General features: G+C 42.9%; 5 protein-coding genes, 2 long non-coding RNA genes and 1 other non-coding gene across 25 annotated transcripts; 2 read left to right on the top strand and 6 right to left on the bottom strand.

The window, feature by feature from the left end:
• Positions 1 to 1937: 1937 nt before the first annotated feature.
• On the bottom strand, positions 1938 to 35836 carry LOC127907595 (coiled-coil domain-containing protein 18-like). Of its 2 annotated transcripts, none has more exons than XM_052463461.1 (4): positions 34149 to 35836; positions 33896 to 34059; positions 33104 to 33317; positions 1938 to 2318 (listed from the first exon to the last, which is right to left on the bottom strand). In XM_052463461.1, the coding sequence occupies exons 1-4, from the start codon at positions 34205 to 34207 to the stop codon at positions 2096 to 2098; spliced, it is 660 nt and encodes a 219-aa protein (XP_052319421.1). In that variant the 5' UTR covers positions 34208 to 35836; the 3' UTR covers positions 1938 to 2095. The 2 variants fall into 2 exon arrangements, with proteins under 2 accessions (XP_052319421.1, XP_052319423.1); XM_052463463.1 differs by lacking the exon at positions 1938 to 2318 and adding an exon at positions 32585 to 32791.
• LOC127907600 (uncharacterized) lies at positions 2696 to 3826 on the bottom strand. 2 transcript variants are annotated; one of them, XR_008065101.1, is made up of 4 exons: positions 3745 to 3826; positions 3388 to 3674; positions 2923 to 3209; positions 2696 to 2817 (listed from the first exon to the last, which is right to left on the bottom strand). It is a non-coding gene; the product is annotated as an uncharacterized LOC127907600 (long non-coding RNA). The 2 variants fall into 2 exon arrangements; XR_008065100.1 differs by having other exon boundaries at positions 3388 to 3822.
• Positions 35832 to 61756, bottom strand: LOC118394489 (uncharacterized). 8 transcript variants are annotated; one of them, XR_008065072.1, is made up of 12 exons: positions 61315 to 61756; positions 60256 to 60343; positions 60051 to 60120; positions 59786 to 59884; positions 59495 to 59555; positions 59067 to 59388; positions 56240 to 58031; positions 56019 to 56091; positions 55158 to 55908; positions 53408 to 55034; positions 49864 to 50001; positions 35832 to 39415 (listed from the first exon to the last, which is right to left on the bottom strand). XR_008065072.1 is itself a non-coding variant. In XM_035787712.2 (9 exons), exons 2-9 carry the CDS (start codon positions 60324 to 60326, stop codon positions 55763 to 55765), a joined length of 2634 nt encoding a protein of 877 aa, XP_035643605.1. In that variant the 5' UTR covers positions 60327 to 60343; positions 61315 to 61756; the 3' UTR covers positions 55045 to 55762. The 8 variants fall into 8 exon arrangements, 1 of the variants encoding a protein (XP_035643605.1); XR_008065073.1 differs by having other exon boundaries at positions 35832 to 39398; XR_008065074.1 differs by having other exon boundaries at positions 35832 to 39381.
• A 362-nt stretch (positions 61757 to 62118) lies between these two features.
• On the bottom strand, positions 62119 to 83226 carry LOC118394485 (metal-response element-binding transcription factor 2-like). 2 transcript variants are annotated; one of them, XM_035787704.2, is made up of 15 exons: positions 83032 to 83226; positions 82240 to 82456; positions 82046 to 82127; positions 79596 to 79691; positions 78528 to 78625; positions 77353 to 77477; positions 77162 to 77257; positions 76985 to 77053; positions 76562 to 76685; positions 68235 to 68302; positions 67984 to 68157; positions 66295 to 66403; positions 66129 to 66172; positions 65927 to 66034; positions 62119 to 65014 (listed from the first exon to the last, which is right to left on the bottom strand). In XM_035787704.2, the coding sequence occupies exons 1-15, from the start codon at positions 83034 to 83036 to the stop codon at positions 64642 to 64644; spliced, it is 1788 nt and encodes a 595-aa protein (XP_035643597.1). In that variant the 5' UTR covers positions 83037 to 83226; the 3' UTR covers positions 62119 to 64641. The 2 variants fall into 2 exon arrangements, with proteins under 2 accessions (XP_035643597.1, XP_035643598.1); XM_035787705.2 differs by having other exon boundaries at positions 65927 to 66031; positions 83032 to 83225.
• Positions 83227 to 84820: 1594 nt separating this feature from the next.
• On the top strand, positions 84821 to 98635 carry LOC118394487 (divergent protein kinase domain 1A-like). The gene is made up of 5 exons (XM_035787706.2): positions 84821 to 84904; positions 92132 to 92266; positions 93464 to 93571; positions 96416 to 96592; positions 96807 to 98635. Exons 1-5 carry the CDS (start codon positions 84851 to 84853, stop codon positions 97617 to 97619), a joined length of 1287 nt encoding a protein of 428 aa, XP_035643599.1. The 5' UTR covers positions 84821 to 84850; the 3' UTR covers positions 97620 to 98635.
• Positions 93896 to 95444, top strand: LOC127907598 (uncharacterized). 8 transcript variants are annotated; one of them, XR_008065090.1, is made up of 5 exons: positions 93896 to 94016; positions 94152 to 94190; positions 94337 to 94414; positions 94568 to 94645; positions 94721 to 95444. It is a non-coding gene; the product is annotated as an uncharacterized LOC127907598 (long non-coding RNA). The 8 variants fall into 8 exon arrangements; XR_008065092.1 differs by lacking the exon at positions 94152 to 94190 and adding an exon at positions 94453 to 94491 and having other exon boundaries at positions 93902 to 94016; XR_008065091.1 differs by lacking the exon at positions 94152 to 94190 and having other exon boundaries at positions 93902 to 94016; positions 94376 to 94491.
• A 227-nt stretch (positions 98636 to 98862) lies between the features above and the next one.
• Positions 98863 to 102925, bottom strand: LOC118394488 (60S ribosomal protein L5-like). Its single transcript, XM_035787708.2, has 8 exons — positions 102834 to 102925; positions 102271 to 102340; positions 101835 to 101950; positions 101606 to 101740; positions 100718 to 100920; positions 99720 to 99897; positions 99293 to 99381; positions 98863 to 99035 (listed from the first exon to the last, which is right to left on the bottom strand). Exons 1-8 carry the CDS (start codon positions 102834 to 102836, stop codon positions 98933 to 98935), a joined length of 897 nt encoding a protein of 298 aa, XP_035643601.1. The 5' UTR covers positions 102837 to 102925; the 3' UTR covers positions 98863 to 98932.
• On the bottom strand, positions 100090 to 100213 carry LOC118395264 (small nucleolar RNA SNORA26). Its single transcript, XR_004827928.1, has one exon. It is a non-coding gene; the product is annotated as a small nucleolar RNA SNORA26 (small nucleolar RNA).
• Positions 102926 to 110262: the final 7337 nt, after the last annotated feature.

The following is a 110262-nucleotide window of genomic DNA, read 5'->3' as shown; positions in this document are numbered from 1 at the left end:
GAGAAACAGAGAGAGAAAGAGAGAGACAGCAACAGAGAGAGAGACAGCAACAGAGAGAGAGAGACAGCAACAGAGAGAGAAAGAGAGAGAGACAGCAACAGAGAGAGAAAGAGAGTGACAGACAGAGACAGAAACAGAGAGAGAAAGAGAGAGACAGCAACAGAGAGAAAGAGAGAGACAGCAACAGAGAGAGAAAGAGAGAGAGAGACAGCAACAGAGAGAGAGAGACAGCAACAGAGAGAGAAAGAGAGTGACAGACAGAGACAGAAACAGAGAGAGAAAGAGAGAGACAGCAACAGAGAGAGAAAGAGAGAGACAGCAACAGAGAGAGAGAGACAGCAACAGAGAGAGAGAGACAGCAACAGAGAGAGAAAGAGAGTGACAGACAGAGACAGAAACAGAGAGAGAAAGAGAGAGACAGCAACAGAGAGAGAAAGAGAGAGAGAGACAGCAACAGAGAGAGAGAGACAGCAACAGAGAGAGAAAGAGAGAGAGAGACAGCAACAGAGAGAGAAAGAGAGAGAGAGACAGCAACAGAGAGAGAAAGAGAGACGGAGACAGACAGAGACAGCAACAGAGAGAGAAAGAGAGAGAGAGACAGCAACAGAGAGAGAGACAGACAGAGACAGCAACAGAGAGAGAAAGAGAGACGGAGACAGACAGAGACAGCAACAGAGAGAGAAAGAGAGAGAGAGACAGCAACAGAGAGAGAGACAGACAGAGACAGCAACAGAGAGAGAAAGAGAGACGGAGACAGACAGAGACAGCAACAGAGAGAGAAAGAGAGACGGAGACAGACAGAGACAGCAACAGAGAGAGAAAGAGAGAGAGAGACAGCAACAGAGAGAGAGACAGACAGAGACAGCAACAGAGAGAGAAAGAGAGTGACAGACAGAGACAGAAACAGAGAGAGAAAGAGAGAGACAGCAACAGAGAGAGAAAGAGAGAGACAGCAACAGAGAGAGAGAGACAGCAACAGAGAGAGAGAGACAGCAACAGAGAGAGAAAGAGAGTGACAGACAGAGACAGAAACAGAGAGAGAAAGAGAGAGACAGCAACAGAGAGAGAAAGAGAGAGAGAGACAGCAACAGAGAGAGAGAGACAGCAACAGAGAGAGAAAGAGAGAGAGAGACAGCAACAGAGAGAGAAAGAGAGAGAGAGACAGCAACAGAGAGAGAAAGAGAGACGGAGACAGACAGAGACAGCAACAGAGAGAGAAAGAGAGAGAGAGACAGCAACAGAGAGAGAGACAGACAGAGACGGCAACAGAGAGAGAAAGAGAGAGACAGCAACAGAGAGAGAAAGAGAGAGAGAGAGAGCAACAGAGAGAGAGAGACAGCAACAGAGAGAGAAAGAGAGAGAGAGACAGCAACAGAGAGAGAAAGAGAGAGAGAGAGACAGCAACAGAGAGAGAAAGAGAGACGGAGACAGACAGAGACAGCAACAGAGAGAGAAAGAGAGAGAGAGACAGCAACAGAGAGAGAGACAGACAGAGACGGCAACAGAGAGAGAAAGAGAGACGGAGACAGACAGAGACAGCAACAGAGAGAGAAAGAGAGAGAGAGACAGCAACAGAGAGAGAGACAGACAGAGACAGCAACAGAGAGAGAAAGAGAGACGGAGACAGACAGAGACAGCAACAGAGAGAGAAAGAGAGACGGAGACAGACAGAGACAGCAACAGAGAGAGAAAGAGAGAGAGAGACAGCAACAGAGAGAGAGACAGACAGAGACAGCAACAGAGAGAGAAAGAGAGACGGAGACAGACAGAGACAGCAACAGAGAGAGAAAGAGAGACGGAGACAGACAGAGACAGCAACAGAGAGAGAAAGAGAGACGGAGACAGACAGAGACAGCAACAGAGAGAGAAAGAGAGAGACAAACAAAGAGAGCGAGAAAACGACTGACAGACACTACAAAGACCGTTGTTGGGCCCTGTTGTACCTGCCGTTCTCTCTCCTCCAGCTGCAGAGAGGAGACAGTGGCTTGCAGTCTGACCTCTGCCTGGACCACACACATGTGCCTCCTATAGAAGAGAACACACAGGTCATCTTCTAGCCATAGTAAAATTGACAGAAATACCACACTTTGTTGTGTTATGGATACAACACAGAAAGAATGCATGGTTTCATTTGGGTATGTCCTTTTATAAACAGCAACAAAATGAAGGTATCGCCTTGCCCCTGGCATGTTGGGTGATGCTTTCCATCGCTCTGCACAGGCTCTCCCAGCGAGTGTATCCTGCAGCTCCCCAACCGTACTCTGGAGTTCTTGTGTTGTTCTCTCCAGAGACACAGGTGCTGGCTCTGCTGCAGAGTCCTGGAGCAATAGGTCAAAGGTCAGTTAGAGGGTGCCTACTCCTAGATGGTCAAATCGGATATCTGAAGCTGATCTGGGACCAGTTTATGGTTTCAGATGGTTCTGAAAGGTAACTGAAGACTGAACACCATGAAATGATGTTATGATGTTACTGGTGGTGTTTTGTCAAAACAATACTTCAGGTACGCAACCATCAATCTCTCCCTCCATTCATCAGTATAATAATAGCATAACTCACCTCTCCCTCCATCCATCAGTATAATAATACCATAACTCACCTCTCCCTCCAGCAGTACAATAATACCATAACTCATCTCTCCCTAATCAGTATAATAATACCATAACTCACCTCTCCCTCCATCTATCAGTACAATAATACCATAACTCATCTCTCCCTAATCAGTATAATAATACCATAACTCATCTCTCCCTCATCAGTATAATAATACCATAACTCACCTCTCCCTCCATCTATCAGTATAATAATACCATAACTCACCTCTCCCTCCAGCAGTACAATAATACCATAACTCATCTCTCCTAATCAGTATAATAATACCATAACTCACCTCTCCCTCATCAGTATAATAATACCATAACTCACCTCTCCCTCCAGCAGTACAATAATACCATAACTCATCTCTCCCTAATCAGTATAATAATACCATAACTCATCTCTCCCTCATCAGTATAATAATACCATAACTCATCTCTCCCTCATCAGTATAATAATACCATAACTCACCTCTCCCTCCATCTATCAGTATAATAATACCATAACTCACCTCTCCCTCCAGCAGTACAATAATACCATAACTCATCTCTCCCTAATCAGTATAATAATACCATAACTCATCTCTCCCTCATCAGTATAATAATACCATAACTCACCTCTCCCTCCATCTATCAGTATAATAATACCATAACTCATCTCTCCCTCATCAGTCAGTATAATAATACCATAACTCATCTCCCATTCAGTATAATAATACCATCTCATCTCCTCAGTATAATAATACCATAACTCACGTCTCCCTCCATCTATCAGTATAATAATACCATAACTCACCTCTCCCTCCAGCAGTACAATAATACCATAACTCATCTCTCCCTAATCAGTATAATAATACCATAACTCATCTCTCCCTCATCAGTATAATAATACCATAACTCACCTCTCCCTCCATCTATCAGTATAATAATACCATAACTCACCTCTCCCTCCAGCAGTACAATAATACCATAACTCATCTCTCCCTAATCAGTATAATAATACCATAACTCATCTCTCCCTCATCAGTACAATAATACCATAACTCATCTCTCCCTAATCAGTATAATAATACCATAACTCACCTCTCCCTCATCAGTATAATAATACCATAACTCATCTCTCCCTCATCAGTATAATAATACCATAACTCACCTCTCCCTCCATCTATCAGTATAATAATACCATAACTCACCTCTCCCTCCAGCAGTACAATAATACCATAACTCATCTCTCCCTCCAGCAGTATAATAATACCATAACTCATCTCTCCCTCATCAGTATAATAATACCATAACTCACCTCTCCCTCCATCTATCAGTATAATAATACCATAACTCATCTCTCCCTCCATCTAAGTATAATACCATAACTCATCTCTCCCTCCATCTATATATCAGTATAATAATACCATAACTCATCTCTCGGAGGGAGAGATCCATCAGAATAATAATACCATAACTCATCTCTCCCTCCAGCAGTACAATAATACTGTAACTCATCTCTCCCTCCATCCATCAGTATAATAATACCATAAATCACCTCTCCCTCCATCATCAGTATAATAATACCATAACTCATCTCTCCCTCCATCATCAGTATAATAATACCATAACTCATCTTTCCCTCCATAATAATCAGTATAATAATACCATAACTCATCTTTCCCTCCATCCATCAGTATAATAATACCATAACTCATCTCTCCCTATAATAATACATCATCTCTCCCTCCATCCATCAGTATAATAATACCATAACTCATCTTTCCCTCCATCCATCAGTATAATAATACCATAACTCATCTCTCCCTCCATCAGTATAATAATACTGTAACTCATCTTTCCCTCCATTCATCAGTATAATAATACCATAACTCATCTCTCCCTCCATCCATCAGTATAATAATACTGTAACTCATCTTTCCCTCCATCAGTCAGTATAATAATCATCTCTCCCTCATCTATTCCTCATCCATCCCATCCATCAGTATAATAATACCATAACTCATCTCCCTCCAGCAGTACAATAATACCTAACTCATCTCATCAGTATAATAATACCATAACTCATCTTTCCCTCCATCCATCAGTATAATAATACCATAACTCATCTTTCCCTCCATCTATCAGTATAATAATACCATAACTCATCTCTCCCCATCCAGCAGTACAATAATACTGTAACTCATCTCTCCCTCCAGCAGTATAATAATACCATCTCTCCCTCCATCATCAGTATAATAATACCATAACTCATCTTTCCCTCCAGCAGTATAATAATACTGTAACTCATCTCTCCCTCCATCCATCAGTACAATAATACCATAACTCATCTTTCCCTCCAGCAGTACAATAATACCATAACTCATCTTTCCCTCCAGCAGTATAATAATACCATAACTCATCTTTCCCTCCATCATATAATATAGTCCAATAATATATAATAATACCATAACCCTCAATACTCTCCTCCAGCAGTATAATAATACCATAACTCATCTCTCCATCAGTACAATAATACTGTAACTCATCTTTCCCTCCATCCATCAGTATAATAATACCGTAACTCATCTTTCCCTCCAGCAGTACAATAATACTGTAACTCATCTCTCCCTCCATCCATCAGTATAATAATACCATAAATCACCTCTCCCTCCATCTATCAGTGTAATAATACCATAACTCATCTCTCCCTTCAGCAGTACAATAATACCGTAACTCATCTTTCCCTCCAGCAGTACAATAATACTGTAACTCATCTTTCCCTCCAGCAGTATAATAATACCATAACTCATCTCTCCCTCCATTCATCAGTATAATAATACCATAACTCATCTCTCCCTCCATCCATAAGTATAATAATACCATAACTCATCTCTCCCTCCATTCATCAGTATAATAATACCATAACTCATCTCTCCCTCCATCCATCAGTATAATAATACCATAACTCATCTCTCCCTCCATTCATCAGTACAATAATACCGTAACTCATCTCTCCCTCCAGCAGTACAATAATACTGTAACTCATCTCTCCCTCCAGCAGTACAATAATACTGTAACTCATCTTTCCCTCCATCCATCAGTATAATAATACTGTAACTCATCTTTCCCTCCATCCATCAGTATAATAATACTGTAACTCATCTTTCCCTCCATCCATCAGTATAATAATACTGTAACTCATCTTTCCCTCCATTCATCAGTATAATAATACTGTAACTCATCTTTCCCTCCATTCATCAGTATAATAATACCGTAACTCATCTCTCCCTCCATCCATCAGTATAATAATACTGTAACTCATCTTTCCCTCCATCCATCAGTATAATAATACTGTAACTCATCTTTATAATAATACCTCCATCCATCAGTATAATAATACTGTAACTCATCTTTCCCTCCATTCATCAGTATAATAATACTGTAACTCATCTTTCCCTCCATTCATCAGTATAATAATACCGTAACTCATCTCTCCCTCCATCCATCAGTATAATAATACTGTAACTCATCTTTCCCTCCATCCATCAGTATAATAATACTGTAACTCATCTTTCCCTCCATTCATCAGTATAATAATACTGTAACTCATCTTTCCCTCCATCCATCAGTATAATAATACTGTAACTCATCTTTCCCTCCATCCATCAGTATAATAATACTGTAACTCATCTTTCCCTCCATCCATCAGTATAATAATACTGTAACTCATCTTTCCCTCCATCCATCAGTATAATAATACTGTAACTCATCTTTCCCTCCATTCATCAGTATAATAATACTGTAACTCATCTTTCCCTCCATTCATCAGTATAATAATACCGTAACTCATCTCTCCCTCCATCCATCAGTATAATAATACTGTAACTCATCTTTCCCTCCATCCATCAGTATAATAATACTGTAACTCATCTTTCCCTCCATCCATCAGTATAATAATACTGTAACTCATCTTTCCCTCCATTCATCAGTATAATAATACCGTAACTCATCTCTCCCTCCATCCATCAGTATAATAATACTGTAACTCATCTTTCCCTCCATCCATCAGTATAATAATACTGTAACTCATCTTTCCCTCCATTCATCAGTATAATAATACCGTAACTCATCTCTCCCTCCATCCATCAGTATAATAATACTGTAACTCATCTTTCCCTCCATCCATCAGTATAATAATACTGTAACTCATCTTTCCCTCCATCCATCAGTATAATAATACTGTAACTCATCTTTCCCTCCATTCATCAGTATAATAATACTGTAACTCATCTTTCCTCCATCCATCAGTATAATAATACCGTAACTCATCTCTCCCTCCATCCATCAGTATAATAATACTGTAACTCATCTTTCCCTCCATCCATCAGTATAATAATACTGTAACTCATCATCTCCCTCCATCCATCCATCAGTATAATAATACTGTAACTCATCTTTCCTCCATCCATCAGTATAATAATACCATAACTCATCTTTCCCTCCATCCATCAGTATAATAATACTGTAACTCATCTTTCCCTCTCATCTTTCCCTCCATCAGTATAATAATACCATAACTCATCTTTCCCTCCATCCATCAGTATAATAATACCATAACTCATCTCTCCCTCCATCCATCAGTATAATAATACTGTAACTCATCTTTCCCTCCATCCATCAGTATAATAATACTGTAACTCATCTTTCCCTCCATTCATCAGTATAATAATACTGTAACTCATCTTTCCCTCCATTCATCAGTATAATAATATAGTAACTCATCTCTCCCTCCATCCATCAGTATAATAATACTGTAACTCATCTTTCCCTCCATTCATCATTACAATAATACTGTAACTCATCTCTCCCTCCATTCATCAGTATAATAATACCGTAACTCATCTCTCCCTCCATTCATCAGTATAATAATACCATAACTCATCTCTCCCTCCATTCATCAGTACAATAATACCGTAACTCATCTCTCCCTCCAGCAGTACAATAATACTGTAACTCATCTTTCCCTCCATCAGTACAATAATACTGTAACTCATCTTTCCCTCCATTCATCAGTATAATAATACCGTAACTCATCTCTCCCTCCATCCATCAGTATAATAATACTGTAACTCATCTTTCCCTCCATCCATCAGTATAATAATACTGTAACTCATCTTTCCCTCCATTCATCAGTATAATAATACTGTAACTCATCTTTCCCTCCATCCATCAGTATAATAATACTGTAACTCATCTTTCCCTCCATCCATCAGTATAATAATACTGTAACTCATCTTTCCCTCCATCCATCAGTATAATAATACTGTAACTCATCTTTCCCTCCATCCATCAGTATAATAATACTGTAACTCATCTCTCCCTCCATCCATCAGTATAATAATACTGTAACTCATCTTTCCCTCCATCCATCAGTATAATAATACTGTAACTCATCTTTCCCTCCATCCATCAGTATAATAATACTGTAACTCATCTTTCCCTCCATCCATCAGTATAATAATACTGTAACTCATCTTTCCCTCCATCCATCAGTATAATAATACTGTAACTCATCTCTCCCTCCAGCATTCCAATAATACTGTAACTCATCTCTCCATCCATCCATCAGTATAATAATACTGTAACTCATCTTTCCCTCCATCCATCAGTATAATAATACTGTAACTCATCTCTCCCTCCATCCATCAGTACAATAATACTGTAACTCATCTTTCCCTCCAGCAGTACAATAATACTGTAACTCATCTTTCACTCCATCCATCAGTATAATAATACCGTAACTCATCTTTCCCTCCATTCATCAGTACAATAATACTGTCACTCATCTTTCCCTCCATCCATCAGTATAATAATACTGTAACTCATCTTTCCCTCCAGCAGTACAATAATACTGTAACTCATCTCTCCCTCCATCCATCAGTATAATAATACCATAAATCACCTCTCCCTCCATCTATCAGTGTAATAATACCATAACTCATCTCTCCCTTCAGCAGTACAATAATACCGTAACTCATCTTCCCTCCAGCAGTACAATAATACTGTAACTCATCTTTCCCTCCAGCAGTATAATAATACCGTAACTCATCTTTCCCTCCATTCATCAGTATAATAATACCGTAACTCATCTTGCCCTCCATCCATCAGTATAATAATACCATAACTCATCTCTCCCTCCATTCATCAGTATAATAATACCGTAACTCATCTCTCCCTCCATTCATCAGTATAATAATACCATAACTCATCTCTCCCTCCATTCATCAGTACAATAATACCGTAACTCATCTCTCCCTCCAGCAGTACAATAATACTGTAACTCATCTTTCCCTCCATCCATCAGTATAATAATACTGTAACTCATCTTTCCCTCCATCCATCAGTATAATAATACTGTAACTCATCTTTCCCTCCATTCATCAGTATAATAATACTGTAACTCATCTTTCCCTCCATTCATCAGTATAATAATACCATAACTCATCTCTCCCTCCATCCATCAGTATAATAATACTGTAACTCATCTTTCCCTCCATCCATCAGTATAATAATACTGTAACTCATCTTTCCCTCCATTCATCAGTATAATAATACTGTAACTCATCTTTCCCTCCATTCATCAGTATAATAATACTGTAACTCATCTTTCCCTCCATCCATCAGTATAATAATACTGTAACTCATCTTTCCCTCCATCCATCAGTATAATAATACTGTAACTCATCTTTCCCTCCATTCATCAGTATAATAATACTGTAACTCATCTTTCCCTCCATTCATCAGTATAATAATACTGTAACTCATCTCTCCCTCCATCCATCAGTATAATAATACTGTAACTCATCTTTCCCTCCATCCATCAGTATAATAATACTGTAACTCATCTTTCCCTCCATTCATCAGTATAATAATACTGTAACTCATCTTTCCCTCCATCCATCAGTATAATAATACTGTAACTCATCTTTCCCTCCATTCATCAGTATAATAATACCGTAACTCATCTCTCCCTCCATCCATCAGTATAATAATACTGTAACTCATCTTTCCCTCCATCCATCAGTATAATAATACTGTAACTCATCTTTCCCTCCATCCATCAGTATAATAATACTGTAACTCATCTTTCCCTCCATCCATCAGTATAATAATACTGTAACTCATCTTTCCCTCCATCCATCAGTATAATAATACTGTAACTCATCTTTCCCTCCATCCATCAGTATAATAATACTGTAACTCATCTTTCCCTCCATCATCAGTATAATAATACTGTAACTCATCTTTCCTCCATCCATCAGTATAATAATACTGTAACTCATCTTTCCCTCCATCCATCAGTATAATAATACTGTAACTCATCTTTCCCTCCATCCATCAGTATAATAATACTGTAACTCATCTTTCCCTCCATCCATCAGTATAATAATACTGTAACTCATCTTTCCCTCCATTCATCAGTATAATAATACTGTCATCTTTCTCCCTCAATCAGTATAATAATACATCATCTTTCCCTCCATCCATCAGTATAATAATACTGTAACTCATCTTTCCCTCCATCCATCAGTATAATAATACTGTAACTCATCTTTCCCTCCATCCATCAGTACAATAATACTGTAACTCATCTCTCCATCCATCAGTATAATAATACCGTAACTCATCTTTCCCTCCAGCAGTATAATAATACTGTAACTCATCTTTCCCTCCATCAGTATAATAATACCATAACTCATCTTTCCCTCCATCCATCAGTACAATAATACTGTAACTCATCTTTCCCTCCATCCATCAGTATAATAATACTGTAACTCATCTTTCCCTCCATTCATCAGTACAATAATACTGTAACTCATCTTTCCCTCCATCCATCAGTATAATAATACTGTAACTCATCTTCTCCCTCCATTCCAATAATACTGTAACTCATCTTTCCCTCCATCCATCAGTATAATAATACTGTAACTCATCTCTCCCTCCATCCATCAGTACAATAATACTGTAACTCATCTTTCCCTCCAGCAGTACAATAATACTGTAACTCATCTTTCCCTCCATCCATCAGTATAATAATACCGTAACTCATCTTTCCCTCCATTCATCAGTACAATAATACTGTAACTCATCTTTCCCTCCATCCATCAGTATAATAATACTGTAACTCATCTTCCCTCCAGCAGTATAATAATACTGTAACTCATCTCTCCCTCCATCCATCAGTATAATAATACCATAAATCACCTCTCCCTCCATCTATCAGTGTAATAATACCATAACTCATCTCTCCCTTCAGCAGTACAATAATACCGTAACTCATCTTTCCCTCCAGCAGTACAATAATACTGTAACTCATCTTTCCCTCCAGCAGTATAATAATTCCATAACTCATCTCTCCCTCCATTCATCAGTATAATAATACCGTAACTCATCTTTCCCTCCATTCATCAGTATAATAATACCGTAACTCATCTTTCCCTCCATCCATCAGTATAATAATACCATAACTCATCTTTCCCTCCATTCATCAGTATAATAATACTGTAACTCATCTCTCCCTCCAGCATTCATCAATAATACTGTAACTCATCTCTCCCTCCATCCATCAGTATAATAATACTGTAACTCATCTTTCCCTCCAGCAGTATAATAATACTGTAACTCATCTCTCCCTCCATCCATCAGTACAATAATACTGTAACTCATCTTTCCCTCCAGCAGTACAATAATACTGTAACTCATCTTTCTCTCCATCCATCAGTATAATAATACCGTAACTCATCTTTCCCTCCATTCATCAGTACAATAATACTGTAACTCATCTGACCCTCCATCCATCAGTATAATAATACTGTAACTCATCTTTCCCTCCAGCAGTATAATAATACTGTAACTCATCTCTCCCTCCATTCATCAGTATAATAATACCATAACTCATCTCTCCCTCCATTCATCAGTACAATAATACCGTAACTCATCTCTCCCTCCAGCAGTACAATAATACTGTAACTCATCTTTCCCTCCATCCATCAGTATAATAATACTGTAACTCATCTTTCCCTCCATCCATCAGTATAATAATACTGTAACTCATCTTTCCCTCCATTCATCAGTATAATAATACTGTAACTCATCTTTCCCTCCATTCATCAGTATAATAATACCATAACTCATCTCTCCCTCCATCCATCAGTATAATAATACTGTAACTCATCTTTCCCTCCATCCATCAGTATAATAATACTGTAACTCATCTTTCCCTCCATTCATCAGTATAATAATACTGTAACTCATCTTTCCCTCCATTCATCAGTATAATAATACTGTAACTCATCTTTCCCTCCATCCATCAGTATAATAATACTGTAACTCATCTTTCCCTCCATCCATCAGTATAATAATACTGTAACTCATCTTTCCCTCCATTCATCAGTATAATAATACTGTAACTCATCTTTCCCTCCATTCATCAGTATAATAATACCGTAACTCATCTCTCCCTCCATCCATCAGTATAATAATACTGTAACTCGTCTTTCCCTCCATCCATCAGTATAATAATACTGTAACTCATCTTTCCCTCCATTCATCAGTATAATAATACTGTAACTCATCTTTCCCTCCATCCATCAGTATAATAATACTGTAACTCATCTTTCCCTCCATTCATCAGGATAATAATACCGTAACTCATCTTTCCCTCCATCCATCAGTATAATAATACCGTAACTCATCTTTCCCTCCATCCATCAGTATAATAATACTGTAACTCATCTTTCCCTCCATCCATCAGTATAATAATACTGTAACTCATCTTTCCCTCCATCCATCAGTTTAATAATACTGTAACTCATCTTTCCCTCCATCCATCAGTATAATAATACTGTAACTCATCTTTCCCTCCATTCATCAGTATAATAATACTGTAACTCATCTTTCCCTCCATCCATCAGTATAATAATACTGTAACTCATCTTTCCCTCCATCCATCAGTATAATAATACTGTAACTCATCTTTCCCTCCATCCATCAGTATAATAATACTGTAACTCATCTTTCCCTCCATTCATCAGTGCAATAATACCGTAACTCAGCTCTCCCTCATAAGTATAATAATACTGTAACTCATCTTTCCCTCCATTTATCAGTATAATAATACTGTAACTCATCTTTCCCTCCATCCATCAGTATAATAATACCGTAACTCATCTTTCCCTCCATCCATCAGTACAATAATACTGTAACTCATCTCTCCATCCATCAGTATAATAATACCGTAACTCATCTTTCCCTCCAGCAGTATAATAATACTGTAACTCATCTTTCCCTCCAGCAGTATAATAATACCATAACTCATCTTTCCCTCCATCCATCAGTACAATAATACTGTAACTCATCTTTCCCTCCATCCATCAGTATAATAATACCGTAACTCATCTTTCCCTCCATTCATCAGTACAATAATACTGTAACTCATCTTTCCCTCCATCCATCAGTATAATAATACTGTAACTCATCTCTCCCTCCAGCATTCCAATAATACTGTAACTCATCTCTCCCTCCATCCATCAGTATAATAATACTGTAACTCATCTCTCCCTCCATCCATCAGTACAATAATACTGTAACTCATCTTTCCCTCCAGCAGTACAATAATACTGTAACTCATCTTTCCCTCCATCCATCAGTATAATAATACCGTAACTCATCTTTCCCTCCATTCATCAGTACAATAATACTGTAACTCATCTTTCCCTCCATCCATCAGTATAATAATACTGTAACTCATCTTCCCTCCAGCAGTATAATAATACTGTAACTCATCTCTCCTCCATCCATCAGTATAATAATACCATAAATCACCTCTCCCTCCATCTATCAGTGTAATAATACCATAACTCATCTCTCCCTTCAGCAGTACAATAATACCGTAACTCATCTTTCCCTCCAGCAGTACAATAATACTGTAACTCATCTTTCCCTCCAGCAGTATAATAATTCCATAACTCATCTCTCCCTCCATTCATCAGTATAATAATACCGTAACTCATCTTTCCCTCCATTCATCAGTATAATAATACCGTAACTCATCTTTCCCTCCATCCATCAGTATAATAATACCATAACTCATCTTTCCCTCCATTCATCAGTATAATAATACTGTAACTCATCTCTCCCTCCAGCATTCCAATAATACTGTAACTCATCTCTCCCTCCATCCATCAGTATAATAATACTGTAACTCATCTTTCCCTCCAGCAGTATAATAATACTGTAACTCATCTCTCCCTCCATCCATCAGTACAATAATACTGTAACTCATCTTTCCCTCCAGCAGTACAATAATACTGTAACTCATCTTTCACTCCATCCATCAGTATAATAATACCGTAACTCATCTTTCCCTCCATTCATCAGTACAATAATACTGTAACTCATCTGACCCTCCATCCATCAGTATAATAATACTGTAACTCATCTTTCCCTCCAGCAGTATAATAATACTGTAACTCATCTCTCCCTCCATCCATCAGTATAATAATACCATAAATCACCTCTCCCTCCATCTATCAGTGTAATAATACCATAACTCATCTCTCCCTTCAGCAGTACAAAATACCGTAACTAATCTTTCCCTCCAGCAGTATAATAATTCCATAACTCATCTCTCCCTCCATCCATCAGTATAATAATACCATAACTCATCTCTCCCTCCATCCATCAGTATAATAATACCGTAACTCATCTCTCCCTCCATTCATCAGTATAATAATACCGTAACTCATCTCTCCCTCCATTCATCAGTATAATAATACCATAACTCATCTCTCCCTCCATTCATCAGTACAATAATACCGTAACTCATCTCTCCCTCCAGCAGTACAATAATACTGTAACTCATCTTTCCCTCCATCCATCAGTATAATAATACTGTAACTCATCTTTCCCTCCATTCATCAGTATAATAATACTGTAACTCATCTTTCCCTCCATTCATCAGTATAATAATACCGTAACTCATCTCTCCCTCCATCCATCAGTATAATAATACTGTAACTCATCTTTCCCTCCATCCATCAGTATAATAATACTGTAACTCATATTTCCCTCCATCCATCAGTATAATAATACTGTAACTCATCTTTCCCTCCATTCATCAGTATAATAATACTGTAACTCATCTTTCCCTCCATCCATCAGTATAATAATACTGTAACTCATCTTTCCCTCCATTCATCAGTATAATAATACTGTAACTCATCTTTCCCTCCATCCATCAGTATAATAATACTGTAACTCATCTTTCCCTCCATCCATCAGTATAATAATACTGTAACTCATCTTTCCTCCATCCATCAGTATAATAATACTGTAATACTGTAACTCATCTTTCCCTCCATCCATCAGTATAATAATACTGTAACTCATCTTTCCCTCCATTCATCAGTATAATAATACTGTAACTCATCTTTCCCTCCATTCATCAGTATAATAATACCGTAACTCATCTCTCCTCCATCCATCAGTATAATAATACTGTAACTCATCTTTCCTCCATCCATCAGTATAATAATACTGTAACTCATCTTTCCATCTCCATCCATCAGTATAATAATACTGTAACTCATCTTTCCCTCCATTCATCAGTATAATAATACTGTAACTCATCTTTCCCTCCATTCATCAGTATAATAATACTGTAACTCATCTTTCCCTCCATCCATCAGTATAATAATACTGTAACTCATCTTTCCCTCCATCCATCAGTATAATAATACTGTAACTCATCTTTCCCTCCATTCATCAGTATAATAATACTGTAACTCATCTTTCCCTCCATCCATCAGTATAATAATACTGTAACTCATCTTTCCCTCCATCCATCAGTATAATAATACTGTAACTCATCTTTCCCTCCATTCATCAGTATAATAATACTGTAACTCATCTCTCCCTCCAGCATTCCAATAATACTGTAACTCATCTCTCCCTCCATCCATCAGTATAATAATACTGTAACTCATCTTTCCCTCCAGCAGTATAATAATACTGTAACTCATCTCTCCCTCCATCCATCAGTACAATAATACTGTAACTCATCTTTCCCTCCAGCAGTACAATAATACTGTAACTCATCTTTCCCTCCAGCAGTATAATAATACCGTAACTCATCTTTCCCTCCATTCATAATAATATAATAATAATATATGCCATTTAGCTGACGCTTTTATCCAAAGCGACTTACAGTCATGTGTGCATACATTCTACGTATGGGTGGTCCCGGGGATCGAACCCACTACCCTGGCGTTACAAGCGCCATGCTCTACCAACTGAGCTACAGAAGTACAATAATACTGTAACTCATCTTTCCCTCCATCCATCAGTATAATAATACTGTAACTCATCTCTCCCTCCATCCATCAGTATAATAATACCATAAATCACCTCTCCCTCCATCTATCAGTGTAATAATACCATAACTCATCTCTCCCTTCAGCAGTACAATAATACCGTAACTCATCTTTCCCTCCAGCAGTACAATAATACTGTAACTAATCTTTCCCTCCAGCAGTATAATAATTCCATAACTCATCTCTCCCTCCATTCATCAGTATAATAATACCATAACTCATCTCTCCCTCCATCCATCAGTATAATAATACCGTAACTCATCTCTCCCTCCATTCATCAGTATAATAATACCGTAACTCATCTCTCCCTCCATTCATCAGTATAATAATACCATAACTCATCTCTCCCTCCATTCATCAGTACAATAATACCGTAACTCATCTCTCCCTCCAGCAGTACAATAATACTGTAACTCATCTCTCCCTCCAGCAGTACAATAATACTGTAACTCATCTTTCCCTCCATCCATCAGTATAATAATACTGTAACTCATCTTTCCCTCCATCCATCAGTATAATAATACTGTAACTCATCTTTCCCTCCATCCATCAGTATAATAATACTGTAACTCATCTTTCCCTCCATTCATCAGTATAATAATACTGTAACTCATCTTTCCTCCATTCATCAGTATAATAATACCGTAACTCATCTCTCCTCCATCCATCAGTATAATAATACTGTAACTCATCTTTCCCTCCATCCATCAGTATAATAATACTGTAACTCATATTTCCTCCATCCATCAGTATAATAATACTGTAACTCATCTTTCCTCCATTCATCAGTATAATAATACTGTAACTCATCTTTCCCTCCATTCATCAGTATAATAATACCGTAACTCATCTCTCCCTCCATCCATCAGTATAATAATACTGTAACTCATCTTTCCCTCCATCCATCAGTATAATAATACTGTAACTCATCTTTCCTCCATTCATCAGTATAATAATACTGTAACTCATCTTTCCTCCATCCATCAGTATAATAATACTGTAACTCATCTTTCCCTCCATCCATCAGTATAATAATACTGTAACTCATCTTTCCCTCCATCCATCAGTATAATAATACTGTAACTCATCTTTCCCTCCATCCATCAGTATAATAATACTGTAACTCATCTTTCCCTCCATTCATCAGTATAATAATACTGTAACTCATCTTTCCCTCCATTCATCAGTATAATAATACCGTAACTCATCTCTCCCTCCATCCATCAGTATAATAATACTGTAACTCATCTTTCCCTCCATCCATCAGTATAATAATACTGTAACTCATCTTTCCCTCCATCCATCAGTATAATAATACTGTAACTCATCTTTCCCTCCATTCATCAGTATAATAATACTGTAACTCATCTTTCCCTCCATCCATCAGTATAATAATACTGTAACTCATCTTTCCCTCCATCCATCAGTATAATAATACTGTAACTCATCTTTCCCTCCATTCATCAGTATAATAATACTGTAACTCATCTTTCCCTCCATTCATCAGTATAATAATACCGTAACTCATCTCTCCCTCCATCCATCAGTATAATAATACTGTAACTCATCTTTCCCTCCATCCATCAGTATAATAATACTGTAACTCATCTTTCCCTCCATTCATCAGTATAATAATACTGTAACTCATCTTTCCTCCATTCATCAGTATAATAATACCGTAACTCATCTCTCCCTCCATCCATCAGTATAATAATACTGTAACTCATCTTTCCTCCATCCATCAGTATAATAATACTGTAACTCATCTTTCCCTCCATCCATCAGTATAATAATACTGTAACTCATCTTTCCCTCCATTCATCAGTATAATAATACTGTAACTCATCTTTCCTCCATTCATCAGTATAATAATACCGTAACTCATCTCTCCCTCCATCCATCAGTATAATAATACTGTAACTCATCTTTCCCTCCATCCATCAGTATAATAATACTGTAACTCATCTTTCCCTCCATTCATCAGTATAATAATACCGTAACTCATCTTTCCCTCCATCCATCAGTATAATAATACTGTAACTCATCTTTCCCTCCATCCATCAGTATAATAATACTGTAACTCATCTTTCCCTCCATCCATCAGTATAATAATACTGTAACTCATCTTTCCCTCCATTCATCAGTATAATAATACTGTAACTCATCTTTCCCTCCATTCATCAGTATAATAATACCGTAACTCATCTCTCCCTCCATCCATCAGTATAATAATACTGTAACTCATCTTTCCCTCCATCCATCAGTATAATAATACTGTAACTCATCTTTCCCTCCATTCATCAGTATAATAATACTGTAACTCATCTTTCCCTCCATCCATCAGTATAATAATACTGTAACTCATCTTTCCCTCCATCCATCAGTATAATAATACTGTAACTCATCTTTCCCTCCATTCATCAGTATAATAATACTGTAACTCATCTTTCCCTCCATTCATCAGTATAATAATACCGTAACTCATCTCTCCCTCCATCCATCAGTATAATAATACTGTAACTCATCTTTCCCTCCATCCATCAGTATAATAATACTGTAACTCATCTTTCCCTCCATTCATCAGTATAATAATACTGTAACTCATCTTTCCCTCCATTCATCAGTATAATAATACCGTAACTCATCTCTCCCTCCATCCATCAGTATAATAATACTGTAACTCATCTTTCCCTCCATCCATCAGTATAATAATACTGTAACTCATCTTTCCCTCCATCCATCAGTATAATAATACTGTAACTCATCTTTCCCTCCATTCATCAGTATAATAATACTGTAACTCATCTTTCCCTCCATTCATCAGTATAATAATACCGTAACTCATCTCTCCCTCCATCCATCAGTATAATAATACTGTAACTCATCTTTCCCTCCATCCATCAGTATAATAATACTGTAACTCATCTTTCCTCCATTCATCAGTATAATAATACTGTAACTCATCTTTCCCTCCATCCATCAGTATAATAATACTGTAACTCATCTTTCCTCCATTCATCAGGATAATAATACCGTAACTCATCTTTCCCTCCATCCATCAGTATAATAATACCGTAACTCATCTTTCCCTCCATTCATCAGTATAATAATACCGTAACTCATCTTTCCCTCCATCCATCAGTATAATAATACTGTAACTCATCTTTCCCTCCATCCATCAGTATAATAATACTGTAACTCATCTTTCCCTCCATCCATCAGTATAATAATACTGTAACTCATCTTTCCCTCCATCCATCAGTATAATAATACTGTAACTCATCTTTCCCTCCATTCATCAGTATAATAATACCGTAACTCATCTTTCCCTCCATTCATCAGTATAATAATACCGTAACTCATCTCTCCCTCCATCCATCAGTATAATAATACTGTAACTCATCTTTCCCTCCATCCATCAGTATAATAATACTGTAACTCATCTTTCCCTCCATTCATCAGTATAATAATACTGTAACTCATCTTTCCCTCCATCCATCAGTATAATAATACTGTAACTCATCTTTCCCTCCATTCATCAGGATAATAATACCGTAACTCATCTTTCCCTCCATCCATCAGTATAATAATACCGTAACTCATCTTTCCCTCCATTCATCAGTATAATAATACCGTAACTCATCTTTCCCTCCATCCATCAGTATAATAATACTGTAACTCATCTTTCCCTCCATCCATCAGTATAATAATACTGTAACTCATCTTTCCCTCCATCCATCAGTATAATAATACTGTAACTCATCTTTCCCTCCATCCATCAGTATAATAATACTGTAACTCATCTTTCCCTCCATTCATCAGTATAATAATACCGTAACTCATCTTTCCCTCCATCCATCAGTATAATAATACTGTAACTCATCTTTCCCTCCATCCATCAGTATAATAATACTGTAACTCATCTTTCCCTCCATCCATCAGTATAATAATACTGTAACTCATCTTTCCCTCCATTCATCAGTACAATAATACCGTAACTCAGCTCTCCCTCATCAGTATAATAATACTGTAACTCATCTTTCCCTCCATTTATCAGTATAATAATACTGTAACTCATCGTTCCCTCCATCCATCAGTATAATAATACCGTAACTCATCTTTCCCTCCATCCATCAGTACAATAATACTGTAACTCATCTCTCCATCCATCAGTATAATAATACCGTAACTCATCTTTGTGACAATACAGAGGCGGATGCAAGATGCAAGCAACGATGGTTTAATGACTACAGTTTACAACAGCAACAGGACAGACAGACTGTACTCAGACGGAATCCGACCCAGGGACTAGGGCGCATCTTCCAATGATAGCGTGCTGAGAAATCCAGGGGAGTGTGTCCGGATGGGTAGGAAGGAGCACAGCAGATAATCCACACAAGGGCGGCGAGAGAAGAGCACAGACACACGACACAACCTCAGGGAAGTAACAACGATCTGACAACAAGAAACACTGGTTACAGAACATATAAAGGGAAGATAAGTGTTTCCAGCTGGAGCAGACAATCAGGCCGAGATTGGGAACCACGCCCACACAAACACGGGAGAGAGAGAGAGAGAGAGAGAGAGAGAGAGAGAGAAAGAGAGGCAGTGGATTCATGAACCGTGACAATACCCCCCCCCCCCCTAGGAACGCCTCTTGGCGTTCCCAGGCGAATTTACCTGTCGATTGAAATCATCGATAAGGGAGTGATCCAGAATGTCCCTAGCAGGTACCCAACTTCTCTCCTCCGGGCCGTAACCTCCCAGTCCACCAGGTACTGGAATCCGCGTCCTCCTTCTAGAGTCCAAAATACAATTGACAGAAAAGGTGGGTTCCCCATCAACAAGTCGTGGCGGCGGGGGAACCGGGACCGGCGGGTTAATGCGTGCCTGAAACACAGGTTTTATTTTAGACACATGAAAGGTAGGATGAATTCTCCTATACGCCGGAGGAAGCTTGAGCCGGACCGCCACCGGACTAATGATCCTGGTGACTCTGAACGGGCCGATAAATTTGGGGGCAAGTTTGTTCGAAACGGATCGGAGTGGAATGTTCTTAGTAAAAAGCCACACTCTTTGGCCAACGACGTATACCGGAGGCTTCGACCGGTGGCGATCGGCCTTAGCCTTGGTGCGCGCCCCCACCCGGATGGTTGTCACAGAACGATCTGACCCTACCATGGATGCAGCGAGTTCAACGAGTCTGACCGAATTCATTTCCCGCAGTATCACGAGAATGGATCAACAAGAGGAGAACATCTCCAGCACAGATCGGGCAGTACAAGCCCTTGCGACGCAGGTATCCCAGCTGATCCAACAATTACAACATCTGAGGGGTTCCGCTGCGCCACCTACACCGGCAGTTCAACCCGCCCCGCCAGAGCCGGATTCCCAGCTAGAGCCACGGCTACCGACACCAGAGGGTTATTCAGGTGATCCTGACTATTGCAGAGCCTTTCTTACGAGATGTTCCATGCATTTCTCGTTGCAGCCACGGACCTTCAATCGTGAACAGTCTAAGGTAGCATTCATACTCACACTGCTATCAGGCAAAGCGGCTCTTTGGGGAACGGCGGTGTGGGCGAACCAGGACCCATGCTGCACCTCTTTCCAGACACTCTCCGAGGAGATGAGAAGGGTCTTCGATCGGGCCGTGGCGGGTAGGGAGGCGGCCAGACTACTCGCTGACCTTCGCCAAGGAGACCGTTCAGTATCGGAATACTCCATCCAATTCCGCACTCTGGCCGCAGAGTGTCAGTGGAACGAGGAGGCGCAGTGGGACATGTTCCTGCATGGGCTGGAGGACCGGATCCAGAAGGAGATTTATGTTCTGGACCTTCCCAGGAGTTTAAATGGACTAGTGGAACTAGCCTTGAGGGTCGACGCTCGTCTGAGTCGTATTGGCCGCCGAGCATGCCCTAACAGACCATATAACGACACGGAGGGCGGGCATGCCAGCGGCGGGAACACGGCCAGTTCAGCCTCCGCTCACGAACCCATGCAGCTGGGGAGAGCTCGCCTCTCCCGGGAAGAGAGGGAGAGGCGGAGATCCCAAGGACTCTGTCTCTACTGTGGTAGAGCGGGCCACTTTATCCACTCCTGCCCGGTAAAAGATCAGGCCCGGTAGTAAACATGAGGCTACTATCGGGTGGTGTCACCACAGAGAAGACCTCATCATCTACTCTCCTCCCGGTAAGACTAAGATGGGCCACCCACACGCACGACACCCAAGCCTTACTGGACTCAGGAGCAGAGGGTAATTTCATGGACTTCAAGCTCGCTCACAAACTCCAGATCCCTATCACCTCACTCACGCACAAGATATCCGTCAACGCTCTCAATGGTCAAGAACTCCCCAACATTTCTCACACCACTGAACCTATCACACTCATCACTTCTGGCAATCACACTGAGACACTATCATTTCTACTCATGGACTCACCCCTTGCACCATTAGTTCTCGGCCACCCTTGGCTCACCCAACACAACCCCAGAGTTGACTGGGGTCTTAACTCTATATCCATGTGGAGTAACAAGTGTCTTGAGTCCTGTTTAGTGTCTGCCTGTTCGTCTGTGACAATACAGAGGCGGATGCAAGATGCAAGCAACGATGGTTTAATGACTACAGTTTACAACAGCAACAGGACAGACAGACTGTACTCAGACGGAATCCGACCCAGGGACTAGGGCGCATCTTCCAATGATAGCGTGCTGAGAAATCCAGGGGAGTGTGTCCGGATGGGTAGGAAGGAGCACAGCAGATAATCCACACAAGGGCGGCGAGAGAAGAGCACAGACACACGACACAACCTCAGGGAAGTAACAACGATCTGACAACAAGAAACACTGGTTACAGAACATATAAAGGGAAGATAAGTGTTTCCAGCTGGAGCAGACAATCAGGCCGAGATTGGGAACCACGCCCACACAAACACGGGAGAGAGAGAGAGAGAGAGAGAGAGAGAAAGAGAGGCAGTGGATTCATGAACCGTGACAATCTTTCCCTCCAGCAGTATAATAATACTGTAACTCATCTTTCCCTCCAGCAGTATAATAATACCATAACTCATCTTTCCCTCCATCCATCAGTACAATAATACTGTAACTCATCTTTCCCTCCATCCATCAGTATAATAATACCGTAACTCATCTTTCCCTCCATTCATCAGTACAATAATACTGTAACTCATCTTTCCCTCCATCCATCAGTATAATAATACTGTAACTCATCTCTCCCTCCAGCATTCCAATAATACTGTAACTCATCTCTCCCTCCATCCATCAGTATAATAATACTGTAACTCATCTCTCCCTCCATCCATCAGTACAATAATACTGTAACTTATCTTTCCCTCCAGCAGTACAATAATACTGTAACTCATCTTTCCCTCCACCCATCAGTATAATAATACCGTAACTCATCTTTCCCTCCATTCATCAGTACAATAATACTGTAACTCATCTTTCCTCCATCCATCAGTATAATAATACTGTAACTCATCTTTCCCTCCAGCAGTATAATAATACTGTAACTCATCTCTCCCTCCATCCATTAGTATAATAATACCATAAATCACCTCTCCCTCCATCTATCAGTGTAATAATACCATAACTCATCTCTCCCTTCAGCAGTACAATAATACCGTAACTCATCTTTCCCTCCAGCAGTACAATAATACTGTAACTCATCTTTCCCTCCAGCAGTATAATAATTCCATAACTCATCTCTCCCTCCATTCATCAGTATAATAATACCGTAACTCATCTTTCCCTCCATTCATCAGTATAATAATACCGTAACTCATCTTTCCCTCCATCCATCAGTATAATAATACCATAACTCATCTTTCCCTCCATTCATCAGTATAATAATACTGTAACTCATCTCTCCCTCCAGCATTCCAATAATACTGTAACTCATCTCTCCCTCCATCCATCAGTATAATAATACTGTAACTCATCTCTCCCTCCATCCATCAGTACAATAATACTGTAACTCATCTTTCCCTCCAGCAGTATAATAATTCCATAACTCATCTCTCCCTCCATTCATCAGTATAATAATACTGTAACTCATCTTTCCCTCCAGCATTCCAATAATACTGTAACTCATCTCTCCCTCCATCTATCAGTGTAATAATACCATAACTCATCTCTCCCTTCAGCAGTACAATAATACCGTAACTCATCTTTCCCTCCAGCAGTACAATAATACTGTAACTCATCTTTCCCTCCAGCAGTATAATAATACCATAACTCATCTCTCCCTCCATTCATCAGTATAATAATACCATAACTCACCTCTCCCTCCATCCATCAGTATAATAATACCATAACTCATCTTTCCCTCCATTCATCAGTACAATAATACTGTAACTCATCTCTCCCTCAATTCATCAGTACAATAACAATCAGTACAATAACTCATCTCTCCCTCCAGCAGTACAATAATACTGTAACTCATCTCTCCCTCCATCCATCCATCAGTATAATAATACTGTAACTCATCTCTCCCTCCATCCATCAGTACAATAATACTGTAACTCATCTTTCCCTCCAGCAGTATAATAATTCCATAACTCATCTCTCCCTCCATTCATCAGTATAATAATACCGTAACTCATCTTTCCCTCCATTCATCAGTATAATAATACCGTAACTCATCTTTCCCTCCATCCATCAGTATAATAATACCATAACTCATCTTTCCCTCCATTCATCAGTATAATAATACTGTAACTCATCTCTCCCTCCAGCATTCCAATAATACTGTAACTCATCTCTCCCTCCATCCATCAGTATAATAATACTGTAACTCATCTTTCCCTCCATCCATCAGTATAATAATACCGTAACTCATCTTTCCCTCCATCCATCAGTATAATAATACTGTAACTCATCTTTCCCTCCAGCAGTATAATAATACTGTAACTCATCTCTCCCTCCATCCATCAGTATAATAATACCATAAATCACCTCTCCCTCCATCTATCAGTGTAATAATACCATAACTCATCTCTCCCTTCAGCAGTACAATAATACCGTAACTCATCTTTCCCTCCAGCAGTACAATAATACTGTAACTCATCTTTCCCTCCAGCAGTATAATAATTCCATAACTCATCTCTCCCTCCATTCATCAGTATAATAATACCATAACTAATCTCTCCCTCCATCCATCAGTATAATAATACCGTAACTCATCTTTCCCTCCATTCATCAGTATAATAATACCGTAACTCATCTTTCCCTCCATCCATCAGTATAATAATACCATAACTCATCTTTCCCTCCATTCATCAGTACAATAATACTGTAACTCATCTCTCCCTCCATTCATCAGTATAATAATACCATAACTCATCTTTCCCTCCATCCATCCATCAGTACAATAATACTGTAACTCATCTTTCCCGCCATCCATCAGTATAATAATACCGTAACTCATCTTTCCCTCCAGCAGTATAATAATACTGTAACTCATCTTTCCCTCCATCCATCAGTATAATAATACTGTAACTCATCTGTCCCTCCATTCATCAGTATAATAATACCGTAACTCATCTTTCCCTCCATCCATCAGTATAATAATACCATAAATCACCTCTCCCTCCATCTATCAGTGTAATAATACCATAACTCACCTCTCCCTCCATCCATCAGTATAATAATACCGTAACTCATCTTTCCCTCCATCCATCAGTATAATAATACCATAACTCATCTTTCCCTCCATTCATCAGTACAATAATACTGTAACTCATCTCTCCCTCCATTCATCAGTACAATAACAATCAGTACAGAGCGTCTGCTAAATGACTTAAATGTAAATGTAAATGTACAATAACTCATCTCTCCCTCCAGCAGTACAATAATACTGTAACTCATCTCTCCCTCCATCCATCCATCAGTATAATAATACTGTAACTCATCTTTCCCTCCATTCATCAGTATAATAATACCGTAACTCATCTTTCCTTCCATCCATCAGTATAATAATACTGTAACTCATCTTTCCCTCCATTCATCAGTATAATAATACCGTAACTCATCTTTCCCTCCATCCATCAGTATAATAATACTGTAACTCATCTTTCCCTCCATCCATCAGTATAATACTGTAACTCATCTTTCCCTCCATCCATCAGTATAATAATACTGTAACTCATCTTTCCCTCCATTCATCAGTACAATAATACCGTAACTCATCTCTCCCTCCAGCAGTATAATAATACCGTAACTCATCTTTCCCTCCATCCATCAGTACAATATTACTGTAACACATCTCTCCATCCATCAGTATAATAATACCGTAACTCATCTTTCCCTCCATTCATCAGTACAATAATACTGTAACTCATCTTTCCCTCCATCCATCAGTATAATAATACTGTAACTCATCTCTCCCTCCAGCATTCCAATAATACTGTAACTCATCTCTCCCTCCATCCATCAGTATAATAATACTGTAACTCATCTCTCCCTCCATCCATCAGTACAATAATACTGTAACTTATCTTTCCCTCCAGCAGTACAATAATACTGTAACTCATCTTTCCCTCCACCCATCAGTATAATAATACCGTAACTCATCTTTCCCTCCATTCATCAGTACAATAATACTGTAACTCATCTTTCCCTCCATCCATCAGTATAATAATACTGTAACTCATCTTTCCCTCCAGCAGTATAATAATACTGTAACTCATCTCTCCCTCCATCCATTAGTATAATAATACCATAAATCACCTCTCCCTCCATCTATCAGTGTAATAATACCATAACTCATCTCTCCCTTCAGCAGTACAATAATACCGTAACTCATCTTTCCCTCCAGCAGTACAATAATACTGTAACTCATCTTTCCCTCCAGCAGTATAATAATTCCATAACTCATCTCTCCCTCCATTCATCAGTATAATAATACCGTAACTCATCTTTCCCTCCATTCATCAGTATAATAATACCGTAACTCATCTTTCCCTCCATCCATCAGTATAATAATACCATAACTCATCTTTCCCTCCATTCATCAGTATAATAATACTGTAACTCATCTCTCCCTCCAGCATTCCAATAATACTGTAACTCATCTCTCCCTCCATCCATCAGTATAATAATACTGTAACTCATCTCTCCCTCCATCCATCAGTACAATAATACTGTAACTCATCTTTCCCTCCAGCAGTATAATAATTCCATAACTCATCTCTCCCTCCATTCATCAGTATAATAATACCGTAACTCATCTTTCCCTCCATTCATCAGTATAATAATACCGTAACTCATCTTTCCCTCCATCCATCAGTATAATAATACCATAACTCATCTTTCCCTCCATTCATCAGTATAATAATACTGTAACTCATCTCTCCCTCCAGCATTCCAATAATACTGTAACTCATCTCTCCCTCCATCCATCAGTATAATAATACTGTAACTCATCTTTCCCTCCATCCATCAGTATAATAATACTGTAACTCATCTTTCCCTCCATCCATCAGTATAATAATACCGTAACTCATCTTTCCCTCCATCCATCAGTATAATAATACTGTAACTCATCTTTCCCTCCAGCAGTATAATAATACTGTAACTCATCTCTCCCTCCATCCATCAGTATAATAATACCATAAATCACCTCTCCCTCCATCTATCAGTGTAATAATACCATAACTCATCTCTCCTTCAGCAGTACAATAATACCGTAACTCATCTTTCCCTCCAGCAGAACAATAATACTGTAACTCATCTTTCCCTCCAGCAGTATAATAATTCCATAACTCATCTCTCCCTCCATTCATCAGTATAATAATACCATAACTAATCTCTCCCTCCATCCATCAGTATAATAATACCGTAACTCATCTTTCCCTCCATTCATCAGTATAATAATACCGTAACTCATCTTTCCCTCCATCCATCAGTATAATAATACCATAACTCATCTTTCCCTCCATTCATCAGTACAATAATACCGTAACTCATCTCTCCCTCCAGCAGTATAATAATACCGTAACTCATCTTTCCCTCCATCCATCAGTACAATATTACTGTAACACATCTCTCCATCCATCAGTATAATAATACCGTAACTCATCTTTCCCTCCATTCATCAGTACAATAATACTGTAACTCATCTTTCCCTCCATCCATCAGTATAATAATACTGTAACTCATCTCTCCCTCCAGCATTCCAATAATACTGTAACTCATCTCTCCCTCCAGCATTCCAATAATACTGTAACTCATCTCTCCCTCCATCCATCAGTATAATAATACTGTAACTCATCTCTCCCTCCATCCATCAGTACAATAATACTGTAACTTATCTTTCCCTCCAGCAGTACAATAATACTGTAACTCATCTTTCCCTCCACCCATCAGTATAATAATACCGTAACTCATCTTTCCCTCCATTCATCAGTACAATAATACTGTAACTCATCTTTCCCTCCATCCATCAGTATAATAATACTGTAACTCATCTTTCCCTCCAGCAGTATAATAATACTGTAACTCATCTCTCCCTCCATCCATTAGTATAATAATACCATAAATCACCTCTCCCTCCATCTATCAGTGTAATAATACCATAACTCATCTCTCCCTTCAGCAGTACAATAATACCGTAACTCATCTTTCCCTCCAGCAGTACAATAATACTGTAATTCATCTTTCCCTCCAGCAGTATAATAATTCCATAACTCATCTCTCCCTCCATTCATCAGTATAATAATACCGTAACTCATCTTTCCCTCCATTCATCAGTATAATAATACCGTAACTCATCTTTCCCTCCATCCATCAGTATAATAATACCATAACTCATCTTTCCCTCCATTCATCAGTATAATAATACTGTAACTCATCTCTCCCTCCAGCATTCCAATAATACTGTAACTCATCTCTCCCTCCATCCATCAGTATAATAATACTGTAACTCATCTCTCCCTCCATCCATCAGTACAATAATACTGTAACTCATCTTTCCCTCCAGCAGTATAATAATTCCATAACTCATCTCTCCCTCCATTCATCAGTATAATAATACCGTAACTCATCTTTCCCTCCATTCATCAGTATAATAATACCGTAACTCATCTTTCCCTCCATTCATCAGTATAATAATACTGTAACTCATCTCTCCCTCCAGCATTCCAATAATACTGTAACTCATCTCTCCCTCCATCCATCAGTATAATAATACTGTAACTCATCTTTCCCTCCATCCATCAGTATAATAATACTGTAACTCATCTTTCCCTCCATCCATCAGTATAATAATACCGTAACTCATCTTTCCCTCCATCCATCAGTATAATAATACTGTAACTCATCTTTCCCTCCAGCAGTATAATAATACTGTAACTCATCTCTCCCTCCATCCATCAGTATAATAATACCATAAATCACCTCTCCCTCCATCTATCAGTGTAATAATACCATAACTCATCTCTCCCTTCAGCAGTACAATAATACCGTAACTCATCTTTCCCTCCAGCAGTACAATAATACTGTAACTCATCTTTCCCTCCAGCAGTATAATAATTCCATAACTCATCTCTCCCTCCATTCATCAGTATAATAATACCATAACTAATCTCTCCCTCCATCCATCAGTATAATAATACCGTAACTCATCTTTCCCTCCATTCATCAGTATAATAATACCGTAACTCATCTTTCCCTCCATCCATCAGTATAATAATACCATAACTCATCTTTCCCTCCATTCATCAGTACAATAATACTGTAACTCATCTCTCCCGCCATCCATCAGTATAATACCGTAACTCATCTTTCCCTCCAGCAGTATAATAATACTGTAACTCATCTTTCCCTCCATCCATCAGTATAATAATACTGTAACTCATCTTTCCCTCCATCCATCAGTATAATAATACTGTAACTCATCTTTCCCTCCATTCATCAGTATAATAATACCGTAACTCATCTTTCCCTCCATCCATCAGTATAATAATACCATAAATCACCTCTCCCTCCATCTATCAGTGTAATAATACCATAACTCATCTCTCCCTTCAGCAGTACAATAATACCGTAACTCATCTTTCCCTCCAGCAGTACAATAATACTGTAACTCATCTTTCCCTCCAGCAGTATATTAATACCATAACTCATCTCTCCCTCCATTCATCAGTATAATAATACCATAACTCACCTCTCCCTCCATCCATCAGTATAATAATACCGTAACTCATCTTTCCCTCCATCCATCAGTATAATAATACCATAACTCATCTTTCCCTCCATTCATCAGTACAATAATACTGTAACTCATCTCTCCCTCCATTCATCAGTACAATAACAATCAGTACAATAACTCATCTCTCCCTCCAGCAGTACAATAATACTGTAACTCATCTCTCCCTCCATCCATCCATCAGTATAATAATACTGTAACTCATCTTTCCCTCCATTCATCAGTATAATAATACCGTAACTCATCTTTCCTTCCATCCATCAGTATAATAATACTGTAACTCATCTTTCCCTCCATTCATCAGTATAATAATACCGTAACTCATCTTTCCCTCCATCCATCAGTATAATAATACTGTAACTCATCTTTCCCTCCATCCATCAGTATAATACTGTAACTCATCTTTCCCTCCATTCATCAGTACAATAATACCGTAACTCATCTCTCCCTCCAGCAGTATAATAATACCGTAACTCATCTTTCCCTCCATCCATCAGTACAATAATACTGTAACACATCTCTCCATCCATCAGTATAATAATACCGTAACTCATCTTTCCCTCCAGCAGTATAATAATACCGTAACTCATCTCTCCCTCTCTCATACCTTCCTAAGAATCCTCCTTCCCATGTAGTTGTGCTTTTAGCAGGTCTAACCTGTCACTCAAAAACTCCACCTGTAGAGACAAAACATGAGGTGATAGTCAACAGCCCTTCACATTTATCACTATACCAGAATGGAGAGTATGTGGTTTCCAGGGCCAACAACAACTCCAAATGAGTGTAATGTGGCCTTTATGATGTCTGTCTCAGTCTTTAACCTCTTTCTCTGGTCCAGTCTGCTGTAGGGACTGACCCTTTTTGTCTATCTCCAGGGTATTGTCTCTGATGACCACGTCCAACTGGCCCAGCTGAGGAAGAGGAGGGAGACACACACAGAGAGAGAAAGGCCTTATTTCTTATAATTCCATCCATTAAGACTTTGGCCATTCAAATTAAATATACTATGGCGTGCCACACAGTTAATGTTGCCTCACACACACACACGGTGGATCTGAAGGCATGTTATGTGGAGCTGGGGAACCTACCCAGAAGCACCGGCACAACTGTGAAATCACACACGCGCACTCAAGATCTCATCTGATCACATCTGTGTAAAGGGCATTTTGTTTCACACACACGAGGGAATCAAAGGAAAACTACTTGCAACTGTAATGCAGAGATGTTGTGTGCGTTTGAGATTAACTGCGTCGCAGTCTGAGTCACTGATCAACAAATCACCTTGCATCCTAAATAACTAGTCCGTGTGTAATCTCAGTTAACCCATAACAAAAAATCTCACGCAATTTGGTCAGATGTTCATGTTTAGGTAGTTCTGTCCAGGAGAGATTAATCAGTGTGTGACCCAGATAAGTGATTCTGATCCCCTCAGACAGCCTGTACTCAGTCACAGAACGTAGTCTTTTTGACGCCTTTAGTTTAACTTCAATACTACTGCATCCATGCCTGAGGGGAGGAGTTACAGCACAGTAGCTGTTCAATAGGATTTTACAGATCATCAGGTGTTGCTGTAGTTGTCATTATGTTTGAATGAGAGACGATCCACGTGTATACATGTCAAAGATTCACAATAATCCCCATGACATACACCCGGTTAGAGCGTGCCCTTTGACAGTTGGTGACACTGTCAACTTATCAAGTCATGTTGGCTGGGGGACAACTGTGTATTTGACAAAGATGTTTACCAAAGATGAAGTGGCTGGTTGGTATCAAACAGAGGGTATTAACTCCATACCAGACAGACAAGAGTGATATTGTATTTGGAATGGAGAACAGGACGTACAATGTAATATCCTGTTCTGTGTCTCTATGTACACAAAGAGATCATGTGTATCAAATGATTTATGACTCATCACGGGTGCTTGATATCCGTGTGTGTGTGTGTGTGTGTGTGTGTGTCCAAAGCAACTGCTCTTTGTTCTCCGCACTGCGACAAAGCCTCAAAAGAATACACAATTTATACATTCTAAAAACAATACATTATGAAATATATAATACAAATAGAATGATCCATATAATGAATGACAGAGACCAACTCAGCCTGCCACTGTATAGTACAGTTAGCCTCCTCCTCTTGAAACGGAGGCTTTCCCTTGATGATGATGATGATCACGTCAGGATTCAGTGTAAATAGGAGCTACGTTTTCAGCATTGCACCTAATTCTCAACAAATAAGTTATGCACAGTATGTAATATGTACTTTTAAAAATAGTATATACATATTACACATATCATATTTCCTTTTTTATGTGGTAAAATGTCACAGTAAAAAGACAAACAAGGTCATCCAAAATCAATGATTATTAAATCTGACCAAAGAATGTTTTAATTTTGTTAAAACCAAAACAAAACGCAGGACTTTGGATCCAGTCTTCCCAAATCGGTCTGTCAACGAAGTTGCAGACACAAATCCACAGCGCTCGGCAGGTCAGCGGTTGCCATGGTTACACTGTCCATAGACAGCACGTGTTACTTCCGGTGTGCTGGCAGCGCTTCTTCAATGAAATGTGTAATGAAATAGGTTTTTAGAAATGAAATACCTTCACCTTCAAATTGCCATGCAGTCATTTTATTACATTTTCCCCTGACCATACTTGGGGAGGGGGACTTTTGTCTGTTTGGAGATGATTTTGTTTAAGAAGCATTTCCTAAAGGTTTGAGGGGAAACCTGTCTTCTTCAATGAAGCAACAAATGGAGACCACCGGTCATGGGGTGTGTGTGTGTGTGTGTGTGTGTGTGTGTGTGTGTGTGTGTGTGTGTGTGTGTGTGTGTGTGTGTGTGTGTGGCGGTTGGCAGAGAGGCTCACCTGAGCTCGGCGGACAGTTTCTCCAATGAAATCGGTCTTTCATCTGCGCCAAGCTGCGTGGCCTGTAACAGGTCTCTCAGCTCCTGTAGTTTCTCTAGGGTGTCGTGCATCTCATCGCGCACCTCCTGTAGCTGTCCCTCCAGATCCTTCACATGCTGCACAGAGGTCCGCCTGTCCTCCTCACAGCAGTGGAGCTTCTCCTCCAAGTCCACAACTGAAGGGGGGAGGAGAAGGGGAGGAGAAGGGGAGGAGAAGGGGAAGAGAAGGGGAAGAGAAGGGGAAGAGAAGGGGAAGAGAAGGGGAAGAGAAGGGGAAGAGAAGGGGAAGAGAAGGGGAGGAGAAGGGGAGGAGAAGGGGAAGAGAAGGGGAGGAGAAGGGGAAGAGAAGGGGAGGAGAAGGGGAGGAGAAGGGGAAGAGAAGGGGAGGAGAAGGGGAAGAGAAGGGGAGGAGAAGGGGAGGAGAAGGGGAAGAGAAGGGGAGGAGAAGGGGAAGAGAAGGGGAAGAGAAGGGGAAGAGAAGGGGAGGAGAAGGGGAGGAGAAGGGGAGGAGAAGGGGAAGAGAAGGGGAAGAGAAGGGGAAGAGAAGGGGAGGAGAAGGGGAAGAGAAGGGGAGGAGAAGGGGAGGAGAAGGGGAAGAGAAGGGGAGAAGGGGAAGAGAAGGGGGGGAGAGGGTTTCCACAATGAACGTTCTTTGTTCAGTTCAGTTCTAGAATCACAGAAGTCTAAAGGAAATGGGCCCTAATGAATGAAGAAATGAAGAAAAAAGGAAGGATCTAAAATACCCCCCTCCTACCCGTGTCGTTCTTCTCCTCCAGTAGGCCCTGGGTCTTCTGCAGGGTCGCCTCCACGTAGCTGAGCTGGGAGGAATTCATACTGGTGTCTCTCCGCAACCTCTGCAGCTCCTGCTCCATGGATGACAGCTCCCCACGACACGTATTTATCTCAGACGACAGCTGACTGGAATACACACACGTTAGTAGGCATATCCTCACAGATCAAATCAAATACACTGTCACAGACATGCAGAGATCACACCGGGAACTCACACACATTCTAGACACCCTCCATCTGGCGTCCAACTAACAGTGCACAACCGTGCCCCCATAATGCTACTGCACTACCCACAAAAAAACTCAGGATCTGTAGGACCTGGGACCAAATTAAAGTACTAACTGAGTAACTTAAAACTAGAATACTGAGTAACTTAAGTACTAACTGACAAGTGTTAGAAGCATCTTCCATCCCCTGTATAGACTACATAGAAGAAGCAATGTCCTAAAGTGCTCCTCTATTCTCCACTGTTAAACTCCACCCTGAGCACAGAAAACTCACTCTTCCTAGGAACGATGCTTCAGAGAGCAGAGCGCTGTATATATATATATATATACCCCATAAGAGAGGAGTGTGGGGGGAGGAGATAGGGTGTGGGGGGGAGGTGGGCGTGAGGAGATGGGGGGGTTGGGGAGGAGATGGGGGTTAGGGGAGGAGATGGGAGGTTAGAGGGGGGAGATGGGAGGTTATAGAGGGGGAGATGGGGGGTGGTGGGAGGAGATGGGGGGTTAGGGGAGGAGATGGGACACAATAAGAACACTGGTTGTGGAGGCACTAGTCATGGGGCTCTCTTTCTGTCAGCTCCTCAGGGAATAAGAATATCTCTCCCTCTCTCTCGCTCTTTGTTATAGGGTAGGAGCTGCTCTGTCTGACTGAACTCAAATGACTCCCATTATACAACAGTGAACAGTTGGAGTCTACAAACATAAATTATTTTGTGGTCTTATCTGATGGTTTCCACAACGCCTTCAAAAAGTATTGACACCTCTTTACTTGTTAGACATTTTATTGTATCACATCCTGAATTTAAAATAGATTATTTTGAGAATGTTTTGACACTGGCCTACACACAATACCCCATAATGTCAAGAAAACGAAAAGCTGAAATGCCTTGAGTAAATATGTATTCAACTCAATTGTTATAGCAAGCCTAAATAAGTTCAGGAATAAGATTTTTTTAACAAGTCACATAAGTTGCATGGACTCACTATGTATGCAATAATAGTGTTTAACATTATTTTTGAATGACAACCACACATACAATTATCTGTAAGGTCCCTCAGTTGAGCAGTGAATTCCAAACACAAATTCAACGCAAAGACCAGGGAGGTTTTCCAATGCCTCGCAAAGTAGGGAAGTTATTGGTAGAAAATAAATTAAATAAAACATTGAACATCCCTTTGAGCATGGTGAAGTTCTTACTGACACTGGAGGGTGTAGCAAAACATCCCTTTGAGCATGGTGAAGTTCTTACTGACACTGGAGGGTGTATCAAAACATCCCTTTGAGCATGGTGAAGTTCTTACTGACACTGGAGGGTGTATCAAAACATCCCTTTGAGCATGGTGAAGTTCTTACTGACACTGGAGGGTGTAGCAAAACATCCCTTTGAGCATGGTGAAGTTCTTACTGACACTGGAGGGTGTAGCAAAACATCCCTTTGAGCATGGTGAAGTTCTTACTGACACTGGAGGGTGTATCAAAACATCCCTTTGAGCATGGTGAAGTTCTTACTGACACTGGAGGGTGTATCAAAACATCCCTTTGAGCATGGTGAAGTTCTTACTGACACTGGAGGGTGTAGCAAAACATCCCTTTGAGCATGGTGAAGTTCTTACTGACACTGGAGGGTGTAGCAAAACATCCCTTTGAGCATGGTGAAGTTCTTACTGACACTGGAGGGTGTAGCAAACATCCCTTTGAGCATGGTGAAGTTCTTACTGACACTGGAGGGTGTATCAAAACATCCCTTTGAGCATGGTGAAGTTCTTACTGACACTGGAGGGTGTAGCAAAACATCCCTTTGAGCATGGTGAAGTTCTTACTGACACTGGAGGGTGTAGCAAAACATCCCTTTGAGCATGGTGAAGTTCTTACTGACACTGGAGGGTGTATCAAAACATCCCTTTGAGCATGGTGAAGTTCTTACTGACACTGGAGGGTGTATCAAAACATCCCTTTGAGCATGGTGAAGTTCTTACTGACACTGGAGGGTGTATCAAAACATCCCTTTGAGCATGGTGAAGTTCTTACTGACACTGGAGGGTGTATCAAAACATCCCTTTGAGCATGGTGAAGTTCTTACTGACACTGGAGGGTGTAGCAAAACATCCCTTTGAGCATGGTGAAGTTCTTACTGACACTGGAGGGTGTAGCAAAACATCCCTTTGAGCATGGTGAAGTTCTTACTGACACTGGAGGGTGTAGCAAAACATCCCTTTGAGCATGGTGAAGTTCTTACTGACACTGGAGGGTGTAGCAAAACATCTCTTTGAGCATGGTGAAGTTCTTACTGACACTGGAGGGTGTATCAAAACATCCCTTTGAGCATGGTGAAGTTCTTACTGACACTGGAGGGTGTAGCAAAACATCCCTTTGAGCATGGTGAAGTTCTTACTGACACTGGAGGGTGTATCAAAACATCCCTTTGAGCATGGTGAAGTTCTTACTGACACTGGAGGGTGTATCAAAACATCCCTTTGAGCATGGTGAAGTTCTTACTGACACTGGAGGGTGTATCAAAACATCCCTTTGAGCATGGTGAAGTTCTTACTGACACTGGAGGGTGTAGCAAAACATCCCTTTGAGCATGGTGAAGTTCTTACTGACACTGGAGGGTGTATCAAAACATCCCTTTGAGCATGGTGAAGTTCTTACTGACACTGGAGGGTGTATCAAAACATCCCTTTGAGCATGGTGAAGTTCTTACTGACACTGGAGGGTGTAGCAAAACATCCCTTTGAGCATGGTGAAGTTCTTACTGACACTGGAGGGTGTAGCAAAACATCTCTTTGAGCATGGTGAAGTTCTTACTGACACTGGAGGGTGTATCAAAACATCCCTTTGAGCATGGTGAAGTTCTTACTGACACTGGAGGGTGTAGCAAAACATCCCTTTGAGCATGGTGAAGTTCTTACTGACACTGGAGGGTGTATCAAAACATCCCTTTGAGCATGGTGAAGTTCTTACTGACACTGGAGGGTGTATCAAAACATCCCTTTGAGCATGGTGAAGTTCTTACTGACACTGGAGGGTGTATCAAAACATCCCTTTGAGCATGGTGAAGTTCTTACTGACACTGGAGGGTGTAGCAAAACATCCCTTTGAGCATGGTGAAGTTCTTACTGACACTGGAGGGTGTATCAAAACATCCCTTTGAGCATGGTGAAGTTCTTACTGACACTGGAGGGTGTAGCAAAACATCCCTTTGAGCATGGTGAAGTTCTTACTGACACTGGAGGGTGTATCAAAACATCCCTTTGAGCATGGTGAAGTTCTTACTGACACTGGAGGGTGTATCAAAACATCCCTTTGAGCATGGTGAAGTTCTTACTGACACTGGAGGGTGTAGCAAAACATCCCTTTGAGCATGGTGAAGTTCTTACTGACACTGGAGGGTGTATCAAAACATCCCTTTGAGCATGGTGAAGTTCTTACTGACACTGGAGGGTGTATCAAAACATCCAGTCACTGCAAATATACAGGCGTCCTTCCCCACTCAGTTGACGGAGAGAAAGGAAATCACACGACTGCCCTCATTTCACCATGAGGCCAGTCGTGACTATAAAACACTTAGTGTTCTACTGTCACAGCCATTAAACTCTAAAACACCAACAACGTCATAGTTACTCCACAATACTACTCTAATTGAGAGTGAAAAGAAAGAAGCCTGTGCATAATAAAAAATATTCAAAAATATTCCTCCTGTTTGCAACAACACATCACCAACAAGACAACAAAGGGATTGAACACATATTTACTCAAGACATTTCAGCTTTTCATTTTAAATTCATTTGTAGAAATTAGTAAAAACATAATTCCACTTTCACATGAAATCATATCAAAATGTTATTTGTCACAACAGTGAAATGCTTACAAGCCCTTAACCAACAATGCCATTAAGAAAATACCCAAAAGAAAAGTAAGAGATAAGAATAACAAATGATGAAAGAGCAGCAGTAAATAACAATAGCGGGGCTGTATACAGGGAGTGCCGGTACAGAGTCAATGTGGAGGCTATATACAGGGAGTACAGGTACAGAGTCAATGTGCGGGGGCACAGGCTAGTCGAGGTAATATGTACATGTAGAGTTTTTAAAGTGACTATGCATAGATAATAGAGTAGCAGCAGCGTTGATGCAGATAGTCTGGGTAGCCATTTGATTAGCTGTTCAGGAGTCTTATGACCTGGGGGTGGAAGCTGTTAAGAAGCCTCTTGGACCTAGACTTGGCGCTCCGGTATCGCTTGCCATGTGGTAGCAGAGAGAACAATCTATGACTAGGGTGGCTGGAGTCCTTGACAATTTTTAGGGCCTTCCTCTGACACCGCCTGGTATAGAGGTCCTGGATGGCAGGAAGTTTGACTCCAGTGATGTACTGGGTCGTACGCACTACCCTCTGTAGTGCCTTGCGGTTGGAGGCCGAACAGTTGCCATATCAGGCAGTGATACAACCCGTCAGAACGCTCTCGAAGGTGCAGCTGTAAAACCTTTTGAGGATCTCAGGACCCATGCCAAATCTTTTCAGTCTCCTGCCCTCATGCCCTCTTCACGACTGTCTTGGTGTGCTTGGACCAACGGGGTATTGTGTGTAAGCCAGTAACAACAAATCTCTAAATAATCTATTTTAAATTTAGGCCCAGAACCACCAAATTCTCTAAAAAGGGGTGTGAATACTTTCCATATTTTCAAGCATACCGGTGGCAGCATCATGTTATGGGTATACTTGTAATCGTTAAGGACTGGGGAGTTTTTCAGGATAAAACATTTACAGAATGGAGCTATGCATAGGCAAAATCCTAGAAGAAAACCTTCAGTCTGCCTTCTAACAGACACTGGAAGATGAATTCCCCTTTCCGCAGGACAATAACCTAAAACACAAGTCCAAATCTACACTGGAGTTGCTTACCAAGACAGTGAATGTTCCTGAGTGGCCGAGATACAGTTTTGACTTAAATCTGCTTGAAAATCTATGGCAAGGCTTGAAAATGGTTATCTAGCAATGATCAACAACCAATTTGAAAGAGCTTGAAGAGAATAAATGGGCAAATATTGTACAATCCAGGAGCCTGAACCAGAAAAACTCACAGCTGTAATCACTACCAAAGCTGATTCTAACATTGAATAAGGGGTATGAATATTTATTTGTGCAGCCGGGGGAGCTGTGGAGCCGGGGGAGCTGTGGAGCCGGGGGAGCTGTGGAGCCGGGGGAGCTGTGGAGCCGGGGGAGCTGTGGAGCCGGGGGAGCTGTGGAGCCGGGGGAGCTGTGGAGCCGGGGGATATCACATATTCATATTAAATTACTAATAATGAGTTTAAGCACAATCCTAAACATACACTGCATTCGGGAAAGTATTCAGGCACCTTTACTTTTTTCCACATTTTGTTACATTACAGACATAATAAAAATAAATCCTCAATCTACACACAATACTCCATAATGACAAAGTGAAAACAGGTTTAGACATTTTTCCAAATGTATAATTTTTTTTTAAATTATAAATTATTTACATAATTATTCAGACCCTTTGCTATGATGAGACTCGAAATTGAGCTCAGGTGCATCATGTTTCAAATTGATTGGAGCCCACCTGTGGTAAATTCAATTAATTGGACATGATGTGGAAAGGCACACACCTGTCTATATAAAAAGGTCCCACAGTTGACAGTGCATGTCAGAGCAAAAACCAAGCCATGCGGTCGAAAGAATTGTCCGTAGAGCCCCGAGACTTTTTGTGTTGAGGCACAGATCTAGGGAAGGGCAACAAAAAAATGGCTGCAGTATTAAAGGTCTCCAAGAACACATTGGCCTCCATCATTCTTAAATGCAAGAAGCTCTCTTAGGGCTGGCCGCTCAACCAAACGGAGCAAGCGGGGGAGAAGGGCCTTGGTCAGGGAGGTGACCAAGAACCTGATGGACACTCTGACAGAGCTCCAGAATTCCTCTGTGGAGTTGGGAGAACCTTCTAGCAGCAGCACTCCACCAATCAGGCCTGGTAGAGTGGCCAGACGGAAACCACTCCTCAGTAAAAGGTACATGACAGCCCACTTGAAGTTTTCCCAAAAGGCCCCTAAAGACTCTCAGATAATGAGAAACAAGATTCTCTGGTCTGATGAAACCAAGCTTGAACTTGAATGACAAGTGTCACATCTGGAGGAAACCTGGCAACCTCCCTATGGCAAAGCATGGTGGTGGCAGCATCATGCTGTGGGGATGTTTTTCAGTGGCAGGGACTGGGAAACTAGTCAGGATCGAGAGAAAGATGAACGGAGCAAAGTACAGAGAGATCCTTGTTGAAAACCTGCTCCAACAGGACAACGACCCTAAGCACACAGCCAAGACAACGCAGGAGTGGCTTCGGGACAAGTCTCTGAATGTCCTTGAGTGGCCCAGCCAGAGCATGGACTTGAACCCAATCAAACATCTCTGGAGAAACCTGAAAATAGATGTGCAGCGACGCTCCCCATCCAAACTGACAGAGCTTCAGAGGATCTGCAGAGAAGAAATGGGAGAAACTCCCCAAATACAGGTGTGCCCAGCTTGTAGCGTCATACCCAAGAAGACTCAAGGCTGTAATCGCTGCCTCGAAAGGTACTTCAATAAAGTACTGAATACTTATGTAAATGTGATATTTCATTTTCTTTATTTGCAAAAATGTCAAAAAACAGTTTTTGCTTTGTTATGAGGTATTGTGTGTAGATTGATGAGAAGAAAAAATACATTTTATAATAAGCCTCTAACATAACAAAATGTTGAAAAAGTTTAATTCACATTAAGATGCTTTCATCCCTGTGTAGTCATGGAAACTAATGTTTTTTTTGTGTGTTTTTTTACAGTTGTACATTTTGAACTGAATGTCAGATAAGCAAAGTACAGTACACAGATAAATGAACGATAAATATTTATTTCTGTAGGCGATAGTATGTGCGTCAATGGGAGGGATTTCAAGAAGCACAAGACTTGCATTCAAATCTCTTTTTCTAGTGCTGCTTCCAGTAGGAAAACAGTGTTATTACTGTCTGTATCCTAGTATTAGACAGACACAAACCAGGCCACATCAGCAAGTTAGATCAGAGTCCATATCACCAGAGCTAAATTCAAAACTCATAAGATTTCTCACTATGGACCGACCCTGATTTGTGATAATCTGTGGGCGTAACATTAAAGTTGAAACAAATGCAGACCATTGTGGATAAGAAATAGCACGTCTTAAAATGATTTGTCAAGTCAGGAACGGAACTTTGATAATTTCCTGAATTGTGTTGGAATTGACCCACAGCGCTGCATCTCACAAAGATCACGATGTCTGCTAGATATGTCCCTTTGGAATTCCCCATGATAGGGAATGTCCTCGCTGCTCGAAAGACTCCTTTCCACTACCGCTAAATAACAGTTAACATGATTCACCTTAAAACAACAGAAGACTTGGTGATAGCCTAAGATTTCACATTTTACACAGAAAGAGTGTTGCCTTTGGGAAGTTCAGATCTCATGTCTCCTGTCAAGCCGCGCTTTCAGAAATGTTAATTCCCGCAACTGTAGATATTTAGATTTGGTCAATGGAGTCCTTTATACTGTGTTCTTGGTGAAAAACAAGAAAAAAAAGAACAGTGACACAACAATATGGCAAGAGCATCTGAAATGACTAGCTAAGACGATTAGAACCACATACAGAAAGAACCCTGCTATGTCAAATACTCAAATAAATGGAGTATTATGCAATAGCTTTTGCTTGACAGATGTGTGTTTTACCTTAGGTCTCAATGCAATGTTAGGGTTCTCCCTGTCTGTAAGACACATATTCATACCTGGCGTCTAGGTAGACCATTTGTCTGAGTCTCTCTAGTTGGTTTTACCACCCTGTAGCTGACTCAATGGCCCGTGTTTTACCAAGTTGGCACGACACCTCGTTATTTGTGACGTCCCTCTATAGGACACATTTACACCCATCTAGGTAGAGTATTTATCTTCGTCTCTCATCTAGGTAGAGTATTTATCTTCGTCTCCCATCTAGGTAGAGTATTTGTCTTCGTCTCCCATCTAGGTAGAGTATTTATCTTCGTCTCTCATCTAGGTAGAGTATTTATTTTCGTCTCTCATCTAGGTAGAGTACTTATCTTCGTCTCTCATCTATGTAGAGTATTTATCTACGTCTCTCATCTAGGTAGAGTATTTGTCTTCGTCTCCCATCTAGGTAGAGTATTTGTCTTCGTCTCCCATCTAGGTAGAGTATTTGTCTTCGTCTCTCATCTAGGTAGAGTATTTGTCTTCGTCTCTCATCTAGGTAGAGTATTTGTCTTCGTCTCTCATCTAGGTAGAGTATTTGTCTTCGTCTCTCATCTAGGTAGAGCATTTATCTTCGTCTCTCATCTAGGTAGAGCATTTGTCTTAGTCTCCCATCTAGGTAGAGTATTTGTCTTCGTCTCTCATCTAGGTAGAGTATTTATCTTCGTCTCTCATCTTGGTAGAGTATTTGTCTATGTACCTTGTCTCTTCCATAGGTTTCTCTACATGTCCCTGTAGCTGGCTGTCCTCCAGCTCGGCCAGCGGGTGCTGCTCTCCTGTAACATGTTCTGCTGCAGGGGGTACTGGAGCTGGACACTGAAGTGACTACACACCAGAGTGCTGCTACGCAACTCCTCCTGCAGAGACAACAGCCGGCGACGGAGTGGAGAGGGATAGGTGGTCACACATACAAAGTGATACAAACACACATGTACAAACAGTCAAAAGCACACACAAGCATGGTAGTGGAGACTGTCAGACAGTTACAATGCTGTACAAGTAACAGGGAGGTACCTACATGTAGCACCGCAAAACACACACACCTCGAGGCTCCTGGATCCTTGGCCTCCATCTCTACAGGCCAGCGCTGTCTCTGGTACTGATCCTTGGCCTCCATCTCTACAGGCCAGCGCTGTCTCTGGTACTGATCCTTGGCCTCCATCTCTACAGGCCAGCGCTGTCTCTGGTACTGATCCTTGGCCTCCATCTCTACAGGCCAGCGCTGTCTCTGGTACTGATCCTTGGCCTCCATCTCTACAGGCCAGCGCTGTCTCTGGTACTGATCCTTGGCCTCCATCTCTACAGGCCAGCGCTGTCTCTGGTACTGATCCTTGGCCTCCATCTCTACAGGCCAGCGCTGTCTCTGGTACTGATCCTTGGCCTCCATCTCTACAGGCCAGCGCTGTCTCTGGTACTGATCCTTGGCCTCCATCTCTACAGGCCAGCGCTGTCTCTGGTACTGATCCTTGGCCTACATCTCTACAGGCCAGCGCTGTCTCCAGCTGCCTATTGTAAAGTGGCTGTTCCACTGGATGTCATAAGGTGAATGCACCAATTTGTAAGTCGCTCTGGATAAGAGCGTCTGCTAAATGACTTAAATGTAATGTAAATGCCTCACTTGACACACAGAAACAAAACATGTTCATGTAATCAGAAACACTCCTGTTATCTGCAATATGTTATGTATTTATGTCAAACATTTATGCACATCCTTGTATTGTATGCAATCCGTGATCATTGATGCCTATGGTATGATAATGGCACGATAATGGTAAGACATTTGATGAGGGAGAGAATGGGAGAAGGGAGATGGAAAGATGAGGGAGAGAAGAGGAGAAGGGAGACGGAACGACGAAGGGGAGAAGGGAGACGGAACGACGAAGGGGAGAAGGAACGATGAAGGGGAGAAGGAACGATGAAGGGGAGAAGGAACGATGAAGGGGAGACGGAACGATGAAGGGGAGACGGAACGATGAAGGGGAGACGGAACGATGAAGGGGAGACGGAACGACGAAGGGGAGACGGAAAGACGAAGGGTTTACATCTAATTGTTGTATAAGATGAATGAGTGAGTATGATACTGTTTGTATAATTGTGTAATATGATTGTGGACTGTTTAATGGAGAAAAATACAATATAATAATATATATCGTTTTTTAAATGTTTTTATTTTCTTCTTCACATTTTTAAACAGTCCATTTCTATTTTCCAATGGGGCTATACACTTGGGTGAGTTTTTTTTCTTTCTTGTGTAGCCTCGTTTCACTGCCAAAAAATAATATTAAAACATCTAGTGTTCAGTGAAATAACAACACAATGTCAAATACAGGTATCCTAGTCAAATAATGAACATCTAATCACATTAACCGTTCGTCTCACGCAGAAATTCCACTAACGGTCCTTATGCAGCCAAACGTAGCTGCTGCTCATTTCTTTTGCTCGAAAATTGAGAAATGATTTACGGCCCGCATCCATAGAGACACATACCAACTCTACTGGTAGTACTGCTACTACCAGCAGTACTACACCTGCACTGACACTGACGGCTGTGAATCTGACGTAGTCAGAGTCACAATTTGAAAAATAAGCCACGGGAGTTTTTTGAGCGAGAATTAAGACAACTTTTGAGTAGTAAGACATATATAAAAGCAGGTACCATTAATAAGAAGGGGCTTGAAGAGTCTTATATGGTGAGCTACCGAGTGGCTATGACAGGCAAGCCCCATACTATTGTGGAGGACTTAATTATTCCTGCTGCCGCGGATACGGCTGGGACAATGCTGGGGAAAGAGGCCCAAAAAACTATACAGACAATGAATTCATCAAACAACACAGTTACACAAAGCATCAGTGACAGGAGATGTTTTGAAACAATTACTGATTTGCGTACAAGCCAGTGAATTCTATGTGTTACAGCTGGATGAGTCAACAGACGTGGCGGGCCTGGGACAGCTCCTGGTATATGTCTGTTACAGCTGGATGAGTCAACAGACGTGGCAGGCCTTGCACAGCTCCTGGTATATGTCTGTTACAGCTGGATGAGTCAACAGACGTGGAGGGCCTGGGACAGCTCCTGGTATATGTCTGTTACAGCTGGATGAGTCAACAGACGTGGCGGGCCTTGCACAGCTCCTGGTATATGTCTGTTACAGCTGGATGAGTCAACAGACGTGGCAGGCCTTGCACAGCTCCTGGTATATGTCTGTTACAGCTGGATGAGTCAACAGACGTGGAGGGCCTGGGACAGCTCCTGGTATGTCTGTTACAGCTGGATGAGTCAACAGACGTGGCGGGCCTTGCACAGCTCCTGGTATAAGTCTGTTACAGCTGGATGAGTCAACAGACGTGGCGGGCCTTGCACAGCTCCTGGTATATGTCTGTTACAGCTGGATGAGTCAACAGACGTGGCGGGCCTTGCACAGCTCCTGGTATATGTCTGTTACAGCTGGATGAGTCAACAGACGTGGCGGGCCTTGCACAGCTCCTGGTATATGTCTGTTACAGCTGGATGAGTCAACAGACGTGGCGGGCCTTGCATAGCTCCTGGTATATGTCTGTTACAGCTGGATGAGTCAACAGACGTGGAGGGCCTGGCACAGCTCCTGGTATATGTCTGTTACAGCTGGATGAGTCAACAGACGTGGCGGGCCTGGCACAGCTCCTGGTATATGTCTGTTACAGCTGGATGAGTCAACAGACGTGGCGGGCCTTGCACAGCTCCTGGTATATGACCGTTACGTTTATGGGGGGTCAATTAAGGAAGACATCCTCTTCTGCCAAACACTGGAAACCAGGACAACAGGAGAGGATATTTTTCAAGTACTGGACAGCTTTGTGACATCAAATGGACTTTGGTGGTCAAGATGTGCTGGTATCTGTACTGATGGCATGACAGGGAGACATAGCGGAGTGGTAACGTGCGTGCAAGAAGTTGCTCCCAACGCCACTTGGGTACACTGCAGCATCCACGAGAGGCTCTTGCTGCCAAAGGAATGCCTGACAGCTTGAAAGACATTTTGGACCCTACAGTAAAAATGTTTTTTGTTAAAGCAAGGCCCCTGAACTCTCGTGTATTTTCTGCACTATGCAATGATATGGGCAGCGACCATGTAACGCTTTTACAACATACAAAAGTGCGCTGGTTATCAAGGGGCAAAGTATTGACACGTTTTTTAAAATTGAGAGACGAGCTTAAAGTTCTTTACTGACCATAATTTTCACTTGTATGACCGCTTGCATGATGACGAGATTCTCACACGTCTGGGCTATTTGGGTGATCTGAATCTAGGATTACAGGGACTCTCTGCAACTATATTAAATGTGCGGGACAAAATTGAGGCTGTGATTCTTCTCTGTCTGCATTAACAAGGACAGCACACAGGTCTTTATATCATTGTAAGATTTTTTTGTGCAAATGAACTCAAGCTTACGGACAATGTCAAATGTGATATAGCGAAGCACCTGAGTGAGTTGGTTGCGCAATTACAAAGTTACTTTCTTGAAACTGATGACACAACTGGATTGGTTATCCCTCTCATGCCCTGTCTCCAGTCAACTTACCGATATCTGAACAAGAGTGCCTCATAGAAATTGCAACAAGCGGTTCTGGGAAAACTGAATTTAATCAGACGCTGCTGCCAGATTTCTGGATTGGGCTGTGCTCAGAGTATCCTGCCTTGGCAAATCGCGCTGTTAAGACACTGATGCCCTTTGTAACCACGTACCTATGTGAGAGTGGATTCTCGGCCCTCACAAGCATGAAAACTAAATATAGGCACAGACTATGTGTGGAAAATGATTTAAGACTGAGACTCTCCAATACAACCCAACATTGCAGAGTTATGTGCATCCTTTCAAGCACACCCTTCTCATTAACCTGTGGTGAATTATTCACAATTTTTGATGAACAAATAAAGTTTTATATGTAAGATGGCTAAATAAAGAGATAAATTATTGATTATTATATTGTTATTATTTGTGCCATGGTCCTATAAGAGCTCTTTGTCACTTCCCACGTGCCAAGTTGTGACAAAAACACACACTCATTCTTATATTTAATAAATGTATCATATAGTGTGTGTGGCAGGCTTACAATGATGTCAAAAAACAACATTTGAGAGTGTGCTGACCCTGGTGCTAGAGGGGGTACAGCTGACCCTGGTGCTAGAGGGGGTACAGCTGACCCTGGTGCTAGAGGGGGTACAGCTGACCCTGGTGCTAGAGGGGGTACAGCTGACCCTGGTGCTAGAGGGGGTACAGCTGACCCTGGTGCTAGAGGGGGTACAGCTGACCCTGGTGCTAGAGGGGGTACAGCTGACCCTGGTGCTAGAGGGGGGTACAGCTGACCCTGGTGCTAGAGGGGGTACAGCTGACCCTGGTGCTAGAGGGGGTACAGCTGACCCTGGTGCTAGAGGGGGTACAGCTGACCCTGGTGCTAGAGGGGGTACAGCTGACCCTGGTGCTAGAGGGGGTACAGCTGACCCTGGTGCTAGAGGGGGTACGCAGCTGGAAGTTGAACGTTTGAAGGGGTACAGGACTATAAAAAGTTTGGGAACCACTGGCCTAGTGGATACAGCATTTGGCCAGTAACGAAATGGTTGCTGGTTCAAATACTCAGGCCGACAAGGAACTTCATTTGCTCCAGGGGCGTCGTACAACTACATAGACAACACTTTGTAGAATAAGGATGATAGAGTAGGTTAGGAAAGACATTGTGGCCTGTGTGATAACGAACTACTTAAAACATTTTTTTTAGTGATAGATAAATATAGCAAATGGATAGAAGAGTTCCCAACTTCCTTGGTGGACACGATTATGGTAACTAAAAAATTAGGTCAAGATATTATCCCAAGAGTTGGGTTACTAGGATCTATTTCTTTAAATAATGGATGACAGTTTAGCTAATCAGGTAGAACAAATAGAAGGCCAGAGTTAGGGACCAGAACAGGTAGATATAGAAGTTGAAGATATACTAGCAGAACACATGAGAATAATGTTTGTTAACCAAACTCGCATGTCCAAGATTGTGTCCAACAGGTGAATTACAGGAGCTGGTGATTCACTCAATCCAACCAGGAAACTGGGTGTGGATCCAGTCCCCGAGGAGAATAAACTGGAAGCAGCCCCGTTGGGAAGGTCCATACCAGGTTCTGTTAAACCACCGCCTTTGCCATTAGAATAGCTGAGAGAGTCACTTGGGTCTACGTTACCCACTGCAAGAAGGTATGTACACATATGAGCACGGCTGATCACACACAGTTAGGAGAAGAACTGTTTGTGCTCCTAGAAGTGTGAGTGTGGGGTGGTACCTAGCAGACCAACTAAGGGCAGGAGAGGGTTGGCGGTTTTTGGGAAGAGTAGGGGCTCTGAGCTGCATCATAGTCTTGGTAACCTTTCTGATACATCCATATCTACCACCCGCTGGTACTAATTATATGATGCCATTGTCTTTGATAAGAAGTAAAATATAAACTATATAATACACTGATGAGTGTCTTACAGAATAAGGAGTCAAAGAAGATCAAGATGTAGGATTTAAGGTAAACATTAAACAATTCCCTAGGAAAGCGAATAACTTTACAGGGATTGGGTTGGCCAGATTGAGGTACTCGGCCAACCCACCTCGGTTCACTTTAACTACTGATGAGTACCAGTGTTATAAATACAAGAATGGCACAGAGAACTTAGATGATTTTAATGGCTAAAAGGTCATCGTTAAATGTGACTGCCAAAGGTTTGGAAGTACAGCACCTATAACTGATGTATGGTAGGCTTGTACCAGCAAAGGACGCATACGATAGACACTACAAAAAGGGTGGTTAGGAACTTACGCCCCGGGGTTATTGGTCCAACCAGTTCGAGTTAGTCATCAGATGTGACAGAGTCTGGAGACGCCGTGGAGAAAGTTCTGCTGCCTGCAACATCCTCCAGCATGACCAGTTTGGCGGTGGGTCAGTCATGGTCTGGGGTGGCATTTCTTTGGGGGGCCGCACAACCCTCCATGTGCTTGCCAGAAGTAGCCTGACTGCCATTAGGTACCGAGATGAGATCCTCAGACCCCTTGTGAGACCATATGCTGGTGCGGTTGGCCCTGGGTTCCTCCTAATGCAAGACAATGCTAGACCTCATGTGGCTGGAGTGTGTCAGCAGTTCCTGCAAGAGGAAGGCATTGCTGCTATAGACTGGCCCGCCCGTTCCCCAGACCTGAATCCAATTGAGCACATCTGGGACATCATGTCTCGCTCCATCCACCAACGCCACGTTGCACCACAGACTGTCCAGGAGTTGGCGGATGCTTTAGTCCAGGTCTGGGAGGAGATCCCTCAGGAGACCATCCGCCACCTCATCAGGAGCATGCCCAGGCGTTGTAGGGAGGTCATACAGGCACGTGGAGGCCACACACACTACTGAGCCTCATTTTGACTTGTTTTAAGGACATTACATCAAAGTTAGATCAGCCTGTAGTGTGGTTTTCCACTTTAGCTTTGAGTGTGACTCCAAATTCAGACCTCCATGGGTTGATAAATTTGATTTCCATTGATAATTTGTGTGTGATTTTGTTGTCAGCACATTCAACTATGTAAAGAAAAAAGTATTTAATAAGAATATTTCATTCATTCAGATCTAGGATGTGTTATTTTAGTGTTCCCGTTATTTTTTTGAGCAGTGTATATAAAAAATATATCTTTCTGGTTCTCCTTAAATTCTGTTTGGTGCCTAATGTTTTTAAAGTTGGGAAATGTTGGTATCGTGACAAAACTAAATAGAACAATACAACATTTTCAGAATTTCAGGGCAACGGTATGTGTAGAAGTTCAGGCCTCAACCTCGGCCTCCAAGCCCAGGATCTGAGCAGAGAAACCATTCAGCATCCCCACCTAGTGAACGCCAACGATCTTCACATTCATGGTTGTTCTCACTAAGTACCTTGGTCTTGGAGCTGCCCAGTTCAATCTGGGCCACCTCCAGGTCCCTAATGAGCTGTCTGTTCTCCAGGGAGTCGTTCTCTTGACACAGGCAACACAGCTTCTCCCTGAGGAGGGGGCAACCTCCATCTCCACAGCCCTGGATGAGGTAGACAGGTGAAAAACTGGCATACATTTAAGAGATGCCATCAGCGACAAAATGGCAATGCATATATAAGACACATATACAAACACACAGAAGCAATGAACACCTAAATAAATCACACACAAACCCAACACAGACACACAAATCTAAGAAACACACTCATCTCACACATAATGGCTGGTTATACGATGCACCAGCAGGACAGAACAGCGGCGTCTGGAAAGACAAGAGGCGGCGGTCTATGTATTTTTGTAAACAACAGCTGGGGCTAAATATCTAAGGAAGTCTCGAGCCATTGCTCGCCTGAGGTTGAGTTTCTCATGATAAGCTGCAGACCACACTACCTACCGAGAGAGTTTTAGTCTATATTCTTTGTAGCTGTTTACATACCACCACAGTCAGAGGCTGGCACTAAAGATGGCATAGAATGAGCTGTATTCCACCAGAAGCAAACAAGAAAACACTCACCCAGAGGCGACGCTCCTAGTAGCTGGGGACTTTAATTCAGGGAAAATTAAATCAGTTTTACCTCATTTCTATCAACATGTTAAATGTGCAACCTGAGAGAAAAGAACTCTGGACCACCTACATTCAACACACAGAGATGCATACAAAGCTCTCCCTCACCCTCCATTTGGCAAATCTGACCATAATTCTATCCTCCCGATTCCTGCTTACAAGCAAAAATTAAAGCAGGAAGCACCAGTGACTAGATAAATCAAAAAGTGGTCAGATTAAGCAGATGCTAAACTGCAAGACTGCTTTGCTAGCACAGATTGGAATATGTTCCGGGATTCCTCCAATGGCATTGAGTACACCACATCTGTCATTGGCTTCATCAATAAGTGCATTGATGACATCGTCCCCACAGTGATCGTACATACATACCCCAAACAAAAACCATGGATAACAGGCAGCATCCACACTGAGCTAAAGGCTAGAGCTGCCGCTTTCAAGGAGCGGGACTTCAACCCAGAAGCTTATAAGAAATCCCGCTATGCCCTCAGACGAACCATCAAACAGGCAAAGCGTCAATACAGGACTAAGATCGAGTCGTACTACACCGGCTCTGGCTCTCTTTGGATGTGGCAGAGCCTGCAAACCATTACGGACTACAAAGGGAAGCACAGCCGAGAGCTGCCCAGTGACACAAGCCGACCGGACGAGCTAAACCAGTTCTATGCTCGCTTTGAGGAAAATTACACTGAAACATGCATGAGAGCACCAGCTGTACCGGAAGACTGTGTGATCATGCTCTCCGCAGCCGATGTGAATAAGACCTTTAGACAGGTCAACACTCACAAGACCACAGGGCCAAACGGATTACCAGAATGTGTACTGCCAGCATGCACTGACCAACTAGCAAGTGTCTTCACTGACATTTTCAACCTCTCCCTGTCCGAGTCTGTAATGCCAACATGTTTTAAGCAGACCACCTTAGTGCCTGCGCCCAAGAACACTAAGGTAACCTGCCTAGACCCGTAGCACTCACGTCTGTAGCCATGAAGTGCTTTGAAAGGCTGGTTATGGCTCACATCAACACCATCATCCCAGAAACCCTAGACCCAGTTAATTTGCATAATGCCCTAACAGATTCACAGATGGTGCAGTCTCTATTGCACCTATGTGAGAATGCTATTTATTGACTACAGCTCAGCGTTCAACCATAGTGCCCTCAAAGCTCATCAATAAGCTAAGGACCCTGGGACGAAACACCTCCCTCCGCAACTGGATCCTGGACTTCCTGATGGGCCGCCCCCAGGTGGTAAGGGTAGGTAACAACACCTCTTCCACGCTGATCCTCAACACAGGGGCCCCTCAGGGGTGTCTGCTCAGCCCCCTCCTGTACTCCCTATTCACTCATGACTGCACGGCCAGGCACGACTCCAACACCATCATAAAATTTGCAGATGACAACAGTGGTAGGCCTGATCACCGACAACAATGAGACAGCCTATAGGGAGGAGGTCAGAGACCTGGCCGTGTGGTGCCAGGACAACAACCTCTCCCTCAAAGTGATCAAGACAAGGAGATGATTGTGGACTAGAGGAAAAAGAGGACCGAGCACGCCCCCATTCTCATCGACCGGGGCTGCAGTGGAGCAGGTTGAGAGCTTCAAGTTCCTTGGTGTCCACATCACCAACAAACAAACATGGTCCAAGCACACCAAGACAGTCGTGAAGCGGGCACAACAAAACCTATTCCCTCTCAGGAAACTGAAATGATTTGGCATGGGTCCTCAGATCCTCCAAATGTTCTTCAGCTGCACCATCGAGAGCATTCTGACTGGTTGCATCACTGCCTGGTATGGCAATTGCTCGGCCTCTGACCACAAGGCACTACAGAGGGTAGTGCGAATGGCCCAGTACATCACTGGGGCCAAGCTTCCTACCATCCAGGACCACTATACCAAGCGGTGTCAGAGGAAGGCCCTGAAAATTGTCAGACTCCAGCCACTCTAGTCATAGACTGTTTCACTGCTACCACACGGCAAGTGGTACCAATGCCAAGTCTAGGTTCAAGAGGCTTCTAAACAGCTTCTACCCCCAAGTCATATGACTCCTGAACAGCTAGTCAAATGGCTACCCAGACTATTCACATTGCCTGCCTGCCTGCCCCCCCCTACATCACTGCCACTCTCTGTTGTCATCTATGCAGTCACTTTAATTAACTCTACCTAGATCTACATACTACCTCAACTAACCGGTGCCCCCGCACATTGACTGTGTACCAGCACCCCCCTGTATATATTGCTATTTTTTACTGCTCCTCTTTAAATAGTTGTTACATTTATCTCTTACTCTTATCCGTATTTTTTGAAACTGCACTGTCGGTTAGGGGCTAATAAGTAAGCATTTCAATGTTGTATTCGGCACATGTGACTAATAAAATTTGAATTGATGTTATACAAACAGACAAAGTCATGGACAAGATACACACTAGTGCACAAATAACCACACACATTCACAAAGATAAACAGTTACAGACACTGTCCACCACAAAAACGGGATGGTTCTCTCCATTGACTTATACAATATAACCTTTGATGATCTCTCTCACCCTGGACTCAGTACTAGGTAGGCTGAGGGATCTCTCCAGAATTGGGTTGCCAGGTGGGGTGGTTCCCCAATGCTGGAAAGTTTGTGAACCCCTGCTCTAGGGTCAGTCGACCTGGCAACCCACATGATGTACTGATTGACTAGGAGGATGGGGAAGAGAGATGTCAACGTGAGGGCCACACATTTCGGGCATTCAGAGGACCGAACCGTCTGTTAATGTTAGTCAATTAGGATAGCTATGTGGGTGATGAAATGGCATTTGTATGGCTTTGGCCAACCTGACCTGCACCAGTAACCATGTCGATTGACAATTATAAGCTAAGTAAGTTAGCGTTGCTTACCATAATTGTTCTCCCAAACTTTTCAAACTTATCTCCGTCAATCACAATTGATTCCTTAAAGTGGCCACATCTACAAGATCCTCATCGTTGTTAAACATTGATGGCTGTTATTTTACACACGCTAGCTAGCGAGCAAACGTTACCCTGCTTACATCAATCAACAGGTTGCTAGGGTTTATGTTAGTTAGCTAACTGAAGCTATAGAAACTGTGATACTCTGGAAAACATGTGGTGCTCTTTTTTTACCGCTTGACAGTTCCCTGATTCGCTCACTTCCAAATTAAAAACAACACAACTACACGCTCCAACATCACCTCATCCGATTGGACGAGAGGGAACTGTCTAAAAAGTGATTGGTTGTACAAAGAGGTCGTGAACTGCAAATGCCACGAATGGTGTCACGATTAGACCTCCCAATTGAAAACATTGCCAGAGATTTCTAATGTATCACTTGTTCTTAAATATGCAGAATGACCAAATAATATAATGCATGGAGATGAAGTCACTGGGTCATACCTTTTGATTCATGTAGTTGACAACAAATAATTTTAAATTCCCTTCAAAATGAGATTGATCTCAGACATTTCATGAGAGAACCAACTTTTACAGCAGCATTTTCATAAAGAAATACAATTACTTTGAAGGTAATTTAAGAGAGAAGAAACGCCATAAGGGGATAGTATCTACAAGTGAGACATTAAATTGTGTCCCAATATGCCACCATTTGAGTGCCAGATTCGACATACCTATATTTATATCACAAGTGGCTTCATCTGTTAGACATTTAATATACAGATTCCGTGGAACCGACTACTTGGACTATTCGATCAACTCTTGAATATGGATCAAGTGCATTAAACATGATAGATAGGCGTGTTACACTCTGCAAAGAGCTAACACACATCTCCTGATTTACCTTAACACCCATTGAGACTTCCATGACTCCCACTGGACTCTGATCAACAAGGCACATTCTGATGGGAAGCAGGCTTTAGAGTGTGTTTATATGATAGATGTAGCTACTGTACATTAGCCAATGGGTGGATAGAAGACTGCACCATCAGTAATAGTGACCTTTGGGCGTCTGTGTAACATTTGAATAATCAATACTGTTTTATCATCTGTTACAACCAACTTAATGAATGTGTGATTAAAGCCAGGATCACAGTATATAATGGAAAGCCTATTTATTTATGGTCAGATTGCCTCATGGTTTGCAATGGTGTATTACTCATAGCAAAAATTATTGTCAGACCATTCGTGTCAAACATGAACCTGACTGCCAGGGACTTTATCAATATTTGAGTCCAAAGGGGAGAATAGATTAGAACAGGATTTACAGACTTGGCAGCCAGACCTATATACAGTCCGTTTTGAACTCGACCGCTGGATTAAGACTCAAAGAATGTCATGAGGGATTTCTTTGAGCTTTGAATGCCCATGAATTCTCTTCTTTGTCGATCTCTCCACTCTACTTTACTTTAAAAATATATACATTTCACTAAAGGACTCGTGAATGCATGAAGTGGCAGTTTATTATTGAAGGAAGTGAATATACGCTTCATGGGCATCTCCTTCCTCATTGGCGAGCAGGAGGCAAGTTCCTCCTCTGGTGGTGGTGTAGACACTATGAACAAGAGGATGTGGTGTTTAAAAAAACAGATTATAACCAATACTGATCAAGCACAATACTAACTGCATGCTTTATGTCTCCCTCTGGATGGTCGGAAGGGGAGTGAGATCCACTTACATTTTTGTTGAGATATTTCTTTGGAAGCTTCGTGAATGAGATTAATAGGTGAAAGGAGAGTTTTGAAATGAGTTTTGAAAGAGTTGAAAGGACTGGTTGACAAAAAAGTAACAATTATTGGGCCTCTTCTTCCTTGTTGGGGAGTAAGGAGGCAAGATGGTCCTCTGATGTAGTTGCAAAACCCGTGTAGAAGACTGACAACAGCAAATCCCACTGGGCACAGATGTCAGTTCAACATCTAGTTTTGAATTACATTTGGTTGAGTTGTCAACTAACGTCACTTCAACGTTAAAAAAAAAATCACCATGTCATTGGATTCAGATTAAAAGTTGGGTGAAAAAAAGACGAAATGTCCTGGTTCATGACTTGTTGTAAATCCTATCAGTTCATCGTGTAGATTTTTTAGGGTGTTGAGATGATGTGGAAGCGATGTTGATTAAACAATTTTTTTGCCCAGAGGGATGTCAGTAGGACTGAGTTGAAATGATTGGCTATGGCAGTGAAAATGAACACTTCTTGAGCCTCTCCTTCCTCGTTGTGGAGTAGGTGGCGAGATGGTCCTCTGGTTGTGTTGCCAAATAACCAAAAGGACATTTCTACTGACGCTAGCTGTTTTCATGCGTAGACTTGGCAGAGTATACCCGGATTAAAAAGAATGGGTTCTTTGCCCTTTCCTTCCTCTGTGAGGAGCAGGAGGCCAGATCTTCCTCTTGTCGTTGTGCATTCTCTGGTGTTGGAGTAGTGCAGAATACTGTGAACAAAGAATGTGGCGTTAGAAAATGGATAACAGAAAACACTGATCATGCACAGTACTACCTGTATGCTTTTGAAAGCAAAGATAGTCATCTATTAGATACATACTACTATAGTTGACATCAGCAGGATCCTTGGTGGTCTCAAGGGGAGCGATATCCCCTTGGTTGACTTTCTTGCACTGGTGGTTTAAACGTGAGGAAAGAAGAATTTCAAAGAATGTCAAACAAGTTTAACATTTATTTTTTGATTGCAGTCAAAATACCAATACATTTACTGTCCAAGTTGATCTCAATGCCTTGCCCAAAATAATGAAGACTGGGTTTTACCTTTATGAGACTGATCTTTGGGAGCTTAGGAAATGAGAATGTCAAGCTCTTGATTTTGTTTGTTGGTTTGGTCACCAAAGATCTGTTGCACTCACGGTTGATCGGGTGGACAGATGGGGTTGAATCAGTGGGCAGTGGTGCTGTGTTGCTACAAAGACTTCCATCAATGTTCTCTCCGGGGGGAGACATATCCATTTCACTGGCTGTCTCAACCACCTGTCTTGTGATCGTAAAGACATCTATGATCACACGGCAAATCATTGACAGAGGGTTGCAGCACCCTGGGCTAACTTCAGAACTCATCACCTGAGAGGGAGTGACTGGTCGGATGTTCTGACATGACCTGGCAACCTCAACCACTACAGATGGAGGGAGGAGGGCAGTGAGCAGCTGCTCCAAAAGGGTCTTTATAGATCTCTCTGTGATAGTATATGCTATCTCCAGCAAACCGTTCCTTGAGATCTCCCTTTGGAGTTCCCCTGTCATGCTGGACTTCGGCAGAGCAGATTCTGATTTTGACCTGCCAGACACAGATTGTGCTGTAAGTGTGCTGTTCACCATCAAAAGTTTTCGCAGCTGGTCGACTAACTTGTCAGTGTGAGGACGAAGAATACCAGAGGAGAGGAGGATGTCCAGGCTCTTCTCTGCTGACGTTGCATCCTCACGGCTGAGAACCATCCTCTCCATTAACTCCGACACAGACTTTTTTGCATAACTTAATCCCTCTGCGTCTGACCAAGTTGCAGGGCTCTTTCTGACACTTTCAGCCACTCTTGTCTCTGAGGAGACAGGGGTGTCCAGTCCACCTCCCTGGTGGTGCAGACTCTGCTCTGGCGTTTCTGGGGTAGTGATAATGCTTCTACCCCTGTCACTTCCAGAAGTGGTCAAAGTAGCAACAGTCTTCTGGACATCGTCCATGCTGAAAGTGGTGCTGGTTGAAGAAGTTGTCCTGGAACAAACCTTAGACAAGCCTTCATCAACACGTTCTTCCTGCACCATACTTTCTGGTGTTAACTTTGATGGAACCTTGCCGTATAGTTCCACTGAATCCTCTGTATGAGGCATGGATCCAACGTGGAAGAGCATTCCCCCGATGGAGGGAAGTAGAGAATCATCAGATTCCGACTGAAGAACTTCACTGACCTCTGTGATCTCCTCCCTAGCGGGTTCAGAAACTGTACTAGATCCAGCTTTCTCTGCTGCCTCTTGCTCTGTACCCTCGTCAGATGATGCTGGCAGCTCAACAACTAGCCTGTGCTCTTGTTGTGCACTCTCGCTGGTCTGTTTGATCCCCTTGGAGATACTCCTCATTTTTGCTGACAAAACACGAACAAAGCTGTTAAAACAACGTTTCAACGGTCTACTTCCTTCCTTGTTGCCATCCCTGTCTCCCTCTGCTGACGAGGTGATCAAAGGAACTCCTTGGCCCTCCACCGCTGCCAACCCATCTTTGCTATAGAGCTTGGCAGATCCCACTATAGTAAGTAATTGTGATCCCGAGCAGGTTTGTTGGAGAGCCCTGGAGAGGGCGGCATTGATCTGCTGCACTACCGCCTTTACAATGGCTCTAGCTTGCCTGTCAGAGACACTCTGGAATAGCTGTTGCTCTAGCTGGTTAGCTGCCGAGTAGATGTCCTGCAACACTTCAATCACTCTTTCATGGACGTCTGTGTATATCATATCCTGAGTGATACCAAAAAGCTCCTCCAGAGGGTCCATCGGGATTTGGAGGCTCACTTGTGTGCCTGAGCTGTTTGCAACCTGATCATGTGCCTCAGTGGAGGTAAGGGATCTGTAATAGAGAATGAAGGACACCGTTTGGAACATACAAAGAGTTTCATTCCACTCATGACTCCATTCTATGCACACAAAAATTACGATCTGTTTCTCTGAATTGCCTTGTGAAAGGCTAAGACCGTAAGATTGTATTTTATAATTTGTTGGCAATAGAAAAAGCTTTGAAATGATGCCCACCTGACCCAGATTGTGATGTATAATGAACGGTTTTTAGGATTGCATAAACAACAACAGTAATTGTGTTCCAAACAAAACAACTACAAATGTGCTTGGTCTAATTCTTCAAAGGCACAGCTAGGAGATTTTAAAAAGGCACCTTATAGTTGAAGACTCTTGAGTCATAAAAGTGCATGGAAATTACTAAGGAACTGTGCACACTTTTGAGAGGTGTGTGGCCACTTGGAAACACCAGTTAGACCTCTCACTCGAACCTTTGTAAAAACAAAATGGTCTTATGTTGCACCAAGCCCAAATGTTTCAAGGATATTCATATTATGTTACTGAATGTATCCAGAGTGTTTTCAGATTTCTTTATCAACAAATGCAGCAAAAAGTTGCCGACAGTAAATTTCAAATGTGCATAATATCAACAGTGTAATGTTTGGATTCAGTCTTGTCAGGTGAACTGTTGTGTCCTCATCTTTAGTCTAATAATTTCCCCATAATCTCCAAATTGCTACCATGGTTATGCATATACTTTCCATATTTCTTCTGTTAGAAACATTTTCATTTAGCCCTATCCATATAGGCCAATTCCCATGAGTGTAAGGGGTTAAACAATGGATATATAGCATTTAGCAAAGAAACTCATCTTAAAGCTAAAGTATATTAATTCAAATTCTGAGAATAGTACTATTAATATTAAAAAAGTAATCAATTGCACACAAAGGTGAAAAATGTGTGAATATTGCATTTTGCAACAAAACTCTATCAGATAAGTGATGTCATAGACCACCTGTTTAGGACATTTTTTCAACTCTTACAAGAATGAGAATGGAATGAATAACATAGTCAAACGAAATGAACATACAATCTTGACTGGTACGGGGTGGGTACACTACTGCAATACGTCTTCAAGCTTCCACTCCTCTCCGGAATTGGGCTGCTTTCAAAGGGAACTGTTCTCGACAGAGAGCGACAATCCATAGTGTCCTTGTCCAGCACTCTGTCATTCTCCTCCTGAAGAATACTGGAGAAGGAAATCCGGTTCAGGGTGAATGAAGATAAGTCGATATCTAGCACCTTGACCTCCACCTCATCACATGTATCCACCCTCAGGGCCCCTTGGTACTGCAGCTGCTCTAGGCTCTCCCCTGAGTTGTTATCCGTGTTGACTGTAGATGTAAGGGACACTAGAGGAAAGGAGATCAAATGTCTGACACTTATCTTACACATTGGACATCGCTGGTGTTATCATAGTGATACAATAAAGTAATCAAGTAAAGATTAAACACTAACCTGAGTCAAAGCTTGGAATACATCCAAGTGAACACCCAACAGAGGACGAACCTAGGTTTCCCTGTTTCGAGAAAATTGTAAACCGTGTCAAATATACTAATATAGGCAATCCAGCATTCATAACATTTGATAGCACATTGAGTTCATGAAGTAGACAATGAAAGGCAGCCATTACACTGGGTAAAAGCACAAGAGCAAATAACGTTTGACGAGAGTGCCCTTGGCTTTTGAAGGCATGTTGGCAGGCTATTTGTGAGAAATGGACCGACAGTAACAATAGATGATTGCTACCTTTAGTCTCTTTCTCTGACTTTCAGTTGCTTCCACTTGTTCACCATTTTCTTGTGTTTGACTGTCCATCACTTGATCCAAGGAGCTAAGCATCTCATTCTGTGAGCATAAAAATCTATTGATTAATAGCTTGCTAGGCTAAAGGTACTAGATAACCTATTGTAGATTAGATTGCTATCATGTTTTATGCTTTTAACTAGACCCAGCAAATTAGAAGACATTTATGCTCAAGATTTCTTCAACAATTTCAATATAAATTTTTCACCATGTGTTCCATTGCTCCAGGGAAGGACACATCTGTCATGGGCAGAACAGCAGGCTCAGGTGACGGGTCCCTGTAGGCCACAGCACGTCTGAGTTAACCATTGAGATTTGGTTGTTGAGTCTATTTAGTGGTCGTAAGTGGTTGTTGAGCACCTATATAGATCCATTTTTAGATCTGTCAGTCTGTCTGCTTTAAAAATAGTTACCTGGACTTCTCAGGGGATGCCTCGGACTCCTCGGGACCAGTTCCCTCGATCTTCACAATGTAGTCAGACATTTTTAGGATGAAGTTGTCTGAAGATAAACATATATCTTATTCCCACAACTCAATTAAATGAATGTGTTTTCAGGGTTTAAAGGGGAAATCAGCAGTTGTTTCGCAAAAAAAGCTGAGGGATGGGGCTGGAGACATGTAACCGCTCTCAAATTCATAGACAGAGAAATGGATGCAAGGACTTACCGTCCATTATATCACAATTATAGTTGGAACCATGTTTTGAGGGTATATAGTGTTTGTTTACATTTACTTTGTTTACACACATTGGAGTTAAACAAGCTTATATTTTGGAGTCTAATGGGATATGACAATTAAAATAAGCTCATGAGGAATTTAAACGTTTTTTTTTCAAGAATCAAATGGGTACATATTAATAAGTCCGGAAATGGATGTAGGGTCTAGCAACTGCTCTAACTTTGTTAATTCGTTTAGCTATATAACTTGTAAATAACAAAATAAAAAATCAATGTACCTCAAAACCGTTATGTCGGTGTGACTTACAAAGTTGAGATGAGACAGATGACAGTTTTAGTTGAACAAGACTAGTGGCATCCAGTGAAAGTGATGAAATACATGTTGGTGACATATATAGTGGTTTATGAGACAATTACAGGAGGGGGCGTTTAACCCCAAACCACCCTGCAGCCTAGTCCCACCACCACGTAAACTAATAAGCATTATTTTTCTTTGACATCCTTATGGGTGTTAATCCTCAGTGCCCTGTTAGCAACACGTTTATCAAACATCTAGAAAACTCAGGCGTAAACAAGGTTAAAATTCCTTACTGAAGGGGCAGAGAAACATTTCCCTGCGTGTGACTCGTGTCCGTTTAACATTACATAGAAACCTACGGCAGTATTTCCTTTTCCTAGCCTCAGCCACAGGCCTCCGTCTCCTGAGTGAAGCCTGGAGCCGAGGCTGGCAACGCATTGACGGGTCATCTGCTAGACAAGTCGCAGTGGTCTACAATCAACATACATGTATGTACCTCGTGGATTAGTCTACATTAGCATCTGTGACAGACTTGACCTCACGAAGTCTGAGCGGGTGTCCTTTCCTAGCTTGATGGTAGTTAGGCCTGAAACTGACTGACTCCTTGATGAAGAACTGACCCAAGAAGTCCTGTCACGCTCAAATTCAAGTGACGTATTTCTAGACCAGATTACGTCATAGGCGAAAGAAGAAAACAAAACACCCGACAATAGGCTACACGTATTATATAGTATACCATCTTGCCTTGTGTCTTCGGACATATGCCGCGTTCAAAACAACTCTGAACGCGAAAATCTCAGACTTCAGCCCGTTCAAGAACAATGGGAACTTGAACATAACGAGCTCCACACTGGGAACAATCGGAATTCCAAGTCGGAAACTCTTGGCATCTTTCTAGATCTCCAACCTGAAGATCACCGTCGTCATGATTTGACCACATCCCCCCTTCAGGGTGGACACATTCATCTTTGGAATAAAACGTATACATACATATACACACACTACCCTTGTATCATGTCAATGATGATCGCCAGAGATGACCACGTGACCATAATGACACAGCTGAGATGTAAGCCAACTACTGGAGTGAAATAAACACTAAGAATGATTATTTCTGGGTTAATGTTAACTAGCTGGTGACAATGTGTGACCTGAATTAATTCTTTACACTGTCTTACTTCATGGAAATGTAACATGCCATACATTTACTTGAAAAAAAGAAATATTCAAAAGCAAGATGACATACTGGAATCAAAACAAAAGTGCCAATGTGAAGAAAATAAATAAATAATGATATCAGTAGGCGTTTAGATATTTATTATTCGGCTGAAGAAGCCTGCCCAAAGCCAGTAGAAAACATAAAGATCCAGGGGTCTAACACCGGAACAACATACACACACAAGCATTTCACTACACCCGCAATAACATACGCTAAATGTGTATGTGACCAATAAAGTTTGATACAGAAGAAAAGCTTAAAATAACTTTTTTTAAATAAAGAGGTATCAACGTCAAGACCCAACTCCACTGCCTCAAGGGGAAAATGGCATTTTCTGAGAATAACAAAACACATCCAACAGCAAGAGGCTTTAACTGCTTGAACTCTTACAATGAAACAGGGTGGGGGGGAATACCTAGTCAGTTGTACAACTGAATGCATTCAAATGTAATATGAGTCTTCTGTATTGAACCTAACCCCTCAGAGGTGAAAGGAACTAAATATAAAAAATTTAAAAAACACTTCATGAGATAAGTGGAAGATCATGTTTTCAGATGACCTAAGACATTTGTGACCCTGTAGCATAATGGACTGAACTGCAGCTTTTTGAAAACAACCAGTCACAGAGGAAATATATGAGGAATGACTAAATGAACGCTACATTTTCTTTAAAATGAACTTCAATGAAATACTGACACCACAGAAAATGTTCCAATGTTCCATCAATAACATGTTATATTCCAAATCGTTGAGGTACATCATACATATAGTAAAGTTGCTGAGCATATCCTGAGTGGGTTCTCGGTGAGCTGGCTGTACCAGCAGACGTCTGGCTAAGTGCACAGTTCTGAGTAAAAGGTGAAATAAATAGCACCTGAAATAAAAAACAAAAAGGCCCGAGTCAGAAGAAACCAAAATATTGTTGCGGTTTGTTGCTGATGCCAATCTTGCGGTCAAGTGATTGAAATACAAAAACAATTGTCTTTCGAGACTTATGTTGCATAGGCGGCTTTAAGAACTGAAATCAGTTTTATTTGTTTAAGTAAAAAGGTCCATGAGATTTTTGCATTCAATGTTAGCACTGATCAAAGTCATAAAATATAACCGCACAGAGGGAAGAAAATTAAGGAACAAAGTCCTTTTTAAAAGGTTCATAAATGTAACTGTAGATATCTAAAAGTACAATGATTGCATATTTTTAAAAATGCAGCAAAAATGTTTATCTTCAGAACATACAGTGGGGCAAAAAAAGTATTTAGTCAGCCACCAATTGTGCAACTTATTTTCCACCATAATTTGCAAATAAATTCATTAAAAATCCTACAATGTGATTTTCTGGATTTTTTTTCTAATTTGTCTGTCATAGTTGAAGTGTACCTATGATGAATTATTTAATTACAGGCCTCTCATCTTTTTAAGTGGGAGAATTTGCACAATTGGTGGCTGACTAAATACTTTTTTGCCCCACTGTATATTGTAGAACACAAGTAAAAACGTGGGTACATTACTCAACCTTTCAAATGTAACAAGGCCTAACGGTACCAGTTACCACATAAACATGAATTCAGTCACTAACGTTCTTTCACACAAGCTCAGCCCTCAAAGCAAATTCTACCAGTAATTAATAATGCATTAGAAAAAGTCTGAGTAAAATCTTGACATAGTGTAGATTTGGACTAGAACACAGTGAAATTAATACTATTCATAGTGAGATGATTTGCAGAACATTAAGCAGAGATTAGAGCTAGAGGTTACATGCTTTCAGCTGCCAAGACAGAAAAGAGAAACTTCATATCTCGAAGTGATTTTATGAGCCTGGGTACAACGGGTTCAGGAGAATTGCTGAGAACAGGCTGAACTTGATACAGTATGTGCAATCAAATCCAAATCGTAAAAAAAATGAACTGTCTCACTAGACACTCGAGGCATATCAATAAAAACGTAGAAAAGTAAAGATATATAATAATTCATACTAAACAATAATAATAAACGGGTTTGCAGCAGCACAACATCATCTCTGTTGTTTGAGTCCCTCTCGAACATCAACTACTCGCAAACACTTTCAACATATCAGGTCAGGCGCAAAGACACTCAAACACCATTCACACCCCCTACCTAGCCACTCTAAACACCATTAATTTTACATTATGTCAAAGCTGATCTCTTAACCTCTTCAGTTTACAAAACCGAAACAGATCTCAAACACAAAAGACAAGGTCACAGAAAGACCATATCACTGGAGCATATCACTGGAAACGCAAGTGCCGTTCCAGACTGGGCAACACGGGGAAGCCCGATCTCAGAAGGAGAGTGCAATTAAGCAGAAGGGGCGTGGTGTATGACCAATATACCACGGCTAAGGGCTGTTCTTAGGCTGTTCATATACCACAAACCCCCGAGGTGCCTTATTGCTATTATAAACTGGTTACCAATGTAATTAGAGCAGTAAAAATAAATGTCATACCCGTGGTATACGGCCTGATATACCACAGCTTTCAGCCAATCAGCATTCAGAACCACCCAGTTTACAATGCTTTATAAACGCTGTATAAACATGTTAAGCGCTACGTATGTGTAATAAACTACGTAAGCGCTATGACAAGTTTAGGAGGCAGTGACGCCCTCCCACTCCACCAGGTATTGAACCTTGCCGTCCAGGGTGACCCGGCGAGCTAGGATGCGGTACTTCTCCCCGCACTCCAGGCGGCCTGCCACCCCAAAGTAGCTACTGATTGAGCTCTTCAGGTGGGACAGCTGACCACCTTGGCCCAGCCCGTGCACTATGTCTGTGGAGTGGAGCCCCGGCAGGGGGTTGGGGGGCTCTGGGAGGTGTTGGGGGTCTGGCTGGTGAGGAGGGGGGATCTCAGGGTTGGGGGGCTGGAGGGGGGCCCGACGTGGCCGGCCCCGTCTCCTCTTCAGGGGGGGCTGGGCGATGGGCCAGTGGCGACCCGTGAACGTCTTACTGGAGCTACACAAGCTGGGGAGGAATAGGGAAGAGAAAGAGCGAGAGGCGAGAGAGAGAATTAGTGAGGTTGTGCACTGATGTTGGGCTGTTAGGTCTGGCTCGCAGTCAGCGTTCCAATTCATCCCAAAGGTGTTCGATGTGGTTGAGGTCAGGGCTCTGTGCAGGGCAGTCAAGTTCTTCCACACGGATAGACAAATCATTTCCGTATGGACCTCGCTTTGTGCACCGACATGCTGAAACATGAAAGGGCCTTCCCAAAAACGGTTGTCAAAGTTGGAAGTACAGAATAGTCTAGAATGTCACTATGCGGTAGGATTTCCCTTCACTGTAACTAAAGAGCCTAGCCCAAACGATGAAAAAAATAGGCCCAGACCATTATTCCTCCTCCACCAAACGTCATAGTTGGCAAAATGCACTAGGGCAGGTAGCGTTATCCTGGCATCCACCAAAACCAGATTCGTCCGTCGGACTGCCAGATGGTGAAGCTTGATTCATCACTTCTGAGAAGGCGTTTCCACTGCACCAGATTCCAATGGTGGCGAGCTTACGCCACTCCAACCGACGCTTGGCAACGCACATGGGAATCTTAGGCTTGTGTGAGGCTGCTCGGCCATGGAAACCCATTTCATGAAGCTCCCAACAAACAGTTATTGTGCTGGTGTTGCTTCAAGAGGCAGTACAGAACTCGGAAGTGAGAGTTGCAACTGAAGACAGAATTTTTACGCGCTTCAGCACATGGCGGTCCCGTTCTGTGAGCTTGTTTGGCCTACTACTTCGCAGCTAAGACGTTTGTCTACGGCGATTGCATGGCTGCATGCTCGATTTTATACACGTCAGCAGCTGGCATGGCTGAAATAGCCGAATCAACTAATTTGAAGGGATGTCCACATACTTGGTGTACCATAATGTGATTGTAGAATGTACCTGGACTGTCTGGAGAGGCTAGTTGAGGTAGTTTCAGTGGTGCGGACGGCACTGATGGATTCCATCTCGGAGGTACTGGAGGAGGGACGAGATCTGTCACTCCTGCTGCTGGGAGTAAGGGAGTAAAGAAGAACATCACCATTCAACAGTTTCACAAACTGAGCAAACTTTTCACAAATTACATTTTTGGGGGATAGCTGACCTCCTTAAGGACTGGGTATCCAGAGGTGGTGGTGGCTTCATATCCTTCAGGGAGGATAAAAAGGTATTACACATCTCAATGGATGAACAACATACCTCTAAAAATGTTTTAACTTTGGGTAAAGGTGTTAACGTTGATCAATAGAAGTAGTATTAAACACACACACCTGGGCCAAGAGTTCACTGGAGCGACTTCGCTTGGCCAGAGTAGCCAGGGAGTGACCTCCCTGTTTCTTCATCTTCTTGGCCTTCTTCACCACGCCATTGGTTACTTCACTGGAAACCCCAGATTTACACCGTCAAATTGAGTCATCATAGTTTACTGAAAAGGATAGTTCTCTTTTCTGGTCCCTTATCTTACCAGTCAACTTCAGGCTAACCAAACCCAACCAAAAGTACGGAAATAAAAACCAAAACAGTCTTACCAGGATACAGTGGGGCAAAAAAGTACTTAGTCAGCCACCAATTGTGCAAGTTCTCCCGCTTAAAAAGATGAGAGAGGCCTGTAATTTTCATCATAGGTACACTACTATAACAGACAAAATGAGAAACAAAATCCATAAAAATCACATTGTAGGATTTTTAATGAATTTATTTGCAAATTATGGTGGAAAATAAGTATTTGGTCAATAACAAAAGTTTATCTCAATACTTTGTTATATACCCTTTGTTGGCAATGACAGAGGTCAAATGTTTTCTGTAAGTCTTCACAAGGTTTTCACATACTGTTGCTGGTATTTTGGCCCATTCCTCCATGCAGATCTCCTATAGAGCAGTGATGTTTTGGGGCTGTTGCTGGGCAACACAGAATTTCAACTCCCTCCAAAGATTTATGGGGTTGAGATCTGGAGACTGGCTAGGCCACTCCAGGACCTTCAAATGCTTCTTACGAAGCCACTCCGTTGACCGGGCGGTGTGTTTGGGATCATTGTCATGCTGAAAGACCCAGCCACGTTTCATCTTCAATGCCCTTGCTGATGGAAGGAGGTTTTCACTCAAAATCTCACGATACATGGCCCCATTCATTCTTTCATTTATACGGATGGGTCGTCCTGGTCCCTTTGCAGAAAAACAGCCCCAAAGCATGATGTTTTCACCCACATGCTTCACAGTAGGAATGGTGTGCTTTGGATGCAACTCAGCATTCTTTGTCCTCCAAACACGACAAGTTGAGTTTTTACCAAAAGTTCTATTTTGGTTTCATCTGACCATATGACATTCTCCCAATCTTCTTCTGGATCATCCAAATGCTCTCCAGCAAACTTCAGACGGGCCTGGACATGTACTGGCTTAAGCAGGGGGACACGTCTGGCACTGCAGGATTTGAGTCCCTGGCGGCGTAGTGTGTTACTGCAGGTCTACAATTTTGTTTCTGGTGTCCTTTGACAGCTCTTTGGTCTTGGCCATAGTGGAGTTTGGAGTGTGACTCTTTGAGGTTGTGGACAGGTGTCTTTTATACTGATAACAAGTTCAAACAGGTTCCATTAATACAGGTAACGAGTGGACAGAGGAGCCTCTTAAAGAAGAAGTTACAGGTCTGTGAGAGCCAGAAATCTTGCTTGTTTGTAGGTGACCAAATACTTATTTTCCACCATTTGCAAATAAATTCATTAAAAATCCTACAATGTGATTTTCTGGATTTTCCCCCCTAATTTTGTCTGTCATAGTTGAAGTGTACCTATGATGAAAATTACAGGCCTCTCATCTTTTTAAGTGGGAGAACTTGCACAATTGGTGGCTGACTAAATACTTTTTTGCCCCAATGTTTTTAGCATGAAAAAAAAAAAAAGTTTTTAAATTAGTATGTTTTTTAATGAGTTTCTCATAACATAATTTAGTAGAAACTTGAGTTCCACCTTGTGTTGGTAAGAGGCTTGATAGCCTTCCTGCCTTTGATCTTGATCTCGTTGGAGGCCCTCTCTGGCTCCCCTCTGTTGGCCAGCAGGTCAGAGCTCTGGGGACCCGGAGGAAAACGGATCCTCAGCCCAAAGAGGTGCTTCTTCTTCTTGATCTCCTTCCCTGACATGAACCTAAGAGAGATGGACAAATGAGTGTGGATTTGTATGCTAACATTACAGAAATCATAAGGTCAGAGAGAGTTACTCACATGCTGTGGTTGCTATTCAGTGCTTCCAAAATACTTTCATATCGGTCCGACTGAGGAGTGGCTGAAAGCTGGATTTGGAAAAATGAAAAAGTCGGATTTATTTAGTGTTAAAATGTCATTTACTGCTGTATCAAATAAAATAAACCCAACAAAAATATAAAAACGCAACATGTAAAGTGTTGGTCCCATGTTTCATGAGGTGAAATAAAAGATACCAGAAATGTTCCAGATGCAAAAAAAGCTTATTTCTCTAAAATGTTGTGCAGAAATGTGATTACATCCCTGTTAATGACCATTTCTCCTTTGCCAAGATAATCCATCAACCTGACAGGTGTGGTATATCAAGAAGATGATTAAACGGCATGATCATTACACGGGTGCACCTTGTGCTGGGGACAATAAAATGCCACTCAAATGTTCAGTTTTGTCACACAACACAATGCCACAGATGTCTCAAGTTGAGGGAGGGTGCAATTGGCATGAAGACTGCAGGAATGTCCACCAGAGCTATTGCCAGAGAACTAAATGTTAAATTCTCTACCATAAGCTGCCTCCAACGTCATTTTAGAGAACTTGGCAGATTGTCCAACTGGCCTTACAATCGCAGACCATGTGTAACTCCGCCAGCCCATGATCTCCACATCGTCTGAGACAAGCCTCCCGGACAGCTGATGAAACTGAGTAGTATTTCTGTTTGCAATAAAGCCCTTTTGTGGGAAAAAAATAACTGATTCTGATTGCCTGGGCCTGGCTCCCCATTTATTTATTTTGGTTTTCCATTAAAACGATAAGAAAAAGTCAGAAATTTCAATTTAAAAAGTATAAAGAGGCTGAGCTGCTATCAGCAATATTTTGGGTCTCACACTTTCAGATGGTTAAGCAATGCACCTGTACTACCATTTTTGTACCTCAATTCCAGCTTGCACATTTTTTCCATTTAACTTCTCAAAGTACTGTACTTCCATACAGCACTTTGCTGCTGTCGCTTGCCTTTGGTCAGAGCATTGGGCCAGTAACTGGAAGGTTGCTGGATCAAATCCTCGAACTGACATGGTAAAAATCTGTCCTTCTGCCCCTGAGCAAGGCAGTTAACCCACTGTTCCCCAGGTGCCGAAGACGTGGGTGTCGATTAACTTAAGGTATAGGGGGCAGCATTTTCACTTTTGGATAAATAGCGTGCCCAATTTCAACTTCCTGCTACTCATGCCAAGAATATAAGATATGCATATTATTAGTAGATTTGGATAGAAAACACTTGAAGTTTCTAAAACTGTTGAATCATGAATCATGTCTGTGAGTATAACAGAACTTAGCAGGCAAAACCCTGCAAAACCCAGAGGACTAACCGTTCAGAATTGTGTTTTTTTTAGGTCTCTGTCTGTTCATTGAATTCTCACTGGGAAACTGTATTTCTTAGGAACTTGTTTTCAGTTCCTACCGCTTCCACTGGATGTCACCAGTCTTTGGAATTTGTCTGAGGTTATTAATTTGTGCAATGAAGAAGTACGGCCATCTAGGAACTGCGTAACACTATTGAGAGTTGCGCAAGACTTGAAAAGTAGCTTGGTTTGTTGTCTTCCTGTATTGAACACAGATAGACCCGACTTCAATTTGATTGATTATTAACGTTTAAAAATACCTAAAGTTGTATTACAAAAGTAGTTTTAAATGTTTTGGCAAAGTTTACAGGCAACTTTTGAAATATTTTGTAGTGACGTTGCGCAATTTAGAAGCTGTTTTTTTTCTGGATCAAACGCACCAAATAAATGGACATTTTGGATATATATGGACGGAATTAATCGAACAAAAGGACCATTTGTGATGTTTATGGGACATATTGGAGTGCCAACAAAAGAAGCTCGTCAAAGGTACGGCATGTTTTATATTTTAATTCTGCGTTTTGTGTAGCGCCTGCAGGGTTGAAATATGCTACCCTCTTTGTTTACTGTTGTGCTATCATTTTAAAAATCTGACATGTTGGCTGGATTCACAACGAGTGTAGCTTTAATTTAGTATCTTACATGTGTGATTTAATGAGTTAGATTTTTATATAATTTATTCAAATTTTCCCTGGCTTTTGGCAGAATGGGACGCAAGCGTCCCCTATACCATAAGAAGTTAAGGCAGCCCCCCGCACCTCTCTGATTCAGAGGGGTTGGGTTAAATGCGGAAGACGCACTTCAGTTGAATACATTCAGTTGGACAACTGACTAGGTATCCCACTTTCCCCTTTCCAATTGTTAATGACGTAATGGTGGGGAGTTGAATTCCGGTGTCGAATCCCATTTCTGAGTATCAAGACACCAGAATCGACTCCTAAGATTAAGTGTTTTTGGATCGGAGGAGACGGATTAGTTGCCGTACTCCCGAGAACACAAACACCTGCATTTTCATACCGAGGGACGGAGTGAGAGGGAAGGGGCACAGTATAGGCAGGTCGGCCACCAGGCAGACAGTCAGAACCATGCACTGGGCCTATCTATCAGCAATCAAAAGCTGTATCTCGCAAGTTCTTGGCTTATAATGTCGCACTTCAGTAAAGCAGGGCCTATCATCAATGAATAGGATGGAATATTCCACATGCAACAGACCGAAGACTGATCAAACTCGCATCACTAGAGAAGAGGGGACAGGCAGAACAGCGCGAGGGTGCGAGAGGAAGGGGCAGGCAGAACAGCGCGAGGGAGAGAGAGGAAGGGGCAGGCAGAACAGCATGAGGGAGAGAGAGGAAGGGGCAGGCAGAACAGCATGAGGGAGCGAGAGGAAGGGGCAGGCAGAACAGCATGAGGGAGCGAGAGGAAGGGGCAGGCAGAAAAGCGCGAGGGAGCGAGAGGAAGGGGCAGGCAGAACAGCGTGCATACATCTTGGTAATCTGTATCTCGCAATATCTTGTACGGCTCACAAATTCACCAAAGTAGCCCAAAGTTTGCCTCTTGCTCTCTGGTTTTTATTTAAATTACACAACTTTCCCCAGGCAAAATATCCAAGATGGCATAGCAGTCAAACACCTGTTGTAGAGGTTGACCGATTAATCGGAATGGCCGATTAATTTGGGCCGATTTCAAGTTCATAACAATCGGAAATCGGTATTTTTGGACACAGATTTGGCTGATAAAATATATATATATATTTTTTTTTTAACACCTTTATTACACTAGGCAAGTCAGTTAAGAACACATTCTTATTTTCAATGACAGCCTAGGAACAGTGAGTTAACTGCCTTGTTCAACCTTGTCAGCTCGGGGAGTCAATCTTGTAACCTAACAGTTAACTCGTCCGACGCTCTAACCACCTGCCTCTCATTACACTCCACGAGGAGCCTGCCTGTTACGCGAATGCAGTAAGAAGCCAAGGTAAGTTGCTAGCTAGCATTAAACTTATCTTATAAAAAACAATCAATGAATCATAATCACTAGTTATAAATTCACATGGTTGATGATATTACTAGTTTATCTAGCGAGTCCTGCATTGCATATAATCGATGCGGTGCGCATTCGCGAAAAAGGACTAGTTGCTCCAACGTGTACATAACCATAAACATCCATGCCTTTCTTAAAATCAATACACAAGTGTATATTTTTAAACCTGCATATTTAGTTAATATTGCCTGCGAACATGGATTTATTTTAGGTAAATTGTGTCACTTCCCTTGCAACAGAGTCAGGGTATATGTAGCAGTTTGGGTCGCCTGGCTCGTTGCGAACTGTGTGAAGACTATTTCTTCCTAACAAAGACAGCCAACTCCGCCAAACGGGGGATGATTTAACAAAAGCGCATTTGCGAAAAAAGCACAATCGTTACACAACTGTACCTAACCATAAACATCAATGCCTTTCTTAAAATCAATACTCAGAAGTATATAATTTTAAACCTGCATATTTAGCTAAAAGAAATCCAGGTTAACAAGCAATATTAACCAGGTGAAATTGAATCACTTCTCTTGCGTTCATTGCACGCAGTCAGTGTATATACAACAGTTTGGGCCGCCTGGCTCGTTGCGAACTAATTTGGAAGAATTTTACGTAATTATGACACAACACTGAAGGTTGTACAATGTAACAGCAATATTTAGACTTAGGGATGATAAAATACAGAACGGTTCCGTATTTCACTGAATAAACGTTTAGTTTTCGAAATGATCGTTTCTGGATTCAACCATATTAATGATCAAAGGCTCGTATTTCTGTGTGTTATTATGGTATAATTAAGTCTATGATTTGATATTTGATAGAGCAGTCTGACTGAGCGGTAGTAGACAGCAGCAGGCTCGTAAGCATTCATTCAAACAGCACTTTCATGCGTTTTGCCAGCATGCTTCAATCATTGAGCTGTTTATGACTTCAAGCCTATCAAATCCCGAGACTAGGCTGGTGTAACCGATATGAAATGGCTAGCTAGTTAGCGGGGTGCGTGCTAATAGCGTTTCAAACGTCACTCGCTCTGAGACTTGGAGTAGTTGCTCCCCTTGCTCTGCAAGGGCCGCGGATTTTGTGGAGCGATGCTTCTAGGGTGGCTGTTGTCGATGTGTTCCTGGTTAGAGTCCAGGTAGGGGCGAGGAGAGGGACGGAAGCTATACTGTTACACTGGCAATACTAAAGTGCCTATAAGAACATCCAATAGTCAAAGGTATATGAAATACAAATGCTATAGAGATAAATAGTCCTATAAATACAATATTAACTACAACCTAAAACCTCTTACCTTGGAATATTGAAGTCTCGTGTTAGAAGGAACCACCAGCTTTCATATGTACTCATGTTCTGAGCAAGGAACTTAAACTTAGCTTTCTTACATGGCACATATTGCACTTTTACTTTCTTCTCAAACACTTTGTTTTTGCATTATTTAAACTAAATTGAACATGTTTCATTATTTATTTATTTATTTGAGGCAACATTTTTATTGATGTATTATATTAAGTTAAAATAAGTGTTCATTCAGTATTGTTGTAATTGTCATTATTACAAATAAAATTAAATCGGCATCTGCTTTTTTTGGTCCTCCAATAATCGATATCGGCGTTGAAAAATCATAATCGGTCAACCTCAAGTCTGTTGTCTTGTCCCATCCCATGTATATATATATTTTATTATTGATTTCTTCAAATATATATCATTTTTTACATCTCAATTTCCATCTACTAACTGAACATACTCTCCTGCAACCCGCCTCACCCAATGTGGTACGGATCTGCCACTCTGCACAGCACGATATCAACCCAGAGCATATCGGACTGCTTTTTCTCTACCACATCTCAGGATTCCTACCGCAAGCTCTGAACCTTTGCACCGGCTCATTGCAGCAAGCTAGCTGCTATCCGAGTGGCTACTCCTGGCTAACGTCTCTGTCCCAAAGCAAGCACCAGTTAGCCTGGAGCTAGCCTGGAGCTCGGCCCATCTCCTGGCTAGCCGAAGAGGTCCATCAGCCAATTATTGTGCTTCAAGACATATTTTGCCATTGGCCTGAACCCTTTTACTGCCAACAGAGCCTAGCCGATCCATCACGACTGGTCTGCCAACATAACCGTCCGAGGGGGTTTCAACAGGCTCCTCAGTTGCGACGTACCATCTGCTATCCCAGGCCCGCTAACTGTCTGAATCGCCGTGTCTCCAGCTTGCCTAGCTACCCTAATGACTTGTCCATTGCTGCTTTTGTTAGTGAAGGTCTTACTTCACTGTAGAGCCTCCAGTCCTGCTCAATATGCCGCAGCTAACCCTTTTGTTCCACCCCCCACACATGCGGTGACCTTACCTGGTCTAAACGATGTCTCTAGAGACAAAACCTCTCTCATCGTCACTCAATGCCTAGGTTTACCTCCACTGTATTCACATCCTACCATACCCGTGTCTGTACATTATGCCTTGAATCTATTCTTCCACGCCAAAAAACCTGCTCCTTTTACTCTCTGTTCCGAATGCACGAGACCACCAGTTCTTATAGCCTTTAGCCTTATCCTACTCCTCCTCTGATGATGTAGAGGTTAACCCAGGCCCTGCAGCGCCTAGCTCCACTCCCATTCCCCAGGGGCTCTCATTTGTTGACTTCTGTAACCGTAAAAGCCTTGGTTTCATGCATGTTAAAATGAGAAGCCACCTCCTCCGTAAGTTTGTTTTATTCACTGCTTTAGCACACTCCGCCAACCCGGATGCCATAGCCGTGTCTAAATCCTGGCTTAGGAAGGCCACCAAAAATCCTGAAATTTCCATCCCTACTATAACATTTTCCGACAAGACAGAACTGCCAAAGGGGGCAGAGTTGCAATTTACTGCAGAGAGAGCCCGCAGAGTTCTGTCATACTTTCCAGGTCTGTGCCCAAACAATTCAAGCTTCTACTTTTAAAAACCCACCGTTCCAGAAACAAGTCATTCACCATTGCCGCTTGTTATAGACCCCCTTCAGCCCCCAGCTGTGCCCTGGACACCATATGTGAATTGATTGCCCCCCCATCTACCTTCAGATATCGTACTGTTAGGTGACCTAAACTGGGACGTGCTTAACTTCTTGGTGACAGGGGGCAGTGTTTTCACGTCCGTATGAAATGCATGCCCAAATTCAACTGCCTGCTACTCATGCCCAGAAGATAAGATATGCATATTATTAGTAGATTTGGATAGAAAACACTGAAGTTTCTAAAACTGTTTGAATCATGTCTGAGTATAACAGAACTTATTTAGCAGGTGAAACACCAAGGACAAAACATTTAGATATTTTTTGTTTTTTTGAGGTCACTCTCTTTTCAATAAGTTTTCATTGGGAATCCAGATTTCTAAGGGACCTTCTTGCCATTCCTATCTAATCCACTGGATGTCAACAGTCTTTAGAAATTGGTTGAGGTTCTTCCTTTGTGTAATGAAGTAGTATGGCCATCTTGAACGAGGGTAACTTGAAGTGTCCTGTTAGAGGCGCGTGACCAGAAAGCATGCTACAGTTTGTTTTCCTCCTGTATTGAACACAGATCATTCCATCCTCAATTTTATGTGAAAAATGTACGTTAAAAATACCTAAAGTTGTAATACAAAAGTAGTTTGAAATGTTTTGGCAAAGTTTACAGGTAACTTTTGAGATCATTTGGAGTCACATTGCGCAATTTGGAACCGGTGTTGTTCTGGATCAAACGCGCCAAATAAATGGACATTTTGGATACACAGTGGGGCAAAAAAGTATTTTGACATTATGACAGACAAAATTAGAAAAAAAAAATGCAGAAAATTGTAGGATTTTTTATGAATTTCTTTGCAAATTATGGTGGAAAATAAGTATTTGGTCACCTACAAACAAACAAGATTTCTGGCTCTCACAGACCTGTAACTTCTTCTTTAAGAAGAGTTAGGGTTAGGTGTATATGGACGGAATTAATCGAACAAAAGGACCATTTGTGATGTTTATGGGACATATTGGAGTGCCAACAGAAGAAGCTCGTCAAAGGCATGATTTATATTTTTATTTATGTGTTTTGTGTCGAGCCTGCAGGGTTTAAATATGCTTCTCTCGCTTTGTTTACTGTGGTGCTATCCTCAGATAATAGCACCGTTTGCTTTCGCCGAAAAGCCTTTTTGAAATCTGACATGTTGGCTCGATTCACAACAAGTGTAGCTTTAATTTGCTATCTTGCATGTGTGATTTTATGAAAGTTTGATTTTTATAGTAATTTGTAGCCTTGGCTTCTCAAATGACTGCCACGCCTGGTTCACTAACTACTTCTCTGATAAAGTTCAGTGTGTCAAATCGGAGGGCCTGTTGTCCGGACCTCTGGCAGTGTCTATGGGGGTACCACAGGGTTCAATTCTCGGGCTGACTCTTTTCTCTGTATATATATCAATGATGTCGCTCTTGCTGCTGGTGATTCTCTGATCCACCTCTACGCAGACGACACCATTCTGTATACATCTTCAGTGTTCATGGTAAATTGTAATCGTTTTGCCTCTATGGCCTATTCATTGCCTTACCTACCTATTCTTCTACATTTGCACGCACTGTACATAGATTTTTCTACTGTGTTATTGACTGTACGTTTGTTTATGTGTAACTCTGTTATTTTTGTCGCACTGGTTAGCTTCATCTTGGCCAGGTCGCAGTTGTAAATGAGAATTTGTTCTCAACTGGCCTACCTTGTTAAATAAAGGTGAAATAAATAAAAGGTCTTTATAGCCTATCATCTAGTTATGCTATAACACAGAAAATAATATGTTTGTGATAACGGCACTGTGATCATTTTTTGGGGGGGGAAACTATTTTTTTCTTGCTGTCAAGGATCACAATTTTGTTTAAACGTTTTAACATTTAAACATTCACACCCCTATTCCCAACTGTGTCAAGCTTCGTCCTACCTCCCCGAGCTGCATTTGCTCCCAGTTGTCATTGATGTAAGTCATCAGCTCCAGCTCAGAATCAAAGTACTTCTTCTTGTGAATCACACTCATGTTGTAGAGGCTCAGGTGTGCAACGTCCACCCTATTGGACAGAAACAAGGAAGGAAGCACAGAACAGCCACAAGTCAATGATTCAGTATGGGAATTGACGTGGAATAGAATAGCTTCATTTTGCCTAGAGGGAACTATGATAGACTGCTACTCCAGTTTCATCAAATAAATAAATAAATAAATAAACACACACAGTACTACTGTTAAACTGATTCAGTGTCATTGGGGTATCGTGATTGCTTCAACAGGTGGAAACAATAGATCAACAGCTCGAGTGAATAACATCAATCCGTCTCGTACACCAATCAATTCGACACAAGTTTCTCTCACCATCTAAGAGGCAGTCGTTTGAGGTACTCTGGTTCACTACTGCAAACTGAGCAAATAAATAGATAGAACCTGGTGAGAAAGAAGCACAAGAGTAGATTTATTTTCTTGCATGCCATAGGTAGTCACTCGGCACATGTTTCCTGAGAGATGACTTATCATACGAGGCTTGTTTAGTACCTGTCTCCATAGAGCATGGGCGTCTTAAAACACTGGATACATGCCTCGTGGAACCACTGCTTACACCTGTTGCACTGCAGCATCTTCAGGTACCAGCTAAAGGAGAGAGGGGTTAAAACAGTGTGTGTGTGCGTGCGTGTGCGTGTGCGCGTGTGCGTGTGCGTGTGTGTATGTGTATGTGTATGACTCACTCTCCAGGCCCTCCACAGTAGCAGTAACATTGCTGGATGTTAGTCTTGTGGCCCTGGTCCCAGGCCAGGTCCTCTAGGGAATAAGGTAGAGACTGCTTCAGCTCCTGCAGGGCTTTGGGACCCTTCTGTCAGAGAACACATACACCGGACTGTGAGCTCAATTTGGTTGGAGCATTCCCTTACTATTACTACAACCTTTTCACACAGTGGTTCTGTAATATGAATATTATGTGTGTGTTCACTTTCCAGTGTTTTCATGTTGCATTATGTTGTATTGTATTACAAACTGGATGGTTCGAGCCCTGAATGCTGTTGTATGAAAACAGTGTAGTACATCAGACTGTATATCACGGGTATGACAAAACATGTATATTTACTGCTCTAATTACATTGGTAACTAGTTTATAATAGCAATAAGGCACCTCAGGTATTTGTGGTACATGGCTAATATACCACGGCTAAGTGCTTTATCCAGGCACTCAGCGTTGAGTCGTGCAGAGAACAGCCCTTAGCCGTGGTATATTGGCCATATACCACACCCCCTCGGACCTTATTGCTTAATTAGTGTATTTATTTTTGTGTACCTTGCATGCTGAACTCACTAAAGAGTAAATGGATAATATACACAGACAAAACATTAGGAACACAGTCCTAATATTGCGTTGCACCCCTCTCTTTTGCCCTAAGAACAGCCTCAATTCCTCAGGGAATGGACTCTACAAGGTGTCGAAATCATTCCACAGGGATGCTGGCTCACGTTGACTCCAATGCATTCCACAGTTGTGTCAAGTTGGCTGGATGTCCTTTGGGTGGCGGACCATTCTTGATACACATGGGAAACTGTTGAGTGAAAAACCCAGCAGCATTGCAGTTCTTGACAAACCAGTGCAACTGGCACCTACAACCACACCCCATTCAAAGGAACTGAAATATTTTGTCTTACCCATTCACCCTCTGAATGGCACACATACACAATCCATGTCTCAATTGTCTGAAGGCTTAAAAATCCTTCTTTAACCTGTCTCCGCCCCTTCATCTACACTGATTAAAGTGGATTTAACAAGTGACATCAATAAGGGATCAAAGCTTTCACCTGGTCAGTCTGTCATGGAAAGAGCAGGTGTTCCTAATGTTTTGTACACTCAGTGTTAGTAATAATATAGTATCGTAAGTACCTCTGTTGTGGCGAACACACACTCCCTACAGAGCCACTTCTCATCGGTGTCGATCAGGCTGGAGTCGATGATGGGTGAGTGGCAGAGCTGGTGGTATCCTGAAAGGTAAAGACGGGTCACAGTTAAGAGATAATTACCATTGTATCAATACATTTTTCCAGAGGTGGGACCTCTAATGACTAGATAGCAAACAAGGAATCCTTAAATGGGATATGAACCTACAAACATCTGGCCCAAAGCATAATTAACCAAACTTGTCTTTGCGCTACAGGACAAAGAAGTTACATTTTGACCAGAGGGGGAACCAACCCTCTTGACAATGCGTCGCTCCACTTGAAATTTGCATAAAGTTTTTCCACCCCTCTGTTAGCAGGGCTTCACCCTCCCACAATTTCTCTGCATGTCCTCATTGAATATTAACGGGGGTGGAACATCTCTTGCCGAATTCGTTGTTGGTGAAAATCCACTCTTGGGATGGTGATTAAGCCCTACCTTGTCCACATTGTTATGATGGTGATTAAGCCCTACCCTGTCCACATTGTTATGATGGTGATTAAGCCCTACCCTGTCCACATTGTTATGATGGTGATTAAGCCCTACCCTGTCCACATTGTTATGATGGTGATTAAGCCCTACCCTGTCCACATTGTTATGATGGTGATTAAGCCCTACCCTGTCCACATTGTCATGATGGTGATTAATCCCTACCCTGTCCACATTGTTATGATGGTGATTAAGCCCTACCCTGTCCACATTGTTATGATGGTGATTAAGCCTTACCCTGTCCACATTGTTATGATGGTGATTAAGCCCTACCCTGTCCACATTGTTATGATGGTGATTAAGCCCTACCCTGTCCACATTGTTATGATGGTGATTAAGCCCTACCCTGTCCACATTGTTATGATGGTGATTAAGCCCTACCCTGTCCACATTGTTATGATGGTGATTAAGCCCTACCCTGTCCACATTGTTATGATGGTGATTAATCCCTACCCTGTCCACATTGTTATGATGGTGATTAAGCCCTACCCTGTCCACATTGTTATGATGGTGATTAAGCCCTACCTTGTCCACACTTGTCGCAGATGACAATCTCGTTGGGATCCTCTGAGCACTCATCCTGGCATATTGTGCAGACCATGTCCTCTCCTCCCTCGTCCCCTAAAAAAAACACAGGTGGGATGAGTCATTCCTCTAGATCAGGGTTTCCTAAACTCTGTCCTGGGGCCCCTCCTGGGGCCATATTTAGTTTTTTGACATAGCACTACACAGTTGATTCAAATAATCAAAGCTTGATGATGAATTGGTTATTTGAGTCAGGGTGTAGTACTAGGGAAAAAAACTAAATGTGCACACGTGGGGGGGGGGGACCAAGTTTGGGGAACTCTGCTCTAAACGACAGAAAGATCAACAACGCATAACAGTTCACTTTTGTACTTTATAATGACAAACAAAGGTGCGAGACCATGGTGGGAAGTCTCCATTTCACCAATGTGATGTGTGCACAGTGCTATATGCAGTCCTATCTCCACAAACCTATCCCCATGTGCTACCAATCCAACATAATCAAACAAGATATGCTACTTTCACCCAAAGTTGACTGAAAAAGGAATCTGTCATTCATATCCAGTCCAAAGAGAGAGGGGCCCTTTTTTGAAGTGGATGTCATTTATTATAGAAGTTAAACACTTTTATTTATTTTTTTTGCAACACCTGCAACCTCACAAAATAAAATGGCGTAGTCTAGCATGCTGACCACACCACTCCCGTCTCGTGCGCTGCAAAATAATGCATGTTATTCAATCATTGCACCCACACTGCTCGCGCGTGTCTGCGTAGCAAGGTGCTAAAATATAACGTGGTTCTATTTGTGACGCTTGACGCACTGCAAGTCCCACCTCCTCATTGGTTTTCAGGAGCATATATCCACATGGGTGATTGAAAGACGAACTGAGGTCAACAAAGTTGGTTGCCAACCGCCATATAAAGTCCAAAGAAGAAGCCTGAAGGAGGAGAGATTACTAGAAACAAACTTTTACCCTTTTATCTATGGATTAATTGTCGGAGAAGACCTAGTGCATTTCAGGTAAAATAACAACCCAATGTTTATATCCCAGGACAAATTTTCTAGCAACAGCAAGCAAGCTAGCTAAATTACCATAAATGTCTCATGCTTTTCGACCTGTCCCCAAATTAATATAGTTGGTTCAGAGGTTGTTTTGATATTTCAACCTGCGTGTCCTGATCGGGTCTGGTGTAGGTGTACAAAATGGCGATGGCGGACGCACAGTCTGGTCAGAGTGTAAGCATCAGTGTAGGTAGCCCATCTGTATACAGCCCATCTATCTACCTCATCCCCATACTGTATTTATTTATTTAGCTCCTTTTGCACCACAGTATGTCTACTTGCACATCCATCTTTTGCACATCTACCATTCCAGTGTTTAATTGCCATATTGTAATTACTTCGCCACCATGGCCTATTTATTGCCTTAACTCCCTTATTTGACCTAATTTGCACTCACTGTATATAGACTTTGTTTTCTTTTTTTCTACTGTATTATTGACTATATGTTTTGTTCATTCCATGTGTAACTCTGTTGTTGTATGTGTCGAACTGCTATGCTTTATCTTGGCCAGGTCACAGTGGCAAATGAGAACTTGTTCTCAACTAGCTTACCTGGTTAAATAAAGGCGAGAAAAAAAAGGAGGAGAAAAAAATCAGTGCAAAGGCCATAGAATATGAACTTTATAACTTTAGGTGACTTTAGTTGAGAGGCCCAACTTAAATTAATTCCTACTCAAATACAACTGGGGGTGCCATTTGAGGTTCAACATAACACAATCACATTTTCTGCCACTTAGAATAAATATGATTGTCCAATTCCAATATGTCAAACATCAGTCATGAGTCATCTAACTAAAAATAGGTGCTAATAGATGACAATTAATTTCTAGGCCCCTCCCTGAAGTGGGACTCATTAACATGTATAAAATTAACATTGTATGAACACAGTAGTAACACAGGCTGAGGAGTGCCTTCCCTATGCTTGACTGTGGGGAATTTACAGTTGGTGTAGGATATTCTGTGGTCTGTTAACTGTCAGGGACAAATTACAAAAGATAAACCAGGAGGAGATTGAAGAAATCTCAACCAAGGATATCAAGACAAGCGGAGATAGAATGACTGAGGGCAAGCCTAACGGAATGAATACACACATTTAACTGAAACTGTACATCCTGGAGAATAAATTATACTTTCTGAAAGCAAAATTCTAAGGATTCTGCCCACGGTCTATTGGCAGTATCTATGGAGAATATAGAAAGGCGTGTATTTTTACTAGCAGACGGCTTTTTTCTTTAGAGTGTAATACACACATATTACACAAATATCCAACAAGATGTAAGTTCAACATACTATCAAGCAAGCATAAAACAGTCCATTGCATTGACTATCAGAAATATGGAACTGGAACTTGACATGGCAGCATGTCTTGTGCAGAAGAACTACTTGCCTGTCTGAATGTCCTTCCACAGAACCCAGGACTTGGACCGATCTTCAAAGACAACAAAGCAGCGGTGCTTGTCCTTATTTATCTGAGGGAGAAAAAAAATATCAAGATCCTTTAATGCAAAATGACATAAGATGTGTCTGAAATTGCATTTACACCAAATTGAAACTTTCCACCTAGTAACTACAGGTGCTTACCTTTGTGATAGTCCCCAAATAAAACAGCCCATCCGACCATCGGGCTAGGACCTCTTGTCCCTCGTCAAACCTGTTGCCGAGCTTGGTGTCCGTGTCACCTCCATGTCTATCCTCGGTAGAGTGGACGCTGGTCAGGGACACTGGCGTCTTGCACTGCTGCCGAAGGGAATGTGCTTTCTGCTGGTGGACCGGCAAGCGCTCTAATGCCGTTGAGTCTCTGTCATATTGGAAGAGAGAGGTGAATTAATTCCTCCATCGCCCCCCCAAGAAAATAGGGCTCACTGTCAAGAGTTCATTGTATTGAAGCTACACCAAAGCAGCAGATCTGAGACACATTAAAAGGGGATTATTTCAATGGGAACACTGGAAAGCCAAATCACATTTTTTAAGTAACATTAGCAAGTCATGCACGCTTCTCAATATAGAATTGTCTAGAATTTGACAGGTTGCGTCAACTCAGCTGTCAAGTAACTCAACATACTAGATATCTTTGAGAAAATGAATAGTCTTGGGGTGTTAAGAGCCCTATCCCACTCTCTGCACCGTCACTTTTTCCTTTTGTTCGTGGGCTCGTTTGCTAGCTAGCTGTCTGGACATTTGCATCCGGGCTAAAATAATGAATTGATACTATTAACTTATACGTTTTCAGTTCAATGGCTAGCTGGATACATCATGTATGCAATTTGTCTTAGCAGTTGTCTACAGGCGCAGGTTTCGAACTATAACAGACGGAATGATTCTGGAGCGCACCCTCAGCGAATAACATGTTATTTTGATAAGTTTGCGAGCTACCTCATTCGGTCAGTTAGGAGGGTCAAAATGCCATATATATTGAAATACTCGGTCGTAACCCGTGATTGGCGTCTTGTCCAAATATCGGTAAATCTCTTTGAAATGCTCCTCTCAAAATATGACACAATATAAATTTTGTTTAGAAAATAACAAACGGGTCATTCTCCCCTAATACATTCGCCATTTTTATTTCCCGCTGATATGGGAGTGCATTATGGGAAGCGCTCGGTCAACCATGGCAGAAAGGGAGGCCCTACTCGGCGGGAAATTTGTTTCCCTCCAGCAGTTAGTGTTGTTTCGCCCACCAAGCAAGGAGTTTTTGTATGGAGGTCAATGAGAGTGTCGAATTTGGTCAACAACAAACAAATGTATGTCTTATTTGCTACGTGAAATTTATTTGATCCAATAGAAGTTTCATAATGCTGATATAAGTAGGGAAGGTGACATCCCGGAAACTTAAAGAAAAAACACTTTATTATCGGAGACGTCTCGGGATGGCTATGCATATGTTCATTAAATGAGGCTTGTAGCATAGCTTCACTCTCCACTGAATACAGGCAGTTGATGTCAACAACCCTCATCGAATATTTAAAAAAGGACAACAATAATGAGATGTCTCCATTACAGGAGATGAGATGTATCCACCAATCCAAAGAAAGGATAAGGCGGGAGCGAGACAGCCAGCAATGCCGCTTTGTGGACAACGACTCCCATTGTAAAGGCAGAGACATGTATCTTGGCACTATATCAATCATCTTCGATATAACTCGATATATTTGAAAATGAAGACAGGACACTTTTCCAACCACGACCCACTTAAAAATATATATGTTTTACTGTCAGAACCTGGCCAAGTATTATGATCTACACTTATTGTTTAGTCCCACCTAGACTGCATAACCAGCTTGTGAGCGAGCCCACAACTAAATTCTAGTGTGCATAGTGGACATGGCAACCTACTATTCTGGGATACTTTTGAAGTATAGCTGTAGTAGACTAGCCTATAGTTATTCATATTTGTAATATTATTTTAATTCGGCGGTCCTTCTGTAGCTCAGTTGGTAGAGCATGGCGCTTGTAACGCCAGGGTAGTGGGTTCGATTCCCGGGACCACCCATACGTAGAATGTATGCACACATGACTGTAAGTCGCTTTGGATAAAAGCGTCTGCTAAATGGCATATATTATTATTATTATATTAATTCCAATCAAATATATGAATTAATCAACCGTCCACTTGTCGGCGCTATAGAGAACCATACGCCATATTCACCTCTGTTACTATAAGTAGTCCTGTAACGTTGTGTTTTGTTACATTGTGTAACAATGAAAGGCTGAAACCTTGTTCTTTTATATGACTGCGAGCTGCTGTAACAGTTACATTTGATGGCAAATCCAAGCATTCGTGAAATTCCGAATTAGTGAGAGAGAGGAGTTATAATGTATAAATGTATAATGATTTCATAGAAATTCAAATGATTTCATAGGGAAAATTTCATAGGAAATGTGATGGTTATGCATTGCTTGCACGGAGGAGATCAACGCTTTTGCGTCGCCAAAAAATCGTCCCAGCGGCTTTATTTTCTGTGGTCTTTCTTGTGAGGTGGTTATCAGCAGCTGCACGGACAAGACAGCAGCGATGCGTTCAGAGACAGACTTTGGCTGTAACTACACGAAAGGGTAACTAAGAATAACTGCAACGGATATATTCAGTGTTAATAGAATCTGCCTCGAACGCATAGGAATGCACTGAAATGCATTCTCCATTTATTTGGATTCTCTTTCTCAGCTCCGCGTATGGAGATGATCTATTTTTGTGATGGCGAGGCGTCTGTTTCCACGTGCCTGGATAAATAAATCGTTCTATTTCCAGGTAACAGTTCTAAATCGTTTTACAATTGTATATTGACTGGGATCAGTCTACAATTTGTCGAGCAATATTACGCACGCGGGACACAGTGCACCCTCTTAAAATTATGAAGGGACTCAAATGTTGGTTTTGTAGTAGCCTATACAGTAAGGCCATGTATGCGAGGACAGCCACGAGCTAGACATTTAGAGATTGAAAATACTGTTTTGCTGTAATGCATATTCTTGCATGCTGCCACGAAGTGCGTCAATTTGGTTTGGAAAAATAGGCTACCCCAAAGAACTGTCAGAAATAAATTATGCCAGACTCTGTAATATGATCTTTTAGACTATGGCTATAGGCTACACTATAGCTTTATACACTCTTATTGAACGTAGGCTAATTCATTGGCCCAATGTAGTCCTGCGATCCTATTTTCATAATATTGTTTTATATTTCATTACAAATTGGTGATGGCGTAACAACAGGTCACGTCCAACAGTAAGGGGTGGATGTGGGTCACCTTTGTCCCTGCCTGAGGCCACCAGCGGCATATTTGATTTACGTGTATCCAGTGCGACAGCAAGAATAATCCGACGTGCTGGATCATATGGCTGAACTAAGGGTTTTGGGCACTCGGGGCCTGCAATTCCACTACACCATAAAACCCTTAGTGGGAAGAGGGAGAGAGGGGCCACCCAGTGTGTGTATATGTGTTTCTGTCTATCTGTTAGTTTGTTTTGGGTTGGATAGTATAAAAGTTTATCTCACTTGGATGTGATAGAGTTGCTTATGTACTCAGGCTTTGCATCACTGCCCTATCACGATGGTTCCCAAGCCATCACTGTGGTAATGTTGACATTGCACTCAATGTCTGATAGGCTTGCTTTGCTTTTGTTACATATATCATGGAGACTTAGCTAATATGTAACTTATTCAAGCTCCTGAATACATTTCTGACTACTGGCTGTAGGGGTGTGTTGAGGGCATTCAATAGCACATGATAATATTATATTTCCATGTTTAGCTGTACTTAACAGTTGTTCCACCATCTGCTGAAACACAGCATGTGGTGTATTCAGAGAGGGGAAATGTTCTGAACATTGCAGATATAATCAGAACGAATAGAGCACACACGATTCCCTGTTCAATCTGACAGGTAATCATATCTGTTCTACAATACACATTTCTATCTGAACGTTCTGTAACACTACATCCTCCTGAACAGACCCGTGTTAGAACAAGATTACTACTCTCTGTAGAATGTGGCCTCTTGGTGACCATAAATCCAAACAGACTTGACCAGACCAGACACCGGAAATGTAAACGTGGCTCAGCAAATCCATCTATTTATATATATTTCTTCTCATAGAGGCACTTTAGTTGAGCAGTTTCAACCTTTTGTCTGTACTTTCATAGGATTGCAGACACTTTAAATGTAGTATAGCCAGAGAGATTGGAGTATAGCTGTTGTTTTTGCTAGTTTAGATATAAAAGGATCCTTGACTACTTATTAATGCAAGTGAGTTGAGAGGTTTACAGAGTACTCAGTCCACCACCTATCTGGCACCAAACCCCTTTTCTGTGTTGCCAGACTGTCATAGCAACAACGCTATTTGTTGGCAGGCCATGGAAGTTCTTCACAATGCAAAATGTTTGGCTGCCATAGGCACAGTACTATTTGATTGCGAAGTGAAATACTGTCTGGCATAGGGTCTTTATGACATCTAACAACCTATGTTCTCAGCCACATCAAATGATGTTTCACCCTGTGTGAATTCCTAACCCCCCCCCCCCATGTGAGGTTAACCCCACTTGCTAGCACCTGGCTAGTTATTTTGAGAAACGCAAGGTTAAGTTTATTGACAACACACTAACACAACAAGGAAATACTGTGTTTAGTCAGTAGTTGAGAGTTGCCCTTAAGAAGCAGTTATGAGAGAGAGCAACAGAGAAATAGATAGTAAGGAGCAGTGTTTGAGTGAGCAAGGCCAATAGTAAGGGCTATTATTTCCTTCAGTGTAAAGACAGTCTGTGCTATGTGCAAGCTGCACAGACTAACCCTCGGCAAAGGAGGTGTTTGAAACAATAAAAGGTGATTTTACTATTTTTACTGCCACTGCATTATGAAACATGCGTTAGTGGTTGTGACCCGTGGTGACTTAAGTGGCAGGCCGGGCTTATGCAGTGATGCTTTTACTGTAGAGCTAGCCCTGGCCTGGAGTAGGGGGGTGCAGGGTATCATGACAGCCTTTATTGCATAATTAGTGTCAGGGAACGTGAAAATGGCATACTGTAGACCCTTAGAAGCAAAGAGCAATGGGCTGTAGGATAAATGTTACTCACACATGACAGCCGCTAACTGTCTATGAGTCAAAGTGCAACCCAACGGCGTGAAGTCTTTTAAACCTGTTATTATATGCATTATTGTTGCATAACACAATTAGCATTTTGGCACCTCATTGACTGCAACCGTTTTACTTATCAGACGGAAGCTAGTAGATGTGCAATTTTGATCTCACCTGTTTCAACTTGTGAGACTGGAGTATTATTACTGCATGCAAACCAAACACATCGATCAACACACACACACCCACACACAGCTCCTCATCGAAACACAAGCACAGGTAGAGGTAGTTACTCTCTGACACTCACACAATTACTTTTCAGACATCCTCTGTCTGCCTACAAGCAGTTATAAAACTCTCTTTGCCTCACTCACCCTTATCTGAGATATCTACTGCAGCCCTCATCCTCCACATACAACACATGTTCTGCGAGTCACATTCTGTTAAAGGTCCCCAAAGCACACAGATCCCCGGGTCACTCTTTTTCAGTTCGCTGCATCTAGCGATTGGAATGAGCTGCAACAAACACTCAAACTGGACAGTTTGATCTCAATCTCTTCATTCAAAGACTCAATCATGGATACTCTTACTGACAGTTGTGGCTTCTTTGAGTGATGTATTGTTGTCTCTACCTTCTTGCAGTTTGTGCTATTGTCTGTGCCCAATAATGTGTGTACCCTGTTTTGTGCTGCTACCATGTTGTGTTGCTACCATGTTGTGTTGCTACCATGTTGTGTTGCTACCATGCTGTGTTGTCATGTGTTGCTGCCATGCTATGTTGTTGTCTTAGGTCTCTCTTTATGTAGTGTTGTGTTGTCTCTTGTCGTGATGTGTGTTTTGTCCTATATTTTTATTACATTTATTTATATTTTTTATCCCAGCCTCCGTCCCCGGAGGAGGCCTTTTGCCATTTGGTAGGCCGTCATTGTAAATAAGAATTTGTTCTTAACTGACTTGCCTAGTTAAAGGTTAAATACAGTTTTAAAAAGTTATCTTGTGACATAGCCTTTAGCCCAGGGCTTGACTTGGGCAGGAGATCACCGGAGCTGAGTACTGGCACCTCAAATGTTCTTCTGCTTGAGTTCCTGCACCTCCTATAGATTATTACCACAAAAGTATTAAGGCGTTCCTGCACCTCCTATAGAATATCGGCTCAAATGTATTGAGGAGTTACTTCACATGAATAGAAACAGTACCGGCACCTATTTCAGTCCAATTCAAGCACTGCTTTAGCCTATTGGTTGTAACTCAATTGATTTTACAACTAGGCCGATGTCTCGAGTCTTCAAACACAGACTCATCATGGAGCCTCATACCTAAGTGACTGCCAGAGCCCTGTATCTTTAAAGTGTGTGTTAGCCCACACACATACACTACAGGGGTCAGATCAGATAGTGTAGCAGCATGTGCTGCCCTGGTGCCTTCCGCTAGTGAGGCTTTTGGGAGGGGAATATCTGATCCCTATCTGTTACCACCTTTCTGTGAGGACAACACTGATGTGGGTCGGGTTCATTGGGGCATAAAGTGGCAAAACAAAATGGAAACGAGCGTTTCTCATACAAGTTCCATTTCACACTGTTTCAGAGGTCCGACAGCTTTCTTCCATTTCGTGTCTGGTGAACACAACTCAGGACTCTCACTCTCTCTCTCACACCCCTTTAAGCCATAACTCTGTCACTGTTCAAGCTTATTCTTCTCATCCCAAAACAACACCTCTTTAAGCTCCAGCCCTGGTCATCGTCCTGATTTAGAAATACCAAGTCAGAGAAAGTCGAAGGCGATTGGTCCCTGTCGCCTCATAAGGATCTTATTGGTCGCAGTTGCCTTTCAGACATGCTCTGATTCCAAAATCCACACACTAGCATACCACTTAGTGTGAAGCAATGTATTGTCATGGCAATGGAGCAGCCCTTAACGTCAATCCCTGATTGGGTATGCAACATTAGTATGCTAGTATGGACATATGAACGTAGCCTGTCTGCATACATGCCACAGCTGAAGTCATAACTCAATTGGTTTACAACTATGTCTCGAGTCTTCTATTACATTAGGGCCAATCCAACGCTTAAGTATCCCTGTGGATAGGCCAAGTATCCCTGTGGATAGGCCAAGTATCCCTGTGGATAGGTCAAGTACCCCTGTGGATAGGTCAAGTATCCCTGTGGATAGGCCAAGTATCCCTGTGGATAGGCCAGGTATCCCTGTGGATAGGCCAAGTATCCCTGTGGATAGGCCAAGTATCCCTGTGGATAGGCCAAGTACCCCTGATAGGCCAAGTATCCCTGATAGGTCAAGTACCCCTGTGGATAGGTCAAGTATCCCTGTGGATAGGTCAAGTATCCCTGTGGATAGGCCAAGTACCCCTGTGGATAGGTCAAGTATCCCTGTGGATAGGTCAAGTATCCCTGTGGATAGGTCAAGTATCCCTGTGGATAGGTCAAGTATCCCTGTGGATAGGTCAAGTATCCCTGTGGATAGGTCAAGTATCCCTGTGGATAGGCCAAGTATCCCTGTGGATAGGCCAAGTACCCCTGTGGATAGGTCAAGTACCCCTGTGGATAGGTCAAGTACCCCTGTGGATAGGTCAAGTACCCCTGTGGATAGGTCAAGTATCCCTGTGGATAGGTCAAGTATCCCTGTGGATAGGTCAAGTATCCCTGTGGATAGGTCAAGTATCCCTGTGGATAGGTCAAAAAACTGTTTGCATGTTCTTCACAAAGAGGGCAACAGATGCTACTGAGCCAGATGTCTATGTGTCAGGGGAGAAGCTCCAGGTGGTATCCGATTTTAAGTACCTTGGCATCATACTTGATTCCAACCTCTCTTTTAAAAAGCATGTGAAAAAGGTAATTCAAATAACTCAATTCAACCTAGCTAATTTCCGATTTATACGAAATTGTTTGACTACAGAGGTAGCAAAACTGTACTTCAAATCTATGATAATCCCCCACTTAACATACTGCTTGACTAGTTGGGCCCAAGCTTGCTGTACAACATTAAAACCTATTCAGTCTGTCTACAAACAGGCTCTCAAAGTGCTTGATAAGAAGCCCAATAGCCATCATCATTGTCACATCCTTAGAAAGCATGAGCTCTTGAGTTGGGAAAATCTTGTGCAATACACCGACGCATGTCTTGTATTCAAGATCCTTAATGGCCTGGCTCCCCCTCCACTCAGTATTTTTGTTAAACAGAAAACCCAGACATATGGCAGCAGATCCACAAGGTCTGCCATGAGAGGTGACTGTATAGTTCCCCTAAGGAAAAGCACCTTTAGTAAATCTGCATTCTCTGTGAGAGCTTCCCATGTCTGGAATACACTGCCATCAGACACACATAACTGCACCACATATCACACTTTCACAAAATGCTTGAAGACATGGCTAAAGGTCAATCAGATTTGTGAACATGGTCCCTAGCTGTGTGTTGCCGCTTTCCATGTTGTCTGTAGCTTGTGAGGTGTGGAAACACTTTGTTGCTTTTATGAATTTTGTCTTGCTGCTTTTTGTTCTATGTTGCTCTGTCTGTATGCTACGTCTTGCTTGTCCTATGTTGCTCTGTCTGTATGCTATGTCTTGCTTGTCCTATGTTGCTATGTCTTGCTTGTCATATGTTGCTATGTCTTGCTTGTCCTATGTTGCTATGTCTTGCTTGTCCTATGTTGCTATGTCTTGCTTGTCCTATGTTGCTATGTCTTGCTTGTTCTATGTTGCTATTGTCTATATTGTAATTGTTTTTAATAACCTGCCCAGGGACTGCGGTTGAAAATTAGCCGGCTGGCTAAAACCGGCACTTTTACTGAAACGTTGATTAATGTGCACTGTCCCTGTAAAAATAAAAAATAAACTCAAACTCAAGTATCCCTGTGGATAGGCCAAGTATCCCTGTGGATAGGCCTAAGTACCCCTGTGGATAGGCCTAAGTACCCCTGTGGATAGGCCAAGTACCCCTGTGGATAGGCCAAGTACCCCTGTGGATAGGCCAAGTACCCTGTGGATAGGCCAAGTACCCCTGTGGATAGGCCAAGTACCCCTGTGGATAGGCCAAGTATCCCTGATAGGCCAAGTACCCCTGTGGATAGGCCAGGTACCCCTGTGGAAAGGCCAAGTACCCCTGTGGAAAGGCCAAGTACCCCTGTGGAAAGGCCAAGTACCCCTGTGGAAAGGCCAAGTACCCCTGTGGAAAGGCCAAGTACCCCTGTGGAAAGGCCAAGTACCCCTGTGGAAAGGCCAAGTACCCCTGTGGAAAGGCCAAGTACCTCTGTGGATAGGCCAAGTACCCCTGTGGAAAGGCCAAGTACCCCTGTGGAAAGGCCAAGTACCCCTGTGGAAAGGCCAAGTACCCCTGTGGAAAGGCCAAGTACCCCTGTGGATAGGCCAAGTACCCCTGTGGATAGGCCAAGTACCCCTGTGGATAGGCCAAGTACCCCTGTGGAAAGGCCAAGTACCCCTGTGGAAAGGCCAAGTACCCCTGTGGAAAGGCCAAGTACCCCTGTGGAAAGGCCAAGTACCCCTGTGGAAAGGCCAAGTACCCCTGTGGAAAGGCCAAGTACCCCTGTGGATAGGCCAAGTACATCTGTGGATAGGCCAAGTATCCCTGGAGTCCTAGTACCCCTGGTTGGGAATCACTGTTATAAATCATAACAGAATAGCTCACCTTAACCAGATCATGAAATTAGTGAAAAATCCATTGTTTCTGATGCATTGATAATCAAATAACATCAACCAACTGACCTTAATATACAAATAGTTATATCACATGGTGTGATGTTTACTATGTAGGGTAGGTGCTCGGCACACTATAATTTCACAACATTACATGGTAGAACTCGTTGACGCATGCTCATGCATTTAAAGGGAATGAAGCAATCAACCAACCGACCTTCTCTGTTTGATCCCTACAGGCTCGTATCTCCTTTGTGCGGGTGAAATACCTGTTCCTCACCTGGCTGACAGTGTTCGTGGGAGGCTGGGTGATCTACGTCCAGTATTCCAACTACACCGAGCTGTGCCGAGGACACGAGTGCAAGAACTCCATAGTGAGTACAGACACATCTGACATATCATATTCATGACCCACTTTCATATTGTTATGCTTGAATTGATAGACAGTCGTTAGGGGGAACAGGAATGACAGGAGGAGTGTGTCAAACAGGCTATGGGACAGATTGGAATGACTACATAATATGGGGGTGGCCGATCGGCGGTACTAACTGCTGGACCAGCCAGGTCACGACCCAGTTCTACTGTGATACTGGAACATGTGTCTGTTTCTGTATCCATTCTTTTACTTTTAGATTTGTGTGTATTGTTGTGAATTGTTAGATACTACTGGACTGTTGGAGCTGGGAACACAAGCGTTTCACTACACACGCAATAACATCTGCTAAATATGTGTTATGTAACTAATAAAATGTGATTAGATTTTTAGTAGTTGTACAAGCACTGCTGTAGTGCAGATCAGGAATCATTAACTAGATTCAGTGGCGGGACGATTATGTTTTCCTGAGTGGATGGTCAGGGGGCCAGAGCAAATTGACCTCAAGAAGCCCCTAATGTTGAACTGAAACAGCATTTCAACCCTTGCTTACATTTGTATATGATCATGTTTCTCTTTTATGGGAATACTTTGGAACAGATTTCCAAAATGTAAATAACTTGCAGCTGATTTGCTGGTGTTTTTATGGTCTTTTATGTCCAAAAATGTTTGTTTTTTAAAAATCATACGCGGGCCAAATTGGGCTCGCGGGCTGCCAGTTGGGGGACCCTTGTAAAGAGCATCACCCATTTTTATACTCCACCGTTTTGACATCATCCATCTCATTCAACCGTTGAGGGTTAGAGCATTGAGACTTATGAAGCTTACAGACACAAAGGCTCAAAGACAAGCTATTTGGCATTCGGACGCTTGCTGTTACCAGAACTGCTACCACGAGACTGATTTCATTCGTACTTGGCTAAACACTGCCACCCAGTGTTCATGTACCATGCGAGCGTCAAACAGAGAAAGAAGTTAGTGAAAGGTCTTTGGGGCAGTCTGTGGCAGTTAACTTTCATCTTGAGTGAAGTGTTGTTGGTTCTGACCATAGAAATAAAACAATAGCGAGGTCACTAAGATTAAAATCTGTCACAAGTGGTTTAAGCGCTATGGTTCTGACTTTGTAATACCTAGCATATTGTTTTATTGAGTAAATAAGTGGAGAGGAAGAGACTAACACCAACCCTCCACTTGTCAGTGTGACAAATACAGGAGGGGCATCATTGACGGCTCGGCCTGCAGCAGTCTGTGTGACAAAGACACCCTCTACCTGGGAAGATGTCTCTCTACCAGCCCCAACCACCAGGTGAGGTAACAGACCCTACCTTTGACCTGCAGGGGTTACTGTAAATCAAATCAAACTGTATTTGCCACACGCGCTGAATACAACAAGTATAGACTTTACCGTGAAATGCTTTACTTACTACAAGCCCTTAACCAACAGTACAATTCAAGAAGAAGAACATATTTACCAAGTAGACTAAAATAAAAAGTAATAATAAAAAATAACACAAGAATAACGAGGCTAAATACAGGGGCACCGGTACCGAGTCAGTGTGGAGGTTATATACAGGGGGTACCAGTACAGTGTGGAGGTTATATATAGGGGCACCGGTACCGAGTCAGTGTAGGAGGTTATATACAGGGGGCACCGGTACAGAGTCAGTGTGGAGGTTATATACAGGGGGCACCGGTACAGAGTCAGTGTGGAGATTATATACAGGGGGCACCGGTACAGAGTCAGTGTGGAGGTTATATACAGGGGCACCGGTACAGAGTCAGTGTGGAGGGTACAGAGTCAGTGGAGGTTATATACAGGGGCACCGGTACAGAGTCAGTGTGGAGGTTATATACAGGGGGGGCACCGGTACAGAGTCAGTGTGGAGGTTATATACAGGGGGCACCGGTACAGAGTCAGTGTGGAGGTTATATACAGGGGGTACAGGGGGAGGTTACCACCGGTACAGAGTCAGTGTGGAGATTATATACAGGGGCACCGGTACAGAGTCAGTGTGGAGGTTATATACAGGGGCACCGGTACAGGGGGCACCGGTACAGAGTCAGTGTGGAGGTTATATACAGGGGGCACCGGTACAGAGTCAGTGTGGAGGTTATATACAGGGGGCACCGGTACAGAGTCAGTGTGGAGGTTATATACAGGGGCACCGGTACCGAGTCAGTGTGGAGGTTATATACAGGGGGCACCGGTACAGAGTCAGTGTGGAGGTTATATACAGGGGCACCGGTACAGAGTCAGTGTGGAGGTTATATACAGGGGCACCGGTAAAGAGTCAGTGTGGAGGTTATATACAGGGGGCACCGGTACAGAGTCAGTGTGGAGGTTATATACAGGGGGCACCGGTACAGAGTCAGTGTGGAGGTTATATACAGGGGGGCACCGGTACCGAGTCAGTGTGGAGGTTATATACAGGGGCACCGGTCAGTCAGTGTGGAGGTTATATACAGGGGGCACCGGTACAGAGTCAGTGTGGAGGTTATATACAGGGGGCACCGGTACAGAGTCAGTGTGGAGGTTATATACAGGGGGCACCGGTACCGAGTCAGTGTGCGGGGGTACAGGCTAGTTGAGGTAATCTGTCCATGTAGGTGGGGGCGAAGTAACTATGCATAGGTAACAAACAAACAGCGAGTAGCAGCAGTGTACAAGAGGGGGGTCAATGTAAATTGTCCGGTGGCGATTTTTATGAATTGTTCAGTATTCTCATGGCTTGGGGATAGAAGCTGTTGAGAATCATTTTGGTCCTAGACTTGGCCCTCCGCAACCGCTTGCCGTGCGGTAGCAGAGAAAACGGTCTATAACTTGGGTGACTGGAGTCTCTGAAATTTTTATGGGCTTTTCTCCGACACTTCCTGGATGGCAGGAAGCTTGGCCCGTGATGTACTGGGCAGTTTGCATTACCCTCTGTAGCACCTTACGGTCAGATGCTGAGCAGTTGCCATAGCAGGCAGTGATGCAACCGGTCAGGATGCTCGCGATGGTGCAGCTGTAGAACCCTTTGAGGATCTGAGGGCCCATGCCAAATCTTTTCAGTCTCCTGAGGGGAAAAGTTTTTGTTGTGCTCTCTTCACACCTGTCTTGGTATGTTTGGACCATGATAGTTCGTTGGTGATGTGGACACCAAGGAACTTAACTCTCGACCCGCTCCACTACAGCCCCGTTGATGTTAACGGGGGCCTGTTCAGCCCGCCTTTTCCTGTAGTCCACGATCAGCTCCTTAGTCTTGCTCACGTAAAGGGAGAAGTTGTTGTCCGGGCACCACACTGCCAGTTCTCTGACCTACTCCCTATAGGCCGTCTGTTGTGTTGTCAGCAAACTTAATGATGGTGTTGGAGTCGTGCTTGGCCATGCAGTCATGGGTGAACAGGGAATACAGGATAGGACTAAGTACACACCCCTGAGGGGCCCCAGTGTTAAGGATCAGCGTTGCAGACATGTTGTTGCCTACTCTTACCACCTGGGGGCCCATCAGGAAGTCCAGGATCCAGTTGCAGAGGGAGATGTTTAGTCCCAGGGTCCTTAGCTAAGTGATGAGCTTCATGGGCACTATGGTGTTGACCGCTGACCTGTGTCGATGAACAGCATTCTCACATAGGTGTTCCTTTTGTCCAGGTGAGAAAGGGCGGAGTGAGCATGGCAGTTAACCCACTGTTGCCCGGTATGCCGTCATTATAAATAAGAATTTGTTCTTAACTGACTTGCCTAGTTAAATAAGTTGTTTTTTTTATTGAGCCCTGTACAAGCTGTTGTTAGCACTGTAGAGCCTTGTAGAGCCCTGTACTGTACAAGTAGTCTTGGTTTGTTCTAAGTACAGATCCAGGTTTTGTAAAACCAACCTTAGATCAATGCATCTTGGGACAACCTACTAAAACCGGGACCTACAGCCCTAATGTAGACTCAAGAAGGCACTTTAGCAAGTTCCAGTATGTAGCCAATGGTTTTATTGAAGGGTGTGGTGTCTTCAGTAGAAGTTCACTATAGTATTTCCCACGCAGTCAGTCCAGAAGAATAAGTTAGAACCATCGGTTCTTCTTATCGACTGTAGGTGTATAATAATGTCATTCTATAATAATGTAATTCTACTAACTTGGGTGTGGTTGTCCTTCTCGTTCCCCTTGCCTGGGCCCTCAGGTTTACACAGGTGGTTGGGGTGACGTGGACGGGGTGATCCGCTGCCGGGTGGGGGAGGTGCTGCACTATGAGCTAGGAGAAGAGCCAGAGCCCCGGAGGGAGGCTGCAGTCTTCGACAAACCCACCCGCGGCACGTCTGTGAAGAAGTTCAGAGAGATGGTCTTCAATCACTTCAAGGTTCTGGAACTCCTGCTGCTTTGACTTTAGTATATGCTGTGTCACAATGGCAACAACAGCATAGCATTACAACTAAAATGTGTCTTTTGTTGAAAGTGATTTTGTTATTTCACCATCAGTTTTACCAAAATCTCCAGATTGAGCATGAGAACATCACCTTAAGTTCTTTTCCTTTTCTTCCTACCTCCGCTTCCCTAACTCCTTCCGTCTAAAGTCAAAGCTGGGCGAGCAAGCCAACCTGGCCAGCCTGGTGACCAAGATCCTCACCGTCGCCGACGGCAACAAGGACGGGCACATCTCCCTCCCTGAGGCCCGTTCAGCCTGGGCTCTTCTCCAGTTGGATGAGGTGCTGCTGGGCCTGCTCCTCCAGGCCCGGGGCCACACCCCTCGGCTGCTGGGCTTCTGTGGGGACCTGTACGTGACCGAGAGGGTCCCCTACGGCCCCCTGTACGGCCTCGGCCTCCCCTGGCCACTTGAGGCCTGGGTCCCCAGTGAGGCCCGACGCAGCATGGACCAGTGGTTCACACCCTCTTGGCCCCGCAAAGCCAAGATCTCCATGGGTCTCCTGGAGCTGGTGGAGGACATCTTCCACGGCAACTACGGCAGCTTCATCATGTGTGACCTGAGCGCCAACCATTTCGGCTACACGGACCGCCACGACCTCCGCCTCACTGACCCCAGGGCCATCGTCTCTGAGGACGCGTTCCGGCGAACCATGCGCTCGCTGCACTGCGAGAAGGACGACGACTGTGTGCTGGGGCCGGACTGCCGGACATCATGTGACATGGCTCAGAAACGATGCAGGGAGGAGGTGACCCAGCCCAACCTGGCCAAGGCATGCGGGGCGCTGAGGGACTACCTTCTGAGAGGGGCGCCGTCAGAGCTAAAGGAGGAGTTAGAGAGGCAGCTGTACGCCTGCATAGCCCTCAGAGGCTCGGCGGGACAGATGGACATGGAGCACTCCCTGATTCTGAACAACCTCAAGGCCCTGCTGTGGAGACAGATATCCCACACTAAAGACTCATGAGAGGACAACACAACAGAGTCCTCAAATACTTATGGCAAGATTCACCCATTTTGAACGTTGTGTTTGTGCATCTGAGTGATGTTCTATTGATTCCAGGGGTCATTTCATGTGGTCATGTGTCTGAGCTATTGCTGTTCAAGCAGGCAAGAAATACTATAACATTCAAAATGGGTGGATCGTTCATTCAAGACGTACTACATTGTTTTATGTTTTCCTGACTCATTGGAAGAATAATTATAATTCCTGTTCAGGATGCTGGAAAATAACTGTAGAGCTGCTGTTTACAACAGGGCTCATGTAGTCTTGTTTTCCTCTTGGAAAAAACAGATGGAACATTTGTGGTAAGTTATGAACTACACATTGAAAGTAGTACACTTGCACATTTCGGTTTCTTCAACGTGACCAAGGAATCTATCCGACGAAACAGTATTATAGAGGTCTACGGTATTGTTCCAATTATCTCCTTTCCAGTGTACACTTGTTCCCTTCTGATTTGAAAGAAAATTACTGGTATAACAAACATGGTGGAAACTCCCTGTACCTCAACCAATCCAATGCTTTTAGATTTATGGGAAATAGCGGATAGTGTACACCTCAGGAGACATTGGAATGTACCCAGGTGTCGTCCACATCGCTGGACATTTCCACCCTCACTTGTTTAATGGCATTGCTGAATCGGCCTATGACGAGCCATTATTCTTGGTTTGTGTACCATGTACATTTTCACGTGTAGCGTCTCATGAGTACTTGTCATATACAAGAGAACTATAAAACTTATTAGAATTAGTCAACCACGTATGAAGGAGGTACTGTACATGAACTGCTCGCTTTATTCAACTTCCTGTTCCTACATTCTTTCAAGCGCAACTTTTAAACGAGAAGGTCACTCTTAAACAGGAAGCCCTGTCCGGTTTCTGAAGGAGCTGAAGCACACAGCTAATTTTGAGGGAACGATGTATGTTTTGAGGTTTGAACCAGCATGATTTTGCACAATAAAACCACATACCACTCACTCACTGTGGTCTCATCTTAATTTCTTTGTCAGCCGAGTTGTGGATTATCCTGACTGTAGTATGCAGTGACAGTCTGAGGAAATGTAATAACCAATACGTTTCGTCATACCCAATTACTTGTCAAAAATAAAGTCTTCCATCAGGTCTATCATTCAATCACACCAGAATTTCCCCAAAATATCTAACACACACACCACACTGGCAGTATTTCCATAGAGAGCAAAGTGAAGTCATTTGCAATAAATTTATTAAGCCAATGTGCAGTGGTTGTCTTTGGAACGGGCAGTGGTCCCCGTCCCTCTAACCGTCCGCTGCCTCTGCTTCCTGTGCTCGTAGAAAGCTGGCCTTTTTCTGGGCGACGCGGTCCTTTCTCTGTGCCAGCGAAAGTTTGGCGCGGTTCCACCTGCAACAGAAAACAATGCCCCCATTAACCATCAGCACAGTAAACAACAAATGGCAGACCGCTCAAATGTTTTTAATACTACAAGTGGATATACAGTATACAGGTTGCTTCTCTCAGCCCCGTCTTGAAAGGACAATGGACATCAGCCGTTGCAAATGAAGGACCAACTACATTTTGCTCAGCGTACTTTGTATCATCATAAAGAAGCACTACTCCAGTGTTCCCAAGCAGAAATCCAGCAACAGTGACAAACCTACCTCTTCTTTTTGACGTCTTTTTTGGGTTTCTTTTCATGGACTGGGTTCTCTCTGATGGCGGTGTGTGCTTTCTTGTACATCTCCTCTACCTGAAAGAATAACACATTGTTTAAACAGAGTTAGGGTAACAGTTTTGGGACGAGAGTCACAAAACACAGACAACCTTTCAGCACTGGTAATTAATCTCGCTTCTCTCAGCCCCGTCTTGAAAGAACAAAAAAACATCAGCTGTCGCAATTGAAGGACCAACTACATATTGCTCAGAGATCTTGGAATCATCCTCAAGAAGCAGCAAATTTACACAGCAAACTGTGAGAAAGGAGTTGCCAAACCAACTGATACCCTCACACACCAGGAGTAACTACCATCAGTCTGGCAGCATTACACTTCTAATATCTAATTCAGTGGCATGTGCAAACAGACTTACTGTGTCTGGCGCGACTCCGTTCTTTATGAAGCGCGAGAACTGTTTCTTGTAGGCGTCTTCGTCCTCCTCCATCAGGTAGCTCATGTAGTCCGACACGTTCATGCCCATGATGTGTTTGCGATGCATCTCTGTGTTGAACTCTTTGCTCTCCACGTCGTAGCCAGGGAATCGTTTTGTGCTGAGAAGAGGATGGTGATGTGGTACAACACTGGATTACTTGGGTTGATTTAATGATTTTGAATAGTCAAATAAAACAAGTTTTTCCAGAATCACATTGTATAATGACAAAGGCCATGTCATATTACAGGGCCGATGGTCTGGTCTTGATCATTCATCACACAAACAAATCCATGGCGAAGAGACATGGACACATTGTATCTCCCGACAGGATCCGCAGTGAGGTGTTCAGCCTTCACTACAGGTTTATGAGAGAACTATCATCCTCTACCCCTCTGTGTTGATCATATAGGACACTTCAAGTCTTAGATGGGCAAAAAAGGGGATACATATTCAGCTTTATGCTGCACTTAAAGGGATAGTTAGTGATTTTGATCATGAAGTCATTAATCTACTCCCCCCAGAGTCCAATGAACTCATGATACCATTTTGACATCTCTGCATCCAGTATCAAGGAGGTTGAGAGTTAGTTTTGCAGACTAATGCTAACCAGTGTTAGTTAGCGCAATGACTGGTGGTCTCGGGAACAGCTGTTCCCATAGACTTCGTCATTGCGCTAACGCTAGTTAACATCCTCCATAGATACATCAATCCAACTGGCCCAATGCTCTAACCACTAGGCTACCTGCCGCCTCTAAAGTGCACATCCGCCTAAATATTTTGCTTTGTGACCTGGGAATTTTAATTTAGGCGCACCAGTGGGCCTAGAAAAATTAAGGATTCTAGTTTTAATATCTCAGACGAAAAGACAAATGATATCCACGAGTTCATCTGACTGGTGGGGTAGATAAAGAACTTAATTGCCAAAATCTCAAACTAACCTGTGAGGAATTGAGAGCCCACCGTCGACTGCACCCTTTAGTGCTCCGAACACCTTGTTTCCTGTGGACGTTCTGGCGAGCCCGGCGTCTAGGAAACACGTGAAGGCCCCCGGCTGGCCGTCTATACTCTCCACGTTGAACTCGTCTCCAGTCACCTCCACCTGGCCCTCGTACACCTGATCCAGGCCGAACTTGTTCAGCAGCTGAGGAGACAAAGATGTTACATTAGAGAAATATAGTCTCAAATTTAGCAGCAACCCCTGTTGACAATTCATATAGTCTAATGGATAGAATCTTGATAAACTGAACATTCATTGCATTAACTACTGTGCTGCTGGATATCAGACTCAGTTAAGGAATATCCCCACACCAGCTTACACACCCCCACAAAATCAAAGAGTTCAGTGTATTAGAAAAAATAAGCATTTGCTAGCATCAAATCTATACACAAAGTCCACAAAGCCCAGGTCTGTCTTGCTTTGTCAGCACAATGATACTGGTTCTGGCTCTGGTGGAAGGTTTTAGTCAAAAGCCCCCAAACCCAACATCAGCAACAATTCCTCTCCGTTCATTTAAAAAAAGTATCCTTTGCCAGTGCAGAACTGCAGATGAATGGCTACACAGGTGCAATCAACACCCTGACATACAACTTCACTCAAGGGGAAGTCATGCCTGTTGAATCACAGTGACGTCAACAATCTACCTCATGAAAACAGAAAAATTAACTGAGAAAAAGCAGAAAATCTTAGCACGAGTGTGCACGCTTGCGCATATGTGGCCATCTCTATGGGATTGTACAAGGACATGTAGCTATGCATTCTTCTCTGTTTGAGACTTCAGTATGTGTAAGCATGTCATAGGTTGTGTGTGTGTGTGTGCTACCCTTACCCTGCGGGCCAGCAGAAGGCCCGTGCAGTAGGCTGCAGCGTAATTTGTCAGTCCCACAGTGATGCCATATTTGAGCAGCTCATGGGAATAGGCAGCAGCGACAATCTGGTCTCCCTCGATCTTGGCGTAGGCAATCTGAAGCAATTGACGAAAGTGGTAAGGGCCAGGATGTTTTTTTTACAAATCTAAATAGTTGTTGAAATCACACCAACAGCCCACCAGCAATCACCTGGCAACAGATATCTCTGTTGGAGAACCTCACAATCATCCTGTATTTGGGTGTGTTGTACTTGTTCTTGTCTTGGATGACCAGGCGCTTACGGGCAAAGTAGTCAGTCTTACCCTCTGTCAAAGACAAATCACACCAAACACACAACTGGTTAGTATGCCAGCATTAGCCAAGAGGACATTGACAATTACAAGACTAATTTGCATCTCTCAGCCCCATCTTGAAAGAACAAAAAAAAAACTAAAGCCGTCGCAAATGAAGGACCAACTACATATTGCTCAGAGATCTTGAAATCATCATGAAGAAGCAGCGAATTTAACGCACAAGTTGACTGGTCAGTATTCACCATTAAAATATGCCAATTAAACACTTAAAATCTATTGAGTCGGTGGTTCGTAAATGTGCATTACATAAACAAAATTGTATGATTATTCACCTCGCCTTCTCCTGAATTTCACCTGGTATCTCTTGAAGTACGCCTTACTTTTCACTACTTTCACGAAGCCCTGTGGAGAGGGGAGGTGAGACAGCTGCCATTGCATATTTCTGGTGACATGGGTGTCACTCACCTAACGTGCAATACATATTACTGCAGTGTAAGTTCTCCATGAAACAGCTAGCTGTTGAAACACTTTTCTTCAGACTGGTCGCCAATTTGCAAACTTAACTTGCTAGGTAACGTTAGGACTTTCAAGCAAGAGTATCGACTGACGACTTCTTCACACAATGACCAGTTTCATTCGCATGGAAGACAAGCAGGCCGATATATTAACAACAAACACGTTATGCATGACATTATTACTAGGAAATGTCAAAGAAAGGCCTTTCAGCACCATATCACCACGCTGGAACCTAGCATTTAGCTGACCGGTGAAAGTTTATATCACAAATCCAACGTCATCCATTTCAAAAGAAACAAACACCAGACATAGAAATGCACAAGACAAGTAATAGCATAACATGTTTAATGTTGACAGTATATGACGAGAGTATATTTACCATTTTTGCAGTTTTTCCAACTTCTCAGTTGACAGCCTTTTCCAGAGAGCTGGTAAAATATGCTGACGTTTCAGACAGGATATGTGTTCTTGTGAATAGAAACTGTAACGCCACCTAGTGGATTGGAGGAGAAATGCATGAATATAAACAAAAAATATAAAATAAAATTAATCTCATCGCTAGCCTCGGCTTCAGGTGAATGACTGGGCAGAGGCTACAATATTAGTCATCACCCATGGATGTTCTTACCATGGGTGATGATAATAAACCATCACAGAGTTTCAAGTTTTTATGTCAAATGTAACCTTTATTTAACTTGGCAAGTCAGTTAAGAACACATTCTTATTTACAATGACGGCCTACACCGGCCAAAACAAGTGCACAGGTACAGTGAAATGCCTTTCTTGCTCCAAAACCCAACAATGCAGTAATCAATATCAATGTAGCATTAAAAATAAACAGGTAGAATAACAGGTAGTGTAAAAACACACCAGAAATAGAAATAAGAAACAAAGGGTCATTGTCCTGGCTGACATTTACCAAAACACCAGCAGAGGGCAGCAGCAACCCATTCCAGTGGACAGTAGCCCAGCCCTGCAGTATGTGATCTCGGAATGAGGCATTTGGGTTCGTGGCGCCTTAATTGGGGAGGACAGGCTAGTGGTAATGGCTGGAGCGGAGTAGGTGGAATGGTATCAAATACATCAAACATGCTGAGGGCATTCGCTAATTTCCAGCCATTATTATGAGCCGTCCTCCCCTCAGCAGCCTCCACTGGTCACTACTTATGTTAGGCATGGCATTCCTGAAAGTCCAAGAACAGTGTTTAAAAAGGATGTAGCTGTGCATCAGAGAGGACCGGTGAGAGGAGCAATAGGAGGATGGTCTCATTGTAATGACTGGAATGGAATCCATAAAACGGTATCAAACACATTGAACATATGGAAACCACATGTTTGACATTCCATTTATTCCACTCCAGCCATTACAATGAGCCTGTCCTCCTATAGCTCTTCCCACCAGCCTCCTCCACTACACAGTGGTATTCAACTCTTACCCTAAGAGGTCCGAAGCCTGCTGGTTTTCTAATGTACCTGATAAGTAATTGCACCCACTGGTGAACCACGTCCCCCCTTATTAGAGGGGAACAATAAAAAAAGCAGTGTAAGTGCTTCAAGGTCATGAGTTGAATTTGAGAGGCCAATAGCCTATATACTTTGTACTGTTTCAAAGGAGAGTACTTCTTCCTTCTTGGATAGGTATAGATTAGATAAAGATGGGGAGACAGAGTTACTGGTCATAGAGCAGGTTTCAAACCCATGCCCAACGGGGCTATGTGTAGACCCAACTTGGCAGCACGACCACCAGACCAGACTGCCACTGCTTTATTTTAGTTGTTTTTATGCTGCCTTCTGAAATGAATTAATTCATATTTTGTAAAAAAAACACATTTTAAGTAATCTGTTGTTAATGGCATTTTTAAATAGACTGACTATAAGCCATCTGAATTGAATAGGATGTTTTGATATTAATCACAACCTCATGCTCCTTTGTAAACTGCATTGTGAAACATCATGACTCATGAAAAGTGGGATTTTTTAGAACTAACTCAAGATAGACCCCAACCTGTAGTTTCCAATGGGAGCAAATGAATCCTAGTGGGCAGAACAACCAAGGAGGTTGGCAAAGCCAAGCATGAGTTAGCGAGAGCCTATTGGCACATTCTAGCGTGTACAGTATTAGCATATTTCCATATTTACATATTGGTCACAAGCATTTCGCTACACTCGCAATAACATCTGCTAACCATGTGTATGTGACCAATAATATTTGATTTAATTGTATTTCATTAGGGAACGCCAACTCTGTGAAGTGTGAGTGTGCAATAACTCAATTCACCCTTGCACTCCTTCGAAAAACACATTTTTTTAGAAACTTTGTCAAAGGGTAAAGTCTACAAACTTAGGCCACTCTGTTTGCAACATATTCTAGTTTTGGAAACAGAAAACTGTACTGAGATCAAATGTTTCATCGATGAGAAAATTAGCAGAATGTCGTACAAAATAAATCTCGGCCCATCTTCTCCCACTGCCGGCCACTGGGCTTCCTCTCAACGCCATCTTCTCCCACTGTCGGCCACTGGGCTTCCTCTCATCGCCATCTTCTCCCACTGCCGGCCACTGGGCTTCCTCTCATCGCCATCTTCTCCCACTGCCGGCCACTGGGCTTCCTCTCATCGCCATCTTCTCCCACTGTCGGCCACTGGGCTTCCTCTCATCGCCATCTTCTCCCACTGCCGGCCACTGGGCTTCCTCTCATCGCCATCTTCTCCCACTGCCGGCCACTGGGCTTCCTCTCATCGCCATCTTCTCCCACTGTCGGCCACTGGGCTTCCTCTCATCGCCATCTTCTCCCACCGTCGGCCACTGGGCTTCCTCTCATCGCCATCTTGTCCCACCGTCGGCCACTGGGCTTCCTCTCATCGCCATCTTCTCCCACTGTCGGCCACTGGGCTTCCTCTCATCGCCATCTTCTCCCACTGCCGGCCACTGGGCTTCCTCTCATCGCCATCTTCTCCCACTGCCGGCCACTGGGCTTCCTCTCATCGCCATCTTCTCCCACTGTCGGCCACTGGGCTTCCTCTCATCGCCATCTTCTCCCACCGTCGGCCACTGGGCTTCCTCTCATCGCCATCTTGTCCCACCGTCGGCCACTGGGCTTCCTCTCATCGCCATCTTCTCCCACTGCCGGCCACTGGGCTTCCTCTCATCGCCATCTTCTCCCACTGCCGGCCACTGGGCTTCCTCTCATCGCCATCTTCTCCCACTGTCGGCCACTGGGCTTCCTCTCATCGCCATCTTCTCCCACCGTCGGCCACTGGGCTTCCTCTCATCGCCATCTTGTCCCACCGTCGGCCACTGGGCTTCCTCTCATCGCCATCTTCTCCCACTGCCGGCCACTGGGCTTCCTCTCATCGCCATCTTCTCCCACTGTCGGCCACTGGGCTTCCTCTCATCGCCATCTTCTCCCACCGTCGGCCACTGGGCTTCCTCTCATCGCCATCTTCTCCCACTGCCGGCCACTGGGCTTCCTCTCATCGCCATCTTCTCCCACTGCCGGCCACTGGGCTTCCTCTCATCGCCATCTTCTCCCACTGCCGGCCACTGGGCTTCCTCTCATCGCCATCTTCTCCCACTGTCGGCCACTGGGCTTCCTCTCATCGCCATCTTCTCCCACTGCCGGCCACTGGGCTTCCTCTCATCGCCATCTTCTCCCACTGTCGGCCACTGGGCTTCCTCTCATCGCCATCTTCTCCCACTGCCGGCCACTGGGCTTCCTCTCATCGCCATCTTCTCCCACTGTCGGCCACTGGGCTTCCTCTCATCGCCATCTTCTCCCACTGCCGGCTACTGGGCTTCCTCTCATCGCCATCTTCTCCCACTGCCGGCCACTGGGCTTCCTCTCATCGCCATCTTCTCCCACTGTCGGCCACTAGGCTTCCTCTCATCGCCATCTTCTCCCACTGCCGGCCACTGGGCTTCCTCTCATCGCCATCTTCTCCCACTGTCGGCCACTGGGCTTCCTCTCATCGCCATCTTCTCCCACTGCCGGCCACTGGGCTTCCTCTCATCGCCATCTTCTCCCACTGCCGGCCACTGGGCTTCCTCTCATCGCCATCTTCTCCCACTGTCGGCCACTGGGCTTCCTCTCATCGCCATCTTCTCCCACTGTCGGCCACTGGGCTTCCTCTCATCGCCATATTTGGTGGTGAGGGAAAACTCCAACCGGATCCTTCGCTTTTAATCATTCAGTGAAAAATCTGCTTCATTGTTCTATCTGTGACTGAACTAGCTGGCTCGCTGAATTATGCTAGATTTCATCCTCATAGAGCCCGCCAGTTTGTAGTCTGGCAACTGAACACTGAACCACTGCTCCATTTGGTTGCCCATCAGTATCTGCTCTGCTGTCCTAGAGAGCGATGGCAGGGACAGCCACAGTATCTGATCTGCTGTCCTGGAGATCGATGGCAGGGACAGAAAGAAAGAAAGATAGATAAGATAAAATATAAAACAAAAATATAAAACATTTAGATTTCTCCTAGTGAACAGGTCACTGCCATTCTCAAGCTCTGTTCTGTAGAATTGGTTTCGCAAGAGAGAGCAACTGTGAAAGGAGAGCCGGACTACCCCATTTGGGGCCCCAGGGGACCAACCTTTTTTGGGGGGTGAAAACAGATAATTTCATGCATTTCAACAAATTGTGTGTTGAAAAAATATTTTAGAATGCTATTCTACACATTTTGTCATGAGGCTATGAGGAAATGTACAGTTTTAAAGCTAATTTCCTGCAATTCTATACTTTTTGCAATGGGTCAGAGAGAAAGAATGTGCTGTTTTATAGCTTATCTCATGATATTGTTCACATTTTCTGCTATTCTACACATTTTTCCATGAGACTGAGTGATAATTTAGTAGTTTTAAAGCTAATTGTCTTGTAATTCTAAAGATTTTGCTATGCTATGGTATCTGGGGGTCCCCAACCTCAAAAATATTTTGGTTGGTAGCCCCCTTGAAGGTCGGGGGCCCTGGGGCCCTGGGGCACGTGCCCTGAGTGCCCATCCAGTACAGTCCAGTCATCTTGTAGTGCCTGTAATAGGCCTAGGTGGTTGAGTGAGAAGCCACCCATGGTTGACTGGTGCTGCAGCAGAACAGACATATCTTGCATAGGATGACTGTGGATGCAGAACGTCAATTCAGTGGAGTCACAGTGTCTGCTCTGCTGTCCTGGAGAGCGATGGCAGGGACAGCCACGGTATCTGCTCTGCTGTCCTGGAGAGCGGTGGCAGGGACAGCCACGGTATCTGCTCTGCTGTCCTAGAGAGCGATGGCAGGGACAGCCACGGCATCTGCTCTGCTGTCCTGGAGAGCGATGGTAGGGACAGCCACGGTATCTGCTCTGCTGTCCTGGAGAGCGGTGGCAGGGACAGCCACGGCATCTGCTCTGCTGTCCTGGAGAGCGATGGCAGGGACAGCCACGGTATCTGCTCTGCTGTCCTAGAGAGCGGTGGCAGGGACAGCCGCGGTATCTGCTCTGCTGTCCTGGAGAGCGATGGCAGGGACAGCCACGGTATCTGCTCTGCTGTCCGAGAGCGATGGCAGGGACAGCCACGGTATCTGCTCTGCTGTCCTGGAGAGTGATGGTAGGGACAGCCACGGTATCTGCTCTGCTGTCCTAGAGAGCGATGGCAGGGACAGCCACGGCATCTGCTCTGCTGTCCTGGAGAGCGATGGCAGGGACAGCCACGGTATCTGCTCTGCTGTCCTAGAGAGCGGTGGCAGGGACAGCCGCGGTATCTGCTCTGCTGTCCTGGAGAGCGATGGCAGGGACAGCCGCGGTATCTGCTCCGCTGTCCTAGTGGCAGTAGCAGGGACAGCCACGGTATCTGCTCTGCTGTCCTGGAGAGCGATGGCAGGGACAGCCACGGTATCTGCTCTGCTGTCCGAGAGCGATGGCAGGGACAGCCACGGTATCTGCTCTGCTGTCCTGGAGAGTGATGGTAGGGACAGCCACGGTATCTGCTCTGCTGTCCTGGAGAGCGGTGGCAGGGACAGCCACGGTATCTGCTCTGCTGTCCTAGAGAGCGATGGCAGGGACAGCCACGGCATCTGCTCTGCTGTCCTGGAGAGCGATGGTAGGGACAGCCACGGTATCTGCTCTGCTGTCCTGGAGAGCGGTGGCAGGGACAGCCACGGCATCTGCTCTGCTGTCCTGGAGAGCGATGGCAGGGACAGCCACGGTATCTGCTCCGCTGTCCTAGTGGCAGTAGCAGGGACAGCCACGGTATCTGCTCTGCTGTCCTGGAGAGCGATGGCAGGGACAGCCACGGTATCTGCTCTGCTGTCCGAGAGCGATGGCAGGGACAGCCACGGTATCTGCTCTGCTGTCCTGGAGAGTGATGGTAGGGACAGCCACGGTATCTGCTCTGCTGTCCTAGAGAGCGATGGTAGGGACAGCCACGGTATCTGCTCTGCTGTCCTGGAGAGCGATGGCAGGGACAGCCACGGTATCTGCTCTGCTGTCCTAGAGAGCGGTGGCAGGGACAGCCGCGGTATCTGCTCTGCTGTCCTGGAGAGCGATGGCAGGGACAGCCGCGGTATCTGCTCCGCTGTCCTAGTGGCAGTAGCAGGGACAGCCACGGTATCTGCTCTGCTGTCCTGGAGAGCGATGGCAGGGACAGCCACGGTATCTGCTCTGCTGTCCGAGAGCGATGGCAGGGACAGCCACGGTATCTGCTCTGCTGTCCTGGAGAGTGATGGTAGGGACAGCCACGGTATCTGCTCTGCTGTCCTAGAGAGCGATGGTAGGGACAGCCACGGTATCTGCTCTGCTGTCCTGGAGAGCGATGGTAGGGACAGCCACGGTATCTGCTCTGCTGTCCTAGAGAGCGATGGTAGGGACAGCCACGGTATCTGCTCTGCTGTCCTGGAGAGCGATGGCAGGGACAGCCACGGTATCTGCTCTGCTGTCCTGGAGAGCGGTGGTAGGGACAGCCACGGTATCTGCTCTGCTGTCCTAGAGAGCGATGGTAGGGACAACCACGGTATCTGCTCTGCTGTCCTGGAGAGCGATGTCAGGGACAGCCACGGTATCTGCTCTGCTGTCCTGGAGAGCGATGGCAGGGACAGCCACGGTATCTGCTCTGCTGTCCTGGAGAGCGATGGCAGGGACAGCCACGGTATCTGCTCTGCTGTCCTAGAGAGCGATGGTAGGGACAGCCACGGTATCTGCTCTGCTGTCCTAGAGAGCGATGTCAGGGACAGCCACGGTATCTGCTCTGCTGTCCTGGAGAGCGATGGCAGGGACAGCCACGGTATCTGCTCTGCTGTCCTAGAGAGCGAAGGTAGGGACAGCCACGGTATCTGCTCTGCTGTCCTGGAGAGCGATGGCAGGGACAGCCACGGTATCTGCTCTGCTGTCCTGGAGAGCGATGGCAGGGACAGCCACGGTATCTGCTCTGCTGTCCTGGAGAGCGATGGCAGGGACAGCCACGGTATCTGCTCTGCTGTCCTGGAGAGCGATGTCAGGGACAGCCACGGTATCTGCTCTGCTGTCCTAGAGAGCGATGTCAGGGACAGCCACGGTATCTGCTCTGCTGTCCTAGAGAGCGATGGCAGGGACAGCCACGGTATCTGCTCTGCTGTCCTAGAGAGCGATGTCAGGGACAGCCACATCCAGTTAAGTAAGCAAGGGTAAATTCTAACTCTATAAGAAATTAGTTAAAGTTTGCCTAAATTGGTTACCTATTGGAATGCAGTTTAAAAAATGGCCACATTGCAATACCCATACTAAGTATACCACTTAGAATGCATGTTCAATACATTGCTTCATACTAAATGGTATGCTAGTGTGAATATATTGGGACAGAGTC

This window comes from Oncorhynchus keta, chromosome 15 (genome assembly GCF_023373465.1).
Source record: "Oncorhynchus keta strain PuntledgeMale-10-30-2019 chromosome 15, Oket_V2, whole genome shotgun sequence".
Classification (NCBI taxonomy): Eukaryota; Metazoa; Chordata; class Actinopteri; order Salmoniformes; family Salmonidae; genus Oncorhynchus; species Oncorhynchus keta.
Note: the sequence above shows the minus strand (reverse complement) of the source record. Positions and strands in the feature narration are given on the sequence as shown.

Excerpts from the sequence above, each read along its gene's own strand:
- LOC127907595 (XM_052463461.1), bottom strand. The coding sequence starts at position 34,207 with ATGGGGGCACGGTTGTGCACTGTTAGTTGGACGCCAGATGGAGGGTGT. Across the intron at positions 34,060-34,148 it reads GGAGGGTGTCTAGAATGTGT|TCAGCTGTCGTCTGAGATAA; the intron begins GTGAGTTCCCGG and ends TGTGTATTCCAG. Across the intron at positions 33,318-33,895 it reads GGAGGAGAAGAACGACACGG|TTGTGGACTTGGAGGAGAAG; the intron begins GTAGGAGGGGGG and ends TCCCCCCTTCAG.
- LOC118394489 (XM_035787712.2), bottom strand. The coding sequence starts at position 60,326 with ATGTCTGACTACATTGTGAAGATCGAGGGAACTGGTCCCGAGGAGTCC. Across the intron at positions 59,885-60,050 it reads CTGGAGCAATGGAACACATG|AATGAGATGCTTAGCTCCTT; the intron begins GTGAAAAATTTA and ends TTATGCTCACAG. Across the intron at positions 58,032-59,066 it reads ACCCCGTACCAGTCAAGATT|ATCCCTTACCTCCACTGAGG; the intron begins GTATGTTCATTT and ends TCTCTATTACAG.
- LOC118394485 (XM_035787704.2), bottom strand. Across the intron at positions 79,692-82,045 it reads GTGGAAGGACATTCAGACAG|GGGACGAGGGAGGAGAGGAC; the intron begins GCAAGTAGTTCT and ends TGTTTTTTTTAG. Across the intron at positions 77,258-77,352 it reads TACTGTGGAGGGCCTGGAGA|CTGGTACCTGAAGATGCTGC; the intron begins GTGAGTCATACA and ends TCTCTCCTTTAG.
- LOC118394487 (XM_035787706.2), top strand. The coding sequence starts at position 84,851 with ATGGCGAGGCGTCTGTTTCCACGTGCCTGGATAAATAAATCGTTCTAT. Across the intron at positions 84,905-92,131 it reads ATAAATCGTTCTATTTCCAG|GCTCGTATCTCCTTTGTGCG; the intron begins GTAACAGTTCTA and ends TGATCCCTACAG. Across the intron at positions 92,267-93,463 it reads ACGAGTGCAAGAACTCCATA|TGTGACAAATACAGGAGGGG; the intron begins GTGAGTACAGAC and ends TCCACTTGTCAG.
- LOC118394488 (XM_035787708.2), bottom strand. Across the intron at positions 101,951-102,270 it reads GAAATTCAGGAGAAGGCGAG|AGGGTAAGACTGACTACTTT; the intron begins GTGAATAATCAT and ends TGTCTTTGACAG. Across the intron at positions 99,382-99,719 it reads ACGGAGTCGCGCCAGACACA|GTAGAGGAGATGTACAAGAA; the intron begins GTAAGTCTGTTT and ends TTATTCTTTCAG.